Source organism: Lepisosteus platostomus, chromosome 5 (genome assembly GCF_059453375.1).
Source record: "Lepisosteus platostomus isolate fLepPlt1 chromosome 5, fLepPlt1.hap1, whole genome shotgun sequence".
Lineage (NCBI taxonomy): Eukaryota > Metazoa > Chordata > Actinopteri > Semionotiformes > Lepisosteidae > Lepisosteus > Lepisosteus platostomus.
This window is the reverse complement of record NC_142615.1, coordinates 20625603-20752330: the sequence shown is the minus strand read 5'-3', so window position 1 is coordinate 20752330 and position 126728 is coordinate 20625603. Positions and strand designations below refer to the sequence as shown.

General features: G+C 45.6%; 2 protein-coding genes, 6 non-coding genes and 1 pseudogene across 9 annotated transcripts; 4 read left to right on the top strand and 5 right to left on the bottom strand.

Annotated features, from left to right (window-relative positions):
* Nucleotides 1–7448: 7448 nt before the first annotated feature.
* LOC148664687 (5S ribosomal RNA) lies at nt 7449–7557 on the bottom strand (annotated as a pseudogene).
* A 21242-nt stretch (nt 7558–28799) lies between these two features.
* Nucleotides 28800–45395, bottom strand: LOC148664686 (uncharacterized). Of its 2 annotated transcripts, XM_088631512.1 has the most exons (6): nt 45340–45395; nt 42350–42456; nt 39743–40465; nt 34645–35403; nt 32287–33684; nt 28800–31103 (listed from the first exon to the last, which is right to left on the bottom strand). In XM_088631512.1, exons 2-6 carry the CDS (start codon nt 42378–42380, stop codon nt 29869–29871), a joined length of 4146 nt encoding a protein of 1381 aa, XP_088487638.1. In that variant the 5' UTR covers nt 42381–42456; nt 45340–45395; the 3' UTR covers nt 28800–29868. The 2 variants fall into 2 exon arrangements, with proteins under 2 accessions (XP_088487638.1, XP_088487640.1); XM_088631514.1 differs by lacking the exons at nt 39743–40465; nt 45340–45395 and having other exon boundaries at nt 42350–43045.
* A 21093-nt stretch (nt 45396–66488) lies between these two features.
* trnaa-ugc (transfer RNA alanine (anticodon UGC)) lies at nt 66489–66560 on the top strand. Its single transcript has one exon. It is a non-coding gene; the product is annotated as a tRNA-Ala (tRNA).
* Nucleotides 66561–67850: 1290 nt separating this feature from the next.
* On the top strand, nt 67851–67923 carry trnak-uuu (transfer RNA lysine (anticodon UUU)). The gene has a single exon. It is a non-coding gene; the product is annotated as a tRNA-Lys (tRNA).
* Nucleotides 67924–79263: 11340 nt separating this feature from the next.
* LOC148664683 (zona pellucida sperm-binding protein 3-like) lies at nt 79264–81275 on the bottom strand. The gene is made up of 7 exons (XM_088630918.1): nt 80636–81275; nt 80419–80534; nt 80237–80343; nt 79985–80159; nt 79790–79907; nt 79491–79591; nt 79264–79414 (listed from the first exon to the last, which is right to left on the bottom strand). The coding sequence occupies exons 1-7, from the start codon at nt 81269–81271 to the stop codon at nt 79285–79287; spliced, it is 1383 nt and encodes a 460-aa protein (XP_088487044.1). The 5' UTR covers nt 81272–81275; the 3' UTR covers nt 79264–79284.
* A 7659-nt stretch (nt 81276–88934) lies between these two features.
* On the bottom strand, nt 88935–89027 carry trnar-ucu (transfer RNA arginine (anticodon UCU)). The gene is made up of 2 exons: nt 88991–89027; nt 88935–88970 (listed from the first exon to the last, which is right to left on the bottom strand). It is a non-coding gene; the product is annotated as a tRNA-Arg (tRNA).
* Nucleotides 89028–106799: 17772 nt separating this feature from the next.
* On the bottom strand, nt 106800–106893 carry trnai-uau (transfer RNA isoleucine (anticodon UAU)). Its single transcript has 2 exons — nt 106856–106893; nt 106800–106835 (listed from the first exon to the last, which is right to left on the bottom strand). It is a non-coding gene; the product is annotated as a tRNA-Ile (tRNA).
* Nucleotides 106894–115302: 8409 nt separating this feature from the next.
* trnaa-cgc (transfer RNA alanine (anticodon CGC)) lies at nt 115303–115374 on the top strand. The gene has a single exon. It is a non-coding gene; the product is annotated as a tRNA-Ala (tRNA).
* A 7839-nt stretch (nt 115375–123213) lies between these two features.
* trnap-agg (transfer RNA proline (anticodon AGG)) lies at nt 123214–123285 on the top strand. Its single transcript has one exon. It is a non-coding gene; the product is annotated as a tRNA-Pro (tRNA).
* Nucleotides 123286–126728: the final 3443 nt, after the last annotated feature.

Below are 126728 nucleotides of genomic sequence, written 5' to 3'. Positions count from 1 at the left end.
CCAACGTCTCATGGAAACTGTCTGTGTAACGGTCTAACGTGATAACGTGATAACCACTACACTCTGGAAACGGTGGGAAATTGTGCCCAGTGGCCCAGTGCTGAGCTACGCCAATGCTATTCAGGGGCTATTCAGGGGCTAATGCTATTCGATGTGAATTGAATGCTATTCAACTCGCCAATGCTATTCAGGGGTGGAAAAGGGTGGAGCCGTGTGTGTCTTTTGTTCAAAGACACCCCCATCTCAGAACCGGAAGTACAGGCCTTCCTCCCGCAGGTCCACAAAGATGTTATTTTTTAAGAAGATTCTGCGAAAGTCGGCCATCCGCCTCTCAGCCCTGCAGTAGGCCAGGCTGAGAGAGAAGCAGTCCTTCACCCTGGCAATGCACAGCCTGACAAGGTCTGGCTTCAGGCCATTGTACATCATGAGGTTCCTCCTCTCCCAGACAGCTGTCCTCGTTAGGCTGAGGAGGAGGTTCACTAAAATGGCGTTAACCCCCCTCTCAGACCCGCGGTACCCAAAGAGGAACAGCTCTTTCCAGGGCACCCCGTCAAGAACAGCTCCTCGAACAGAGCGAAACAGGCCATCCAGCAGATCCGTCAAGTACGCCCTGGCTTGAGCTGGGGGAAGATCTTACCCCAGAACACCTCTGAGACCGGCACTCTGAAGCGTTTCGCCACCATCAGCCTGTAGAACATGCTGGTGGTGAACCCCAGGAGGTCCACCCCACGGTCCCCCCACTTCACCCTCAGCTCCGGCCAGCCCGGGCCTGCTGCCCCGTCTTGTAGATGGAGCTTCTCCAGCCAACTGTCCGGGAGACCGAGTTTGAGCTGCTCGTAATCCTGACGGATCTTACTGACAGGCAGCTCGTCGTCGACCTCTCGCACAGCGTCGACAATAGCCTGGGTGGGCAGAAATCCGTCCTTTACTTCATAAAGAAGATCCTTGACCTTGGATATGCCAGCCTCGTAGAGCTGCCTGTTCCATCGAGACACCAGCAGGGGGTCGAGGAACAGAGGCTGTTCCAGAATCTGGGCCCGGGTCTCCGGCGTGTAGGAGACATGCTGGGACATGAACTACCCCCTCGCCAGCAGGACCTCCCTGTAAAAGGAGGGCAGATGTTTTATCAACCCCGGAGTCAGCCTCACCAGGAGTGTCTCCTGCCCCAAGCCCCCGCAAGTCTCGAGGTAGCTTCCCATACCAATCTTCCAAATGCTGACATTATCCAGGTCAAGGAACTTCTTCACTACTTTCAGCCTAAAGCTTTTCAGCTTCAGGCCTACATCACACAGCTTCAGCCCACCCCTGGAGATTTTCCCAATGAGGGTGTCATGAGTGACCCGCGGAGGCTTCCCCTCCCACACGAATCCCACCACCAGTTGCCTAATCTCATTCTCTACCCGTTCAGGAAGAGGCATCACAGACAGTGGGTACCACAAGAGGGACAGGCACAGTGTGTTAACGAGCAGGACCCTTCCCTTTAGGGTCAGGGACCTGTGTCTCCACCGATTTAATTTGCCCTCATCTTAATGAGCTTCTCCTTCCACAGGAGAAGCCCAGTGGCCTGCTCATCAGCGTTAATGTAGATGCCAAGGACCTTCAGGTGACCCGTCTCAACCCTGAAAGGGTAACCGAAGAGCGGGGCAAGGTCTGCCCTCCCCACCGGCATGACCTCAGACTTCTCCAAGTTTACCTTGGCGCCCGAGGCAGCGCAGTAGGCCTGCACCACCTCTAAAATGGCCGAGATCTCCGCCACCTCTGCCAACGTCAGTCTGGTGTCGTCAGCATATTGGTAGATCAACGAGGTGGCGGTGCCCCCAGGCAAGGTCACTGGAAAGAAGCTCGTGAGGGAACCATTCACCTTGACACAGCTCACGATCCCCTTGTACACGAGCCTCACCCAGGAGATGAAGGCCTCGCCGAAGCCAAAGCTCTTCAAGACCTCAAACAGGAAGGAATGCTCCACCCTGTCGAAGGCCTTCTCCTGGTCCAGTTTCAGGACGTATCCACCCCTCGGCTGCTCCCGCATAAGGTCCACAACATCTCTGATGGAGCACACCGTGTCCGCGATGTCTCTCCACTTGACGCAGTAGGTCTGCGAAGGCGACAGGATCCTGGGCAGAACCTTCCCAAGCCTGAGGGAGAGAACACGAGTTAGTATCTTATAGTCTGTGTTCAACAGACTGATCGGGCGAAAGTTTTTCAAAAGGGAGGGATCCCCCTGCTTTTTGTAGACAAGAGAGATCACCCCCCTTCTCATAGATGGGGTCAGAGCGCCGGTCCTGGCAATCTCCTGGAACACCTCCAGAAGGAGGGGCCCCAGGGACTGCTGAAAGTGTCTGTAGAGCTTGGAGGAGAGCCCGTCCCACCCAGGGCTCTTGTTAGGAGACGAGCCCCGAAGTGCTTCAAGCACTTCCTCCAAGCTCAGCGCACTGTCACAGAGCTCACGATCGCTCTGTGACAGGCGGGTACTCACCCAAGCCAGCATGGCCCAGGTCTGCTGCTCATCCACCACTTCGGCCAGAACAAGGCGCTATAAAAAGAAAACACCTCATTCCTAACGGCCTCGGGGGCAGAGAGCCGCACACCGTCCTCTCCCACCAGCTCCTCGATGAAGGAGCTGCGCTGCCTCTCCTGCTCCAGGCCGAAAAAGAACCTCGTGCTCTTCTCGCCCTTGGCAAGATACTGGGCTCTGCTGCGCACCCTGGCTCCTCTCCACTTCTCCTCCTCCAGGGCTTGCAGCTCACCCCTCAGCTCCAGCAAGAGCTCGCAGCCCCCGCCGTGATCTGCCAGGAGCCCGAGCTCTGAGGTGATCCGAGCCCGAAGCTGTCTCTCCCGCCTGGCCTTCTCCCGCCCCCGGGACAGGCCATACTAGATACTGAACTCTTTGATGGCGTACTTGAGATTATCCCACCAGACCAGTTTTTCTGACCTATACAGGGGACACTGCAGCTGCTGCCGGATAAGGTCTTCTATGCCCTGACAGAATGAAGCCTCCCTAGGAGCGCCTTATTAAAGCACCAGAGGCCGGGGCACCGGTCCTCCTGTGCCCCTGCTAGAGAAAAGTGAAGCACAGCATGGTCGCTCAGGGTCATGAACACATAGCGCATCTGGCTCAGGCACGGGAAGAGACTCATGTGCCCCTGCAACAGGTCGATCCGGCTCTGTCTCAAGACACCTTCGACGACCTGCCGCCGAGAAAAGTCCCTCCGCGCACACTAAGCCTGACGCCACGCATCCACGAACCAGTGAGCTTCCGCACTGCGCTCCAGGAAGCTGCGAGCAGCACTGCTCTTAAAGGTCATCCCAACTGCGACATCGAGCGCACTCAGTGCACAGTTAAAATCTCCGACGACCAGCCCTGGCTGCTGAAAGCAGCTCGCCTCCAGCTGCTTGAAGAAGGCGAGCCGCTCAGCTTCCCCATTGGGGGCGTAGATGTTGCTCAGCAGCACGGACTGTCCAGGAAACCCAAGACAGACCTGCAGGAGCTGGCCCTACGTGTCGCGGTGCAGGAGCCTTACGCTCTCGTACACTCCCCTCCTCACCAGCACAGCCACCCCCCTCCTGCACAGGCTGGAGGTGTTGCTGTAAAACAGCTCCCCGTCCCACTGTGCTCGCACCTTCCGGACACACTCCTCGTCCCAGAAGGTCTCCTGGAGGCAGACAACATCCGTCCGCCCCAGCAGAGCTAACACTGCCCCCAGCTTTGCTCAGTCCCTCAGCCCGTTGGCGTTTAAAGAGGCGAAAGTTGCCATCACGCATATGGCCATAAGAGTGAAATTAATTCTCCGGCCCGCGCGACAGTTCCCCCGCCCTTTCTGCCACATTCTCATTGCCAACACTTGCCGCTTCCTCCCCACCTCCTGTCTCCGCCACCGCAGAGACATCAGGGATGGGTCTGCGGACAACTCTTGAACTGGGCTTCAGGTTGGGCTGAGGCCTGACGTGGTGCCACTGGATTCCAGCCTTCGAGGGCCCAGGCGGTTGTACCCCGGCTTGCCCACAGCTGGGGAACCGCTGACGGTGATGGTGGTGGTGGTGCTGGTGCCGTCGCCTCCTCCCTCTGCCTCTCTCCCTGCACAGGCTTGGGTGTCAAAAGCCCACTGGTACGCTGAGGGGCAGCCTCTGGTGGTGGTGGTGCCCGTAGGATCTCAGCTGCACCACGCTGCACCGCCGCATGTTGTGGAGCAACCTCCCTCTGCTTCTCTTGCGGCACAGAGTGGGATGCAGCAGGATTGTTAGGGCAACGGGGCGCCTCTGTTGGTGGAGATGCTGGCTGGTCCCCGGCTCCTTTCTGCTGCGCTGTACCCAGGATTGGAGGGGCCTCCTCTGCCTCTCCCCCATCACCGGCTGGGGCGTTGCTGGCTCACTGGGGTCCTGGGGCGCCGCTGCTAGCAACTCTCCATGCTCAGCTGCAGTGGCCACTCGTAGTCCATCTTCAACCCCCTCAGCGTTGCGGGCAGCTGCTCCTGCGGCGGCTGGATCTTCCGGCTCTGGCTCGCAGTTGCAGCTCATGAGCGCATGGAGGCAGTCCGGGCACTTGGCAGCGGTGCATTTCCTGGCGCGATGGCCGGGCTGTCTGCACTCATAGAAGAGGAACTCAGGGCAGTCCTTGGCGATGTGCCCCGAGTCCAGGCAGACATGACACACCCTTTGTTGCTGGTCGTGGAGGACCCTGAAGTACTGCCCCCCCTCTGCCGTGGCGAAGCGGGTGCTGTATGGCAACGAGGCTACATGATCGGGAAAGCGAATCTGAACAAACCTCGTGCCATCAGCAATGGTGGTCCCGGGGTAGTGGCGCATCCTGATGTCCGAAATGACTCTCACCCCCCAGCTACTCAGCTTCTCCTTGATAGTCTAATCTGAGATATACAGTGCCTTGCGAAAGTATTCGGCCCCCTTGAACTTTTCAACCTTTTGCCACATTTCAGGCTTCAAACATAAAGATATACATTTTTTATTTTATGTGAAGAATCACCAACAAGTGGGACACAATTGTGAAGTGGAACGAAATCTATTGGATTTTTGAAACTTTTTTAACTAATAAAAAAATGAAAAGTGGGGCGTGCAAAATTATTCGGCCCCTTTACTTTCAGTGCAGCAAACTCACTCCAGAAGTTCAGCGAGGATCTCTGAATGATCCAATGTTGTCCTAAATGACTGATGGTGATAAATAGAATCCACCTGTGTGTAATCAAGTCTCTGTATAAATGCACCTGCTTTGTGATAGTCTCAAGGTTCTGTTGAAAGCGCAGAGAGCATCATGAAGACCAAGGAACACACCAGGCAGGTCCGTAATACTGTTGTGGAGAAGTCTAAAGCCGGATTTGGATACAAAATGATTTCCCAAGCTTCAAACATCCCAAGGAGCACTGTGCAAGCGATCATCTTGAAATGGAAGGAGTATCAGACCACTGCAAATCTACCAAGACCTGGCCGTCCCTCTAAACTTTCAGCTCAGACAAGGAGAAGACTGATCAGAGATGCAGCCAAGAGGCCCATGATCACTCTGGATGAACTGCAGAGAACTACAGCTGAGGTGGGAGAGTCTGTCCATAGGACAACAATCAGTCTTACACTGCACAAATCTGGCCTTTATGGAAGAGTGGCAAGAAGAAAGCCATTTCTCAAAGATATCCATAAAAAGTCTCGTCTAAAGTTTGCCACAAGCCACCTGGGAGACACCCCAAACATGTGGAAGAAGGTGCTCTGGTCAGATGAAACCAAAATCGAACTTTTTGGCCACAATGCAAAACGATATGTTTGGCATAAAAGCAACACAGCTCATCACCCTCAACACACCATCCCCACTGTCAAACATGGTGGTGGCAGCATCATGGTTTGGGCCTGCTTTTCTTTAGCAGGGACAGGGAAGATGGTTAAAATTGAGGGGAAGATGGATGCAGCCAAATACAGGACCATTCTGGATGAAAACCTGTTGGAGTCTGCAAAAGACCTGAAACTGGGACGGAGATTTATCTTCCAACAAGACAATGATCCCAAACATACAGCAAAATCTACAAAGGAATGGTTCACAAATAAACGTATCCAGGTGTTTGAATGGCCAAGTCAAAGTCCAGACCTGAATCCAATCGAGAATCTGTGGAAAGAGCTGAAAACTGCTGTTCACAAACGCTCTCCATCCAACCTCACTGAGCTTGAGCTGTTTTGCAAGGAAGAATGGGCAAGAATTTCAGTCTCTCGATGTGCAAAACTGATAGAGACATACCCCAAGCGACTTGCAGCTGTAATCGCAGCAAAAGGTGGCTCTACAAAGTATTAACGCAAGGGGGCCGAATAATTTTGCACGCCCCACTTTTCATTTTTTTATTAGTTAAAAAAGTTTCAAAAATCCAATAGATTTCGTTCCACTTCACAATTGTGTCCCACTTGTTGGTGATTCTTCACATAAAATAAAAAATGTATATCTTTATGTTTGAAGCCTGAAATGTGGCAAAAGGTTGAAAAGTTCAAGGGGGCCGAATACTTTCGCAAGGCACTGTATGCCGGGAGGTGGAGGAAGGACACCACTACCTCCTTCCGCTCCAGCCAGCGGCAGTAGCAGGGTGTGCCCTGCACATCCAGCCCCACAGCCACCGCGTCCGCATGTTCTTTTGAGTCCAGAGTCAGTTCAAACTCTTTTGGCGTCTGGGGGCGGCAGGCAAAAAGAGAGCCCTCCCCACAGACGCCGTACACAGCTGCGATAATAGCACCCGCAGACGGTTTCTCCACGCCGCTCACATCCACCACAACAGTATGCGCCCTTGCAAAAACCCGCCAGGGGGGTCGGTCCAAATTCCTCATCCTTCTCTTACCTACACCACTGTCCTCCTCCACTACAATAACATTCTCTGCCTCCATGTTTTTTCCATCCACCACAACAGTATGCGCCCTTGCAAAAACCCGCCAGGGGGGTCGGTCCAAATTCCTCATCCTTCTCTTACCTACACCACTGTCCTCCTCCACTACAATAACATTCTCTGCCTCCATGTTTTTTCCTTCCATTAAAACACAAACAGGACTCAGAAAGCAACAAAAAAGCAACAAAAAAAACCCAAAAGTCTCTCCCCTCCCCAAACAGAGCTAGGCTGAAGGGGAGGGCTTCAAAAATCAACCAAAAACACCAAAATAACACAAAAAACAAAGTCTAACTTAAGACAAACAAATCCTCTGTTCCTCTTCTTCTTCTCCTTCTTATAGAGAGAACAGCTCCGTCACCTCTTTTACGACGCTGCTTTTTTGAGAGCTGCTGCTGTGCTTTGACATCTGAGCTCTGTGGAAAACGATCTCAATACAATTCTGAAAAACGCGACTCCCCGAACGCCAGCCGAACAAGTCTCCACAGCGGAAGCGCTGTGTCTCTTTGCAGCTGGCGATAAACCTTTCCTCGATCCTTTGCGGACTTGTAAAACTGTTCATGATCAGTTTTACAAGCTCCTGCGCTTAAAAGCTTACAGCACCTGGTATTCCCAGGCAGTCTCCCATCCAAGTACTAACCAGGCCCATCTCTGTTTATCTTCCGAGATCAGGCGTGCTCAAGGGGGTGTGGCCATAAGCAAGAGCAAGGATCGCTGGCACCCTTCTTATAGAGAGGACAGCTCCATCACCTCTTTTACAACGCTGCTTTTTTCCCTTGCGTTTTTCTCTTCTTCCCACGTTCTCTCTCATCACTGCCTTCGTCCCCGCTCTATTTCACTTCAACCTTTCACTCTTGCTTCCTTCCAATGAGGACGGAGCTGTGGGAGAAAGGGCGCTATAGAGGATCGCTGTGGAGAGCTTCTGCGGTGCTTTGACATCTGAGCTCTGTGGAAAACGATCTCAATACAATTCTGAAAAACGCGACTCCCCGAACGCCAGCCGAGCAAGTCTCCACAGCCGAAGCGCTGTGTCTCTTTTCAGCTGGCGATAAACCTTTCCTCGATCCTTTGCGGACTTGTAAAACTGTTCATGATCAGAATAAAAAAAACGCTCACGCTAATACACAAGCACCCGTGTCTCGCCAGAGCTGACAAATAAACAGAAGGACAAGCCGCACTGCACTTGTGAACAGGGGAATGAGCGAGCAAGCGGGGATAGGGCGCCTCCTGCGCTTAAAAGCACCCGGTATTCCCAGGCTGTCTCCCATCCAAGTACTAACCAGGCCCATCCCTGTTCAGCTTCCAAGATCAGGCATGCTCAAGGGGGTGTGGCCGTAAGCTAGAGCAAAGCTCGCTGGCACCCCACTTATAGAGAGGACAGCTCTGTCACCTCTTTTACGACGCTGCTTTTTTTCCCCTGCGTTTTTCTCTTCTTCCCACGTTCTCTCTCTTCACTGCCTTCGTCCCCGCTCAATTTCACTTCAGCCTTTCACTCTTGCTTCCTTCCAATGAGGACGGAGCTGCGGGAGAAAGGGCGCTATAGAGGATCGCTGTGGAGAGCTGCTGCTGTGCTTTGACATCTGAGCTCTGTGGGAAACGATTTCAATACAATTCTGATAAACGCGACTCCCAGAACGCCAGCCGAACAAGTCTTGAAGTGGAAATCTAATAAGTAAATTGATTCTTAAAATGTTGAGAGCTTTGCAAGAAATATATTGGTGCTTTAAGATGTAGCGGTGAGGCTTAAATAATAAGGCAGAATTAAGTGTTTCTGAGCTTCCCAAATGAGGCCCCATTTCTCTGTTCATCTCTGTGGTGCAGCCACAGAGAAACTATTCATGCAAGATGTTTTCTTTTGATAAGGACAGCTCCCACAGGGGGATGCACTTAGCTAAGCCTGGCTATCATGATCAATGGTCATCCATTGGCGCCTATCTGTTTAGGGAGTGCCAGTTGGACATCTGGACTGCATTACTAAGTGTCAGGACTAAGTGACTCATATCTCACCTTGATCAACCAATCAGGGACTGGTAGGGCCGAGTAACCCACGTGGGACTCTGATGCCCATGGAACTTTCAGCCAATCAATGAGCTGAAGTTCCTCCAGGTAAAACAGGCAACACAGAGAGCCTGGGAGATTGAGATTCAGATTCAGATTCAGATTCAACAATTCTAAAGGGAATTCAAAGGAGAATCCCAAGGGCAGGACATTCTCACAGCGCGCCTCCTGACCATCCTGAGACTCAGCCCGGACAACCACGGAATGGCCAGTGTGTCCGAGTGCCAGAACTTTCCTTTGTTCTAAGAGTCTAGAGTGGAGGTTGCCAGAGAGTAACCAGCAGCAGGCCTCGTGAACAGGTCGGAACTGTGGACAGCTGAATCACTATTCAGAACTAGCTCTTCATCAGGAACGAACCAGTCCTCTTCCTGACTTGCTGGGACCCACAGTCATCTTTTCTCCTGTGCACAAACTTTGCTAGTTAAGCCAACAGTGAGCATCAGCAGCGCACCGTCGCAAGCCGCACAGCACAGCCTGGCACGGAGCCAGAGAGCGCGGATTGGACAGCAACAGCCTGCAACTGTTTCTTTGTGCCCGCAGGAGATCTGAATCCCCAAAGATTGGATGAGTATTCAACTTCAATGCATTACAGCTCGAGAATTCAATTGTTATCCAAACCAGTTGATATCAATTTAATTCCTAAGAGTTATGTACTTGTTTGAGTATCTAATGTAGAAGTTGTAACCAAGTTCACTTTACGAAACGGTCTTAATGAATGATATACTGAATGTATGTCCTCTTGATATGTGTAACACTTTGTAACTGATTGAATATATACCTTTTGTATTCTGATAACCCTCTCGATAAGATCTGTTAGGTTTACATGCATATTCTATGTATTAATAAATGTATCCTCATGTGTTAGTACCTGTGTGTGTGCGTTGTTTGAGTTATGTCGCATGGTTGGATTCTGAAGCCATCAAAAGAATCAACTTTGTGATTTACTGCTACAATTAATAATTGTCTCAGTAAATGCCCAAACCCTACAGAACTGGTGCCTTCAGAGAGCCACTATGATTACATATTTGGCGTCCCTGGACCGGTTTTCCCTACATTATTTGGCGTCCCTGGGTCAGCTTAATCTACAAAGATAATATATTTCAAGGATGTAAATGCTGTGCTACAGTACGTGCAGAATTTTAGAAAACAGTGTATCAACAAAGTACACTGTTTAGGTTACTTTAGAAGACAATGTACCAAAACAATATATGCTTTCTGGGTCGTTAGAATTAGCTGAAAGTAACTGATTAGCTTTGAATAACAAATCTAGTGCTTCTTCTCTCGCTTTTTGATGTGTAGATTAAGCCGGTTCAGGGACGCCAAATATGTAATCATAGTGGCTCTCTGAAGGCACCAGTTCTGTAGGGTTTGGGCATTTACTGAGACAATTATTAATTGTAGCAGTAAATCACAAAGTTGATTCTTTTGATGGCTTTAGAATCCAACCATGCGACATAACTCAAACAACGCGCACACACAGGTACTAATACACGAGGATACATTTATTAATACATAGAATATGCATATAAACCTAACAGATCTTATCGAGAGGGTTATCAGAATACAAAAGATATATATTCAATCAGTTACAAAGAGTTATACATATCAAGAGGACATACGTTCAGTATATCATTCATTAAGACCGTTTCGTAAAGTGAACTTGGTTACAACTTCTACATTAGATACTCAAACAAGTACATAAGTCTTAGGAATTAAATTGATATCAACTGGTTGGGATAACAATTGAATTCTCGAGCTGTAATGCATTGAAGTTGAATACTCATCCAATCTTTGGGGATTCAGATCTCCTGCGGGCACAAAGGAACAGTTGCAGGCTGTTGCTGTCCAATCCGCGCTCTCTGGCTCGGTGCCAGGCTGTGCTGTGCGGCTTGCGACGGTGCGCTGCTGATGCTCATTGTTGGCTTTAACTAGCAAAGTTTGTGCACAGGAGAAAAGATGACTGTGGGTCCCAGCAAGTCAGGAAGAGGACCGGTTCGTTCCTGATGAAGAGCTAGTTCTGAATAGTGATTCAGCTTTCCACAGTTCCGACCTGTTCACAAGGCCTGCTGCTGGTTACTCTCTGGCAACCTCCACTCTAGACTCTTCGAACAAAGGAAGGTTCTGGCACTCGGACACACTGGCCGTTCCGTGGTTGTCCGGGCTGAGTCTCAGGATGGTCAGGAGGCGCGCTGCGAGAATGTCCTGCCCTTGGGAGCCTTCTGCTCCTGGGCCGTCCTGCCCTGGAATTCTCTTTTGAATTCCCTTTAGAACAGTCCACAGAATCCTCTCCAGAATCTTGCTGAATCTCAATCTGAATCTGAATCTGAATCTCACAGGCTCTCTGTGTTGCCTGTTTTTACCTGGAGGAACTTCAACTCATTGATTGGCTGAAAGTTCCATGGGCATCAGAGTCCCACGTGGGTTACTCGGCCCTACCGGTCCCTGATTGGTTGATCAAGGTGAGATATGAGTCACTTAGTCCTGACACTTAGGAATGCAATCCAGATGTCCAACTGGCACTCCCTAGACAGATAGGCACCAATGGGTGACCATTGATCATGATAGCCAGGCTTAGCTAAGTGCATCCCCCTTTGGGAGCTGTCCTTGGACCTTAAATCACCTTGCATGAATGGTTTCTCTGTGGCTGCACCACAGAGATGAACAGAGAAATGAGGCCAAATTTGGGAAAGCTCAGAAACACTTAATTCTGTCTTATTATTAAGCCTCGCCGCTACAGATGTAATCTGTTTTCTCTTAGGGAAAGGGGAACTTTTAGAAAGGACAAAGCGCTGAGCTTTTTTACAGCGCAACATCTTTTAAAAACCCTGTACTGCTTGTAACAAATTGAGTCTCTGGTTGCACTTTGCGAAGTGGCAGCAGGGCTTGCAATATTGAAATAAAGACCTTACTCAGGTGAGAACTCTCTCTTGTGGCTTCCTTGATAGTTCCATGACAATTTGGGGGCTCGTCCGGGATCAGAAACCTGAACGCGAACGGCTGCTGAAACTCCATCTGGACCCTGACAATTTTAGCAAAATTGGACGAACCTCAGAGGATAAATTGTTTATCCTTCCAGAGACGCGTCTGGAGAATTGGCAGCTGTCTGACGCCAGTAAGTGATCCTTAAAAATTAATAGTTTGAGAAGCGAGCCACAGGGGTGTTCTCACGTGGGTTTGATGAGTCTGGGACTCATATAAAGAACTTATCTTAACACAGACGTGTGGTTTTTGCTCTGCGGAGTAGTTGATGTGATAAGGTTCTAAGTAAGGCACCGATTGGTAAAAATGGGAAATTAAAATTCAAAGATGAAAATGGGACCGAGCAGTCCAGCAAAAGTACATGTACAACAAATTCAGAGAAACAATTATAGCCTGGGTTAGAGTAAAAAAAATGTTTTATGTTCATGAACTGTAAAGCTAGGGTAATAGGTGTAAGGGAACTTGCACATAATTTATATATGATAATTAGGGGCCCATAACTATGAAGGATCTTTGTAAGTGAATCAGAATGGACAGAGGAAAGTTGAATTAGGAAAAATAAGTTTTCTGAAGAAGGGGAAACTAAGAAGAGAAGGAGAAGAACGGAAAGAAAGCGAATTGGAAAGCTTATGTAATGGAAAGAGAAATCACAGAAATAATGGGAAGCTTCAAAAAAGACTAGTCTTGAAACTAAAGAACAGCAAGCTGCAGCTAAAGTCATGACCATGCCTTCTAAAAAGAAAAAGTCTCCACCAAAACTAGAAAGTGGTCCGGAGCCAAAGCCTTTTCACTTGTTCGTGAAATGCCAATGTGCACTTTAACAGGTCCAGAAGGAACTCCAGCATATGTACATTGACATTGGTCTCCTAGTGAATTATTTGCATTAGTTAAGTCTTTTCCTAAATTGCCTGATGACCGTAAAGAATTTCGAAGAAAGGCAAGCCTTGTTCTTGATTGTCTTAAGCCTAATTACAGTGACATAACCTTGTTGCTAGATTATATTGTTCCTAAAGGTTTACAACGTCCTCTAAAAAGGAGGAGGCAGATTGGCGGATACATGACCCAAATGATGAAGAAGTATCCATCTAAATTAAACCACACGGACATGGAGAGGAAAAGTTAGGCGGCCGCTTCTAAAAAGAGGTAAGGACTCCTCTTTTCTAAAAAGTCCCTTGTTCTCTCCATGTTGCTGTGGTGCTGAAGCAAGTACAACAGAAAAATGAGTTAATGGTGTATGTGTTTTTAGATGCCTGTTTTGTGAAGGTGGGGTAGAAAAAAAGGGATTGCTGAAGGAATAGCGTCTCGCCCTGCCCGTGCGAAACAATCCAGGTGTTGCATCCTGGTACACGACTGCAGTATGGCTGAAGGTAGTAACTAGAACTGTACTCGCAGAAGAGCCGAAAATGGTAACTCGATTCAACTGTGTGTTTAAAGCCAGGATTTGGAACCTGGCCCGTGTTCCTGAATTGTGATAGTTCGTCAGTTTGTCTCGACTGGGGGGTTCCGCGGGGCGCGTGGGAGAAGTGAAAATGGTTTGGTGTGAAGAAAAAAAAAAGTTTGATTAATCCAAAGTGAAACAAAGAAATATGTCGGACGGAATTTAGGCTGAACAGGAATGTAGAAAAGTGTATGAACATTTGGATAAAAATAAACAATATTTAGAGGAATATTTGAGAATTCAACAGAATATCATAGATGAGACACAAAAATCTCTGATGGAAAAGCTAAAAGCAATGGCTGAACGAAACGAAGTTATATATGCAGAAAAAGAAACAGCAAAAGAAGAAATAGAACGCCTTAAGAGAGAATCTAGGAGAAGGGTGGGAATTAGTGTGGAGATTTTTGAAAGAGCATTACCCACCGAAAACTGATTAGACAGCATGTCAGCAGAAGGAAGTGAGGATGTTTCAGATTTTACAGAAAGGTTTATAGCTTTATGGATATTATACTCGGGGTTAGCCGATGAGAAGGAAGTGAATGAAGATACTTCCACAGTAATAAAACAAATTTACTTGAGTGGGTTGATGTTGCTGATGATAAAACCTGATGTTGCCAAGAATGTACAACTATGCTTTCCTGATATTACGGACAGCGGAGACAGATTTGATTTAATAACTTGTGAAGCATGCATGCAGAAGTGCGAGCGCTGCAAATGGGGTAAAAAGACTCCCAAGGAGGAGAAAAGGGAGCCGCCAGTTTGTTGAAATTATTGTGCGACTTTAATGTTATACCGAGATATAAAACCCCAAAGACAAAACTACTAATAAGCTGGTGTACAGTTACTAAAAAAAAGGTGTTTTTTGGAGAAATTGTAAGAAAGAGGCTTGATTTCACAATTAAAGAACATGTCAGAAGCTGAAACGAGAGCCGTGCGTGAACTAACAGTTTTAATCTAGTAAACCCCTCTGTAGCCTTCCTAAATTTATCTCAGGATTTAAATAAAAGTGAAATAATCTTACAGTGTGCAGTAACTGGGGGACACAGGAGCACAGCTGTCCTGTTTTTAGACTAAAACAGCATAAAGATGTGATATAAAGTTTTCTAACGGGTAACAGGAGGCTACAGGAGAAGGGGTGCAAGGGTTGTGTTTAAAGCAAATATAAGCTGTCAGAGTCTGCTTGGGAAAAGATGTACAGTTTCAACTACTGATGTGGGTGGGGGACACCCCAGACCTATTTTAGGCCCAGACCGCAGCATTTTATAAGGAATTACTGCATGAAATAGCATTTATGTAAACTAACTCAATAGAGTTATGTGATATTGTGATTGTTTTACCTAATTACGGAATCCATAAGGCCGGGCTTCTCCAAGTATTGGATCTAAAGAGGAAAAAAAGGAGTATAAAACCAACTACATGATAAAGCCAGGGTGAATGCCTTCTCAGAACGAGCTTGTCCAGTGACGTATTGGTTTAAGGGGGGTAGTGCAGTCTAAAGACAAAATTGCCTTGACCCCTGCAGCACAAACTGTTTTTGATGTTTTGAAACAAGCTTTCTTGCAGACACTGGCCCTGGACTGTATTCCCTCAGACTGATCATCTGCATGTAATCTGTCTGTAAGTGAAAGAAATGGGTTGTGAGCCGTTGTGCTGGTGCAGGAGCATGGAGATAGGCATCGTCTGGTGGGTTATTATTATTCAGGACCCCTTGATGCGGTGGCCAAGGGGCCGTGTTTATGTGTTGTGCAGGCTACCTGCCTGGCTGTATAAACTGTGAATAATCTGGTGTAGAACTAGCAGACCAAATGAAAATATTTAATTGAAACTTGTAAATATGCTAAATGGAAAATTGTAGCAATTTATATAGACTGTATATATACATTTGGTGTATGCCACAATTTTGGATGGCAGTGAAGGAATAGGGATTTCCCCAACATGGAAGGGACTCCAATCAAGAATGCTGGGTTTGTCTCTGAACTGTTAGAAGCTTTGCAGCTACTGACTGAAGTAGCTGTGGTAAAGTATAAATCACATAATAAAGAAATGTTTCCAGTACCTCGAGGGAACAACTTTGCAGATGTAGCTGTCAGGTGCACAGTCCTGGTAGAACAGGAGTCTGAGACCCCTGTGAGACCTCTGTTGGTGAAAAGGGGACAGCTACAGGATATTCAGGCTGAGGCCTCTAAAGCAGAGAAAAGGACATGGTTAGAAAAGAGTGTGGTGCTGCCAGCACACTGGACGCTCTGCATGCCCTCACAGCCTAATGCCCTTTGTAGCTCGACTAATGCACTGTGTCGGACACCTGGGTGTGAGTCAAATGGTGTGCTGGTTACCCAAACCTGGGTGGGGACCGTGTTTGAAGCAGTAGCCACTTATGTGGCATCTCAATGTGATGCTTATCAAAGGAACTCAACTACAGTTCAGGTGCAGGTGCTACAGCTCAAAAGGCCTGCTCCTGAGAAACCTTTCATGCAGTACCAAATGTTTACAACCTTGGCTCTTATAATCTGTTTTCCCAGTGGGTTGCTGTCACTGCCTCTGTGTCTACCAAACACTTGATGATGGAGATAAGCCCTTGGTGGGCACTGCCCTACCGCATGTATTATGATCAAGGGACAGGCTGTGGCTGGATTATTCGGGGTGAGATGGACTGAGATCACCCTCAGTCTGCTAGAACAGTGGAATGAAGGAACAGAAAAGATTGACTAGACATCAGACTGAAGGAACACCATGGGATGCGGGCTGGATCAAACAGAACTGTGTAATAGAGCCTGTTTGATATCATCACAGGCCAATCAACGAAACTTCCTAGGGATGAATTTGGCTAATGGATTGTTGAATTTGCTAATTCTCTATTGTAGTATTGTAGGTTGTTAATTGAAGTGGTGCACGGGGCTGGTGAACAGGTGCTGGACACTTGGAGACCTCCAGTAGAGGGAAGACACGACCTGATACCTGGCGAGTGGGTGTGGGTGAGGAAGATATACCCTGCCAGATGTTGCAACCCTGCTGGGAAGGACCATATCAAGTGCAACTGACTACCGACTCTGCCATCTGAGTGACAGGATGAGATCGCTGGATCTACGCATTGCGCTGACACCGAACCACTGCACCAGAGACTGAGTGAACATTATTATATTGTCACTGTTTCTGTGTTTGTTGAGCTTCCTGAGGGGGGGTGACAGTGTACCTGTTAAGTGTAAGGAGTTTTACTTTAATAAATGGGGATATGGAATCAATACTTTATCAGTCAGCCACAAATAATAATCAGAGCTCCTGTTGGGATTGTATTGCTATAAAAGATGCTCATGGGAGTAATCCCCTTTGATAGAGGTGATTATTTAGGTTTATTGGCATGGGTAAATAGCCCTGCTTTTAGTCTGAGTGTAACTCAGATGTATTAGAATGGAAATAACTGTATGCTCCTCGCTATAATCACAGTTTTAGGCCATTCTCTATTAGGGTGATAGACAGCTGTTTAGGTGAGCAAAGACTAAACAGTACTTGTATTCTAGACAATTATTAGCAAATTAATGACTTAGCAAAGCACATCTATGATGAAGAAAAATATATATCATAATTATAATCCAGATGATTGGGGCATTGGTGCATGGCTACAGTCTGTGCTAGGAACCTGGAAAGGGTCTCTGGTTCAATACATATTTGTGTGTCTGGTATTATTCATTATAATCATACTGTTAATATCCTGCTTGAAAAACATGTGGACTAAAGCTGCTGCTTCTGTGCTAATTGTACGCCCTGAAGGGATCATGAAGGTCAAAAAATGATTTCATGGGAAAGGTTCTCTTATCTAGTGGCAGAACCTGATGGGTAGAACACTATAGTTTTAAGGGGGATTACCCTTGGGAGTGATTCCCCTAGATGCACATTATTATTATGATTTGTTTGTTCATAATAAGATGTTTTGCAGGAACGGGCCAATGAGAAATTTTACAACTTCAGCTAGAATTGTTCTGCAAAATGGCACAGCTGAGGCAGTGGAACAATGTGTAGATTTTTCTAAGAGTTATTACTCTTCTGGTGAAAGACTTCAGGAAAAAGAAGTGGTGTTCACTCAGGTGGAGGGGGCCGTACCAAGGCTGCTGACCACTGCGACTGCTGTGAAAGTCACGGAAAGGGTGCCCTGAATTCATGCTTCCCACTGTAAAAAGGTCACAAACGAACTGAGCAAAGCGCAGGAGTGATGTCTCCACAGGGATAGATGGGGATCACATGCTTGGGACTGATGTGCCCAGCCTTTTTCCTTTTTATGTGGAAGCCTATCACCACCCAGAAAGAGGAAGAATCTAAATACGAAGCCTCTTTGTATACAAACTGGCTGAATGAAACTGATAATGAGGGGGATATGAGTAATTTGTGGTATAAACTTATAAATCATACTGTAAAGTTAAAGAAATGTAATGCATCTTGTTATGTATGTGTTTTAATGCCTCATTCTACAGCCTCACCCATTTCTCTCCTGGTTAGAATCACTGTTTGGGCCAGGGGGAATGTTTTTCTTTAAGTTACTAACACCGATTATAGTAGCTGTGATACTTGTCTTCCTGTTTTTGTGTTGCTGTACGACATATATTATTCCAATGCTTTGAAATATGGTAATGAATATGTTTGCGCATCAGTATGTTCTGATAAGAACGCAAGAATCCGAAGTATGGGAGCCTCCTGGGAGTCCATATTGTAACGCCCTCGCCTGGTGGTGAGGAGGAAGCGCCCCTAGGCGCTCGTAGTACCGCTGGGCATGCTGGGAGTGGTAGCCGGGGAGAGTCTGAGGGTCAGCACGATGACCAGCGGCTGACCCTACCTGAGTAAATAATGTCCTAGTAATTCTAGTGCCCTGTGTAGTCCTGTAAAAGTATAGTGTGTTGTTAGGTAATTACCACCCTAAATGTGTGTACGTGTTCGTCAGTCTCCTCATGTGTGTGTAGATCCTGTGTTTGGTTTTGTGTGGTTGTAAATGAATAAAGCTAATGCTTGTTTGTTAATCGCGTCTCCACTTGTCCTTGTTGTGAAAAGAACCTGCAAACGCTACATTGGGCAGAATGGACAACTCGTGGTAGACACTACCTGATTCTGTTAAGCGCCGGCTGACGCTGGAAGAAACAGAACCCATCGGCAGCGCACATAGGGAGCCTGAGCAACTTCTGGGTGCGACAGGTGGCCACAGCCCCAGGGCTATTCAATAGTGGTTCTGCCGGTAGAATTGGGGCGACTGGCCGCTACTCCTGGTCAGGGGACACCTCCGATAGAGGATACTCTCCCTGCCGGAGCCGATCAGCGATTCCCATACCCATCAGCGCGGGTGCGACCAGGTCGCTACAATGGGGAAGCGCCGTGGGAAATCTCCGAGGCGCAGTTCCAGCTCGCGGCCTGGACGAATGGCTGGAGCCGGGCGGAGATGGAAGGAGTAGCCTGCCAGGTGCTCCTGGACGTCCCGGAGGAGGACAGAGGCGAATACACGGCGCTGGCGGCGGCTCTCCAGCTGCGTTTCGGTGTAGAGGAGGCGCTGGACTTGATGCGGGAGAGGCTGGCCCTGCGGCGGCGCCGACCAGGAGAGCGACTGGGCCCGGTTGCCGCTGATGTCGCGTTCCTCGCCCGCCGAGGATACCCAACTTTCCCCCGGGAGGCGCAGCGGGAGATGGCTTTCCAGGCTTTTCTCAAGGCCCTCTCACCAGAGGAGCTGCGGCGCCACGTGCAGCTGGCCAGGCCAACATCGCTGGAGCAGGCCTTGGCCCTTGCTACACGGGCTGAGGCCGTGTTCGGGGTGACTGGAAGTGCCAGCAGATGCAGTGCGCCCTGCCGGCTGACCGAGACGGCGACGGAGGAATCCAGCGAGGGGGAAGAGGAGCCAGCCCGGGCAGCGACCCCCGCGGAAAAGCCCCGCACGCTGATTTGCAACCGCTGCGGGAAAAGAGGACACCGAGCCCGGTTCTGCCGGGCACCCGAACCTCGCACTCCCCGATCGGCGTCGGGAAACGGGAATGGGGCGGCTCAGCGTGGGGAAGGCCGCCCCTCGAACACCTCAACCCCCGCTCCGGAGAGCGCTGTTAAGACCGGCGCCCCTCACGCCACCGTGGGGCGAGTCGGCTGTAGCCGGGGCCTGTACCTCCACTGCAAAATCGAGGACCAACCCTGCCTGGCCCTACTCGACACCGGTTCATCGGTAACCCTACTCCGGCCGGGCGTCCTCCCCGACACCAAGGGCACCAACCCCCCAGGATGGGAGGCCTCCAGCCTGCGGCTAAGGACCGTGACGGGCCAGCTCGCTGCAGTCCGGGGGAAACAGGTGCTTGCCTTCCGTCTAGGTGCAGCGATGGTGTGCCACCCCTGCTACCTCGCACCCATCCAGGAGGACTGCATTCTGGGGCTGGACCTACTGCAGCGAGTGGGGGCCAGGTTGGACTTGGACCGGCAGGAGTTGGTGTGGCAGGGGGAGCGACTGCACCTGGTGGAGGGCAGGTCCGGCGAAGGCCGAGGGACACGGGCTTGCCGGAGCCGGGGGAACAAGAGGCAGCGGCGGCGGCGTCAGTCGCCGGGGCAGACCAGGCCTGCGAGCCGGGGAGCGAGCGTGCCGGATCCTGCCCCTGAGTCGGCCGGGGGGCCAGACAAGGCGGCGGCGGGGGCCGAGCGTTGCGTGGAAGCGAAGCGTGCCGTTGAGGACCTCTTCCAGCGGAGCTGCGAGGGCCTCGATCAGGACCAGCGGCAGCGGCTCCAGGAGCTACTCGCCCAGAACGAAGACCTCTTTGCGGCGAGGGATGAGGACTGCACCCGCACTGCCCTGGTCCAACACGAGATCAACACCGGCGACGCTCGGCCCATCCGCATCCCACCAGGACGCATGGTCCACGCCAAGCGGACCACCGCCGAGGAAAAGATCCGGGAGATGGCCGCAGCGGGGGTGATTGAGCCCTCCGCGAGCCCGTGGTCGGCGCCAGCCGTACTGGTTAAAAAAAAAGACGGCTCGTGGAGGTTCTGCGTCAACTACCGCAAGCTGAACGAGGTCACCCGGAAAGATTCCTACCCCCTGCCGAGGATAGATGACGCCCTGGACTACATCACCGGGTCGACCTGGTTCAGCTCCCTGGACCTCCGCTGCGGCTACTGGCAGGTACCGCTTACTCCCGAGGCTCGCCCGAAGACGGCCTTTTCCATCGGCCAGGGCCTCTGGCAGTTTACTGTCATGCCTTTTGGCCTGTGCAATGCCCCGGCGACGTTCGAGAGGCTGATGGAGAGGGTGCTGGCATCGGTCCCGCGGAACCAGTGTGTGTTATATCTGGACGATCTGCTGGTTCATGCACGGAGTTTCGACCAGGCCTTGACGAACCTCCAGGCGGTGCTGGCCTGCACCCGCCATGCTGGCCTGAGGCTCAACCCCCGCAAGTGCGAGCTCCTGCGGTGGGAGGTGAGCTTCCTGGGACATGTTGTTGGACCGCGAGGGGTGGCTACGGACCCAGGTAAGGTCGCCGCAGTGAGGGGCTGGCCAACTCCACGCACCGTCGCGGAGCTCCGCAGCTTTCTGGGGTTGGCCTCGTACTCGTACTGGGGTTCGTCCGGGACTTTGCCAGCATCGCTGCCCCGCTGCACCGCCTCACCGACAAGGGCCGCCGTTTTGACTGGGACTCGGGCTGTGAGACTGCCTTTGGCCGGTTGCGCGAAGCTCTGGTGGGGGCCCCCGTGCTGGCCTACCCCGACCCGCGGTTGCCGTATATTCTCGACACCGACGCGAGTGACTCGGGGGTGGGGGCGGTGTTGGCGCAGGAGGGGCCGGATGGGGAGCGCGTAGTGGCTTACTTTAGTCGGGCTCTGACTAGGCCTGAGCGGAACTACTGCGTGACCCGTCGCGAGCTGCTGGCGGTGATGGCGGCGGTCCACCATTTCAGGCCGTACCTGTTCGGGACCCAGTTCCGGTTGAGGACCGACCATGCGTCCCTCACCTGGCTGCTCCACTTTAAGGAGCCAGAGGGACAGATGGCGCGATGGATAGAGATCCTGCAGGAGTACGACTGTCGTGCACCGTGCGGGGTCCCGCCATCTCAATGCCGACGCTCTCTCGCGGCGCCCCTGCGAGGCCGCGGACTGCCACCACTGCGCCCGGCGGGAGCAGCGTGAGGAGGCTGTCCGCACCGTGGCGGGGGTGAGCGCCGCGGCCACGGCCCGGGAGGGGCCGCTGGGGGTGGGCCTGCCAGACCTGGCGCAGCGTCAGGCAGCTGATCCTGACGTGGGCCCGGTGCTCCGCTGGAGGGCAGCAGGAGTGCGGCCTACACGAGAGGAGCTCGCCCCGCACCCGAAGTCCGTCAAGGCCCTCTGCGCCCTGTGGGAGGCCTTGGAGGTAAAGGACGGGGTGCTGCGCCGGGGGTGGCGGGTATCCTCCAGTGGCGAGGTACGGTGGCAGCTGGTGGTGCCTCGGTCGCTCCGCGGGGCTCCCGATGCACTGCTGGAGGGGATGTTTGCCAGGCTGGGGGTGCCGGAGGAGTTACACAGTGACCAGGGGCGTAACTTCGAGTCCCAGGTCTTCGCCAGAGTGTGCCAGCGCCTGGGGATCACTAAGACGCGGACCACCCCGCTGCATCCCCAGAGCGACGGGTTGGTGGAGCGGTTTAATCGGACGCTCGCCACCCAGCTGGCCACCCTGGTGTCCCGGCACCAACGGGACTGGGACCGCCACCTCCCCCTTGCGCTTTGGGCGTATCGGACCGCGGTCCAGGAATCCACCGGGTGCACCCCGGCCTCGCTCATGCTGGGCCGGGAAATGCGAACACCGGTGGACCTGGTCTTCGGCCCGCCGCCCGGAGACGGGTCGGCACCGCCGGCTGGACCGGACTACGAGTGGGACCTGCGGCAGCGGGTGCAGCGGGTGCACAGCTTTGCACGGACCCACCTGACACAGGCGGGGGTCCGGCAGAAGCGGTACTACGACCTGCGCTGCAGGGGGCCTGCCTTCCAGCCCGGGGACTCGGTTTGAGTGTACAACCCGCGCCGCCGCAAAGGCCTCAGCCCTAAGATGGCGCCGTCGTGGGAGGGGCCCGCTGAGGTACTCGGGGTGGTGGGCGAGGTCTGCTACCATGTCCGGTTGCGGACACGGGGGAGAGTGGTGGTCCTGCACCGAGACCGCCTAGCCCCCTACCGGGCCCGGGAGGAGGAGCCGTGTGGGGAGGCTCCAGAGGAGCAGCCGGGGCCGGAGCCGGCCGATAGTGGGGCGACCGTGGATCGCCAGCCGTCACCGCGGCGCAGCGGCCGCTCACGCAGGGTTCCGCAGCAGTTGGCCGAATACGAGTACAGCCTGAGGGGGGTGTTCAACGTCGGCGAGACGCCAGACGCTTCAGGTGGGGGCAGTGTAACGCCCTCGCCTGGTGGTGAGGAGGAAGCGCCCCTAGGCGCTCGTAGTACCGCTGGGCATGCTGGGAGTGGTAGCCGGGGAGAGTCTGAGGGTCAGCACGATGACCAGCGGCTGACCCTACCTGAGTAAATAATGTCCTAGTAATTCTAGTGCCCTGTGTAGTCCTGTAAAAGTAGAGTGTGTTGTTAGGTAATGACCACCCTAAATGTGTGTACGTGTTCGTCAGTCTCCTCATGTGTGTGTAGATCCTGTGTTTGGTTTTGGTGTGGTTGTAAAATAAAGCCAGTGCTTGGTTAATCGTGTCTCCACTGTTCTTTAGTTCTGAAAAAGAACCTGCAAAACGCTACAATATTAATATACTGTATATATTAGCATATTAGTCATATATAAATGAGGTAGAGACCCTTCCCTAGAGCATCATTTAATACTGAGTCTCCAAAAACAGAATTGTCTTCCAGCAATTGATATTAGTACTGCTGTCACTTAAACCATCACAGAAAACATCTAATAATCTAATCTAATGAATCAAAGATCTTTAATGGAGATCCCCTCCACCACCACCAATGTGTAGCCCCCACCTGGATGATGCTCCAGTCCTCTCCACACACACCAGCTCTCAGTGGGGAGGAGAGCAGAGTGATGGAGCCAGTTCAGAGATGGGGGTTATTAAGAGGCCATGATGGGTAAAGACCAGGGGGGGGCTCACACCTACTGGGAGCTGGGAGCTGGGAGCTGGGAGCTGCAGGGTAATATATCTGCTGGCCATCTAACGACACATTTCTACAAACTGATGATTTATGGTAATCATAAATCTGGTAATATCTTTAAACTGTATTGTGACATGTTTTTTTGTTTAAGGATTATTTAAGGCCTGAAGCTTGGTTGATAAAATACTTTATACAGTAATTCTAGTTATGAGTGTGTGTGTGCAGGAAGATGTGGCATTTGTTTTGTGCTACACAAGGCCAACACCAAGGGGTGCATTTTCCTTAGTGGCAGCAATTGTTATGGTTACTCTTCTAGTTAATTTTATCTAGAGAGTGTTTTATGGAAACATAAAAATAATAAAGAAATAAAATAATATAATAAAAATGGATTGATGTAGAAATTGATGACAAATCTCTCTCCTGCTCTTGTATTGAGAACTGGAATAATTAATGTTTCCAATTAAAATGTTTAACAAAGGAAACTACAATAAAATGCAAAAAAGTATATCTTTTTACAAGAATTACCAACGCACAGTAACAATGACTCTTCTCTTGTGCCGCCACATTGTTTTCTTCATTGCAAAACTGTTTGTTTTTGTGACAAAAGAAAATATTACACAAGATTAATCCAACAGCATAGCTGTGCTACAACTGCCCTTCTGCAGTGTGAGAAGGGAGAAACATGAATCATATTCTTCACTTCTAGTCCAGCCACATTACGGATCCAGACCACTGAAACTCCCTATCCTGGCCAAAGTACTTAGACTTTCACTTAAAAAAAAAAAACAGACGCAGTCTGAAATGAGTTTACGCACAACATGAGTCATCTGCTAAATGCTAAAGCTGGAGCTTCATTATTAGCTGAGATAGTAAAGAACTGTAAACATAAACTGACAATAAAAAAGTAAAGTCTTTGCTCTTTATTGGCCCTGGTGTGAATGTGTTTGTGTCTGAATTGGAAGGAGCATTTAGAAAACGGATAAAAATACAATACTATCATAGTCGTCCTCGACTTACAGAGAGGATAGGTTCTGACAATCCCGTCATAAGTCGATTTCATCCTAAGTCGAAAATCACGATCACGTGTACCACGATACTACATGAACCTTACGGATGCGTAAAGAATTTACATGCATAAATGCTACATTGCAGAATACTGCTTTGTTACATTTTTTCACTAGTTTTACTCCTTGCTCATGGTAAAATCATATCATATAGATATTATCGAATGCAATACACTAAAAGTAATCAATAATGACAAATGAATAAAAAAGTGCTGTTTTGCACTTACCGTTACTGTAGTCAGCTGAATCACACTGGGCCCGAGTGATTTCTTAATTAAGCTTATAAATCACATTGGATAAAGCAGAAGAGGGGGCTTGTGAGGCTGGATCATCAACATCGTTCTTCAGGAGTTAGATCACCTTCAGGGGGTGAGTAGACAGCAGTGCTGGGCTTTTCTCTTCACTATAGAAAGCAGTATGATTAAGGGGACGGCCGTTGTAAGTGCGAGTGGTCGTAAATCCAGGATTACCTGTATTTCTTTTACAAAGGAACACCAACAAAGAATAAATACTATGCTATACTAAGATGATTAACTGTTGTCTTCTACAGAGACATGCATCTTTCTGTTCACAAAGAATTCCCAGGTACCCACTTACTAAGGTCAGGAGAAATATCAGCATCACGGCTGTGTCCAGTGTGAGAATACTGTTCGTCTACTGCACCTGTTTCTCCAAACACGCTGCCAGAGCCAGAGACGCCACAGTGTGAGCATGTGTATCTTTTTGCCTTTTTGTACCGCGGTAATATACAGAGGGAAAACAATGAGATGTAGACCTAAGTTTTTTCTTTATTTTCTATACTTTGGAAATGGTATTGAACTATACACTAATCACTCCTTGACTTATATTTTATTCCTGGCCTTGTCCTGTTATTCCAAAAACAATCTCAGAGTCATCACTGCCCTACAAAAGCACATTGCTGCCATCAAGGGAAAAAACCTGAGTTATTTCATAATTACTAGACACCAAATTCTCATTATTATAGGGTGGAGTGGTGGCTCTGTGGCTAAGGATCTGTGCCTGTGACTTGGAAGGCTGCTGGTTCAAATCCCACAGCTGGCAGAGGAATCCTACTCCATTGGGCCCCTGAGCAAGGCTGTTAACCCCACCTCCAGGAGTGCTGTACAATGGCTGACCCTGCATTCTGACCCCAAGCTTCTCTCCCTGTTGGTCTCATGGAGAGCAAGCTGGGGTATGCAAAAAGACAAATTCCTAATGCAAGAAATGGTATGTGGCCAATAAAGCAACATTATTTTTATTACGAGATAACAGATTATTTTGTTAATAGATTACCTCATTATTACGAGATAACAGAATATTTAACAGATAACCTCATTATTACAAGATAACAGATGATCTTGTTAACAGATTACCTCATTATTACAAGATAATAACAGATAATCTCAAAATTATGAGATAGTAACGATCATATGTGTGTATGTGTGTATGAACAACCTGTTACACTGCGCAGAGACAGCATCTACGAGCTGCCGATAGCTGTGCTGGAGCTGCAGGTTTAGTGTTCCTGACGATAAGCTAAACTGCAAAATACACACAGATCTACTTCCCCTGGTGTTTATTCATAATGGACTGGTACAGTCTGGACCTCATGTGAACACATTTTTAACCATGAGGACACTATCACATTGAGTATCCTCAGACAAGAGCGAGTGCATCCTGGAATCAGACTGAAAGACAGATAATCATGATGGACGTACTGTACAGTGTGTATGGAACAGGTTGTTCATACACACATATGATCTTTGCTATCTCATAATTATGACATAACTCAGTAATTGTTGTTTTTTTATACCTTGGTGTGATGTGTCTCATTTCAGACTCAGTAACACCTCTGTAAGTAGAGCCTTTTCATCCCAAAAGTACAACGCAACCTCAAACATGCAAACTTGAAAACTTAAAAGCTTCACTGATCAATTCCTGTCAGCTCCTCACAAGCAGAGGGCTCCGGTACATCAACACTCACGCCCAGCTGATCCTCCTGGCACAGAAACACGACCCGGCGCTTTAATGCCAACTCTTGTGCTTCTGTTCTCTGGCAGAGAGAACCCGTCTCAGCTCGAATCGCAAACCGACACGAAATGTACACGTCAAACCTGCTGTCGGGCGGAATGAACCAGATTGGAGCCGCCGGACTGTCACCAAATAAACAATTACTGAGTTATGTCACCGGGCCTGTTGTCATGGAAACCAGACAGACCAAACTTCCCGTTACTACCCTGACCTGCTCGTCTAATAATAATAATAATTTCTGACCCGTGTCGGTGACCCATCTGTTTCCACACTCCTGTCGACAGAAGATGAGGCTGAAGTTGGCTTCTTATTCGCATGGTGCTGCTGTAATGTCACCTTTCGCCTGTAGATGGCTGTCTCCAGTCATTTTTAATTGTACTCATCCGGATGGATTACTGTACATATCCTCATTAAAGCGGAATATATAATTAAATAGTGACTGTCCAAATAGCATTTTTGTATGAAACACATTTCAGAAAATCGATTTTCAAACTCCCAATAACACAAACTGGCATGTTAGATAACAAGTAAATAAGACAAAGGCAAAACGTGAATTCACTGGCACTTTCTGCATATTTACCGTGACCTTGCCTTCTGATCATTAAAAGTCTCATATTATTTCCAAGACATTTTAAACTAGCAGTATTAGAGGGGAAATTTAGAACATGGCATTTGAGAATATATTGTTAACCAAGGATGAGCAAAGGGTGATTGCACTTTCTGCTTATTGCTATGAACCTACCCCCTGGTTCTAAAAACTTTTCACAATTCTGACACTGAGGTGTGAGACACAGTGGAACAGACTGTCAAAATAGTACTGTATGACGCTCTGAACACAGCATGTGAGAAGTCACTGGCAAATGGTGATTACCAATCAAGAGGGAGGGCCACAGCAATACAGCAACAGTCTGTCCTTCTGTGGATTATTTTACTTTACTGAACTGGTTCCATTCTTCACCCCTCTGCTCCTACTATACTTAGTACCACCATCCAGGGTGTGTACTGTAATTGTGTTTTATCTTGTGTATTCTTTTTATTCATTGTTGTTGTCATTCTGCTTTGAGAAGCCACCTTTAATTTTTTATTTATTTATTTATTTTTTATTTTTTTATTTTATTTATTTATTATAAAATAAAGTTTATTATTAGTATTATTTATCAGGATGAAAAGGGTACTGCCCAGCCCGGGCGTGACGTCGCTCGTCTGTTACTCGGCTCGGGGTAACACGAGGAATCGAGGTGCACTGTTATAAAAAGGGTCACGCATGACGTCACTTTCTAGTTACAGCTCACTGCTGTTACTGCAGAGTGGACAAAGTAAATAAGGTCAACTTTGCAATACCTCAGCTTAGTACTGTTAAATGTATGAAATACAATCTTTCCACGGACACAGTTCCAGCTTCTCTCCACTTAGACAGGCTGGAACATGAAACGTCACCGATCTGCAGAGAAGTGGGGTGATTCCCTTCAGTGGAGTCAGCGCCAGTGTGGACTTCAGAGACGGGCATCAGAGGTGCTCCTGAACCCCCTTGTGAAACACAGGTCAGAAATGGGACCTTTCCAGCCCTTGCAGACACATTGAGACACTTTTTATAACCTTGAATGCTGGTGCTCTGGGCAGCAGGACCCCTGTCAGAGTCCAGCCTGACAGCATGGTGTCTGAACTCTCCTGTCACGGTGTCTTCTCCTCTTCAACCTGAAGCTGCCCACACTCAATCAATAAATCAGATATAGGAGGCATTTTCTGATATTGGAGAAAATTAGAATAACACCCAGCAGCTCCTCCATCACATTTCTAAAGCTTGGCAACCATTTCTGAACCATTGTGAGACTCGGAGCCTCCCTTCTGAGTGATCACTGTATGGTCACTTTATTAGGTACACCCTAAACCTTAATCTGCTGCTAACTGGATACTCAGAGGATACCTGACGGGACTTATCTTACCCTTGTTTTGTGCTTCTCGGAGCCTGTTTAGTGTGATCAGTATTTTTCTCTTCCTCGTGTCTCTCCTGTCTCTTTCTCCTTCAGTTTTTCTCCTTTTTTGTGAGGGAAGATTTTGGAGGAACATGGGAGGAGATAGGAAGTTCTGTATTTTTTCCTTTTCATGAATGATTCGCACATAAAACACTCTACCAACAGGCAACATGCTCTGTAACAGTACGTTAATGTGTAACAGCTGCATCCATTATTTTTGTTGGTTTAGAAAGCAATAAAAATACTTGTCAAAAAAGGATTTACATTGTGCAGAACAACATTTACAAATCCAATATGTATGTAGTGTAACCAGTTTCCAGTAACCACTTTTCAAACATTAATATAAAGTTCTATTTTATTAAATGAGCAAAAATAAAAAATACTTCAAAAATAAAAACGGAAGAATAAACTACATGCTTGGGGAAGTTCACTTGTATAAGAAGTCTGTCTCTGTATTGCCAGTATTAGCAAGTACTCATAAGTATAAGAAGTGTACACTGTCCTGGACCCATACTGGAGCAGCCACAGGAACAGGAAGTGTACACTGTCCTGGACCCATACTGGAGCAGCCGCAGAAACAGGAAGTATACACTGTCCTGGACCCATAATGGAGCTGCCGCAGGAAGAGGAAGTGTACACTGTCCTGAACTCATACTGGAGCTGCCAGAGGAACAGGAAGTGTAAACTGTCCTGAACTCACCCCTTACTTGTTCAAACCTCAGAGTAAAGGGAGATACACCAGTAGCCCAATTACAGTACATTTTTAAAAAATGGGTTCAGCTGGTTCACTAATCTCCAACCAAGAAAAAAAACATTCAGTTCATTTACATGGTGGGGCTCAAGCAAGCTATTAATGTGGGGACCAATCGTGGATTAAATCCCATACCACACCTCCTGTTCATTCTTTCCATTCATCAATTCCTCCGTCTTGGAATAATAGTTTTCTTTTAGCCAGTTTTAATTCTTCCTGTTTCTTCCTTTGAATCACTTTCCACTTTATTCTACCATTCATTTTGAATGAGTAAAGGTTTATTCCATGCTGAACATGATTGGATAAGATTCTACATTCAATTTGTTCAGTATTATATTCATATTAATGACAAACTACATGACAGTATGATATCAGCAGTTGTGTAGGGTCTTCTCCAGTCTGTACTTCTAATGGCCAGTTTGACCTGTGCAGACAAGTGATCATACAGGAACAGGAAGTGGGCGAGGCTTCAGATGGTAACAGGCTGGGAATGAAGACATTGGGCAGAATTCTAGTCTTCACCTCAGTTTTGATTTACTTTAAATGTATTGTTCATATATTATTTCAGATAACTAGAGAATATTTTAGGTAAGTAGCATATTCTCTCAGTCATCTTCTGTGACCTTCTTCTTGATGTGCTGCTTGTGGTCCTCAATCACTCTCCTGTATCTCCTGTGTGTCTCTGATGCCACACAGTAAATCTGTCTACCACTGTGTTTTGTCTCTCTATTGTCTCTCTGTATCTCTCTACTGTCTCTCTCAGCTCCTCAATCTCCCTCCTGCAGCTCCTGTGCTCCTGTCCAGCTGGAGTGAACTGTTTTATTGACACACTGACCTTCTGGAGAGTCTCTCTGTGTCTCTCTGCCTCTTCTCTGGCCTTTTCCTCATAGTGCTGCCTGAGCTCCTCCATCTCCCTTCCGTGTGTCTCCTCTCTCTGTCTCCTCTCCCTCTCCTGCTCCTCTCTCAGTTCCTCCATCTCACTCTGCAGCCACTCTCTCTCCTCTCTCTCTCTCCTCAGCTCCTCCTCCAGCTCTCTCCTCCTCCCCTCATCCCTCTCCTCCCTCAGCCTCTCCTCCAGCTCTGCTATCTGCTCCTCCAGTGCTCTGATCTTCTCCTCTCGTGTCTGGATCTCCTCCCCCATCCTGTGGAGGTAGTTCTGCAGCTCCTTCTGGTGCTTCTCCCGCAGTCTCTGCTCCTCCCTCTGTTTCCTCTCCTCTCTCTCCCTCAGGATCTGCAGTTGCCTCTGTCTGATCTGGGACTCGGCCTCCTGGTACATCTCACTGCTGTAGTAGCTGCCCTTGTTTCCTGCTACCAGCTCCTCTATCTTCTCCAGCAGCTCTGTCACCTGAGTGCTGCCCCTATCCTTGTTGTTGAGGGCGTGATACCTGTTCCCACACTTCTCCAGCAGCCACTGGAGCTCCCTGCTGCCCGTGTGCACAAACTCCTCCAGTGTCCTGCTGGTCAGCTCATCAGTGTGGGTGAACAGGACCATGGTGTGTCCCAGGGCCCTCTCCCCAAATATCTCCAGGACTGTCTCCAGTGTCCTCCTTTCCTCCCCTGTGGATCGGCCCAGTGGGGTCACCAGGAGGAAGGCGTGGGGTCCCGGGGCAGACAGGTTAACACAGAGCCCCACATCCCGTCTCCTGTCCCCCTCAGACAGTCCGGTGTGGAGCCAGTCTGGAGTGTCCACCACAGTCACCCGTCTCCCGGACACTTGTCCTGTCCTTTTCCAGCTCTCCTGAGTGACTGCGGAGCTGCTGGCTTCAGAGGGAAACTCTTCTGAGCCCAGAATGGTGTTTCCTGCTCCACTCTTCCCAGCACCAGTCCTGCCCAGCAGCACCAGTCTCAGCTCAGAGGGTTGGGGCTGGAGTCTGGGTTTGACTTCACTCACTGCAGCAGGGGGAGAGACAGGAAGGGAGATTTACAAGTGACCCATTTACTACTCACTACCAAACAATCTAGAGATCAACGATAGTCTGTAGATGATGAATCTCATTTCTTTATCCAGCTGATTTTTGAAAGATATAAAATTTCAACACTAGAGCAGAGCAGTTTTTACAAGACACCCACCACTCCGGGTAAAACAGAACTTCATGTGCTCAGTCCTGAAATGTACAACTCCTACAACTCAGGAACAAATTGAAACTTGTTAGGATATAAACTTGACATATTCTTAATTCTTGGTAGAAGTTGTGTTTATCCTCTGTATAGACAGGGGCTTCTGTAACAGCTCAGTGAGACTCTACAGTTCATTGGTGGAACTGAAACACAGTCAATACAGTTTGGCACCAACAACTGCTGCAGCAAAACCTCTAACGAAAGAACATCATGTCTGTAAAATCACAGTACTTCAACACTGTTCTCCTGGTACAGCATCCCTGCACCTGCTGTTCCTCAGTAAGACTGGACCAGCTGTCCTCCTGGTCTAACAAGACTGTACCTGAACCAGTGGAAAATTTGTCGATTTAGATTGTGATTCTAGCTGGTCTTCAAGTAAAATGTTGCTTCTAATGATCAATCACAGGAGGCAGTAGAATAAGTAACACCCAGATGGGAGGAAGTATTTTAAACTTTAAAACTGGTCTGACTGTAACTTGTGTTTCCACCTGCAGTCTTGAGCACTTTGTTAAAAAGCAGAATTCAGACTCCAGGCTGTTCAGTAATTCTCCATCTCACCCTGTTTGACACAGATTCTACAACAGGCTGCTGCTGTTCACTCACAGACTCACTGATCTGCAGACAATCTGTGATGAGTCTTTCAGACTGATGTACAGAAACAGCTTTTGTAAGGGTTTCTAATGATCTGCCGATGGGCTTTCATCCATTCCTGTCCTGCTGGACTTCAAAGCTGCCTTTGACACTGTTGGTCAGAGAGGTTGTTGGTGTGACTGAACTGCTCTGTGATGGATAATTTTTTTTTCAATTACAGCACAATGGATCAATTTAAGTTGGTAGATATCAGTGTGTCACTCTGTTACTAATGTAGTACTGAGTAGAGCACAGATGGTTGAATCTCTGAGTTTGATGACCAGTAAGATCAGTGACTCAGTAATACAGCATCAATCACACTCACTGTTGGGAGGGATGAGGTCTATACTGTTCCTTCTCTTGACAGGCAGTCTGGGCTCCTCTGTCTCTTTCTCCAGCTCATCTTCCTTCAGTGTCTTTCTCATCTTCTCCTTCAGCTCCTCTTCTCTCCTGCTCCACTCCTCCTCCAACCTCTGTCTCAGCTCCTCTGTCTCTCTCTGTCTCTCCTCCTCCCTCTGTCTCAGCTCCTCTGTCTCTCTCTGTCTCTCCTCCTCCCTCTGTCTCAGCTCCTCCGTCTCTCTCTGTCTCTCCTCCAACCTCTGACTCAACTCCTTCGTCTCTCTCTGTCTCTCCTCCTCCCTCTGTCTCAGCTCCTCTGTCTCTCTCTGTCTCTCCTCCTCCCTCTGTCTCAGCTCCTCTATCTCTCTCTGTCTCTCCTCCTCCCTCTGTCTCAGCTCCTCTATCTCTCTCTGTCTCTCCTCCTCCCTCTGTCTCAGCTCCTCTATCTCTCTCTGTCTCTCCTCCTCCCTCTGTCTCAGCTCCTCTGTCTCTCTCTGTCTCTCCTCCAACCTCTGTCTCAGCTCCTCTGTCTCTCTCTGTCTCTCCTCCTCCCTCTGTCTCAGCTCCTCTATCTCTCTCTGTCTCTCCTCCTCCCTCTGTCTCAGCTCCTCTGTCTCTCTCTGTCTCTCCTCCAACCTCTGTCTCAGCTCCTCTGTCTCTCTCTGTCTCTCCTCCTCCCTCTGTCTCAGCTCCTCTGTCTCTCTATTGTATGTCTCCAGTTCAGTGTGAAGTTGTTCAATGTCAGTGGTGAAGTACAGCCCACGGTTTCTTGCCACCAAGTCCTCTATCTTCTCCAGCAGCTCTGTGACCTGAGTGCTGCCCCTGTCCTTGTTGTTGAGAACATGATACCTGTTCCCACATTTCTCCACCAGACACTGGAGCTCCTTCCCTCTTCTCTCGATGCACTGCTCAATGGTTGTGTCATTCTGTCTGTCCCTCCGGGATGACAGTTTTTTGCGTCTCTCTCTGTCCCCCCAGGTGAACAGCACTATTGTGTGTCTCCAGACTCTCTCACTGAGGCGCTCCAGATATTCCTTCACTGATCTCCATTCTATGTGTGAGTTCAGATTAATCACCAGGAGGAGAGTGTGGGGTCCTGGGGGACACAGAGACACAGTCTTCACAATTTCCTGTCTGATCTGCTGTGGATCATTCCTCATCAGGCACACATCCCAGTCTGGAGTGTCGACCACAGTGATCTGTCTCCCAGCTACTTCACCGTGTTTCTTCTCAAACTCCTCAGTTTCTCCCTCAGTGTCAAACTCCTCTCTGCCCAGGATGGTGTTTCCTGCTGAGCTCTTCCCAGACCATCGTCCCCCCAGCAGCACGATCCTGATCTCTGAGAGACGTTGTGGTGCCTCATGGGAATCAGCCTGTCCCTCCCCTGTCAGAGAAAAAGATTACTTTATCTCTCTTACCAGCTTCTTATCACTGATGGTAGGTTTGAATCTCTTCTCTCTAGTACAAATCACAGTTTCCTTTTAAATTTTATTAATTTGCACAATTAAAAACAATGATTCAGTTTTAAAATAGCTGTCATGAACAGTAATTTGAAAAGGCCTCTTCTTCCATTCACAACACTCCCAATAACACACTGTACAATAGCAGTAAGAGTCTGCAGAGTCGGGCTGTTCAGACACAGAGCAAATCTGAACCCTGTAGTCACGACTTTCATACCGGCAGGTAGTGAGAAAACTAGAGAGCAGCTCCTTCAGCCCACGCTGCTTGTTGGAAGATCAAGAGATCCATACCTGAGTGAATCTAAAATCTCACCTAGCCATGTCTGAAAGGAGCCCCGGGTTTAGGAAAAATCACAAAATCATCTGACCATCCTGCTCGTTTGGTAGCTGTGAATCTAAAATGTCTGAAAGGTTCAGTCTTAAGCACTTGGCAGGGACGTCTTGTTTAGACACCCACCACTCTTTCAGTAAAGAAGTGTTGTCTATTCTGTCCTAAATGTTTCCAACTGTGAGCCCTAATTTCACTGCTGAGTGTGAAACACTCCTCTAGAGCCCAGTCTGAACCCCTGGATCTTCAACTCTCTGTTCAGATCTCCTCTGACCTCCGCTGAAGAGAATTAGACAGGCGTTAGTTTAGACAGTTAAAAGACTGTCGGGCATCTTTAAAACTACAACACTGACCTTTAATTATAAAATTCAAATCACCACTTTATCCAAAAGATATCACTGTTCCGAAATGAGTCTGGAGGAGAGAAACATTCTGGGCTGAAGGAAATAATCTACACTGAAAGGCTGAAGGAACTGAGTCTCTTCAGTCTGAAGGGAGTGTCCCACACTGACAATACTGAGGTGTAAGCTGAATAAGAGAGAGAACATGAACTCACTTTTGGGAAGCAGCTGTGGTCCCAGTGTCTTCTGCAGTAGCTCCTCTATCCTCTGTCTCTGCTTTGTTCCTAAAGTCCTGAACTTCTCTTCCATCTCCTGTAAATTATTTTCCTCAATCTCATAGTAACAGTCAGTCTTTCCTGCCACCATGTCCTCGATCTTCTCCAGCAGCTCTGTGACCTGAGTGCGGTCGCCCCTGTTCTTGTTGTTGAGAACATGATACCTGTTCCCACATTTCTCCACCAGCCACTGGAGCTCCTTCCATCCTCTCTTAATGTGCTGCTCAATGGTTGTGTGTGTCAGTCTGTCCCTCCGGGATGACAGTTTTTTGCGTCTCTCTCTGTCCACCCAGGTGAACAGCACTATTGTGTGTCTCCAGACTCTCTCACTGAGGAGCTCCAGATATTCCTTCACTGATCTCCATTCTATGTGTGAGTTCAGATCAATCACCAGGAGGAGAGTGTGGGGTCCTGGGGGACACAGAGACACAGTCTTCACAATCTCCTGTCTGATCTGCTGTGGATCATTCCTCATCAGCCACTCATCCCAGTCTGGAGTGTCGACCACAGTGATCTGTCTCCCAGCTACTTCACCGTGTTTCTTCTCAAACTCCTCAGTTTCTCCCTCAGTGTCAAACTCCTCTCTGCCCAGGATGGTGTTTCCTGCTGAGCTCTTCCCAGACCATCGTCCCCCCAGCAGCACGATCCTGATCTCTGAGAGACGTTGTGGTGCCTCATGGGAATCAGCCTGTCCCTCCCCTGTCAGAGAAAAAGATTACTTTATCTCTCTTACCAGCTTCTTATCACTGATGGTAGGTTTGAATCTCATCTCTCTAGTACAAATCACAGTTTCCATTTAAATTTTATTAATTTGCACAATTAAAAACAATGATTCAGTTTTAAAATAGCTGTCATGAACAGTAATTTGAAAAGGCCTCTTCTTCCATTCACAACACTCCCAATAACACACTGTACAATAGCAGTAAGAGTCTGCAGAGTCGGGCTGTTCAGACACAGAGCAAATCTGAACCCTGTAGTCACAACTTTCATACCGGCAGGTAGTGAGAAAACTAGAGAGCAGCTCCTTCAGCCCACGCTGCTTGTTGGAAGATCAAGAGCTCCATACCTGAGTGAATCTAAAATCTCACCTAGCCATGTCTGAAAGGTGCCCAGGGTTTAGGAAAAATCACAAAATCATCTGACCATCCTGCTCGTTTGGTAGCTGTGAATCTAAAATGTCTGAAAGGTTCAGTCTTAAGCACTTGGCAGGGACGTCTTGTTTAGACACCCACCACTCTTTCAGTAAAGAAGTGTTGTCTATTCTGTCCTAAATGTTTCCAACTGTGAGCCCTAATTTCACTGCTGAGTGTGAAACACTCCTCTAGAGCCCAGTCTGAACCCCTGGATCTTCAACTCTCTGTTCAGATCTCCTCTGACCTCCGCTGAAGAGAATTAGACAGGCGTTAATTTACAGATGCAGCCATTCAAAATGGGTGGGGTATTTCGCGGCATACCCCGGTGGGCGTGTCGCGGTGTCACGCAGTGTCACGTGGTTAATCGCGCGTCATTTGACGCTCTGCCGGAAACTATCCAGCGTCACCTTGTAAAACCGCCAGGGGGAACTTAACCTCTCATGTACAGCATTTGAGCCTTTAATTTTGAACTGTGTATTACAGCATGTTAATCATCAGTCATTAAAATGTTGGTATATTTTATGAAAGCAAGATTGCTCAGTTGGACAAAAGTACACAACCTACCTTTATCAGAAATATTTATGCATCAAAGCCTTTACCGAAGATATTAATAATAGTATTAATAATGGATGACTTTGGACAAGCTGTATACTCAAAGTATAATTTCTTTAGCACATTTGTACTAGCACTTGGAATCTGTCCAAGCCATACTTTGTCAGGCATTTTGTTTTTTTGCATTTTGTCAGGGAGAGAGATAACCAGGACTCAAGGCAAATAAGATACACTCCACAGGCATTCACAACAGCAACATATGAAACGTTTGCACGTATAGTTAAGTTATTACTTGGTTTCAAAGTGCAATGAAATAAAATATTGTTGTTGTTGCTGTTCTTGTTGTTTTTATCCTGTAAAGCGTTTTGAGAAGCCACCTTTAAAGGCGATATATACTGTAAAAGCGCTGATTCTTATGGAATGTGTTCCGCCGGGGATTCAATTTTTTATTATTTTTTTTTAATCGCGTATCTAAGGAAATCTCAGTTTAACTTTGTTCATGAACAAACAGTGGCATGTTACATTATTATTAGTTTTTTTGTTAACAAGGCTCGCCAGCTAATGTGAATCGAAACCTATCTTTCTAGCTTTTAAAGTCGTGCGATGTGTAAACCACAATTCAAATAGAGAAAAAAAGACCTGACTGACAAGATTTAAGATGTGGCTGTCAATGTTGGATTAAAAAAAAAACACATTGCCCGATGTTTGTTGCATTGCTTGAAAAATAACTTTATTTCGAGAGACTGGATAAGTAATTCAAGTGTTTTTTTTAACTTCCTGAAAAACAACTAATAATTTAACTATATGTGCAAATGTTTTATGATATGTCGCTGTTGTGAATGTCTGTGGACATGTGCTGGCTGGACAGGAGGCTCCACTGTACACAGAGAGGGGCGGGAGGAGGGGACAAGCCGATACATACTCTTAGAGTTTGATTAATAGGGAATATAATACAAAAATATAGTACTAAAAATAAGATACACTCTACAGATACACTCTACAACGGCGACTGTCAGAAGATAGGACACAGCGGCTCAGGCACCCGCTGAATGGAAAAGGGGCACTTTAATGTTCTGTATGGCTAATACTAAAGCCAATACTGGCTCAATACCCTCAATGGGCTTTGATGTGCTAATGCGTTGGTTTAACAGTCCGGGTGTGGCAGGCTTCCAATGTCAACTCGACTCGATTGGAAGACAATGAACGTATTTTAGCCCTAAATGAATTAATAGCAAACATGGTTTACATAAAATACATTTTTCCAAGAAAGTTTATAATAATACGATCTATAGTTGAAATCTGAGCCTAAATATAAAGGAAAAGCATTTTCAGAGAGCAATCACGCTGTGTTTATGTAGAAAAAGCGATTAGGTTTATGAGCAATCTAATTACCTATTCGCTTAAAACGCTATATAAAATAAAGTTTATTTAGAGATGAATGATCAGTGTCGCAGTTTAAATAATTTTTGTAGGAGGGCTTGGACAGATTCCAAGTGCATTTTTGCAATTGACGTTGCATTGTCCAATGTTCTGTTGTAATACAGTTCAGAATACAGTTAGTCTAAGCTTTATCAGCTTATTTAAAATAAATTTTTTGAATCCCCGGCGGAACACGCTCCATAAGAATCAGCGCTTTTATACAGTATATCGCCTTTAAACACATATATTTAAACACGCGTTTACGATTTAAATCAAAACGCGATTCAAATCAATATAAATGTTTATTTTGTAACGCATAGGTGACTATTCATTGTTATTAAAAAGACTTAAATTCGATCATGTTGTGATATTTAGAAATATAAATTTGTTTGGTGCGAGTGAGGTTTTATTTAATCTCTGACCAAGGGAAACGTTTCATTTTTTCAAAGAAATGTTTGTTAAAAAATAAAGTCATAGTTCCATGGGATTCAATCACAGACCATGTGACATGGGAGTCAGGAAACTAACACACAGCGCCACCGGATTTAATAACGCTATAAAAACGCTATAAAATAATGTGACTAGGCACAGAACAAGTTTACAGCACAGTACAATAATAAATGCTGACCATGACTTTAGAAGCATAAATTACCTTACACTCAATTTAAACACAAGCTGTCTTTCTGTATGAACCTCTAAGCTGGTTCATACAGAAATGTAGAAATGCATTAGCCTGATTATGATTAAAAAACACATAATTAAACACGCGTTTGCGATTTAAATCAGAACACGATTTAAATCAATATAAATGTTTATATTGTAACGCATACTGTCCAGCCTCCATTTCTCTATAAAAATTTACTCTATTGCACACACACACACAATAGAAGCAGGAACCGTTGTCAGAAGGGAAGAAGGTGACTATTCATTGTTATCAAAAATGACTTAAAATCGATCATGTTGTGATATTTTGAAATATAAAAGTCAGTTGATTGTCCATAATATCGCTATTCTATTTTTTCGAAGAAATGTTTGTTAAAAGAAAAGCCCAGCACCAGCTGGATTTGAACACACAGCCCGTGAGTTGGTAGTCAGGCACCTAGACCAGTAGGCTACAAGACAGCTCGCATGAACAGGGAGGCGAAACAGCCCTACACAGCCCTGTCGCAGTACACGAATATAATCATACCGTTATTAATTTCTTTAGATACGCGATTCCATATTATATTCCCTATTAATCAAATTCAAAAAGTATGCTTGTTGACTCCGGTATCTCTTTAGTTAAAGACTTCGATGCTTAAAATGTTTAGGGAGAAATGGAATACTGGTGTGTATTTTTTACTTTAAAGTACCAAGACCAGCCATATACAGTACTGTATGTTTATGTTCCAAAATTAATATCGTTTATGGCCTTCACACGCGTTACAGTATGCTCCTATTCTTTTTATGCTCAGCTACTAAGATTTCCCTTCAGTGGTAAAATTCAATATCTACAACGGGCACAGTAAAGACGTTTACTGTACTGTAAATCTTTTCTGACAGACCAACGGACCACGAATGCCCCTGTCGGTCAACCAATCACGTACCGCGGTACCCCGCGTCATCTTGCGTCATGATGTGCGACACCGCAGCCAATTACCTGCGGTACGTGTCTGTACCGCTCACTTTGAATGGCTGCATCTGTATACAGTTAAAAGACAGTTGGGCATCTTTAAACTGTACAACACTGACCTTTAATTATAAAATTCAAATCACCACTTTATCCAAAAGATATCACTGTTCTGAAATGAGTCTGGAGGAGAGAAACATTCTGGGCTGAAGGAAATAATCTACACTGAAAGGCTGAAGGAACTGAGTTTCTTCAGTCTGAAGGGAGTGTCCCACACTGACAATACTGAGGTGTAAGCTGAATAAGAGGGAGAACATGAACTCACTCTTGGGAAGCAGTTGGGGTCTCAGTGTCTTCTGCAGTAGCTCTTCTATCCTCTGTCTCTCCTTTATTCCCAAACTCCTGAACTTCTCTTCCATCTCCTGAAAATCCTTTTCCTCAATCTCATAGTAACAGTCAGTCTTTCCTGCCACCATGTCCTCGATCTTCTCCAGCAGCTCTGTGACCTGAGTGCGGTCGCCCCAGTTCTTGTTGTTGAGAACATGATACCTGTTCCCACATTTCTCCACCAGCCACTGGAGCTCCTTCCCTCCTCTCTCAATGTGCTGCTCAATGGTTGTGTCTTTCAGTATGTTCCCCCAGGTGAACAGCACTATTGTGTGTCTCCAGACCCTCCCACTGAGAAGCTCCAGATGTAACTTCACTGATCTCCATTCTATGTGTGAGTTCAGATTAATCACCAGGAGGAGAGTGTGGGGTCCTGGGGGACACAGAGACACAGTCTTCACAATCTCCTGTCTGATCTGCTGTGGATCATTCCTCATCAGCCACTCATCCCAGTCTGGAGTGTCGACCACAGTGATCTGCCTCCCAGCTACTTCACCCTGTCTCTTCTCACACTCCTCAGTTACTCTCTCAGTGTCAAACTCCTCTCTGCCCAGGATGGTGTTTCCTGCTGAGCTCTTCCCAGACCATCGTCCCCCCAACAGGATGATCCTCATCTCTGAGAGACGCTGTGGTGCCTCATGGGAATCAGCCTGTCCCTCCCCTGTCAGACAGAAAGATCACAGATTATTTATCTCACTTACAAGCTTCTTATCACTGATCGTAGTTTTGAATCTCTTCTCTCTAATAAAAATATCCATTTTCTGTTAAATTTGTACGATTAAATACAATGAGTTTGTGTTGAAATAGCCGTCATGAACATTGATTGATAAGGTCTCTTTCTATTCACAGCACTCCCAATAACACTGTGTTCAGTAGCAGTAGGAGTTTGCAGAATCAGGCTGCTTTCTAGTACAAATCTCAATTTCATGTTAAATTGTATTAATTTGCATGATTAAATACAATGTGTTTGTTTTGAAATAGCTGCCATGAACATTGATTTGAAAAGGCCTCTTTCTCCATTCACAGCACTCCCAATAACACACTGCGTTCAGTAGCAGGAGGAGTTTGCAGAGTCAGGCTGTTCAGACACAGAGCAAATCTGAACCCTGTAGTCAAGACTTTCACACCAGCAGGCAGTGAGAAAACTAGAGAGCAGCTCCTTCAGCCCAGACTGCTTGTTGGTAGATCAAGAGTTCCATACCTGAGTGAATCTAAAATCTCACCTAGCCATGTCTGAAAGGAGCCCAGAGTTTAGGAAAAATCACAAAATCATTTCCCATCCTGCTTGTTTGGTAGCTGTGAATCTAAAATGTCTGAAAGGTTCAGTCTTAAGCACTTGGCAGTGACATCTTGTTCAGACACCCACCACTCTTTCAGTAAAGAAGTGTTGTCTATTCTGTCCTAAATGTTTCCAACTGTGAGCCCTAATTTCACTGCTGAGTGTGAAACACTCCTCTAGAGCCCAGTCTGAGCCCCTGGGATCTTCAACTCTCTGCTCAGATCTCCTCTGACCCCCCTGAAGAGAATTAGACAGGAGTAAGTTTATACAGTCAGGCATCTTTACACTGTACAACTGCACAACACTGAAAATTAAATATTCTTTTTTGCTTATGTTTATACAGTTACAGTGCCATCCAGAACTATTGGCACACTTGTAAAGATGAGCAAAAATGTCTTTGTTGTTTATCAGTTTGATTTTACACTAAAAATGTAAGAGAAATCTAACCTTTCAGTGAGGTAAAATTATTCAAAGAAAAAAAAGCCTAATAAAAAATTTACATTTTTCTCACAATGAACATTGAAACACTTAAAATCAAAAGCTGGAGGCTCTACTGTACATAGAGAGGAGTGGGAGAGGGGAACAAGCTGCCCAGACATGTTGTTGAAGCCGATACCCTGGCTTCTCTCCAGTCACAGCTGGATGAGCTCCTCCAGTCAGGACAGGAGGCTCTTCTGTACACATAGAGGGGTGGGAGAGGGGAACAAGCTGATACCCTGGCTTCTCTCCAGACACAGCTGGGTGAGCTCCTCCAGTCAGGACAGGAGAAACAGCTTCATGAGAACTACTACTGTAATTATGGGCCAAATAAATTCCTCTGTTGTTCTATACTTATTCCTCTCTGGTATTATCAACTGTACAATAAACTGTACAATAAACATGGCCTCTGAGCAACAAACAGGAAACGTTCATATCTGAGCATGTCTGAGCATCATGAATTCTAATAGTGTGAATCCAATACCATCAGCAAACAGTTAGGTTTTACATCAATCATTTTACCTTAAATAAACACCTTATTAAAATATTTAGTGATTTCCAAACAGCTTGAGTTTTACAGTATTGCTCTCTGATAGCTATCAGTAGAAAGTGAAAGTAAATCAGCTCCTGTCTCTCTCCTAGTTCAGACCCTGTGTGTTTGACAGACAGAACAAACTCTCGGCAGACAGGAAGAACCTGCTCCAGCTGCTGCTGTGCTCTGTGACAGAGAAGAGACCCTCAGTGACTCCCTTACCGACACTCTGACAGGTAGAACAAGAGAAAACTCACCAGGGCTGAGCGCTGAGCTCTCAGACGCCATCTCTCTTTCTTCTTCTCTTCCTGTTGATGTGAGGTGGTGGGTTTCCTGTCCTCACTGTGACACTGCCCCGGCACCACTTAGATTTATAAAGTTAGTTACCAACTGACAGGTTAATCAGTAAGACCAACAAAAAAGACTACAACAGAGAGAATGTGGATTATCTGAAATACATCTATCCCAAGCTCATGGATGCCTACCTGAAGGCCAGGGGGCATCACTCAGGTGAGTGTGTGTGAAAGGGTAAATGTGACAAAATGAGGACTTTGGTGTGCTTAAGATGTGCCAGCAGCCATGTCACCCTGCAACTCACAACTCACAACTGACAACACACTGGAGCTCAGGAGGTGTGAGCCTGGTCAGTACCTGGATGGGAGTCTCCTGGGAAAAACTAAGGCTGCTGCTGGGAGAGGTGTTAGTGGGGCCGGCAGGGGGCGCTCACCCTGTGTTCCACGTGGGTCCTAATGCCCCAGTATAGTTTACGGGGACACTATACTGTAAACAGGTGCCGTCCTTCGGATGAGACGTAAAACTGAGGTTCTGACTCTCTGTGCTCATTAACAATCCCAGGGTGTCTCTCGAGAAGGGTTGGGGTGTTACCCCAGTGTCTCTGGCCAAATTGCCCATTGGCTCTTACCAATCATGGCCTCCTAATAACCCCCCTCTATGAACTGGCTTCATTACTCTGCTCTCCTCCCCACTGAGAGCTGGTGTGTGGTGAGCGTTCTGGCGCACTCTGGCTGCCGTCGCATCATGCAGGTGGGGCTGCACACTGGTGGTGGAGGGGAGTCCCCATGACCTGTAAAGCGCTTTGAGTGGAGTGTCCAGAGAAGCGTTATATGAGTGTAAGACATTATTATTATTATTCAATTTAAAGGTTATGCTCACAGACAGATCATGGGTTAGATCAGTTGAATAGGAAAATTCATGATTGATATAATATAATATCAATTATGTTATAATAAACATCAAATTATATAATTATATAATTTACAATATATTATATAATTTACAAATAGTGTCCTGTGATCTGTACTGACCAGCAGTCAGGACACTGGGGTCTACACCCCTACTCTCACACACAGTGTCCCGGGATCTGTACTGACCAGCAGTCGGGACACTGGGGTCTACACCCCTACTCTCACACACAGTGTCCTGGATCTGTACTGACCAGCAATCAGGACACTGGGGTCCACACCCCAGGGATTGTGGAGTCTCTTTAGTTCAGCTGGGAGTTGGGTTGTAGAAACAGACTATTAATCCCCAAAATCAGCTCTTATCCAAAGAACCATTTTGCAGAGATAACCTTTGCTGTAAAAGAATAAGAGAAAATTCCTGGAAGTTGTAATATATCTGAAAACTCCCCCTGGATTTAAGGACAGAGAGGAGGAACTGTCAGGGAAAACTGAACGTTTGATCACCCTTTTATTTGAGGCTACACAACTTCAGGCACTGTGCTTCTGCACCTGGGGGGGGCAGAGAGGAGAGAGGTCAGGGTCACGGGTTCACAGGGTCTCACTCTCTGGGGTTCAGACTGGATGGTATTAATAATAATGATTCCTTACACTCCTATAGCGCTGTTCTGGACACTTCACTCAGAGCTGTTAACAGGTCATGGGGATCCCACTACCGCCACCAGTGTGCAGCCCCACCGTGAATGAAGCCCCAGTCCTCTCCCCACACATCAGCTCTCAGTGGGGAGGAGAGCAGAAAGATGACGCCAGTTCGGAGATGGGGGTTACTAGGAGGCCATGATGGGTAAAGGCCAAGGGGAAATTTGGCCAGGACACTGGGGTAACACCCCTACTCTTCTCATGAAACACCCTGGGATTTATAATGACCACAGAGAGTCAGGACCTGAGTTTTACGTGTCATCTGAAGGACAGTCTTATTACAGTCTAGTGTCCCCGTCACTATACTGGGACATTAGGACCCAAATGGACCACAGGGTGAGTGCCCCCTGCTGAGCTCCAGTGGGCTGCCAGCTGGGAGTTGCAGGGCTCCTTTAACTGTTACCAGTTGTCCGTGTGCCCATTTCTCGAAAAGAGTAAATGTCATGAAGCACCGACAGATGATCTGACTGTCTAAAGAGTGGGTGGGGGATGGAGCTACGCATCTTTGATAGAGGTGTATCAGTGATTGAGAGTATCTGCACCCCTTGCTGGTAAGATTTCAGAAGAACCTTCCACAGGTTGACCTGATTAAAGTCTCCCGCAACAACAGATACAGCATCAGGGTAACTGTTTCACAGCTGTTAATGTTGGCATATAATACACTGAGTCTGTCCTGCATCACATGTATTTGTACTGTATACTGTATAAGAGCTGGGAGACCCCAGTAGTGTGTCTGTTCTGCAGGACAGTCCCAGCTCTGTGTTACTGTGTGTATTGAGCTCAATACAGCCTGAATCTGCACTGACTGTCTCCTGTATTACATGTATCTGTACTGTATATAAGAGCTGAGAGACCCAAGCAGTGTGTCTGTCCTGCAGGACAGTCCCAGCTCTATCTTACTGTGTGTATTGAGCTCGATATGAAACTGCCCAAGACCATCTCCTGCTCACTGTACACAGGACACCAGGTGAACATCTGTAAGCAACACTTATATTTTTTGTCACACACCACTCCTGTTTCACTTTCATTCTCAGAGTAGGGGAAGCACATTGTTGCAGCACATCTCTCTGTGGTTTCTGTGGGCTATTTCTGCTGTACTGTGACCTGCAGACCTGTGTTCCTGCACGTCTCCACACCTCTCACAGCGTTGTCGTTTCTGAGAAAGGTTTGTCGTTTCTCAGAACCATGAGTGTGTTTACTCTTCATAAGAACCTCTGTAGCTGCCATTTTGTTTGTCATTTTGTGCTGGTGGCTTTCTCAGTTATAAGCACACACAACCGAACAGGAGACACAGTGAGAGAGAATAGATCACAGAGAATCCCTCAGTAAAAAATGAAATCCCAGCTCACCAGAATAATCACGGACACGTCGTCGACAGACAATTTCCCCACAAAGACAGAGGAGCATGAAGCAGCGACATTAAGCGACTCTAACTTGGCGGCACCCTTCAAAATAAAAGACAAACAAAACTGCTGCAGGAAATGAAATCCTGGATCAGGTAAAGTCTCATGTATAGCACAACAACACTTTGGACATCCTCAGAACTGGGTGGAATGTGATAAAGAGACCCACAGCTAACATGAAATTGCCGTTCTTTACCCATTTTTGGTGTTTTTATATCGCTTCCTCTTTGCACATTGACACAGCGTTGTGCTGTGCTAGATAGGAAAAAGTCTAATTCCTGACCAAACAAAAATATGTGCCTCTCCAAAAGTGGCTCAGATCTATTATACAGACCCTCAGCTAATAGAAAATCACCATGGTTTTGCCAGATAAGTGTCTAAGCCGATGTTGCTGGGGTTTATAAACTACTTTCTGTTCCCAGACTGGGACCGTGCAGTGATGGACAGGGAGTGGTCTCACTCCTGTCCCGACCAAACTCAAATCTGTACTACATCTGTACTGTACAGTATCTAAATATCCACTGTACCACATATGTACTGTATCTGTACTACATCTGTACTGTACTGTGTCTATATTTCCACTGTACTACATCTGTACTGTACCTGTATCTATATCTGTATCTCTAATATAATATTTCTGTACAGAACTATATCTATATCTGTATTGTAATATTTGTCTCCTGTATGACATGTATCTGTACTGTATATCAGAGCTGGGAGACCAGTGTGTCTGTCCTGCAGGACAGTCCCAGCTCTGTGTTACTGTGTGTACTGAGCTCAATACAGCCTGAATCTGCACTGACTGTCTCCTCTATCACATGTATCTGTACTGTATATAAGAGCTGGAAGACCACAGCAGTGTGTCTGTCCTGAAGGACAGTCCCAGCGCTGTGTTACTGTGTGTATTGAGCTCTATTCAGCCTGAATCTGCACTGACTGTCTCCTGCATCACATGTATCTGTACTGTATATAACAGCTGGGAGACCCCAGCAGTGTGTCTGTCCTGCAGGACAGTCCCAGCGCTGTGTTACTGTGTGTATTGAGCTCAATACTGACTGAATCTGCACTGACTGTCTCCTGTATCACGTCTATCTGTACTGTATATAAGAGCTGGGAGACCCCAGCAGTGTGTCCGTCCTGCAGGACAGTCCTAGCTCTGTGTCACTGTGTGTACTGAGTTCAATATGAAACTGCCCAAGACCATCTCCTGCTCACTGTGCACAGGACACCAGTTAAACATCTGTAAGCAACACGTAACATTTTAAGAAAAGAAAGTTGTCACACACCACTCCTCACAGCGTTGTCATTTCTGAGAAAGGTTGTCGTTTCTTAGAACCATGAGTGTGTTTACTCTTCATAAGAACCTCTGTAGCTGCCATTTTGTTTGTCATTTTGTGCTCTTTTTCTAACAGCTGGTGGCTTTCTCAGTTATAAGCACACACAACCGAACAGGAGACACAGTGAGAGAGACAAGATCACAGAGAGTCCCTCAGTAATATACATAAACAGGACAGGAGACACAGTGAGAGAGAGGAGATCACAGAGAATATCCCTCCGTCATAAACACACACAACAGGACAGGAGACAGAGTGAGAGAGAGGAGATCACAGAGGACCCCTCAGTAAAAAAAACACACAAGAGGACAGGAGACACATTGAGAGAGATGAGATCATAGAGAATCCCTCAGTAATAAACACACACAACAGGACAGGAGACAGTAAGAGAGTGGAGATCACAAAGATTCCCTCAGTAATAAACACACCCAGCTGGACAGGAGAGACAGTGAGAGAGAGGAGATCACAGAGAATCCCTCAGCAATATACATAAACAACAGGACAAGAGACACAGTGAGAGAGAGCGGAGATCACAGAGAATCCCTCAGTAATAAAAACACACAAGAGGACAGGAGACACAGTGAGAAAGGAGATCACAGAGATCACAGTGAATCACTCAGAAATTAGCACTCTAACTAACAGGACAGGAGACACAGAGAATCCCTCAGTAATACAGTGCCTATAGAAAGTCTACACCCCCCTTGGACTTTTTCACATTTCACGAAGTTACAGCATGGAACCATAATAGATTTAACTGAGAATGTTTGGCACCCATCAACACAAAGTCCTCTATAATATCAAAGTGAAAATAATAGAGACTTTTTACTAAATTAATTAAAAACAAAAACAGAATATAACTGAATGCATAAGTATTCACCCCTGTGCATTGACACGCGGTGTGATCATGTTGTAACACAACTCGCACTATGAACACGAAGATCATCGCAGCTGTAAAAGCATTTCACGAAAAGGATTCGGGAAAACTCGAGCGGTTGTTTAAAGTAAAAACTCTCACGAAAAGATCACTTCTGAAATCCCTGCTCACCAGAATAATCACGGACACGTCGTCGGCAGACAATTTCCCCGCAAAGACAGAGGAGCGTGAAGCAGCGACATTAAGCGACTCTAACTTGGCGGCACCTTTCAAAATAAAAGTCCCCCCCCCCCCCCCCCCCCAAACCTGCCTCAGGAAATAAAATCCTGGAAGTCACATTTATAGCACAACAATACTTGGTACATCCTCAGAACTGGGTGGAATGTGATTAAGAGACCCACAGCTAATAGAAATTTGCCGTTCTTTACTCATTTTTTGTTCTCTTGTAATCTTTGTGGTGTTTTCATATCGCTTCCTCTGTGCAAATTGACACAGCGCTGTGCAGTGCTGGATGGGAAAAAGTCTAATTCCTGACCAAACAGAACTTTGTTCCTCTCCAGAAGTGGCTCAGATCTATTCTACAGACCCTCAGCTAATAGAAAATCAACATGGTTTTGAAAGATATGTATCTTTGCTGATGTTGCTGTTTATAAGTTTATAAGGGTTTATAAGACCACTTCCTGTTCCCGGACTGAGAGTGGGAACAGATAGAGTACAGTAGTATCTATCTAGTATAGTATATATCTATATGTCTACTGTAATATATATGTACTGTATCTCTACTGTAGCTGTATCTGTATCTATAGATACAGTGCCTTGCGAAAGTATTCGGCCCCCTTGAACTTTTCAACCTTTTGCCACATTTCAGGCTTCAAACATAAAGATATAAATTTTTTATTTTATTTGAAGAATCACCAACAAGTGGGACACAATTGTGAAGTGGAACGAAATCTATTGGATTTTTGAAACTTTTTTAACTAATAAAAAAATGAAAAGTGGGGCGTGCAAAATTATTCAGCCCCCTTGCGTTAATACTTTGTAGAGCCACCTTTTGCTGCGATTACAGCTGCAAGTCGCTTGGGGTATGTCTCTATCAGTTTTGCACATCGAGAGACTGAAATTCTTGCCCATTCTTCCTTGCAAAACAGCTCGAGCTCAGTGAGGTTGGATGGAGAGCGTTTGTGAACAGCAGTTTTCAGCTCTTTCCACAGATTCTCGATTGGATTCAGGTCTGGACTTTGACTTGGCCATTCAAACACCTGGATACGTTTATTTGTGAACCATTCCTTTGTAGATTTTGCTGTATGTTTGGGATCATTGTCTTGTTGGAAGACAAATCTCCGTCCCAGTTTCAGGTCTTTTGCAGACTCCAACAGGTTTTCATCCAGAATGGTCCTGTATTTGGCTGCATCCATCTTCCCCTCAATTTTAACCATCTTCCCTGTCCCTGCTGAAGAAAAGCAGGCCCAAACCATGATGCTGCCACCACCATGTTTGACAGTGGGGATGGTGTGTTGAGGGTGATGAGCTGTGTTGCTTTTACGCCAAACATATCGTTTTGCATTGTGGCCAAAAAGTTCGATTTTGGTTTCATCTGACCAGAGCACCTTCTTCCACATGTTTGGGGTGTCTCCCAGGTGGCTTGTGGCAAACTTTAGACGAGACTTTTTATGGATATCTTTGAGAAATGGCTTTCTTCTTGCCACTCTTCCATTAAGGCCAGATTTGTGCAGTGTAAGACTGATTGTTGTCCTATGGACAGACTCTCCCACCTCAGCTGTAGTTCTCTGCAGTTCATCCAGAGTGATCATGGGCCTCTTGGCTGCATCTCTGATCAGTCTTCTCCTTGTCTGAGCTGAAAGTTTAGAGGGACGGCCAGGTCTTGGTAGATTTGCAGTGGTCTGATACTCCTTCCATTTCAAGATGATCGCTTGCACAGTGCTCCTTGGGATGTTTGAAGCTTGGGAAATCTTTTTGTATCCAAATCCGGCTTTAAACTTCTCCACAACAGTATTACGGACCTGCCTGGTGTGTTCCTTGGTCTTCATGATGCTCTCTGCGCTTTCAACAGAACCTTGAGACTATCACAGAGCAGGTGCATTTATACAGAGACTTGATTACACACAGGTGGATTCTATTTATCACCATCAGTCATTTAGGACAACATTGGATCATTCAGAGATCCTCGCTGAACTTCTGGAGTGAGTTTGCTGCACTGAAAGTAAAGGGGCCGAATAATTTTGCACGCCCCACTTTTCATTTTTTTATTAGTTAAAAAAGTTTCAAAAATCCAATAGATTTCGTTCCACTTCACAATTGTGTCCCACTTGTTGGTGATTCTTCACATAAAATAAAAAAATTATATCTTTATGTTTGAAGCCTGAAATGTGGCAAAAGGTTGAAAAGTTCAAGGGGGCCGAATACTTTCGCAAGGCACTGTATATTCCTTAGATCTATATTGTATTTATTGTATATACAGCACAATATACAAAAAGTACAGTATAGATATAATACTGTTCATATATTGTACAGGAGAGATACAGGAACAGTATATTACAATACAGATATAGATATAGTTCTGTACAGAAATATTATATTAGAGATACAGTTATAGATACAGGTACAGTACAGTTGTAGTACAGTGGAGATATAGACACAGTACAGTACAGATGTAGTACAGATACAGTACATATGTGGTACAGTGGGTATTTAGATACTGTACAGTACAGATGTAGTACAGATTTGAGTTTGGTCGGGACAGGAGTGAGACCACTCCCTGTCCATCACTGCACGGTCCCAGTCTGGGAACAGAAAGTAGTTTATAAACCCCAGCAACATCGGCTTAGACACTTATCTGGCAAAACCATGGTGATTTTCTATTAGCTGAGGGTCTGTATAATAGATCTGAGCCACTTTTGGAGAGGCACATATTTTTGTTTGGTCAGGAATTAGACTTTTTCCTATCTAGCACAGCACAACGCTGTGTCAATGTCCAAAGAGGAAGCGATATAAAAACACCAAAAATGGGTAAAGAACGGCAATTTCATGTTAGCTGTGGGTCTCTTTATCACATTCCACCCAGTTCTGAGTATGTCCAAAGTGTTGTTGTGCTATACATGAGACTTTACCTGATCCAGGATTTCATTTCCTGCGGCAGTTTTGTTTGTCTTTTATTTTGAAAGGTGCCGCCAAGTTAGAGTCGCTTAATGTTGCTGTTTCACGCTCCTCTGTCTTTGTGGGGAAATTGTCTGTCGACGACGTGTCCGTGATTATTCTGGTGAGCTGGGATTTCAGTTTTTACTGAGGGATTCTCTGTGATCTATTCTCTCTCACCGTGTCTCCTGTTCGGTTGTGTGTGCTTATAACTGAGAAAGCCACCAGCACAAAATGACAAACAAAATGGCAGCTACAGAGGTTCTTATGAAGAGTGAACACACTCATGGTTCTGAGAAACGACAACCTTTCTCAGAAACGACAACGCTGTGAGAGGTGTGGAGACGTGCAGGAACACAGGTCTGCAGGTCACAGTACAGCAGAAATAGCCCACAGAAACCACAGAGAGATGTGCTGCAACAATGTGCTTCCCCTACTCTGAGAATGAAAGTGAAACAGGAGTGGTGTGTGACAAAAATTAGTGTTGCTAAGTGTTGCTTACAGATGTTCACCTGGTGTCCTGTGTACAGTGAGCAGGAGATGGTCTTGGGCAGTTTCATATCGAGCTCAATACACACAGTAAGATAGAGCTGGGACTGTCCTGCAGGACAGACACACTGCTTGGGTCTCTCAGCTCTTATATACAGTACAGATACATGTAATACAGGAGACAGTCAGTGCAGATTCAGGCTGTATTGAGCTCAATACACACAGTAACACAGCGCTGGGACTGTCCTGCAGGACAGACACTCTACTGGGGTCTCCCAGCTCTTATACAGTATACAGTACAGATACATGTGATGCAGGACAGACTCAGTGTATTATATCAGGTGGGTAGCTGCGTCAGCATGCGTAGGCTGCAAAGGAACAAGTTATAGGTTTATTCCATGCTGAAAAAAAGAAGAAAGAGAACACAACATTTCGGCCGTGGAGCCTTCTTCAGGTGTGAGAGAGACAGGGCAGTAGGCAAAGGTAAAGTAGCGGGAGAACAAAGGCTGGGAGGGAGGAGGAGTGAGAGGCGGGAGCAGGGGACAGAAAGAGAGGCAAATCAAGAGGTGTGAAGTCAGAATGGGTGCAGAGAGGTGTGAAATGAAACTTCCAATGAATGGAGAAAATTTAAAAGAACAGTAGTCTGTTGTTAAGGGAAGGGAGAATGTGTGATCCTAGCTGCAGAATAATTTTAGTTTCGGTGGTCTTTCTGATGTATGAGTTCGGAAAACCGTCTTTGAGAACACAGACGGAGAGATTAGAGTGGTCGTGGCCGTCAGAGGTGAAATGAGAAACAATGGGCTTGGAGAGATCTTTAATCTTCACAGCCCTGACGTGTTCTCTGAAGCGGTCTCCGAGTCTCCTTCCTGTTTCTCCAATGTAGATGGCTGGGCATTTACTGCAAGAGATACAGTAAATAAGGTTGCTGGAGGTACAAGATGCTGTCTGGGTGATCCGGAATTGTCCTGAGGGGCCTTGAATGAGTGTGGTGGTGGCTGTGTACTTGCAGGTGATACAGCGAGCTCTGTTGCAAGGGAAAGTGCCTGGTGTGGATGGTTGTTGAGGGCGGTCAAGGGAGCTGTGAACAAGGAGGTTACGCAGATTAGGTGGTCGGCGATATGAGATGATAGGGCGATCAGAAAAGAGGGCCCCAATGGAGGGATCATCCTGTAGGATGGAAAAGTTGTGGTTAATGGTCCTGGGGATAGGAAGTGTGTTAGGGTGGTAAGGAAGCACCAAGGGAATGCGGTTGTTACGGCGGGAGTTCCTGATCGGGTTGATGGTCCGGGGGGTGTTTTTGGCTCGGGCAAGGGCCCTGTCAATAACACTGCTGGGATATCCTCTGTTGATAAAAAATGAGTACATTTCGAGGGCTTGGTTCTCGAAGTCGATGTCGTCGCTGCATAGTCGTCGTAACCTAAGGAACTGTGAAAAAGGAAGAGAGTTTTTAGTGTGGTTGGGGTGAAATGAGCTGTACAGGAGGTAGCTGTGTGAATCCGTGGGTTTGTAATAAACTGAAGTGGACAGTCGGGGGTAGTTGATAGACAAGTGGATGTCTAGAAACGGAAGAGTGGTGGAAGAAATGTGAACTGTATATTTGAGGGACGGGTGGAAGTTGGTGAAATGGTGCAGGAAGAACTCGAGCTGATCGTTGGAGCATGTTGCGGCACCGACGCAGTCATCAATATATCGTTTGTAGAGGTCAGGAACCGTTCTTCTACCCAGCCGACAAAAATGTTGGCATAGCTGGGTCCCATTCCAATTCTTAAACAGACAATACACACTAGCTGAATATTTGACCAAAATAAAAAATAACAAACAGAAACAGACCCTGACGAAGTACAGGCTCAGTGACCACAACCTGGCCATAGAAACTGGGCGACACAGGCAGACCTGGCTGCCCAGAGAGGACAGGCTGTGCTCCCACTGCCAGCGGGGAGAAATAGAGACAGAGGTGCACTTCCTACTGCACTGTGACAGATACACTGGGATTAGAGAAACATTCTTCCCGAAATTCAGAAATCTAATCCCAGAGTTCCCACACCTGCCAAAACCACAACAGGTCCCAATCCTACTGGGAGAGGGAGGAGGGAACTCAGTTGATCTGGCAGCCCAGTATGTGATCTCCTGTCACAGCCTGAGGAAAAGTGAGTCTGTCTCCCAATAATGCTCCAGCTGCCTACAGTATATGTCAATATTTTATAATATGTCTTTGTTGTAAATGTCTGTAACATGTCTGTAGATTTTATTTTACTTCTTTTTCTTGTTTTGTTCCATGTTAATTTTATTATTTTTATTTGCTTTGGCAACACTGATTGTACCCATCGGTCATGCTAATAAAGCACCTTGAATTGAAATAGAGGCAGGGAGAGAGGTAGGGAGGGGAAAAGGGAGAGGTAGGGAGAGAGGTAGAGAGAGGGAGAGGTAGAGGTAGGGAGAGAGAGAAGGAGTACAAATTCAAGCAGAAGCCTGAGTGGAGCACTGTCGTATGGCCCTGACATCAATCCCTCAACTCTCTGCATAAAGCAGTGTCTTATGGCCATGACATCCCACCCCCACCACTCTCAGTGGAAAGCACTGTCGTAACCCACCTCCTCCGCTCTCTGCGAAAAGCAGTATCTTCAGGCCCTGACATTCCACCCCCGCCACTCTCTGCGTAAAGAAGAATCGTCAGGCCCTGACATCCCACCCCCGCCAGTCTCTACGTAAAGAAGTGTCGTATGGCACTGACACCCACCCCTTCACTCTCTGCGTTAAGCTGTGTTGTCAGGCCCTGACATACAAGCCCCGCCACTTTCTGTGTAAAGCAGTGTCATATGGCCCTGACATCCCAATCCCGCCACTCTCTGTGTAAAGCAGTGTCATATGGCCCTGACATCCCACCCCCACCACTCCCTGTGTAAAACACTGTCATAAGGCCCTGACATCACACCCCCACCACTCTCTGCGGAAAGCACAGTCATATAGCCCTGACACCCACCCCTCCACTCTTTGAAAAAAGCAGTGTCGTCTAGCCCTGACATCCCACCCCCGCCACTCTCTACGTAAAGAAGTGTCGTATGGCCCTGACATCCCACCCCCACCACTAACTGCGTAAAGTAGTATCGTCAGGCCCTGACATCACACTCCCGCCACTGTCTCCGTAAAGAAGTGTCGTATGGCCCTGACACCCACCCCTCCACTCTCTGCGTTAAGCTGTGTTGTCAGGCCCTGACATCCCACACCCGCAACTCTCTGTGTAAAGCAGTGTCATATGGCCCTGACACCCACCCCTCCACTCTCTGCTTAAAGCAGTGTCGTTAAGCCCTGACATCCCACCCCCGCCACTCTCTACGTAAAGAAGTGTCGTATGGCCCTGACACCCACCCCTCCACACTCTGCGTTAAGCTGTGTTGTCAGGCCCTGACATCCCACCCCCGCCACTCTCTGTGTAAAGCACTGTTGTATGGCCCTGACATCACACCCCCACCACTCTCTGTGTAAAGAATTGTCGTATGGCCCTGACATCACACCCCCACCACTCTCTGCGGAAAGCAGTGTCGTCTAGCCCTGACATCCCACCCCCGCCACTCTCTACGTAAAGAAGTGCCGTATGGCCCTGACATCGAACCCCCACCACTCTCTGTGTAAAGCACTCTCGTATGGCCCTGACATCACACCCCCACCACTCTCTGCGGAAAGCAGTGTCGTCTAGCCCTGACATCCCACCCCCACCACTAACTGCATAAAGTAGTATCGTCAGGCCCTGACATCCCACCCCTGCCACTCCCTGCGTAAAGAAGTGTCATCAGGCTCTGACATCCCACCTCATCCGCTCTCTGCATAAAGCAGTGTCGTACAACCCTGACATCCCTCCCCCGCCACTCTCTGTGTAAAGCACTGTCGTATGGCCCTGACATCACACCCCCACCACTCTCTGCGTAAAGCACTGTCGTATAACCCTGAGACCCACCCCTCCACACTCTGCATAAAGCAGTGTCGTCAAGCCCTGACATCCCACCCCCGCCACTCTATGCGTTAAGCTGTGTTGTCAGGCCCTGACATCCCACCCTCGCCACTCACTGTGTAAAGCAGTGTCGTATAGCCCTGAGACCCACCCCTCCACTCTCAGCATAATGCAGTCTCGTCAGCCCCTGACATCCCACCCTTATCACTCTCTGCGTAAAGCAGTATCGTCAGGCTAACATCCCACCCCTGCCACTCTCTGCGTAAAGAAGTTTCGTATGGCCCTGACACCCACCCCTCCACTCTCAGCGTTAAGCAGTGTTGTCAGGCCCTGACATCCCTTCCCCTCCACTCTCTGCGTAAAGCACTGTCGTCAGCCTCTGACATCCCACCCCCACCACTCTCTGCATAAAGTGGTGTCTTACTGCCCTGACATCCCACCCTCTCCACTCTCTGCATAAAGCGGTGTCTTACTGGCCTGACATCCACACCCCTCCATTCTCTGCATAATGCAGTGTCGTCAGACCCTGACATCCCACCCTTGCCACTCTCTGGGTAAAGAATTGTCGTATGGCCCTGACACCCACCCCTCCACTCTCTGCATAAAGCAGTGTCTTACGGCCCTGACATCCCACCCCCTGTACTCTCTGCATAAAGCAGTGTCGTCAGGCCCTGACATCCCACCCCCGCCACTCTCTGCATAAAGCGGTGTCTTACTGCCCTGACATCCAACCCCTGCCACTCTCAGCGTAAAGCAGTATCGTCAGGCCCTAACATCCCACCCCTGCTAATTTCTGCATAAAGCAGTATCGTCAGGCCCTGACATTCCACCCCTGCCACTCTCTGCGTAAAGAAGTGTCGTATGGACCTGACACCCACCCCTCCACTCTCTGCATAAAGCAGTGTCGTCAAGCCCTGACATCCCACCCCCGCCACTCTCTACGTAAAGAAGTGTCATATGGCCCTGATACCCACCCCTCCACTCTCAGCATAATGCAGTCTCGTCAGGCCCTGACATCCCCCCCTTATCACTCTCTGCGTAAGGCAGTATCATCAGGCCCTGACATCCCACCCCTCCACTCTCTGCATAAAGCAGTGTCGTAAAGCCCTGAAATCCGAACCCCGCCACTCTCCACGTAATGCAGTACAGTCAGGCCATGACATCCCACCCCCGCCACTCTATGTGTAAAGCAGTCGTATGGCCCTGACATCCCGCCTCCTACGCTCTCTGCGTAAAGCACTGTCGACAGCCTCTGACATCCCACCCTCACCACTCTCTGCGAAAAGCAGTATCTTCTGGCCCTGACATCTCACCCCCACCACTCTCTGTGTAAAGCAGTCGTATGGTCCTGACATCCCACCCCTGCCACTCTCTGCATAATGCAGTCTCGTCAGGCCCTGACATCCCACCCCCCGCCACTCTTTGCGTAAAGCAGTATCATCAGGCCCTGACATAATACCCCCACCATTCTCTGCGTAAAGAAGTGTTGTATGGCACCGACATCCCACCTCCTCTGCTCTCTGCGTAAACAGTGTCGTATGGTCCTGACATCCAAGCCCGCCACTCTCTGCGTAAAGCAGTATCGTCAGGCCCTGACATCCCACCCCTGCCACTCTCTGCGTAAAGAAGTGTCGTATGGCCCTGACATCCACCCCTCCACTCTCTGCATAAAGAAGTGTCATATGGCCCTGATACCCACCCTCCAGCTCTCCGCCGCCCCAGGCTTCCGCTCGATAAGCTACTGGACACACCCGCCCCTCCTCACACAGACCGTGGAAAAGCCCCCTGAGTGGGAGGGCTCTCTCTTCCTCCCAGGAGCTCTTGGACACGACGCCCAGACAGGGCGCGGGGAGCCGCCGCCTGCAAACACGGCTCCAGGCAGGACTCCACTCCGCAGGAGCCGCAGAGCAGAGGAGATGAGGGCAGCTTAGCTCCTGTGCAGAGACCTGAGCTGTTGTGGCTGTGGATGCTGTCTTTTCTGCATTCGGGGTAGGAGTGAATGTTGAGTTGCCCTTAGAAATGAAGCAGAGCACTTCAACAGCACGGGTGTGTGTGTGTGTGCGCCCTGGTGATTCTGGGAGACAGATCGAACCTGGGCTAAAAGAGAGGGGGCTTAGCCCTCTTCCATTTGCTAGTTCAAAGTTGTACAACCCATTTGTATCTGCTAGGCGGCGCAGTCGTCGTGCACAAAGAACGCTTTGAAAAGCGTCAAAGGCAAGTCATTCCGAGTTGGTCGTTTGTGTTTTCCGTTCAGACGCGAAATGCTGAAATGATCTCTCGGCTCCTCGGTTGTCATTTCTGCTCTGTAAAGGTTGATCTGGCAGCCCAGTATGTGATCTCCTGTCACAGCCTGAGGAAAAGTGAGTCTGTCTCCCAATAATGCTCCAGCTGCCTACAGTATATGTCAATATTTTATAATATGTCTTTGTTGTAAATGTCTGTAACATGTCTGTAGATTTTATTTTACTTCTTTTTCTTGTTTTGTTCCATGTTAATTTTATTATTTTTATTTGCTTTGGCAACACTGATTGTACCCATCGGTCATGCTAATAAAGCACCTTGAATTGAAATAGAGGCAGGGAGAGAGGTAGGGAGGGGAAAAGGGAGAGGTAGGGAGAGAGGTAGAGAGAGGGAGAGGTAGAGGTAGGGAGAGAGAGAAGGAGTACAAATTCAAGCAGAAGCCTGAGTGGAGCACTGTCGTATGGCCCTGACATCAATCCCTCAACTCTCTGCATAAAGCAGTGTCTTATGGCCATGACATCCCACCCCCACCACTCTCAGTGGAAAGCACTGTCGTAACCCACCTCCTCCGCTCTCTGCGAAAAGCAGTATCTTCAGGCCCTGACATTCCACCCCCGCCACTCTCTGCGTAAAGAAGAATCGTCAGGCCCTGACATCCCACCCCCGCCAGTCTCTACGTAAAGAAGTGTCGTATGGCACTGACACCCACCCCTTCACTCTCTGCGTTAAGCTGTGTTGTCAGGCCCTGACATACAAGCCCCGCCACTTTCTGTGTAAAGCAGTGTCATATGGCCCTGACATCCCAATCCCGCCACTCTCTGTGTAAAGCAGTGTCATATGGCCCTGACATCCCACCCCCACCACTCCCTGTGTAAAACACTGTCATAAGGCCCTGACATCACACCCCCACCACTCTCTGCGGAAAGCACAGTCATATAGCCCTGACACCCACCCCTCCACTCTTTGAAAAAAGCAGTGTCGTCTAGCCCTGACATCCCACCCCCGCCACTCTCTACGTAAAGAAGTGTCGTATGGCCCTGACATCCCACCCCCACCACTAACTGCGTAAAGTAGTATCGTCAGGCCCTGACATCACACTCCCGCCACTGTCTCCGTAAAGAAGTGTCGTATGGCCCTGACACCCACCCCTCCACTCTCTGCGTTAAGCTGTGTTGTCAGGCCCTGACATCCCACACCCGCAACTCTCTGTGTAAAGCAGTGTCATATGGCCCTGACACCCACCCCTCCACTCTCTGCTTAAAGCAGTGTCGTTAAGCCCTGACATCCCACCCCCGCCACTCTCTACGTAAAGAAGTGTCGTATGGCCCTGACACCCACCCCTCCACACTCTGCGTTAAGCTGTGTTGTCAGGCCCTGACATCCCACCCCCGCCACTCTCTGTGTAAAGCACTGTTGTATGGCCCTGACATCACACCCCCACCACTCTCTGTGTAAAGAATTGTCGTATGGCCCTGACATCACACCCCCACCACTCTCTGCGGAAAGAAGTGTCGTATGGCCCTGACATCGAACCCCCACCACTCTCTGTGTAAAGCACTCTCGTATGGCCCTGACATCACACCCCCACCACTCTCTGCGGAAAGCAGTGTCGTCTAGCCCTGACATCCCACCCCCACCACTAACTGCATAAAGTAGTATCGTCAGGCCCTGACATCCCACCCCTGCCACTCCCTGCGTAAAGAAGTGTCATCAGGCTCTGACATCCCACCTCATCCGCTCTCTGCATAAAGCAGTGTCGTACAACCCTGACATCCCTCCCCCGCCACTCTCTGTGTAAAGCACTGTCGTATGGCCCTGACATCACACCCCCACCACTCTCTGCGTAAAGCACTGTCGTATAACCCTGAGACCCACCCCTCCACACTCTGCATAAAGCATTGTCGTCAAGCCCTGACATCCCACCCCCGCCACTCTATGCGTTAAGCTGTGTTGTCAGGCCCTGACATCCCACCCTCGCCACTCACTGTGTAAAGCAGTGTCGTATAGCCCTGAGACCCACCCCTCCACTCTCAGCATAATGCAGTCTCGTCAGCCCCTGACATCCCACCCTTATCACTCTCTGCGTAAAGCAGTATCGTCAGGCTAACATCCCACCCCTGCCACTCTCTGCGTAAAGAAGTTTCGTATGGCCCTGACACCCACCCCTCCACTCTCAGCGTTAAGCAGTGTTGTCAGGCCCTGACATCCCTTCCCCTCCACTCTCTGCGTAAAGCACTGTCGTCAGCCTCTGACATCCCACCCCCACCACTCTCTGCATAAAGTGGTGTCTTACTGCCCTGACATCCCACCCTCTCCACTCTCTGCATAAAGCGGTGTCTTACTGGCCTGACATCCACACCCCTCCATTCTCTGCATAATGCAGTGTCGTCAGACCCTGACATCCCACCCTTGCCACTCTCTGGGTAAAGAATTGTCGTATGGCCCTGACACCCACCCCTCCACTCTCTGCATAAAGCAGTGTCTTACGGCCCTGACATCCCACCCCCTGTACTCTCTGCATAAAGCAGTGTCGTCAGGCCCTGACATCCCACCCCCGCCACTCTCTGCATAAAGCGGTGTCTTACTGCCCTGACATCCAACCCCTGCCACTCTCATCGTAAAGCAGTATCGTCAGGCCCTAACATCCCACCCCTGCAAATTTCTGCATAAAGCAGTGTCATGAGGCCCTGACATCCCACCCCCTGTACTCTCTGCGTAACGCGGTATCGTCAGGCCTTGACATCCCATCCCCGCCACTCTCTGCATAAAGCAGTGTCTTACGGCCCTGACATCCCACCCCCTCCACTCTCTGCATAAAGTGGTGTCTTACTGCCCTGACATCCAACCCCTGCCACTCTCAGCGTAAAGCAGTATCGTCAGGCCCTAACATCCCACCCCTGCTAATTTCTGCATAAAGCAGTATCGTCAGGCCCTGACATTCCACCCCTGCCACTCTCTGCGTAAAGAAGTGTCGTATGGACCTGACACCCACCCCTCCACTCTCTGCATAAAGCAGTGTCGTCAAGCCCTGACATCCCACCCCCGCCACTCTCTACGTAAAGAAGTGTCATATGGCCCTGATACCCACCCCTCCACTCTCAGCATAATGCAGTCTCGTCAGGCCCTGACATCCCCCCCTTATCACTCTCTGCGTAAGGCAGTATCATCAGGCCCTGACATCCCACCCCTCCACTCTCTGCATAAAGCAGTGTCGTAAAGCCCTGAAATCCGAACCCCGCCACTCTCCACGTAATGCAGTACAGTCAGGCCATGACATCCCACCCCCGCCACTCTATGTGTAAAGCAGTCGTATGGCCCTGACATCCCACCTCCTACGCTCTCTGCGTAAAGCACTGTCGACAGCCTCTGACATCCCACCCTCACCACTCTCTGCGAAAAGCAGTATCTTCTGGCCCTGACATCTCACCCCCACCACTCTCTGTGTAAAGCAGTCGTATGGTCCTGACATCCCACCCCTGCCACTCTCTGCATAATGCAGTCTCGTCAGGCCCTGACATCCCACCCCCCGCCACTCTTTGCGTAAAGCAGTATCATCAGGCCCTGACATAATACCCCCACCATTCTCTGCGTAAAGAAGTGTTGTATGGCGCCGACATCCCACCTCCTCTGCTCTCTGCGTAAACAGTGTCGTATGGTCCTGACATCCAAGCCCGCCACTCTCTGCGTAAAGCAGTATCGTCAGGCCCTGACATCCCACCCCTGCCACTCTCTGCGTAAAGAAGTGTCGTATGGCCCTGACATCCACCCCTCCACTCTCTGCATAAAGAAGTGTCATATGGCCCTGATACCCACCCTCCAGCTCTCCGCCGCCCCAGGCTTCCGCTCGATAAGCTACTGGACACACCCGCCCCTCCTCACACAGACCGTGGAAAAGCCCCCGAGTGGGAGGACTCTCTCTTCCTCCCAGGAGCTCTTGGACACGACGCACAGACAGGGCGCGGGGAGCCGCCGCCTGCAAACACGGCTCCAGGCAGGACTCCACTCCGCAGGAGCCGCAGAGCAGAGGAGATGAGGGCAGCTTAGCTCCTGTGCAGAGACCTGAGCTGTTGTTGCTGTGGATGCTGTCTTTTCTGCACTCGGGGTAGGAGTGAATGTTGAGTTGCCCTTAGAAATGAAGCAGAGCACTTCAACGGCACGGGTGTGTGTGTGTGTGCGCGCCCTGGTGATTCTGGGAGACAGATCGAACCTGGGCTAAAAGAGAGGGGGTTTAGCCCTCTTCCATTTGCTAGTTCAAAGTTGTACAACCCATCTGTATCTGCTAGGCGGCGCAGTCGTCGTGCACAAAGAACGCTTTGAAAAGCGTCAAAGGCAAGTCATTCCGAGTTGGTCGTTTGTGTTTTCCGTTCAGACGCGAAATGCTGAAATGATCTCTCGGCTCCTCGGTTGTCATTTCTGCTCCGTAAAGGGTTCACAGCACGCGTCGGCTTCCAGCATGCTGGGTCGGGACACGATGCCGGGGGTCGGAGAGAGCGATGTCTTCCTCGTTAGTATAGGACCTGTCACCTGTCCCCACCTGTCACGCGGGAGACCGGGGTACATCAGGACGTGCATTGAAGTGAAAGCAGGATGCGCTGTGACATGCACTGTGCAGATCCCGCCACACTAAGAGGTGAGTGGGTCTGTTCGATCACAGCGCTAGGCGAATCCCCAATCCCCTTTTGTGCCTGGCGACAAAAGATGTCTGTTTCCACCCGGGGACCTTTCGCGTGTGAGGCGAACGTGATAACCACTACACTACGGAAACGGTGGTAAGACGTGCCCAGCGGCCCAGTGCTGAGCTTCGCCAATGCGATTTAGCAGCTTCCAGTGCCTTTATTGGAGTGCGCTGATGGACCGTGCTCTCTCTCCAGAGATCAGCACGCCTGTCATGGACGGAGCAGGAAAGGCGGCGCCACATTCTACAGCCCTCTCCACGCAATCGACGAAATCGGGCTACTGAAGTGGAGAAAATCGCCTCTCCAGAAAGTGCAAATATCATCTTGGAGACAATAAATCCTATTGCCGAAGGTCAGCCCTGTCTACCAGAGTAACCCTCCCACAGCGATGATCAGCTCGTCTCACACGCGAGAAGTTTCGGTTGGAAACAAGCGCCCCCTCTTCTCGCACGTTTTTCACGTTCGAGTAGTTTTAATGCGGCTCTTTCGTACACGGTGCTGATCTTTTAGAAAGCAGGAGGCAAAACCGAGTCGAACCGCCTGGGTGAAAACCAGGAACCCTAACCGCTAGACTATATGGCAGCGAACAACCATGCTGTTCCCGGCATCATGCAAGTAAACGTGGGAATAAGGTTGTTCAAATTATTTTTTTTCTGAATCTGGTTTACATCGCCAAATGTAAACCGGAGGCAGCAACAACAATAAAAGGGATACTTGTCCTTAAACTCGGACGTGATGTTCTGCAGACATGTGCAAAATGTCCTGTTTTCTTGCAGTGTAGACATTTTGCTGTTCACGCGCCGCATTCATCTGCTTTGTGCATTGTTAGTCCGCACCTGTAACATGTAATGTCAGCCGTCCCCTGTTCTTCTATTTCTCTAGCATGACTGCGTCCTGCTGCTCGGCTTTTGTTTGTAAAGTTTGAGCGAGCGCCCCGTTCAGTGTCACTTTGTCACTGTGGTCAGAAAGCATTCTTGATTCTGCTTGAGCTGCTTCATGAATTCTAGCGACTGTAAGAGCTCTTTTTAAAGTCAGCCCTTCCTCTTGCAGCAATTTATAGTCTCTTATGTGCACATTTTTCCACAAGTTGATCTCTTAACATGTCAGTTTCCAATACTCCAAAGTCACAAGATTTAGCCAGTTCTCTTAGTGCAGTCACAAAAGCATCAACAGATTCGTCCTGAGACTAAGTTCTCTGCCTAAATTTATGCCGTTACAAAACCACATTTCTCCGCGGTGTAAAGGAAGCGTCTAAAGCAGCTACATTTTTTTTTCTCCAGGGAGGTTGGCGAAAATCCGCTGCACGGGAGCCCCGATACAGTGCAGTAATGTAGCACGTCTCACGGCATCCTGAGCTTCTGTAGATCCACTGGCTATTTAACAAAATCTGTAGGACTCCATCCATATCTTGTATTCCGTATACAAATCCGGAGCTCCGAGGTTCAGTGGAAGCGGTGGAAAAAAGCTGGGCCTAAGCAAAGCTTCTCGGCGCGGCTGCCATATTTTCCATGGCGCAAGCTAAACGAAGTTCGTTTCTACCAGCAAGAGAACTAAAATCTGCACTGCACTCGCTTTGAGTCCCTCAAGCACTCATCTCTCGTCGCCTTCAATGTTGTGTATCTTAATAAAGAGACGTTTTTATATTATTTTAACTATTTTATTAACTACACAGATCACGCCCTTACACCATATATTCCTGCCTTCTACTCTCTCGTTCTGTTGTCTGGCGATGTCTACTCACTATACTACATTTAGCATGACTTCTTGTTGCAGTTGAGCTCAAAGCTGGAGATGATCTCCATATTCTACCGCTGTAACAAGTCCGAAACGTAGGACACAGTACACACTTTTTAAGTGAAGTCAGTTTGTTAAAAAATTAAACCAGCGCCCTGTCACAGAAACGTACCCCAGTCTCCCGCGCAACAAGCGGGGTACTCAGCACTATACTAAAGAGGAGCGCTTGTCTGCAGCTGAGCGTCAGTTCTGTTTACTGTCAGCAGTCATTTCCTCATTTCCAAAGACTTTTTCACCTGCTCTCAGCTTTTAAAGACGGTCATAAACGCTCAAGAAGTAATTCATGTCAGTTGGAAGTCTGTTTCTGTTGTCTCAGCTCTTGATAAAGAAAAGCCGTGCGTGGGAGACTCCCTCTCTGAAGAAGTTTGCCGTCACTCTGCGAGGGAGAAGAGCCATCAATCACCGAGGCAACCACTGAGACAGTTAACATTAAACACGTGAAATGCGAGATGTTGTGACTTTTTTCCCGCTTAAGGCTTCTATCGTTTCTACTCGAGAAAGACCTCTTTATTAGACGTGAGATTTTAAGATCTACTCACACCGTGTTGCCATTAAGGCTACCTAGTTAAAAAAAAAACTTATCGTCATCTTTTTGAACGTGATTATTAGACACCCATTAAATCTCCACCGAGGTTTCTTGAGAGATCGTTCAGCTAGCGAGTATTTAAAAACTACGTCGCTTCCAACCTCTGCTGTCACTGTAAACTCGGGCGTGATGATGTGCAGTGTGCCTTTCCTCTTGTCGTATTCAAGAGTACTCACTGTGTGAGCTCCTCACTGCGTGTTCTGTACTCTACTGTGATTTAATTTAGATGAGTACGTGGAGTAGAGTGACAAGATCTACTTGAACATTTTCGGTTTGTGAAATGAAACACTAAATACACTACTGTAAATACAAGTAATGGACATTTAAAATAACTACAGTAAAGCTAGAAGAGTGAAAGATAAAAGACTATTTAGAATTACATTCACAATAGAATTAAAAATGGCACAGCCGCCCGAAAAAGGACTTGAACCCTGGGACCTCAGATTAAAAGTCTGATGTTCTACCGACTGAGCTATCCGGGCTCTGAAAGAAAACTAACACTGTCGGGATCCTCGCAAGTCACGTGTCCCTTGTGCCGAAGAGTTGTCATACCTGACCCGTCTGGAATGACCACTGACAGACTTTATCCAGAAGCGACGGCACCACTTCCAGTAGAATGAGTGAGAAATACAGCATGACATGGGTAGTTAAGGGGCTCCCACAATCCATCTTTCCTCACATTACTGATTTTTTTCAATAGCATTTTGACCTTTTTTCACATTCAGATTTTTTTCACATTTAATAAAATCTTTTAATCAACAACATTAAAAAGAAAACAAATGGAACATTTTTTGGAACAATAATTAAAAAAAAAACTTTCAATGCCTTGGTTGTATGCATTTATTAAGGGAGTTGCAACAGTGCTGAAATGTAAAGAGCATTTCTGTAGAGAAAACAGCATTTTTTCTGCCTTGATGTTAAGCTTAGGGAGAATGTCTTTTAGAAATTCTATTTTATAACACCTTGCACAGCCTCCCGGCAGACTAACAAATATTTTTTTTGAGAAATTGGCTCACACACCGGAAGACACTAACGTTTATTTACGTTAGAGTATGTAAAACTCAGGCTTTAACAGATGTTCATGATGTTTCACACGGGGTGTTACCTGTTGTAGTGTTTCAAAAGATGTGTTAGCGGACCACAAATTATCTTGAAAAGATTTGGCTTAATTATTTGGAAGGCGCCTGTACCACCAACGCACTTCCGAGAAGCACCTGCAAATTATCACAATCCTCTCTCTCACCTACAAGTTAATGGAGACACAGACGTCCAGTGAAAACTAATTTTATTCACTCAAGTCTCCACTCTTTTGTTGTGATGTAATTTTAATTAATATTAGCTTTGATAAGGTGTTGTTTTTGCCTCTTAAAGTTAAAGTCTGCTCCTTTCTTCCTGGTATAGAAATAACATGTTCCATCTTTGTTTAAAAACACCACTAAAAGTAAATTATTCAGCTCTAACGCCTGTGTGCATTCACAAGACATCTCAAAAGGACTTATCAAATAAAATCACGATCCTTCCTGTTACCATTCCTTTGGTTGGGGCGTTGTTTCACCCTTTTATTTTCTTCTACAATATTTGCAGACAGGGTTTTATCACTCGAGTTGTACAGAATAAGTGTGCATCGGTCCATGAAAATCATCAGTAGTGCTGTTTTTCTATGCATAGTTTAATCAAGAGCACTTAAAAGATCCAAAAAGCTTTCAAATAAAACAGAATTGAAAGACAGTCGAGTAATGAGGTAGAAAAAAAGCACTTCCCCGTCTGGGAATTAACCACAGTCGCACGTGTGACTGGATACAAAAATAATAGATTAATTTGTGCCCAGTCTCTTGAAGCTTCAATGCGATTATTTTTCCTTCCTTATTTCTTCATTCCCATGAATTTACTCTGTAGTAGAGGAAACGCGAAAGTGGGAAACTGCAGGCATTCTTCGTGAGTGGTGGATTGTGATCAGTGAGCATCTGCACATCTCTAAGTCTGTTCCTTTACGTTTTTCATTGGGGATGTAGCTCAGTGGTACAACGCATGCTTTGCATGTATGAGGTCCCGGGTTCAATCCCTGGCATCTCCAGGTGCTTTATATTACAGTACTCACATTGCAATCTTCTGTTGAGTGAGAACTCTTTCCTTGTGTTCAGAGAGAGCCAGGTTTACACAACTAAATGCAGGCACACTCGACGTGCTGCAGAGTTGCGCTGCTGTTTTAAATGTACCTCATTTAGTTCTGTTAAATCCTAAATTATTTGAACTAACCCTAACCCTAATAATTTAGTTCAAATTCAGGAAATCCAGAGATTGCTTCACACTTGCCGTGGCTGTTGCAGAAAACACCTCTTGAATCTTACCCGGGATTTCTTGAGAGATCATTCAGCGAGCGAATCCTCCTTCTGAACTCCGCACTGTCCTGTACTGCTCTCGTGTAGATGTGAAGCACAGCCATAAACACACTTTGAACTTTTTCCGTTTGTTAATGAAAATGCAAAAGAGCATGACAAGTATTGATCGTATAAAATATCCATGGCACAACTCGAGAAAGTACTGAAGGACGACACATCGACTTTTGATGATTACAAGAGATTCAAGAAACACAACCGTCCGCACCTGGGTTTGGATCCTGAATGCTAGAGTTAAAAGAACATAAGCGACGTTTATGACCTATAAACTCTCTAAATTGTCTTATAATTTATGAAATAAAACACTTTCTTAATAATTACTTACTGATGATAGACGATTTATTGAATTTTAACAAAATCACAATTACAAACTTTTTCGGTTAAACTGTTATTCACATACTCTAACGTAAATAAACGTTAGTGTCTTCCGGTGTGTGAGCCAATTTCTCAAAAAAAATATTTGTTAGTCTGCCGGGAGGCTGTGCAAGGTGTTATAAAATAGAATTTCTAAAAGACATTCTCCCTAAGCTTAACATCAAGGCAGAAAAAATGCTGTTTTCTCTACAGAAATGCTCTTTACATTTCAGCACTGTTGCAACTCCCTTAATAAACGCATACAACCAAGGCATTGAAAGTTTTTTTTTTAATTATTGTTCCAAAAAATGTTCCATTTGTTTTCTTTTTAATGTTGTTGATTAAAAGATTTTATTAAATGTGAAAAAAATCTGAATGTGAAAAAAGGTCAAAATGCTATTGAAAAAAATCAGTAATGTGAGGAAAGATGGATTGTGGGAGCCCCTTAACTACCCATGTCATGCTGTATTTCTCTCTCATTTTACTGGGAGTGGTGCCGTGGCTTCTGGATAAAGTCTGTCAGTGGTCATTCCAGACGGGTCAGGTATGACTGCTCTTCGGCACAAGAGACACGTGACTTGCGAGGATCCCGACAGTGTCGACTGTCTTTCAGAGCCCGGATAGCTCAGTCGGTAGAGCATCAGACTTTTAATCTGAGGGCCCAGGGTTCAAGTCCCTGTTCGGGCGGTTGTGCTGTTTTTAAGTCTATTGTGAATGTCATTCTAAATAGTCTCTTATCTTTCACTCTTCTAGCTGTACTGTGGTTATTTTAAATGTCCATTACTTGTATTTACAGTAGTGTATTTAGTTTTTCATTTCACAAACCGAAAATGTTCAAGTAGATCTTGTCACTCTACTCCACGTAATCATCTAAATTAAATCACAGTAGAGTACAGAACACGCAGTGAGGAGCGCACACAGTGAGTACTCTTGAATACGACAAGAGGAAAGGCACACTGCACATCTGCAGAACATCACGTCCGAGTTTACAGTGAGAGCAGAGGTTGGAAGCGACGTAGTTTTTTAATACTCGCTCGCTGAAAGATCTCTCAAGAAACCTCGGTGGAGATTTAACGGGTGTCTAATAATCACGTTCAAAAAGATGACGATAAGTTTTTTTTTTTAACTAGGTAGCCTTAATGGCAACACGGTGTGAGTAGATCTTAAAGCAGCTGCAGACAGAGTACCCGTAATGGCAACACACTGCTTTGAGTTCGGCTTTTCTTATTTCTTCTGCAGAACCAGTGGTATCGGAATATACTGATCCGCATAAGAAGCGCTTTCGGGTTCTGATCATTTTTATTGAGCGCTGCTCTAAGTACCACAGGCAAGATGGCTGGTGGTCTAAGGCGTTGCGTTCAGGTCGCAGTTAACCCTGGAGACGTTTGTTAAAATCTCACTTCTAATAAAGAGGTCTTTCTCATTAGAGTAGAAACAATAGAAGCCTTAAGCGGGAAAAAAATCACAACATCTCGCATTTCACATGTTTAATGTTAACTGTCTCAGTGGTTGCCTCGGTGATTGATGGCTCTTCTCCCTCGCAGGGTGACGGAAAATTCTTCAGAGAGGGAGTCTTCCAAGCACGGCTGTTCTTTATCAAGAGCTGAGACAACAGAAACAGACTTCAAACTGACATGAATTACTTCTTGAGCGTTTATGACCGTCTTTAAAAGCTGAGAGCAAGTGAAAAAGTCTTTAGAAATGAGGAAATGACTGCTGACAGTAAACAGAGCTGACGCTCAGCTCCAGACAAGTGCTCCTCGTTAGTATAGTGCTGAGTACCCCCGCTTGTTGCGCGGGAGACTGGGGTACGTTTCTGTGACAGGTCGCTGGTTTAATTTTTTAACAACCTGAGTTCACTTAAAAAGTGTGTACTGTGTACTACGTTTCGGACTAGTTACGGCGGTAGAATATGGAGATCATCTCCAGCTTTGAGCTCAACTGCAACAAGAAGTCATGCTAAATGTAGTATTGTAACGCTTACGGCCGACAAGCACTGTGTGTAAGAGCCAGCGTACCAGAGCGGGTGACGTCACCGCCCTTCCCTGTGATAGCAGGACTACAGCTACTGGGCTGTAGAGAGATCTCTCTTTAGCTCACGGGGCTAGGTCGCTGCAGAGAGACGCGGAAGTCCCGGGTTCGAGCCTCCAGTCGGGATGGGGCCGACCAGATACGGCAAGGGCGCCTGCCTGAGCCCCCGTTGCGTTACAGTATAGTGAGTAGACATCGCGAGATGACAGAACGAGAGAGTAGAAGGCGGGAATATATGGTGTAAGGGCGTGATCTGTGTAGTTAACAAAATAGTTAAAATAATATGAAAACGTCTCTTTATTAAGATACACAACATTTATGGCGACGAGAGATGAGTGGTTGACGGACTCAAAGCGAGCAGAACACTGCAGATTTTAGTTCTCTTGCTGGTAGAAACGAACTTCTGAATTTTCGGACTTTTCGTTTAGCTTGCGCCATGGAAGATATGGCAGCCGCGCCGAGAAGCTTTGCTTAGGCCCAGCTTTTTCAACCGCTTCTACTGAACCTCGGAGCTCCGTATTTGAATAAGGAATACAAGATATGGATGGAGTCGTACAGATTATTTTAAATAGCCAGTGGATCTACAGAAGCTCAGGATGCCGTAAGACGGGCTACACTACTGCACTGTATCGGGGCTCCCGTGGAGCGGATTTTCGCCAACCTCCCTGGAGAAAAAGGTACATATGAACAGACTGTAGCTGCCTTAGACGCTTACTTTACACCGCGGAGAAAAGTGGTTTTGGAACGGCATAAATTTAGGCAGAGAACTTAGTCTCAGGATGAATCTGTTGATGCTTTTGTGACTGCACTAAGAGAACTGGCTAAATCTTGTGACTTTGGAGTATTGGAAACTGACATGTTAAGATATCAACTTGTGGAAAAATGTGCACATAAGAGACTATAAATTGCTGCAGGAGGAAGGGCTGACTTTAGAAAGAGCTCTTACAGTCGCTAGAATTCACGAATTCATGCTCAAGCAGAATCAAGAATGCTTTCTGACCACAGTGACAAAGTGACACTGAACGGGGCGTTCGCTCAAACTTTACAACCAAAAGCCCAACAGCAGGACGCAGTCATGCAAGAGATATAGAAGAACAGGGGACGGCTGACATTACATGTTACAGGTGCGGACTAACAATGCACAAAGCAGATGAATGCGGAGCGTGAACAGCAAGATGTCTACACTGTAAGAAAACAGGACATTATGCACACGTCTGCAGAACATCACGTCCGAGTTTAAGGACAGCAACATCAGAGATTGGAAGCTAGGGAGTTTCAGGTCTGTGTTTTTATTATAGGTTCAAGAAAGTCTGAATACCTTTGCAAGAAGTATTTCAGAATCCCACTCAAATCCAGTACGAATGCCGCATAAATCTGCATTGTACAATTAGTATACTGTTTGTCCTGAATCAAACACGCCTTATGAAGCATTTCTAAAACAGGAGAGATCGTTAGGGAATGCGTCTTCCTGTAAAAATAAAATGACTTCAAGGGCACTTAAGCAGAGGTGTGAAAGCCTGCTCTACAGAAGAACTATAGCCAGAGATGCCAAAGTTGCGGTCGTTTCCACGCTTTATAAAACAACTACGTCAAACAACAAAAGGTGAAGAGCTGCTGTTGAGAACAACGCGGCCAAGCGCTCTAAGGAGCTGGCTTAAACCTCCAGGCTCTTCAGGAGCATCTGTTGGAGTCACACTGCTACAGTGTATCGCCTTGTTAAGTATCCCTTTTATTGTTGTTGCTGCCTCCAGGCGATGTAAACCAGATTCAGAAAAAAATAATTTGAACAACATTATTCCCATATTTACTTGAAGGCGTGGTGGCCAAGTGGTAAGGTGTTGGTCTCGGAAACCGAAGATTGTGTGTTCAAGCCTCTCCCGTGCCTGTTTTATTTGTCTCCGCTTTCCTTTGGTTTCAAAGTCTTCAAAAACTCCATATGTAGGAGTCTCAATAGTAAGAGAGAATAACTGCAGCCAGTGATTAGTATTCTTGCATATCCTGCCTTGTTTTTTAGTCGACAAAGCTTGTCTCTCTTCACACCCATCTTCCGAATGATCGCCTCAGCATTGGAAAGGAACGTGCGCTTGGTACAGCCCCCCACTGCACGGTCTGATCACAAACAAATCGGGTGAGCTGTCAGTCCAGGTTGGAAGTAACGTTCGAAATCACTAAAAATCTGACTTAGGAACGAGAAGACTGTGTTTTTTTAAACGAGTAAACGATAAAATAATACACTGCCTGCAAGACTATGTCAAGTTCAAGTTCAAGTTTATTGTCATTATACTCATACACAGGTATATGGTATAACGAAATGCTATTTAGCTAGCTCTCGGACATAAGTAGTACAAAGAAAAAAACACAACAACAATACAATTGTATAACAAAAGAAAGACAGAGACAACAACCAATGTGCAAAAAACAACAACAGGCAGTGTGCAAAACAACAAAAATGTAACAGGTTATGTGCAAAACCATGCATCAAAAGAATGAAATAAAGGGATAGAAATGATGGGGAGTGAGCTTTTGATATGTATGGTAGAGGTAGATTTTCAGTGTGTCTGGGTTTTTGGTGAGAAAGAAGGCACTGTGAGGCTCAGATCATAGGTGAGAGGTGAGGAGAGAGTGAGAAAGGCTGGGAGTTTAATAGTTTGATAGTGCGGGGGTAAAAACTGTTTCTGAGTCTGGTAGTCCGGACCCGAATGCTCCGGTACCGTTTTCCATGTCATGCTAAACGCCACAAATTGTGTTCGTCCATTCGTATCAATCATCCTAAAGTTACGGAAAATTGCATGCGACTGGTGCAATCAGCACACATTTTTTCAGGATAGTCGAGCAGTTTAAAACAGCAAATTCACAGCTTCGTGTCTTATAAGCTTTGTGTTTCGCTCTCCAAATAGAGGCATGGGTTCAAATCCCACTCCCGACAATCAGGCGTTTTACCCTGTCTTTTTTACCTGCCTTTACACTGTTTCAGTCTTGCTGTGCTCGCTGACAATCACAGTACGAGGAAAATGGAGAAACTGCTTAGCAAAAACATAACGGACAGAAAAAAGCTTAGTAAACACGTGAATGTGATGAGCAGTAGTAAGGTATGCATTCAAATGTTTAAGGCTGATTTATAACAGCAGCAGAAGAAAGGTGCAGCCTTTGTGAGAATTCGCGGGTTTTTATGCTGCTTGGACTTCTTTCAAGCCTATGAAGTGACCCCCGTTTTATTTTCATTTTCAAACTTCAGAACCGAATAACAAAAAGGTTTCATGTGTGGCAGCATTCCATTGCAAATACCGTTTTCACGATGTATTCAGCGACGGGAATGAAATATTTTAGTGCTGGCTCAAATGCGAGGAATTTCAGAAAAACCTGGAAAAGCAACGCTTGCAGTAAATGACAAATGTAAAGCGTGTAGTCAGCATGAACAGAACAACGCAATGCTCTGTAAAAACGATCTGAAGCCGCAATTACTCTTTTATCTCAGGCAGTTCATTCCGATACGATGTTTCCGCAGAATAAATGAAATGCCGAACTCCAAACATGTTGTTGTCATTATTGTTACTCCTGCTGCTGTAGTTTTCCCAGTGGGCAAAAGACGTACAGATGCAGCCATTCAAAGTGTGCGGTACAGACACGTACCGCAGGTAATTGGCTGCGGTATCGCGTATCATGACGCAATATGACGCGGTCCGTGATTGGTTGACCGACAGGGCACTCGTGTTCCGTTGGTCTGTTGTAGAAGGACTTACTGTAAACGTCTTTACTGTGCCCGTTGTAGATATTGAATTTTACCACTGAAGGGAAATCTTAGTAGCTGAGCATAGAATAGGAGCATACTGTAACGCGTGTGAAGGCCATAAACGATATTAATTTTAGAACATAAACATACAGTATATAGCTGGTCTTGGTACTTTAAAGAAAAAAATACACACCAGTATTCCATTTCTCCCTAAACATTCTAAGCATCTAAGTCTTTAACTAACGTGATACCGGAGTCAACAAGCATACTTTTAGAATTTGATTAATAGGGAATATAATATGGAATCGCGTATCTAAAGAATTTAATAACGGTATAATTATATTCGTGTACTGCGACAGGGCTGTGTAGGGCTGTTTCGCCTCCCTGTTCATGCAATTTGTCTTGTAGCATACTGGTCTAGGTGCGTAACTAACAATGCACAAGTTGTGTGTTTGAATCTAGCTGGTGCTGGACTTTTCTTTTAACAAACATTTCTTCGAAAAAATAGAATAGCGATATTATGGACAATCAATTGACTTTTATATTTCAAAATATTGCAACATGATCGATTCTAAGTCATTTTTGATAACTATGAATAGTCACCTTCTTCCCTTTAAAAGCTAGCAAGACAGGTTTCGATTCACATTAGCTGGTGAGCCTTGTTAAAAAAACTAATGATAATATAACATGCCACTGTTTGTTCATGAACAAAGTTATACTGAGATTTCCTTAGATACGCGATTAAAAAATAAATAAAAATTTGAATCTCCTGCGGAACACATTCCATAAGAATCAGCGGTTTTACAGTATATATCGCCTTTAAAGGTGGCTTCTCAAAATGCTTTACGGGATAAAAACAACCAGAACAGCAGCAACAACAATATTGTATTTCATTGCACTTTGAAAACCAAGTAATAACTTAACTATACAGTACGTGCAAACATTTCGTATGTTGCTGTCGTGAATGCCTGTGTACATCACGCAAAGTACATCCTGAAATGCCTCCCCCTGTTCAATCCATTGGAGCACTTGCTTGAGTCTTTCCTCTGTTTTTTAGCCTTATCATGGGGCATGTGTTGGTTTTTCTGTATCTCCATCCAAGCCTGCTGCGTACTCTTCTTATCGATGTCGGGCTAATGTTCGCACCGAGGTCAGCCCATAGCCGTCTTTGGACTTGCATCGCCGGCAGCTCATCATTTTCATCAGTCAGCTTGTCGATAGCTCGCACAATAGGACTTGAAAACAAAGAGATCAACAGTTAGTTTTAAAAATAATGTGCGTAGTTGTATTTACATGCAAGAAAGGTATTTTTAGAAAGTTATTTACCTTTGAATCGTCCTCGGTTTAGATTCTCTTTGCCTCCTCTCCGCTTTATGATGTCGTCTCACTGTGCTTTCACAAACGAAGATGTCCATCGAAGCCAAATGCTGTGCAATGTCCCGTGTTGACTTCCCGTTTCTTTTCATCTTCATTATTTGGTGTGAGAGAGTCTTCGTGATTTTGGCCATTGTCCGTCTCCTTACCAAAGCGATACAGTAGTGCAGCTTGAATTCTGTACCTATATACTGTATGGTATGGTACAGATAAAACTTACACCATACCGATGAGCTTATACCGGGGAAAGACTCCTATTTTATTTAAAACACAATACGCCAGGAAATGTGTCTGATGCATTAGCAAGTTAAAACAATTGCGTCGACAACCTGGGCGTAACAGCAGTTCCTTTTTCTGATCACTCGCTCTCTGGATACACGTCTCACCTGTCCTGTTCTTTGTTTTCCTAATTTGCTGATTATGCCTGCTGCGATCCACTCCTACCCTCACACCTAAAGAAGACTATTTTAAATTTCTTGGCGCGGTTCATTGTGCAATTAACCCTTGTATGTGCTGTCCTTAAGGTGATATCTCATAAAGGTGATATGTAAAATAATGTTTTTTATTATTGTTATAGAGAAACATGATCAGATTTTCCCCGGTTCAGAAAAAAAAGATCTAAAGTATACTAGTTTGTCACTAGTATACTTTTAATACAGTCTTTGCTGTGCTCTTGAGGATCCTTGTGATATTTCGAGCTCTGGTTGGATGATAAGTGTCGCAGTTTAAATAATTTTTGTAGTTGGAAATTATGAAACGCTCTGTTAAAAGCAAGGGAGTTTTTGTGTCCTTTACAGTAAAAGAAAATGCCTGACAGAGTAGGGCTTGGACAGATTCCAAGTGCATTTTTGCAATTTACATTGCATTGTGCTGCTGTAATACAGTTTAAAATAATTAAAAGTCTAAACAGTATCAGCTTTATTTATGGGTTGCAATTTAAAAAAAAGTCAAAAACCGCACTCAAAATGCAATTTAGAGCTTTCTGGCAAGAGGAGACACCCCAATTAATAATGTAATATGCCCCTGTTTGTGCATGAATAAGGTTATACTGCTATTTCCTCAGATACGCGATTACAAAAATTTTAAAAAAAAATTGAATCCCCGGCGGAACCGGGCATCCATAAGAATCAAGTAATAGGTTTATTCCACGCTGAAAAAAAGAAAGAAAACACATTCCATAAGAATTGGCGCTTTTATACATCACCTTTAAAAGGTGGCTTCTCAAAACGCTTTACAGGATAAAAACAACAATAACATTGTATTTCATTGCACTTTGACAGATCGTCCTTAAATCAAAACAGTAACCCTACACTAACCCCATTTTATTTTTTCAAAGAAATGTTTGTTAAAAAAAAAAGTCATGGTTGTAGCTGGATTCAAACACCCTACATGAGATGTACAAGTCAGTAACCTAGCCCACAGCACCACTGGCAAGGTCGCATGAGGTGTGTTGAAAAAGCCCTAGAGAAACAGTATCAGCAGACATTGTACAACGTGTACTATTCTTGTGTTGCGGTACATGAATATAATTATATCATTATTAATTTCTTTAAATACGCTATTCAATATTATATTCCCTTTTAATCAAATATACTGTATGTTTATGTTCCAAAATTAATATCGCTTATGGCTTTCACACGCGTTACAGTATGCTCCTATTCTTTTTATGCTCAGCTACCAAGATTTCCCTTCAGTGGTAAAATTCCATATAAATATTCAATACTTAAACGGGCACAGTTAAGACATTAAATATACATATACATACTGTATACAGTACAGTTTGCATACAGTAATATGTTTATGTTCCTAAATCAATCTCTTTTATGAGCATGTGATGCGAAAGGCATGGTGAATCGGAAATTCTCAAAGATTACTGTACTTTGCATGATTGGAAACAAATGAATGATTGCGAAACGCTGTGGTGTTACTTTTACAAAGACGGTCAACGAAAAAAAGAATGTGGACCAGGGCAATACTTTGAGTTTACAGCTTGTCCAAGGTCATTCATGATTAATACTATTAGTAATATCTTCGTTAAAGACTTTGATGGCGACAACTCAAACATGAGAGGTTGTGCTTTATTAGCTCCACCTTGTGGAAATTCCGGATACTATTATTTTACTTAAGGTACCACATGGTATTATGAGGTACTATACGAGAATTTATGGTAACTCGTGGTAGGCTGCGTCAAGCGCACCGCAAAATAATGAGGTATCGCCTGCTCGTTTTGAATGGCTGCATCTATATATAGCAAATTTTATAATCACATAAATCAGCAAATTTCTTCAGATCTTCATCTGTAATTATTTATACTCTTTCCTAAATTTAAGATGGTTTTCTCCACCCTATTAAAATTGTTCACATCCAACATCCACATTCAATTAGACAGAATGTAATTGATCATTTAGAGCAGAATGTTTTCCTGAAGTTCAATGCAGATCAGTTTTGTGTGACAGTAATGACCACTAGAGGACAGTTTTTGGACGGTGAATTCCCTCCCTACCTTTCTTCAGCTTGCTGTTCTGGATCAGCTGCCCCGCTAACAGGGCAAGCACTACAAAGAGCAGAGCCCCCAGCAGCAGGAGGACCAGGGGTGAGATGGACAAGCCTGTCTGGGGTGTTGTCCTGGTGCTGCCTGAGCAAGGAGACAGATCAGAAAATGAACTTGTGTCTTAATCTTGTGTTCATCTGTACAGAGACTAGAAACTGGGGATTTTACCCGTCTTCAAGGAAGAAGTGCTGGTTGAAGTAGGAAGAGCAGTAATACAAGATAAAATGGTTTTGATGAGGAGATTCACAGCAGTTCTTCTGTATTTCTTGACAAAAATGAAACAGAGAGGCCATGGTTTATAGACAGCAGTACTCCTGAGAATCAGCAGCAGCATTTAGACGAATGGAAGCGTCTCGTATTCCCTTCTGTCAACTGCATTACCCGTCATCATTGGATGGTTTTGAGATTCCAAACCTGAAGAAAAAGGAAAAGGGATGGTTGAGATTCAGAAAGCACAAAAGAGGTCATAGCCAAGACAAATACACACTACATTAATATAGAGCATTTAATAGCCAGGGCTCACACTAATTGTTTTTCTAATAGGCAGAATATGTGTTTCACTTCTTCATTATTATTTACATCTGTATTCCTGTAGTGAGAGCAGCCCTGAACACCCTGAGACCTCCAGCTGCTCCCACTCACCTGTACAGGTGACCACAGCATCCTCCTTGTGCCAACAGTCACTCTGTCCCAGGGGAGCATGCCAGCAGTTCCGCAGGTGAAGCTCACTACCCCTGCAGTTCACCTCAGCCAGACAGATGGTGCTGTTTCATCTTCCAAATGAGGAGTTTCCCCACTGCATTTAGCTGAAGAGAAGACATCTGTGCCTTGGAGTCTCAAATCCTGTTCCACAGCCTCAGGCCAGGAAACATGTTCAAGTGAGTTTACAGGATGTGGCCATAAGTTGATACAGTAAATCAGTTCTTAAATTGTTTCACAGGTATGCGCCACATACACTTAAAAAAAAAAAAAAAAAAAACAATCGCATCAGTGCACTGAACCAGAGAGTAGCCTAGCTGTATTCTGCATTGATGTTTAATAGATGTTTCAAGCCAGGAAGAAAGAAAATAGACTGGAGCATAAAGTGGTAGCAGAGTGGTGGCTCTGTGACTAAGGATCTGTCCCTGTGACTGGAAGGTTGCCAGTTCAGATCCCACAGCTGGCAGAGGAATCCTACTCTGTTGGGCCCCTGAGCACGACCCTTAACCCTAACTGCTCCAAGGGTGCTATACAATGGCAGACCCTGTGCTCTGACCCCAAGGTTTGCTCCCTGTCTGTGTCTTCACAGAGAAAAGCTGGGGTATGTGAAAAGATGAATTCCCAATGCAAGAAATTGTATAGGGCTAATAAAGAAACATTAAAATTAAATGTCTCTGTCTGTTAATCAGTTTTATTTTGTTCTCTAGACCACTGGTCCCTCAGGTTAGCTGGAGGAGGTGCCTGCTCTGGGCGGGTTGAGGTATATCACAATGGCTCTCGGGGTACAGTCTGTGATTACTCCTGTAACCTGCAGGATGCCCAGGTAGGCTCCAGACTCCCACTACCCTCTGAATAAGGAAGTGGCTCCTGTCAATTGAGAAAGCATTTAATCTCAAAAACACCTTAAATATGAGACCAACAGCAAAAGCTTTGTTTTTAACATGCTGTTGTATTGTTCCTGAAGCCCAAATAAGTGCAGCAAGTCAGTCATGTTCCCCCAAAACTCCCATTATTTTAGGTTTGATGAAGAAGTGCATAAAGACTTTTGTTCAGAAATCAGATTAACTACAGAGTGAAGGGTGTGGGTAATTTTTTTGTGATGGTTTTGGCCTTATGAACCCACCCCTCCCTTTTTTCCTGCATACATACTTCCCAATTAACTGTCACTGCTAGTGGCAGAACAAGTTGTCACCTTTCTGTGCTTTTGGTCATTAGAAATATTACAGTCTTTGATAAAAAGACTTACTTTAGTCTCCTCATGTCTTAGTGCTTAAACTGAACCTAGGTACATTACCCCACTTACTACTCCAGCCGCCCCCCCAGCTGAAAAGGGGGAGGGGAGGGGGTGATGATTCTCCAAAGTCCTCTGCTCCCTCCACATCCTCACTGGTGCTCTCAGCATCTTGTCCTGCAGCCTCTCTGTCCCCTGGAGCCCCCTCAGCATCTTCACTGGAGCTCTGAGGGTCTCCCTCCTCATCCTCAGTCCAGGCAGATTCCACACCCAGAGGAGCTTCTACTGGTGCCACAGCCACCCGACTGCTGGTCACCAGGCTCCTGGTACCTGTGGACAAGCAGCACCCAGGAGTGAGGGATCTGCTTCAGCTGGAGACCAACAGTGATGCTACTCATCTAAACAGCCACTTTGCCCAGGAAGGATCATTCCTCATAGTTCTCTGTTGGGCAGAGATGTATCAACAAGGGATAGAGAACCAGACCCACCTCCATTCTGTCTGCCAGCACACCTGGACTCACAGCAGGCACAGACCTCATGGTCACCATACAGCTCCTCCCACCTGGAGGAGAGGAGGACAGGTGAGGTCCCACCTGGCATGTCCCAGAGCACCCTCAGCAGGCTCCTTGCAGAAGTACCTCTTTGCCTCCCTGTTGTAGGTGCAGGACTTGGTCCCTGGTGTTGCTTTAGCAGGAGCCACAGCCATGACACAATGCATGTACAGCTCAGTCACTTCATGCTGCAAGAGGGATGGTCACAGCATTAAGGGATCAAGGCCAATAGAGGGACAGAGAAGGACCTTCTGCCATCAGTGAAGGCAAGCTGGCAGCTCTAGGCACTACAGCTGCCACAGTCTGGTTCACATCTAGATCATGGATGTGAAAGCAGACCATGGATCAGTAGAGCAGGAAGGCTGAGCAGCCTTTGAGAGCAGTACCTTCCTGGACAGCTTCTTCTGGAAGAGGAAGGCATCAATTGTGAAGCGGAGCACATCCTTCTGCTTGGAGGGGACAAACCTGGACAGGCAGCCATCTGCCTTGCTGTCCACCATGCACCTGGGGACAAGGACAAGGATGAACCCCTGCAGGCTCTCGGGGCTCCTGTCCACCTCTCCTCCCAGAAGGGGCCGTACCCCAAGTTGTCGATCACGGGGAAACGGGGCTGGGAGTGCTGGTCCGGTTTCTCCGTTACGTAACACGAGTGGATGTACAGCCTCTGCTCCGCTGTGGCAAAGTAGGCAGTGGCCTGGAAGTACATGGGCTGACCCAGGAAGTACTCATCCTTGGGAGAGAGCCGGACCCAGTGGGCTGGAGAGAGAGGCAGCATTACACCTGCACACAGCACCCTCTGCAGGCAGGAGGAGCCACTCGCTCAAGGAGCTTACAGTTGGTGGTGAGCAGCACAAAGCTGTGCTTGTTCTTCAGGTCCTTGAAGAAGGTCCTTCTCCTGGCCCACGTGGGGACATAGCCAACCTTGTAGGAGAAGTGGAACCTGCAGGACAGAGGGGATGAGGGGCTTCTGGACACTTTCCCAGCGGCTTCTCAGCAGCAGCAGAGCCCTGCCTACCTGTTGTAGGAGCACTTGACCAGCACAGAGAAGGGAATGAAGCGATGCACAGGTGCACTGGAGGAGGGCAGGGCATAGCGGAGAGTGTTGGAGTACACCAGGCGGCCCTGGACAACCTGCAGGGTCACAGAGGAAGGGATATTCCCAGGAAAGGCAACCCCGACACTAGCCCTACAGCTCACATCGATACACTGCATGTAGATGAAGACCCGCTTACCGATCGCTCGGTGCCGCACTCGTGAAGCCCGTAGATGAAGTAGAAGTAACTGCGTGTGGTTCGGCTGACGCTGCAGTTGCCCAAGGTCACCTCCGATGGCCGACAGCTGAAGCCGAACAGGAGCCGACTGACCCTCACATACATCCTGCTGGAGTCACACCACACAGCCACTCCTCGGGTGCCCCCGATGGCCGGGCGAGCCGGCTGCCGCCCTCGCTGGGGAGGAAACAGGACGCTCTTGATGTAGGCGGGTAAGGGGCGGCTGCCGGCTTCGGGCTTCATCTTCTCCTTGTCGAAGTAGGGCGAGTACGCGTCTCTGGACACGGGAAGGCGGCGAAAGTCGGGAGCCAAGGACTGCGAGTCGTTCTCGCTTGCAGACAGGTCTTCGGAGGGCGCATCTGCCAGGTTCAAGTCCTCCAACTGGGCTGCGTCTTCAGGAGCCGGGAGGTCGGCCTGGAGCGCCAATTCCCGAGAGTCCCAGCCAGCCGGCCCGGCGGAAACCAGTGCGGGGAGCCCGGCCCCTGTGCACAGGCACAGCATAAAGAGAAACGAGCGCATCGCCAAATTAACGTCCCGCTCAATTGCTACAGGAGTAAAATAAGTAAACCACAAAACTGTGTTGAAGCAAGAAAGCATAAAGTGTGAACGCGGTGACTAGGTTTTTATACTGGCAGGACCTGTTACCGCACACCTGGTCACACAATCAACACAATCAATTACATACAGAGATCCGGATTGTTCTCAGCGTCTAATTAGAACCTGATTTCAGTCTGAGGCGGGACTCCGTGAAGCCGCCTGAACATTTTCCCGTGTGTATCTGACCTCAGCGGAGGAGTTCCACGCAATTTCGACAGAATTAAATCACCCACACGTGTAAAATTTGCTCAGATTAATTTATTGTTAAATTAGTTTCTAATTTCCGAGGAAAGTGTGTTAAACTCGCTGTCAGACAGAGTACGGAACATGCGACACGTCCGTCCACACTTTCTTTTATCGAGGGGGCTGTTCTATCAACACGTACCGCAATGAAAATAATTTTACTATTTTTCATGTGTAATTGCATGTCATATTAAAATGTGTAATACAAGCATTTCTTTGCTTCCCAGTAAAGAAATACTGATCAGCTTTTGACATGATCTGATAATAATTTGTCTGATTTTCCAGAGATTGCTTTTGCTTCGCAGCACCGAGAACCTATGGAAGCCCGTTTCCGCCAGGGAGTAAAAAAAACGCACTATGGTATCTCAGAATTGTGACTTAGAATCATAGAATTGCGACCTAAAAACTCAGAATTTTGACTTTATCTCTCACATTTGCGACTTCGAAAAGCCCATATTTCATTGTCTGACCTTTTGTTATTGTAACGAATTCGGGTTCTAGGGCTTGTGCCCTCGCCGCTCCCACCCTACTTCGTGCCTCACTCTATTGGCTCAAACCCAGGTCTTGCTAGCTAGAACCCGAATCCGTTACAATAACAAAAGGACAGACAATGAAATATGGGCTATTTCGAAGTTGCAAATGTGAGATATAAAGTCGGAGTTGTGAGTTACTAAGTCGCAATTCTGAGTTACTTAGTCGGAATTCTGCGATACCATAGCGCGTTGTTTTGTAACTCCCTGGCGGAAACGGGCTTTCATACATTTCAATTAGTCTGATCAGTGCAGGACAAGTTAATGTAGAATCATTACTATGTCTGTCTCTTGTTTGTATATAAATGAATGTCTTTGACAACTTAATGTTAGTTTTTAATTTAGTTTTACGATGTAGGTCATGTGTTAACATATGCACGAGCAAACGAAATGTCCCACTCCTGATTCAGCTCATGCTCCATAGGAGAGAAGAGATTCCTCCTGCTTCTCGTACAATCATATCAGAACAGAAGCCCGTGTCGCCCAGCTCTGATTCAAGAGCGACTCGCATCTTCAGCCCTTTTTTTATTCGTGATCCTAATTTTCTTTAGTTATGATCAATATTGAACTTTTTCTAAATAAAACGACAATAATCAAACATGCAGGCACTTTTAAAAAGTATTAGGAGCTGACAGGGTGCCCCTTTGGAATAGTTGTCAGAAAATGTGAGAAAAGGATAGGTACGTAACTTCTCACACACAGCATTAGAGATTGGCATCTGATGGAAAAAAAAAACTACCTGTCTCCCCAGCATTTAACGGTGCTGTTGTTTTGTTTTTACATATTGTTAGCATTTTAATGAATTGTTAAAAGATTGATACACAAATCGCTAAATAAGAAAACGTAAAAACCCTAGCTGTAAGCAATTGGCCATTCATATTCCTGAATTTTAAATCCCTGTGTTCTTCTGTATCCGAATGCCTGGTGCAGCTCATTTGAAAGCAGAGTCTTTGATTTACTGTATTGCAGAAGCGTATTGTTGCCACCAAGGAAAAAAAGTCCTGAGTTTACAGGAGTAAAGAGGAAACAAATGCAAACACCGTTTAGAAAAAACACACACGTCTCAGGGCTTAACCATGACAAGGATAGGATTTGAACCTAGACGAGCAGAGCACAATGAATTAGCAATCCAAAAAGTGACTCCTGTTTAACTTTCTTTTCCCTTGCTCGATTTGTAGTACGCTCCTAAATCCTTACAACCGATAAACAAAACGGCTTCATGTGCCACAGCATTCTGCTGCAGGTACGGTTTGCACCGTGTATTAGGCGAACCCGAATTAAATATTTCAAATATGTGAAGAATTTCATGAAACCTGAAAAAAGATCACAGCCAATGTCAGCAATTCAGAGCCTGTAGGCAGCTTCAACAGAACAAAACGATCTGAAGCCGCAATAATTTCATAGAGTGTATTGTGACACTCTAACCACGTTGTTGCTATTACTGCTACTTCTGCTGCCGTTGCTTTAAACTCTACTCAGCGGGCAAGTAAAGTTGTACAAAGAATAGACTACTTTGAGCCGTCCAAATTCCATTATGTGAATTTAAGCTTTTTTTTATTAGTAACAGCATTAGTAATACAATGCGTGCTCAGAAACCTTACTTATTAGCTTATGAAGCAATAGTGTTTCGACAATTTGCGGTCTTCAAAAAGTAAACGCTGAAGTTTTTATACTTCCTTGTGAGCAGATCACCTTTGATTTAGAAAAGGAAAACTTACTCCCCTGTTGCTTTCATTGCAATATCTGAATCGAGACCCAAGCGCTAAGAAAGCTGAAAAACGCAGAAGTCATAAACCCGATTTTAATTTAGACACACATTTTCTAATGCAGCCTTCATTACAAGACAGTCTATTTCTCGAAAGCGTGTTATTTAAAAAAGAGAAAAACGAAAATATATGGATGACAATATTTAAAAGCTTAAGATTTTACTTTTGAGAAACTGTCATTTTATGTATCTAGACGCTTTTCAACCACTGCTTTTAGAACTTTGCTGTGCTTCCTGAATCATTTTCAGCGTTATAAACTGGGTGTGGAAGTAGCGATCACTTTGTAGAGCAGTTGATAGACTGGAGCTGTTCAGACTACTCTTGTTATTTCTCAAATGCTTCCATCATTTTTCTTTCAGGCTAGGACGCGAGTGTGTACATGTGTTTGGTTTTCGTTTCACTGATTCCCATTGAAGATTTGTGAATTAACAAGGAAATAATCAGTTGCCTCGGAAAGCAGAAGGTTTGGTTCTCAACGATCTTGAAGACACGCCCATGTAGAGCAGCGTGTGATGATTCGTACTATAAAAGACCAAGTGCTCAAAGTGACGTCTGTGTTTGCCGTTGAAACTTTTCATCTCGGGCGCACTTTTAGAAAGCAAAGATAGAGCAGTTGTGTTGAATCACACTACGACAGCTGTCAGCAGAGTGGCGCAGCAGAAGCGTGCTGGGCCCATAACCCAGAGGTCGATGTATCGGAACCATCCATTGCTATACACACTGTCAGTCTAATGAAGTGAATTTAAACTGATCTTTTTCTCTCGTGTATGTGCAAGCTTCACACTTACTGTATTCGTTAATCTTTACCAATAGCAGATGCCCAAATGTATCTTTGGTTGTTCTGCGATCCTTCATAGTTTCCTCAATTCCTTCAAATGAACATCCATATCAAAGCAATTATATATATATTACAATTAAGTTACATATTAAAAATATCAACGCACATTTCTATAATGCTCATTTAATAATGATTGTCAAGGATTGTCAAGTTCTCCAACAAATCTGTGTTCTAATTTTAAAATATTTTTGCTAAGGATACAACGGGTGTATAAATGAATTCTCCCAACAGCCAGTTAAAGAAAAATTCCACACGTGAGGATGGTTTTCTTGGACATTGACTTAGGTACTGAATTGTTTACTTGTTTTAGTTGCACACGAGTAAAACACGAAGATTTCCTGCAACATTCAAGAGGGTTTGCGAAGAAATCCCTTCAATTTTTAGCGGAGATTATGTTTACATCATCACAATCTGAAGCACGTCCCTGAGTGCGTTTGACCCACCAGCCCTTTGTTTAACAGCTGCAGAGGGACACATTCCCGTTGCTTTTCACAAATCACTGGCATTTTTTTGCAGCATTTCTTCTGTCCTGAGAAGCAAGATTTGTATTTTATCTTTCAGAAGTTGTATGAATTTCTTGAAGTTCAAAAACAACTTGTTCCTGAAAAGAAATGAACACTTGCTTCAAAGTAAATCAAGACGTATGTGTCTCTTGCTGTGTGTGCTCTTATCTGTCCATCTCTCGCTCCTCTTCTCTCTGGCAGTCTGTGTAGAGTATCTGAAGGGGATGTAACACCACTTGGAAAAGAAGAAAAATTATCAGGAAAAATTCTCAGGAAAATTCTCAGGCAGAATAAAAAATCATTATTCTTTTCTCAGTCAGATTCATTGCTCAGACTCACACTCAGACAGGATCTCAACTCCGTACTGCTCTCTATCCTCACAATCCAGAACCAGAAGATATTCAGACAATCAGTGCTGCTACATGAACAATATCAGACAGAACAGCCTGGACTCATGTCACATTTCCCCCTTTTATCCTTCCTCCCAGCCCTCTTAGAGACATAGAAGAGCTCCTGGTTCTCCTCTCTGTGAACTGGGCTCAGGGGTCACTGATCTGGCAGTTGTGGGCTCTGTTCCAGGTCGAAAGCAAGAAGGTTCTATTAACGCTTTCCAGGACTTCCAGCCCTTCAGTATTACTTTCTTTACTGTATGTCAGCCTCCCAAAATGTTTATAAATGTTTTATAACACACATGAGTGTGGAATTATCTTATTATTTATATATAGTATTTATGTAATAAACACCAGTAGTGACAATATGATCAGTATAGTGATTATTTGTAGCCGATTGTCCGATGGTCGTGTCTACAATAGTGACCATTAGACCAGTCTGTAGCTCTGGGCAGTGGGATTCAGATCACACAGAAGACCTGTCTGTGTCTGATTCCACACCAGCCGTGGGATTCAGCTACTCTCACAAATGTCTCACAGACTGTCTTATAAATTTACAATTAGATGAAGTCATGTAACAGTTTTACAGATAATTTAAATAATCAGACAGCAGTTTTGGCAGTGGATACATCTCCACATGGGGGAAAGGGACAGTAAAATAGTAAGGAAAATACAAAAGAAGAAACTGAAATATATGCGCTCACTGTAAAGTACGAAGAGGTGGTCAGACAAGCAAAACAGCTTTGCGGATAATGTGAAGTGACATTGTTTTGTGTCAATCAGCTCACGGATTCAGCTTCATGTGCCTTAAGTGTCACGATATTAGCTCCCCCTCCTTAAGGGTGCTCCAGCCCTATCACTCAAGACTTGATTCCATGCACCTGCTCCCTTTTCCCTGCCCACCTTAAAAGCCAGGCGCTGACGCTCTTCCGGGCTCTGCATCTGATTTCCATATCGTGCGAGTCCGGGACCAGGAAGCGCCTGGTCCCGTTAAGGTTTTAACCTCCATTCCCGTTCCTGTTCCCCGTCCGCCGGTTCCGACCCGGCCTTCGTGGTTTTAATTCCGAGTTATGATGGATCTCCTGGTTTTGGACTTACCTTCGTGTTTTGGATACTCTATGGATTATTCTTTGGGATTGTTCGCCTCGGCCACACCTCCCCCGTGCACCAGCGCACCTTGGACACGCCCCCCTGTCTTCAGCCCCGTTTTCCTGCATGACGTTTCCCCAATGTTTCCCACTCCGTCGGACTGTGTCGTCCGCATAGGGTCCGGAAAGAACTGTTCGTTACATTAAGCTGTGCATGCCTTCATGAAGACTCTCTTTAAGATGATTGCACCTTTCATTGTCAAATCGCCTTCTTTGGATACAAAAGTTGCACCAATACTAAGAGAAAGGATGAGGAATGGCTTTTATCAAGCGATTGCAGTGTTTGTTTGACTGAGGATCCTTGTGTGCTGAACTGGCCTCTGGAGAAGTGTAGTGCAGTAAAACAGAAGGTTTGTGTCTCTCAAGATTGTTACAGAACAGAACAATACAATTACAATACTTTTGTGAGAGTAAATATTACTGGTGCATCACAGTTCTTATAATGGTGAAAACAGGAGCACCTTCTCTACATTTTTGACTGAAGTATTTAAACGGAAATAAATACTATCACTATGCAATTCATAAATGCAATTGAGCTCCTATAAAAGTTCTAGTCTGATGAAACAATGTATAGAATTAGGTGACAATATCGGAATTCATTCAAATGCACAAGATTAATTTTCAGCAACAAAAAAAGTGCTCGGAAATATTTTACAAGAATGAAACCTTACATTCACCTAAATAAGCATTCACCCTCTACATTAGCAGGGAACAGTAGGACAGAAGGTTAGTGTCACTGGACACTGCATCAGAGAGGCCGATCTCTTCTCCCTCATTATGCAGGCTTACCCACTCATGATGAACTGTCCTCCAGCAATACTCAGCTGCCATCATCGACTCAGACATGACGTTCATGTACATATTATACCTTAATATGGCACTGCGTTACAATAATTTGATCAAAACAACTGGTGAATAAATAATAATCAAATATTTTTTTCCTTTCTTTTAGTAGCTAAAGACCAAAAAAGAAGCATTTATTCTTTTCCTCTCCTACCAGCCCTTACAAGTCACCCAGTTTTTAGTTTAGAGCTGGATTAAAGCTCCAGTCTCTTTGAGGGTTGAGTTGGAATCCCACAGCTGCCAAATATCTCCAACTATCTCAGTGTTAAGAAGCAAAAAAACTCACATTTGCTGCAGAAGGAACAGGAGAATTCGTGCCATTCAGCCTTATAGCGTGATGTCATTTTCTCATTCTCGTTTTTAGATGCTTGTGATCGAATCTATGATCCTTATGAGTGTGGTCACCCTCCATAAAGGTAGCACAGATACAACGTGCCACGTTTTCAGAGAATCACATTAATTACAGGTCAGAAGAAGGCGACAAAGTGTTCGCTAGGCAGTCCAGCGATTTCAATGGTGTTCTCTGTTGTTTAGGTCCAGAATGACACCCGTTACAACCAGGAAACACACAGTGTCAGGCATCAAAAAGACTTCCCAAAACCCTGATCCTCTCCTTGATCCGGTGATGGCATCCAGACATTTCCTGCAACACAGCCAGGATACGGTCTTCAACAACACGAGTGAAAAGCTAATTCCCAACCTTTGCAATCCTTTGCAAAGAAGGACCACATGTGCTCAGTGTTAAATGCACTGTTCATTATTAATAATAATAATAATAATCTTGACATTATATAGCGCTTTTAAAGGTGGCTTTTCAAAGCACTTTACAGAATGACAACAATAAAGTTAAAAAAATACACAAGATAAGCAGGATGAGAATACACAGTTAGAGGAGACAATAGATGGTGGTATTAAATACAGTAGGAACAGAGGGGTAAAGAATAGTGCATTAAAAGCTCTTCTAAAGAAGAGGGTTTTGAGTCTGGATTTGAAGGAGTTTAGAGAAGGTGACTGATATCCTTGGGGATAAAGATCCAGAGCTTTGGGGCAAAACAGGAGAAGGCCCTGTCACCCATAGAGTGTAGTCCAGATGGACTGGGGGACAGATAGGAAAACACAATTAGAAGAGCGAAGGTTGTGAGGTGGGGAGTAGGGCGATAACCCAGACAGGTACTGAGGTGCCAAGCCATGGAGAGCCTTATAGCTGAGCTTGAGGATTTTGAAGTTGACAGGAAGCCAGTGCAAGGACTCCAGGACAGGAGTGATGTGATCACAGTCCAGTGCTAATTTCTTTCTTGTGGCTGCTGGTTCATTTTCAACTGTGGACTCTTAAGAAGTCCTGTATTTGACTTGATCAACACCAATCCCTAGAGGATTTTGAAAGGTTCAATAAAAATGATACATGACTCTGGTGGGACTCGAACCCACAACCTTTGAATGACTTCATTCTATCAAGGCCTAGAAGTCCAACGCGCTCTCCATTGCGCCACAGAGCCAGCTGTATGAAAAAGAGTTTGCCCCCTTCCTGATTTCTTATTTTTTTGCATGTTTGTCACACTGAAAGTTTTAGATCATCAAATAAATTGAAATATTAGACAAAGATAACACAAGTAAACACAAAATGCAGTTTTTAAATGAAGGTTTTTATTATTAAGGGAAAAATTAAACCTACATGGCCCTGTCTGAAAAAGTGATTGAGATTTATCAGTCTGGAAAAGTTTATAAAGCCAGTTCTAAAGACCAAAATTACCCCAAGAGCACAGCGAAGACTCATCCAAGAGGTCACAAAAAACCCCACAACAACATCCAAAGAACTGCAGGCTTCACTTGCCTCAGTTAAGGTCAGTGTTCATGACTCCACCATAAGAAAGAGACTGGGCAAAAATGGCCTGCATGGCAGAATTCCAAGACGAAAACCACTGATGAGCCAGAAAACATCTTGATGACCCCCAAGACTTTTGGGAAAATACTCTGTGGACTGACGAGACAAAAGTTTAACTTTTTGGAAGGTGTGTGTCCCATTACATCTGGCGTAAAAGTAACACAGCATTTCAGAAAAGGAACATCATACCAACAGTAAAATATGGTGGTGGTAGTGTGATGGTCTGGGGCTGTTTTGCTGCTTCAGGACCTGGAAGACTTGCTGTGGTAAATGGAACCATGAATTCTGCCGTCTACCAAAAAATCCTGAAGGAGAATGTCCGGCCATCTGTTCGTGACCTCAAGCTGAAGTGCACTTGGGTTCTGCAGCAGGACAATGATCCAAAGCGGGCAAACTTCTATGCCCACTTTGATGCTCTGAACACGGGCAATGCTGAGAAGACCCCAAGTGTGCAGGGTGAGTTTGTTCTGAAACTCTCAGAGCAGGACGTGCAGAAGACTCTGAGCAGGGTGAAAATCCGTAAGGCTGCAGGGCCTGATGGGATACCACATCACGTCCTGAGGACATGTGCAGCCCAGCTGACCACAGTGTTTACGGACATCTTTAACTCCTCCCTGTCACAGTCCATGGTCCCCACCTGCTTTAAAAAAAAACACTATTGTTCCAAACCCCCAAAAAGACAAAAGTGACATGCCTGAATGATTACTGCCCAGTAGCATTAACATCTGTGGTGATGAAATGCCTGGAGAAGCTGGTGTTGTCACACATCAACTCCTCCATCACAGAGTCCCTGGACCCCTTGCAGTTCGCCTACCAGAACAACAGATCAGTGGATGATGCTGTCTCCCTGGCTCTGCATACAACCTTGGAACACCTGGACACTAAGAACTCGTATGTGAGAATGCTGTTTGTGGACTACGGTTCAGCATTCAATTCCATCATACCCAGTCAACTGGTGACAAAGCTCAGGGGATTAGGTCTGTGCAACTCTGTCTGCAACTGGCTGCTGGACTTTCTTATTGAGAGACCACAGGTGGTGCGGATAGGCAATAAAACTTCAACACCACTCACCCTGAGCACTGGAACCCCACAAGGCTGCTGTCTGAGTCCAAGGTTGTACTCCCTATTTACTCACGACTGCACAGCAAGACACAGCAACAACCGCATCATTAAGTTTGCCGATGACACCACTATAATAGGACTGATCAGTGATGATGACGAGTCCACTTACAGGGATGAAGTTGTACAGCTGCTTAGGTGGTGTCATAGCAATAACCTGGACTTGAACATAAAGAAAACGAAAGAGCTAATAGTGGACTTTCGGAGACACAGGCCATACACTCACAGCCCACTCAGTATTGATGGAACGGAAGTGGAAACAGTCACCAGCTTTAGGTTTTTGGGAATTCACATCTCTAAAGATCTAACCTGGACTGTGAACACTGACTCTATCATGAAGAAGGCTCAGCAGCGCCTTTATTTCTTGAGGTGCCTCAAGTGATGGGGGATGCCAATACATGTGTTGGTGAACTTCTATTGCTGCACCATCGAGAGCATCCTCACCAACGGGATCACTGTGTGGTATGGTAACACCTCTTCGCGAGAAAGAAAGGCACTACAGAGAATGGTCAATATGGCCTAGAAGATCATCGGCTGCGGTCTCAACGAGATTAAACAGCTCTATGAGGACCGCTGCCGTGGTAGAATTCTGGCCATCACAGAGGACAGTCACCACCCCGGGCATGAGCTCTTCACCCCACTGCCCTCAGGCAAGAGATATAAGAGCATACGGACACTTAACACTAGATTCTTCAATAGCTTCTATCCACAAGCAGTGAGACTGGCGAACAAATTTAGCCATCCCCCTCGGACCACACCTACACCATCACCATCTACCTCTTTATGATTTCTTATCTATTGCACATCTCCAGTCATTGTTTACACGTCTGTATTGTTTACATTCAAACTGTCTACATGTTTACTTGCACATTGTCTATTGTTTGTTTGTACATTGTCTTGATGCACTGTTTGCACTTTGTCTTGTTTTTTACACTTGTTTTACAATCAAGAGACTTTCTGTAAGTAAGAATTCCATTGTACCAGTACCGGTTACATATGGCAATAAAGTTCAAGTTCAAGTTCAAAACACACCAGCAAGTCCACCTCTGAATGGCTTAAGAAAAACAAAATGAAGACTTTGGAGTGGCCTAGTCAAAAGTCCTGACCTGAATCCGATTAAGATGTTGTGGCATGACCTTAAAAAAGCAGTTAAGGCTCGAAAACCCTCCAATGTGGCTGAATTACAACAATTCTGCAAAGATGAGTGGGCCAAAATTCCTCCACAGCGCTGTAAAAGACTCAATGCCAGTTATCGCAAATGCTTGATTGCAGTTGTTGCTGCTAAGGGTGGCCCAACCAGTTATTAGGTTTAACTAAATGTTATCCACAACTTCAAACACCTGTGAGAAACGGGCAACTGCAGTGTTACGCCTGCTGGCTCCACAGATAATCCTTTTTTGAAGTTTAAGGAGAGGATTTCTTTGTCAATTCAATTAAACGTTTCAGAAATGCTGAACTATTGATGTGTTTCACACGCAGCACGGGCTCTCCTTTGCTTACAAATATTTTTTTTTACACCAATTTACTCAACTACGATTTTTGCTGAGCATTTTGTTTGCTTGCTTCCTATTGTATACTGCGCTGATTTCTGTATTGTTCAATTTCCCTGTTGATTTTAATTTCTTGTTTTCTAAGACAATCAGACCAGCTGTTCTGACCTTACCCTGCACTGGAGCCACTCTTTTCTTACCAAAGGCGTGGAGAGAGATACTACTGCAGGTAACACCCCATGAGAAACATCATGCTTTTAACAGGGCGTTTCATAATTTCTAACTAAGAAAATTATTTAAACTGCTACACTTATCATTCAACCAGAGCTCGAAATATCACAAGGATCCTCAAGAGCACAGCAAAGACTGTATTAAAAGTATACTAGTGACAAACTAGTATACTTTAGATCTTTTTTTCTGATACGGGGAAATCTGATCATGTTTCTCTATAACAATAAAAAAACATTATTTTACATATCACCTTTATGTGATATCACCTTAAGGACAGCACATACAAGTGTTAATTGCACAATGGACCGCGCAAATAAATTTAAAATAGTCTTCTTTAGGTGTGAGGGCAGGAGTGGATCGCAGAAAGCATAATCAGCAAATTAGGAAAACAAAGAACAGGACAGGTGAGACGTGTATCCAGAGAGCGGGTGATCAGAAAAAGGAACAGCTGTTATGCCCAGGTTTTACGCTCTCTCGGCTGAATGAATAAAAGCATTTTATTAAAAACTTGTCTGGGTATTTACTTTGTAATCTGTGGTTTACATCTACTGTATTGCTTTGAGATGCCACTTTTAAAGGTGATATGTAAAATAAAGTTTTTTATTATTGTTATAGAGAAACATGATCAGATTTTCCCTGGTTCAGAAAAAAGACGATTAAAATCTGTAATCTTTCCACTTGTATGTCATCGGAAAATACAAGAAGTTTCTGCTTTGTGTAAGGATGGTATCAAAAAGTAATCTAACTGGTGAGAAAGCTGTGCTGCTCAAAGCGCTTTACAGGATAAAAACAATAACAACAATAGTGTTAGGCTGGGCAAATGATTTTTTTATAGAAATACAAAATGAGATATAATGATATGTTCCGGCTAAGACATTAACAAGTACAACCCCCCTCTCTGCGGGAGTGCTGGCTGTGACGAATTAAACCGGTTTCACAGGTATTTTCAAAGTAGAAGGGGGCAAGATTTCCAGCGAAAGGCACCTCCCCCCTCCAAAAGTACATTACTTACTATTTAAGACAGCTAGGCTCCTCAATGAAATCGCTTTAACATGCTAATGCGTTGGTGTAACAGTCCGGGCGTGGCAAGCTTCTAATGTCAACCCGACTACGGCAAAAGGAACCATTCTTTCATTGGAAGACAATGAACATAATCTAGCCCTAACTGAATTAATAGCAAACATGGTTTACATAAAATACATTTTCCAAGAAAGTTTAGCCTTTGTCACTAATGAAACCACTAAATAAAGACATAAATATAGAAATCTTAAGATTTTAAAAATACATGACTTTGCTAAAATTTATTTAAAAAAAAAACGATTACAAACGCCAGCGGAGAGAGAGAACAGGGGAGGGATGTTGGTTTTGCATTAGGGGATGGGGCTATGGAAATTAGGTCTATTTGGGAATGTGGAGTTACATGTTCTGGTTGTTTGTGAATTATCGTTGTTGAGTATAGAGTGTTGAGGTATTGATTTTGTGTAATGCTTTATGTTGAAAATTGAGCTGGATTTAGTTTATGATAAAGAGGATAAACTGGGATGGGAGGAGGGTTTGGTTTTGCATAAGGGGCGGGATTATGATAATTGGAGGAATTTGAGTGAGTTTGCGGGCTATTTTTGGTTTGTATTACAAATAATTCATACTAGATATTGAGATTTGTTGTGGTTTTGTTGAGATTTAACTCCGCAAGTCTGAGTTCTTGTGTCCGTCCTATCTGAGCCCGAAAGTATTACAATATGTATCTTTATAGCAGGTGGTGTACAGCTTTTTAGTATAGATTACACTTTTCTAAAATGTATTTAAAAAATAAAAACGATTACAATCTAATCTTTCCACGTTTGATCCCAAGATCCCAAGAAAAATACATCTAAACGGGGAGAAAGCTATGCTGAAAGTTTATTAAGATACTTAGAAGATAAATATATCAATTTATGTTGCATTTGTCTGATTGTGAATCAAAAAACATATATTTAAACACGCGTTTGCGATTTAAATCAAAACGCGATTTAAATCAATATAAATGTTTATATTGTAACGCATAGGTGACTGTTCATTGTTATTAAAATGACTTAAATTCGATCATGTTGTGATATTTAGAAATATAAAAGTCAATTAATTGTCCATAATATTGCTATTCTATTTTTTCAAAGAAATGTCGCAGTACACGAATATAATCATATCGTTATTAATTCCTTTAGATACGCGATTCCATATTATATTAGCAGAAAAGCTTAAAACTACCACTTTTTAACATGCTATTTCACATGTTAGTTAAAGACTTCGATGCTTAAAATGTTAAGGGAGAAATGGAATACCGGTGTGTATTTTTTCTTTAAAGTACCGATTCCTGGAATCTGGCTGGCTGACATCCTTCTGAAGTGGTTCCATAATATCTGGTATACAGAAAAGAAAGCGTTGATAAAAAAGCCTGGATACTCATGTATCTGATACAAGTATCTTTAAATACAGTCTTTGCTGTGCTCTTGAGGATCCTTGTGATATTTTGAGCTCTGGTTGAATGATAAGTGTCGCAGTTTAAATAATTTTCGTAGTTAGAAATTATGAAACGCCCTGTTAAAAGCAAGGGAGTTTTTATGTCCGTTGCAGTAAAAGAGAATGCCTGACAAAGTAGGGCTTGGACAGATTCCAAGTGCTTGTACAAATGTGCTAAAGAAATTATACTTTGAGTTTACAGCTTGTCCAAAGTCATTCATTATTAATAATATTAGTAATATCTTCGGTAAAGGCTTTGATGCATAAATATTTCTGATAAAGGTAGGTTGTGTACTTTTGTCCAACTGAGCAATCTTGCTTTCATAAAATATACCAAATTTTTAATGACTGATGATTAACATGCTGTAATACACAGTTTAAATTTAAAAGCTCAAAATTTATACCGCTAAATACCCCACCCATTTTGAATGGCTGCATCTGTAGGAAGTTTCGGGTCACTTTTTTGTTATAGATTCAAGCAACCCTAAATACCTTTTCAAGAAACATTTCAGAATCCATGTCACATCCAGCACGATTACTACACAGGTCTACAGAATACAATCAGAATACTGTTATTTTGAATATAATCAGAATACTATATAAAACACACCGCCCAAAACATTTCTAAAACAGGAATTACACGTTTAGGAATGCGCCCTCCTTTATACATTAAATAACAGGTCTGAAGCCTGCTCCAAAGAAGAACTATATTCAGAGCTGACAAAGAAGTGATAGGAAACATCTCGGAAAACGAAGGTGCTGTCGTTTTCAAGCGTCGGACACCAAGAGCTGAACCCGGCGTCCTCTGAAAAAAGTAAGGTGTTGGGTGGTCTAAAGTGCTAGGTTTGTGCTCCAATTTCTTCGCAGGGGTAGGTTTGAATTTCGCTGCTGCTAAGTGTTTGTGGGTTAAGACCATCCTTCTATTGCGAGTTCAATGGGTAAAAACTTTGCTTGACAGTCTGTTGAGAGACTGAATTAGGTGTTTCAAGATAGTCTTTGTTAGCTTAACATCAAGGCAGAAAAAAGCCTCATTTTGTCTTCCCAACAGCAGTGCTCTTTGGTCCCTTCAGCGTTATGCAGGAAACAACATCTGCCGTGATCACTTTTCAGAGTCAGTGCGAATCGTAGTGTGCCGTAGTTGTTTTTAAAATTGGTTTTGTCGGCATGCTGCATTTGTCTGTGAAACTTTAATGCTGTGTTTTTTCACGCCGAATCGATGGCAGGAGCAAAGCTTATTCAACCTTTGCACTCAGCGCTCAATCAGAAATACAGTATGTATTACTATTAGTGGCACTGAGGTCACTATGGTGCAATTGAGCGATGTAAGACCAATGGCATAATGGATAACGCATCTGACTTCAGATCAGGAAATTGTATGTTTGACTCCTGCCTGGCTTTTGTTGCGTTAAAACGATTAACCTTCCTTTATATAAATCAACTGCACCTTAAAGCTATACAAAACACTTTGGGTAAATTGTCGAAATTCGCATGAGGCTGCAGACAACTTAACACTACTGTCTGGAGATCAGCTCCTTCTCTGAGCTCCATTGGAATGAAATCCCGTGGGTAGCAAAGATGGAGAGCAGCTCATCTTGTGCTCAGTACGGTGCTGAGGGTTCAGTACTGGTGTCGTTCTACTTAGCACAAACTGCACAGGCTCTGAATCAGACCATTTCAATTAGTTTGGTCATTTCAATTAGTTAGGGCACTTAATGTAGAATTATTACTTTGCCTGTCTCTTGTTTGTATATAATTTAATGTCTCTGACTAACTTAATGTTAGTTTTTAATTTAGTTTTAGTTTTACGATGTAGGTTAATGCGTTGACATATGCACAAACATGCGAAATGTCTCACTCCTGATTCAGCTCATGCTCCATAGGAGAGAAGCGATTCCTCTTGCTTCTCGTACAACCATATCAGAACAGAAGCCCTTGTCACCCAGCTCTAATTCAAGAGTGACTCGCATCTTCAGGCCTTTTTTTGGTTCGTGATCATTAATTTCTTTAGTTATGATCAATATTGAACTTTTTAAAAATAAAAATAATCAAACATGCAGGCATGTTTTTGAAAAGTATTAGGAGTTGACAGGGTGCCCATTTGGAATAGTCGTCAGAAAATGTGAGAAAAGGAAAGTTACGTAAACTCTCACACACAGCATTAGAGATTGGAATCTGATTGTAAAAAAGCTACCTGTCTCCCCGTCGGTAATCAAACCCCAGTTTCCCGCATGACAGGCAGGGATACACACCATGACACTAACTAGGAGCGCTTGCTAGCTGTTAGGAGGCATTTACTCTTATGGCTACTACTAATTCGGGTTTCGACTTTTATTTTCATTCCTTCCAGAGGAGCGCATGAAAACGAGTTTCCATCTGCGCCATCCTCACTCCTGCTCTGCTATTGTCACAGCTCCTCCTTGTGCACGACCAACACCCATGGAGTCGGTTCTTTCAGCTTTACTAATTAGGTTTTCAAGGGCTGGAAGTAGGGCACAAGACACACGAACACTAAAAGCATCCTTCTCTGCTTTCAGCTGCAAAATGTCATTCGTGGACGCTGAAGAATTTGTTTCCAAGGCAGCGGTTTCAAGCAATTTTGCACTTTAAAAGTAGAGCAGTGTGTTTCCATTTTTATGCAGCCACACGATGACATAAGGAGATTGTCGTAGTCGGAAGGACTTGAACCTGCGCGGGGAGACCCCGATGGACTTCAAGTCCATCGCCTTAACCACAAAAACACAGCAGAACTCTTCAAACCAATTGAAGTCCGATTGAACCGGTCCACCAACCTGTCGTTCTGGGGATCCAGCGGGGTGGTCCGCGTCTTAGAGATCCCCAGGCGCTGGCACACTCTGGCGAAGACCTGGGATTCGAAGTTACGCCCCTGGTCACTGTGTAATTCCTCCGGCACCCCTAGCCTGGCAAACATCCCCTCCAGCAGTGCATCGGCCACGGTGGGGGCACTATGGTCCGGGAGGGCATAGGCCCCCGGCCACTTTGTAAAATAGTCCACCACCACCAGGACATAGCAGTTTCCAGCCTCAGTGCGCGGAAACTGGCCCAAAACGTCAACCCCCACCTGCTCCATAGGAGTCCCCACCTGGTGTTGTTGGAGGGGGGCTCCTTCTGGGCCACGTGCACCGCACACGTTCGGTAATACTGCTCCATGTCCCGGTGGCAAAGACCCCAATAAGAAGTTTTTTTTCCAGCCGAAATGCCCCACGCCCGGCTGGCCGTGCACCACTCGTGCAGGACCTCCATCTATCACACCATCTGCCCCTCTGGCTCCTTAAAGTGGAGCAGCCAGGTTAGGGACACATGGTTGGTCCTCAACCGGAATCGGGTCCTGAACAGGCACGGCCTGAAGTGGCGGACCGCCACCATCACCGCCAGCAGCTCACGACGGGTCAAACAGTAGTTCCGTTCAGCCTTATTCAAAACCCGACTGTAGTAGGCAACTACCCGCTCCCCATCTGGCCCCTCCTGCGCCAACACCGCGTCCAACTCCGAGACACTCGCGTCGGTATCCAGGATATACGGTAACCACGGATCGGGGTATGCCAGCAAGGGGACCCCCACCAGAGCTTCACGTAACCGGCTGAAACCCTGGGCATGAACCAGCAGATTGTCCAGATACAGCACACACTGGTTCCACGGGACCGATGCCAGCACCCTCTCCATCAGCCTCTTGAAAGTCGCCGGGGCATTGCACAGGCCAAAGGCAGTAAACTGCCAGAGGCTTCGAGCGAGTGGTACCTGCCAGTAGCCACAGCTGAGGTCAAAAGAGCTGAACCAAGTCGACCCGGTGATGTAGTCCTTGGCATCGTCTATGCTCGTCAGGGGGTAGGAATCCTTCCAGGTGACCTCGTTCAGCTTGCGGTAGTTTACGCAGAACCTCCACGAGCCTTCTTTTTTTTGGACCAGTACAGCTGGCGCCGAGGGCTCGCGGAGGGCTTAATCACTCCTGCTGCGGCCATCTCCCGGATCTTTTCCTCGGCGGCGGTCCGCTTGGCGTGAGCCATGCGTCCCGGTGGGATGCGGATGGCAGAGGGTCACCAGTCTCGATGTCGTGTTGGTAGAGGTCCTCAACGCCGCGCCTCGCTTCCACGCAACCGCCCCGCCTTGTCTGGCCCCCCAGCCGACTCGGGGGCAGTATCCGGCACGCTCGCTCCCCGGCTCACAGGCCCGGTCTGCCGCCGCCGCCACTGACTCTTTTTCCCCCGGGTCCGGCAAGCCCGCGTCCCTCAGCCTTCGCCGGGCCTGCCCTCCACCAGGTGAAGTTGCTCCCCCTGCCACACCAACTCCTGCCGGCCCAAGTCCAAACTGGCCCCCACTCGCTGCAGTAGGTCCAGCCCCAGAATGCAGTCCTCCTGGATGGGTGCAAGGTAGCAGGGGTGGCGCACCATCGCTGCACCTAGACGAAAGGCAAGCACCTGTTTCCCCCGCACTGCGGCGAGCTGTCCCATCACAGTCCTTAGCCGCAGGCTGGAGGCCTCTCATCCTGGGGGGTTGGTGCCCTCGGTGTCGGGGAGGATGCCCGGCCGGAGTAGGGTTACCGATGAACCCGTGTCGAGCAGGGCCAGGCAGGGTTGTTCCTCGATTCGATTCGGCACTGGAGGTACAGGCTATAGCTGACTCGCCCCACAATGGTGTGAGGGATGCCGGTCTTCACAGCGCTCTCCGGAGAGGGGGTTGAGGTGTTCAAGGGCGGCCGTCCCCGCGCTGAGCCAACCTGTTCCTGTTTCCCGACACTGATCGAGGAACCGGGCTCGGTGTCGCCTCTTCCCGCTGCGGTCGCAAAACAGCGTGCGGGGCTGACTGACTTCTCTTCCCCCTTGCTGGACTCCTCCATCGCTGCCTCGGTCTGCTGGCAGGGCGCCCTGCGTCTGCTGGTGCTTCCAGTCACCCAGAACACGGCCTCAGCCCATGTAGCAAGGGCCAAGGCCTGCTCCAGCAATGCCGGCGCGGCCAGCTGCACATGGCGCTGCAGCTCCTCGTGTGAGAGGGCCTTGAGAAAGGCCTGGAGAGCCATCTCCCGCTGCGCCTCCCGGGGAAAAGTTGGGTATCCACCAATGTAGCGTTTACAGGTATTTCTCAGAACAAAGGACCAGTGGAGACGCGATTAACAAACCAAGCAATAGCTTTATTCTTTAACAACCACAAAACCAAACACAGCATATACATGCACATGAGGAGACTGACAGAACACGTACACATCTTTAGGGTGGTAATTACTTAACAACACGCTATACACGTATAAGACTACACAGGGCACTAGAACTACTAGGACATTATTTACACAGGTAGGGTCAGCCGCTGGTCACCGTGCTGACCCTCAGACTCTCCCCGGCTACAACTCCCAGCATGCCCAGCGGTACTATGCACGCCTAGGGGCGCTTCCTCCTCACCACCAGGCGAGGGCGTTACAATATATATTTTTTTTTTCTCTGGTTCTCAGCAGTATCATTGGGCTGAACTCCAGTTAAATGCTTGTCTTAGAAAGATCAAAAGTGAGCGAGGGAAGATGGGTGGAGATTAATGGAAGTTATAAAGGCAATGGGTTGGCTCTGCTTAAGCTTTATTCAGACCTTATTAGGGCAAACTCTATGGGTCAATTGCATCGAACTGAAAGTAGCATACTAACAGGAGTTCAACCCGTGCTTAGAACGCAGATGCCGTCTAAACTTGTGCTCCGCCTTAAGTCCAATTGCAACAAACTTTGCTGCTGTGCTTAGTCCGCAGTGCCGAACTTAACCTGTTCTCAATTGCAATAAACACAAAGTAACAACTGCAGCACTCCAGAGTAACTAAAGTAGCGGACTAATTTAAACTGTCTTCATATGGCTTAGCACCGTACTCGGTGTAACGCAGGATTGCATTAGAAGGCTCCCAAATATAGTGGAAATAATCCGTTGCTTGGAAATGTATTGGAATATTAATTAAAATTGCTTTACACTCATACCATATTTATTAATAATGAAGTTTATTAATGTGTGTATTTACAGAAGTGTCATTTACTATTTATGTTTAATGTCAATCATTACTAGTAGCTGTGAGCTTTAAGATATGCTAGGAAGTGAAGAGAACAGAACAGAGCAAATGGTTATATAAATAGAGTGGGAGCTTTTAATATGTTCTATAAAATTTGGGAGTCAACTGAATAGATTTGCTAAGTATTTTATTGTGATGGGTCTCTGTATTTGTGGTTATCAGTGGAAAGCAGGGATAATAAGGAAATGGGTGGCACCCAAGCACATGTTAAAGAAAAAAACTTGGCTTCTTAAAAGTGATTATGATAGCCACAGGACAGAAGAGAAAGTACACTGTGGTCCAATGCTGGGAGTTGTAGCCGGGGAAAGTCTGAGTGCAATAACCTGGACTTGAACATAAAGAAAACAAAAGAGCTAATAGTGGACTTTCGGAGACACAGGCCACACACTCACAGCCCACTCAGTATTGATGGAACGGAAGTGGAAACAGTCACCATCTTTAGGTTTTTGGGAATTCACATCTCTAAAGATCTAACCTGGACTGTGAACACTGACTCTATCATGAAGAAGGCTCAGCAGCGCCTTTATTTCTTGAGGTGCCTCAAGCGATGGGGGATGCCAATACATGTGTTGGTGAACTACCGCTGCACTATCGAGAGCGTCCTCACCAACGGGATCACCGGCTGCAGTCTCACCGAGATTAAACAGCTCTATGAGGACCGCTGCCGTGGTAGAATTCTGGCCATCACAGAGGACAGTCACCACCCCGGGCATGAGCTCTTCACCCCACTGCCCTCAGGCAAGAGATATAAGAGCATACGGACACTTACCACTAGATTCTTCAATAGCTTCTATCCACAAGCAGTGAGACTGGCGAACACATTTAGCCATCCCCCTCGGACCACACCTACACCATCACCATCTACCTCATTGTAATTTATTTATTGTACGTCTCCAGTCATTGTTTACACGTCTGTATTGTTTACATTCAAACTGTCTGCATGTTTACTTGCACATTGTCTATTGTTTGTTTGTACATTGTCTTGATGCACTGTTTGCACTTTGTTTTGTTTTTTTTTTACACTTGTTTTACAATTGAGAGACTTTCTGTAAGTAAGAATTCCATTGTACCAGCACCGGTCACATATGGCAATAAAGTTCAAGTCAAGTCAAGTCAAGTCAATAATGACTGTGTTGAAACAGCCAGAGTGTGCTGCATGCCATGGAGATGGAAAAGGTAGCTCATCCCAGTCAATCGCAAGGTTGTGTAGGACTGCACATGACCTGATGATGATGGTGCTGGCTCTTGATGGACTGGTATACAAACCAAATGACAGCCAAGCAAAGCGTTAGTTGTTTTACAATTCCGAAAGATTGTTCAAAGTGGCTTCTTGCATTTTTATGACTCCTGTTATAGTGCTTCTCTTGTAATGTTGTAGGATTGTGCACAGGTGTCAGAAAATATAGTCATAAAGAATAACCACAGGCAAAACAACATGCCAGCTTGCTCTTCCCTACTTTGAAAGGAAGATATTGGAACTGATTAAAGAACTTAACTTGAAATGTAAGCTCCTACTGACACAGGAGAGAGAGTTCTGAAAAGTAAGCACAAGGCACACTGTGGATAAATAAATGTATTAATTTAAAAAAAGAAATACTGAGAAGGTCAGAGGAACAATAATTGTTGTATTTATTTGCTCAGGTAATTTTATAAGTTTAACTTTCAGTAAAGTTCTGTTAAAAATAAAACTGGTCATTAGTTGGCGTCTTTTGTAACGATTTAGCAATAGTGACATGTCGGCTTGTTCGACTGGAGTGTTAAACAAAATTAATACAGTAGCGTCCTGTCTCAAGTGTACAGCTACAGTTCTCGTTTATTTCGTGACTACTTGCAATTGCATTAGTCTGTGTAAAAAAAGACTTCTGCAGCTCCAGTGGTGCGATCGAACTCATGCTGAGATTGAGTTCAAGCCTCACCTGGAGCAGTGTGGCCTATATCTTCAAATATTTAAACTAACTGACCAGTTTAGGTCCTGTTAAGTATTAGCTGGAGATCAGGTCTAAATTAACATGAAAGGAACAAGTAAAGGTTTGTTCCTTGTCAGACCTGAAGAAGGCTCCAGAGCTCAAATGTTGTTTGCTTCTCTTTTCAGCATGGAATAAAATTTTACTTGTTCCTATGCAGTCCACACATGCTGACACAGCTCCCTACTTAAATTATCATCAGCAATGGACCTCCAGCAGACCTATACACAAATATATGAGAGAGGTCTACTGAAACGAGAGGAGCACGATGGAGTACCGAAGACTTGAAAAAGCACTCACTTTTCTGTGTTTTTGTTGTTACCCAGATTTGTTTTTAATGTTCTTTTTCTCTTTGTTTTGAAGTTGTTCAGTTTTTTTTTTATTTTTTGTAGGTGTTAGACTACTACAGGGATTTACCTAGGTTCTATTAAGACTTCTTTTATCAAAACATATTTTATTAATAAAAGCGTGATTTCTTAATAATCAACTTTAATGTTATCTTTATTAGTAGCTGTATTACAGGTAATGCATGCACAGCCTTTATTATGCTATAGCGAATTTTCAGGTATGCCATGGAGGGAAGAGAACTGAAATTAAGGAAATACTTATTTAAAGGGGTCTTAAAGTCTTAAAAGTGTTCTGTCACATCTGGGTGTTAATTGAATAGATTTGTTGTATTATTTCATATGATTTGACTCTACACTTGTGTTTCTCAGGAGACAGCAGTAATATTGGGGATTTGCGGGTACAGATAATAAATTATACTATACAAGTGAAGAGGTTTGATGGGTTTACTGAGACAATTATTAATTGTAGCAGTAATCACGAGGTTGTTCGTTGTGGTTTTTAGAAAATCAATCGTCAGAACAACTAACAACGCACACACACGGGTTCAATACACGAGATACATTTATTCATATAAATTGTGCACCAAACATATACTAGTCTGCATGGATACGAGCAGCAGACCTTACTGTGAGGGTTATCAATATACAAAGTATATACTCTCGAAGAGATGCAAACACAAAGAGATACACAACAGAGAATATATGTCAATATATATCGTTCGGTTACCATATCGCTAATCAGTGTTATTACCCACTGTTACTCTAAACTCGGAAGTAAATACATTACTCATGAATTAAATTGATAACAACTTGTGTTGAGGTACAATTGAATTCTCGAGACACAATGTAGAACATGGGGTTTACTTATCCACTGTGTATGGATTTGGAATTTCCCGGCACGAACACCAAACCAGCTGCCAGGCTCTGTTGCAGCCTCGGTCCCAGCGGTTGTCCAATGGGCATTGTCCCGGCGTCCTCTGGCTACCGGCCAACCAGTCGAGGTGCAGCTCGGAGTAGGACGGGCGGAGGAATCTGACTGCGGCGCGCAGGGCAGTCGTTGCTCCGAGGGGATCTACCAGCAGTCCGGCTGGCTAGTAGAAAGTCTCTATGCACTATGCACTCTATACAGTGTGACGGCTAGTCCTCACAAGTCACTCTTTTGCCCAGGAAGAATCTGGTTTGTTCCCGGTCCAGCGCTGCTTCTGAATAAGCTATTCAGGTTGTCGAAAAGGGTCCAACTGTGGGCTGCCGTTGATCAAGCGGAGCGTTCACGTTGGTAGAATTCTGAGTACGTACGGGATCCTCGGCCCCGCGCTTAGAACAAAGTCCAAGTCCCTTTGCAGACAACAGCCTTTGTCACGTGATTGTCTCTGAGGATGCGCGAAAATGGCCAAGGAGAGCCCTGATCTGAGCTTGCGCTCCCTTTTTGACCAAGACACAGATGTGTTCCAATTGGTTGAGAGTTTGGCGGGCATTGGAGACCCACATGGTGTTACCACACCCTGCCAGTCTCTGATTGGTTGATCAAGGTGAGATACGAGTCACTTACTCCTGACACTTAGGAATGCAGTCCAGATGTCCATTTGGCACTCCCTAGACAGATAGGCGCCAATGGATGACCATTGATCATGATAGCCAGGCTTATCTAAGTGCATCCCCGTTTGGGAGCTGCCCCTCATCAAAAGAAAACATCTTAAATCAGCCTGCATGAATACTTTCTCTGTGGCTGCACCACAGAGATGGAGAGTGAGATGGGGCCTCATTAAGGAAAGCACAGCAACGCTTAATTCTGTCTTATTACCAAGCATTGCTGCTACAACTGCTTAAATTCAAACTAAACAGGACTATGGGAATGAGATTTGATTTCGAACTGGGTTTTAAATAAATAGGACCGCTGCACTACATTGTGCTTTATGTAAGACAAAAGGTGGGCTTCCTGTGTTTTCGATAACTCAGTTATAAGAGCGGAGGAATATAGTGGAAACAGCTGGGAACTCTTTGTTCTCTGGTTTGAATCTGGCTGGAAGAAAGGTGTTTTTTATGTTCTTTAATCAAAAAGTGAAAATTTATCTTTCACTTAGTTGTCTTATTTTCTAGGCTTGTAAACTCCTCACTCTTCCTAAAAGAAAGTGCTGCAGATAAAGATACAGTAGTTGTCAGAAGTTTAGTTCAGTGGTAGAGCACATACAGTACAGGCTGTATGTGGTTGTTTTCAATCGCCGGCGTCTCCACTCTGGATTTCTTCCTGGGCGCGATATCTTTCCTTACTTGTGTGTGAATTTCAGCGCGACACATAAACCCTTTGTCTGTTTTATAAAGATTATATTTTAAATCAGTTAAAACAAAAAAGTACCAATTACATACATGTAGAAAACACATGTATCTAATTTGAAAATTTGGGCAATGTATTACTAGTAGTGGAGCTGAGCTCACAGAAGAGCAGTTGATATCGTTAAACCACGTATTATTTTTAAATGACGCTACTAAGCACTGGCACGGTGTTTGTGCAGTCCTACCCAAGCTTTCTATCGACTGGATGAGTCTCCTGTTCCATCTCCAATTCTTTCCGCACATTTCGCCTGTTTCACCACCATTATCATTAGACTATAGCCACTAATACGAGAATACTGTTCTGAAAGACTGTCTTAAATAATAATGTTGAAAAGGGTAATGATAAGAGTTTTTTTCATTAAGGTAACCATACATTTGCCTGTATAGTACAACTTATTATCTGTATCCGCAAATCCCCAATATTAATGCTGTCTCCTGAGAAACACAAGTGTAGAGTCAAATAATATTACAACAAATCTATTCAATTAACACCCCTATGTGACAGAACACATTTAAGACTTACACCCCTTTTAAATATGTATTTCCTTCATTTCAGTTCTCTCCCCGGGATACCTGAAAATTCATTATAGTATAATAAAGTCTGTGCATGCATTACCTGTAATACAGCTACTGATATAGATAACATTAAACTTCATTATTAAGATATTACACTTTTATTAATAAAATATGTATTGATAAAATTCCTTGTGAATAATTGTAGTGTCTGGAAAGCAATTGTTCATTACTTAATGACGATATTATTTCCACTACATTCAGGACAGTTCCAATGTAATCTATTGTTCCACTTCGTCTGCTTAGTCTCCTACTTTAGTAACATCTAATGGGGAGCAGCTGTTATTTTAGGTTTGTTGCAATTGAGAACAGGTTTGCTACAGAGCTGCTGACAAATTTCAGCAGCCAGTTTGTTGCAACTGACCCGTTGTAGCTACCAATCAGAAAAAAAACCAAACGCAACAACTTCAAAAGAGAAAGAACATTAAAAACAAATCTGGGGAACAACATAAACACAGAATCTAATGCGAGAGCTTTATCAAGTCTTCAGTGCTCCTCTTGTCTCAGTAGACCTCTCTCATATATTTGTGTACAGGTCAACTGGAGGTACACAGCTGATAGTAATTTAAGTAGGGAGCTGCATCACAGCATGCGTGGGCTGCAAATGGAAAAGTATAGGTTTATTCCATGCTGAAAATAGAAGTAAACACAACGTTTCAGCTGTGGAGCCTTCTTTGATTGTGACTCGAAATAAATCTTTACTTGTTCGTTTGATGTTAATTTATCTCCATCAAATACCTAACAGTATCTAAACTCGACAGTTGCTCTCAGTAGCTAAAGACACTGCTCCAGGTGAGGCTTGAACTCACAACCTCAGCATGACTCCGCTGTGCACTGCTGTATAAGTACCGCGCACTGACCAATTGCGCCACTGGAGCTGTGCAAGTTGTGCTCCTCATACAGACTGACGCTGCAGAAACACAGGGTGAAAACGGTTTCAGTTGTGGATCCATCTATACATGGGGAACACTAAAATAGCAAGGAAAATACAAGAAAAGAAACTGAAAGAATTGTGCTAACAGCAAAGGGGAACTGAGGGAGGTGGTCAGACAAGTAAATCAGCCTGGCAGATTATTTGTATCGACATTTTTTGAGTCAGTCAGCAAACAGATTTCTCTTCATGTGCCTTAAACTGTGCAGTTTGTATCTTCGCTGTAGATAGGTTTCTTCAGAAGTCCAGTAAACTGACAATAATGGAGAACTAGCTGACGCACCCCGTCGTGAAGACCCTCTGTAAGGTGATTACACGTTTCAATTTCAAGTCGCCTCCCTTACACTCAATTGCAGCCCCGAAACTGAGAGAAAGCATGAGAAATGGCTTCAATTTCAATGTGAAAGTGCAGTACAGGCTCGATGGCTTCACATCTCCCATCAATCAAATAAAATTGCAGTAAAGTGATCTAAATATGACTCTTAAGTACTTGGAAAGATGATTATTTTGAGCGTGCCTCCAAGGGTCTGCTACGAGGCTTAAGTTGGCTTCTGATTCGCCAGCTTCTTATGCGTGTTTTTCGTTCCACCTTAAATGGTGCTGCTGTGATGTTATGTCGCCTTTCGCCTGTAGATGGCTCTCTTCGATCAGTACTAATCCGGCTGGAATACTGTAGACATCTTCACTGAAAAGGAATATCCAAATAAATAGCGACTGTCCAAATTATATTTTTGTATGGAATATATTTCAGAAAATCGCAAACCAATTTTAAAAACTCACCACAACACGGATTTACACTGGGAAAAGGTGACTGCACTTTCTGCTTATTGCTACGGCCTTCCCCCCGATTATGAAAATGTCTCACAGTTCTAACACCGACGTGTGAAAGACAATGTAACAGACTATCAAAATCCTGAAGTACAAGAAATTTTAATGCACCAGTTTTTTAAATATGACCCTCTGATCCTGGCATGTCAGTATACATTTCGAAAAAGTATGGCACCAATCGCACGAATTGCAATGGCACAAATTGTTGAGAATATCACTGACCTTGCCGATATTTGCAGGGGATACGAATGTTTTGCACATGTTGAACTACAACACGTAAAAATTGAGCTTCTTAGTCAATATCACCGGGAATGTCCAATAATGACGAACATCAGTAGCTTCAAGGAAACTTTGACTCGCACATGGAGTTTTATCTTCAAATGGAGGGTGGGAGAATTTATTTGTACTCTCGTTGCTCATTAGCTAAACTATTTTAAAAACAGATTTGTTCGAGAAACTTGTAATCGCCTTAAAGAGAGTCTTCTTGAAGATGTGCACCAGCTAGCTCTCCACTGTCAATTGACAGGACTTTAGGGGAAACTGTTCTCATACAACCAACATACAAATTACACATCTTAAGGAACATGAAGAGAAATCCGTGTACTAAATAACATAAAATTGTCGCTGCAAATTATCACCAAGCTGTTTTATGTGTGTGACCACCTCTTTCCTACTTTGCAGCGAGCACAAATCTTTCTGTTTCTTCATCGCAATTTTACTGTCTCTTTCCCCCATGTGGAGATAGATCCACAGCTGAAACTTTAGGTCAGTCCCTGTTACTCTGTCCGATTGAAAGAGCTGTATTAAAGGCACTCCCATCTCTGCAGGAAAGTTATTGCTGCTCTCAACACAATATACTGCAGCCAAATATAGCGATACTGTCACTGCCTGTGGGCCACGTGTTCCTGCTGGCAGTCTATTATGTCATGTTCATCCACACCCAGAAACATTACTTCATCGCTATTTTACTGTCCCCCATGTGGAGATGGATCCACAGCCGAAACTTTAGGTCAGTTACTGTTACTCTGTCCGATTGAAAGAGCTGTATTAAAGGCACTCCCATCTCTGCAGGAAAGTTAATGCTGCTCTCAACACAATATACTGCAGCCAAATATAGCGATACTGTCACTGCCTGTGGGCCACGTGTTCCTGCTGTCAGTCTATAATGTCATGTTCATCCACACCCAGAAACATTACTGCTGGAGCACAAGAGTTATATAGGCGCAGTCCATAGAGCAAGAATCTCTTAATCTCAGAACTGTGGGTTCAGCCCCCACATTGGGTCCCTCTGTGTCAATTTCATCCACCCAATCCTCCTAGCATGACCTGATGGCGTAGCAGTGATACCCAGTACCCAGCGTAATTCAGCTTTCTTTCCACTTGATTCAGATTTTGATCTGAAATCATCGGCCGAACAAGAGTTTGTCTAAATCGAGGGAGATCTGCTCACAAGCAAGTATTAAACACTTCAGCATTTACTGTTCGAATACCACACTTTGTCAAAACACTGCCGCTTCTTAAGCTAATAAGTAACGGTTTTCGAGCACGCATTGTATTGTTAATGCTTATATTAAAAAAGCATAAATTGACATAATGGAATTTGGACTGAACATAGTACTCCAGCCCCTTTACAACATTACATACCCACTGATTAAAGCTTAAAACTACAGCAGCAGGAGTAACAATAATGGCAACAACATGTTTGGAGTTGGCATTTCATGTATTCTGCGGAAACATCGTATCGGAATGAACTGCCCGAGATAAAAGAGTAATTGCGGCTTCAGATCGTTTTTACAGAGCATTGCGTTGTTCTGTTCATGCTGACTACACACTTTACATTTGTCATTTACTGCAAGCGTTGCTTTTCCAGGTTTTTCTGAAATTCCTCGCATTTGAGCCAGCACTAAAATATTTCATTCCCGTCGCTGAATACATCGTGGAAACGGTATTTGCAACGGAATGCTGTCACACATGAAACCTCTTTGTTATTCGGTTCTGAAGTTTGAAAATGAAAATAAAACGGGGGTCACTTCATAGGCTTGAAAGAAGTCCAAGCAGCATAAAAACCCACAAATTCTCACAAATTGCATTGTGTTGCACCTTTCTTCTGCTGCTGTTATAAATAAGCCTTAAACATTTGAATGCATACCCTACTGATGCTAATCACATTCACGTGTTTACGAAGCTTTTTTCTGTCCGTTATGTTTTTGCTAAGTAGTTTCTCCGTTTTCCTCGTACTGTGATTGTCAGCGAGCACAACAAGACTGAAACAGTGTAAAGGGAGGTAAAGAAGACAGGGTAAAACACCTGACTGTCGGGAGTAGGATTTGAACCTGCGCCTCTATTTGGAGAGCGAAACACAAAGCTTAAAAGACACGAAGCTGTGAATTTGCTGTTTTAAACTGCTCGACTATCCTGAAAAAAATGTGTGCTGATTGCTTCTTTCTTACCAAAAACCCAAACACACATTGAACATTTACCTCTACCATACATGTCAAAAGCTCACTCACCATCATTTCTATCCCTTTATTTAATTCTTTTGATGCATGTTTTTGCACATAACCTGTTACCTTTTTGTTGTTTTGCACACTGCCTGTTGTTGTTTTTTGCACATCGGCTGTTGTCTCTGTCTTTCTTTTGTTATACAATTGTATTGTTGTTGTGTTCTTTTTCTTTGTACTACTTCTACTTGTATGTCCGAGAGCTAGCTAGCATTTCGTTATACCATATACCTGCGTATGAGTATAATGACAATAAACTTGAACTTGAACTTGACGTAGTCTTGCAGGCAGTATATTATTTTATCGTTTACTCGTTTAAAAAAACACGGTCTTCTAGTTCCTAAGTCAGATTTTTAGTGCTTTCGAACGTTACTTCCAACCTGGACTGACAGCTCACCCGATCTGTTTGTGATCAGACCATGGAGTCGGGGGCTGTACCAAGCGCACGTTCTTTCCCAATGCTGAGGCGATTATTCGGAAGATGGGTGTGAAGAGAGACAAACTTTGTCGACTAAAAAACAAGGCAGGATATGCACGAATACTTATCACTGGCAACAGTTATGTTCTCTTACTATTGAGACTCCTACATTGCGAGTTTTTTGAAGACTTTGAAACTAAAGGAAACGGGTGACAAATGAAACAGGCATGGGTGGGGTTTGAAACCACAATCTTTGCTTTACAAAACCAACACTTAACCACTTGGCCAATGCGCCTTTGAGGAAACATGGGAATAATGTTGTTCAAATTATTGTTTTCTGAATCTGGTTTACATCGCCTGGAGGCAGCAACAACAATAAAAGGGATACTTAACAAGGAGATACGCCGTAGCAGTGTGACTCCAACAGATGCTCCTGAAGAGGCTGGAGGTTTAAGCCAGCTCTTTAGAGCGCTCGGCTGCGTTACTATCAACAGCGGCTCTTCAGCTCTTGTTGTTTGACCTAGTGGTTTTATAACGCGTGGAAACGACCGCAACTTCGTTTTCTGAGATGCTTTCTCTCACGTGGTGAAATCTCGACCTCTTTGGCATCTCTGGCTATAGTTCTTCTGTAGAGCACCTCTGCTTATAGTGCCCTTGAAGTCATTTTATTTTTACAGGAAGATGCATTCCCTAACGATCTCTCCTGTTTTAGAAATGCTTCATAAGGCGTGTCTGATTCAACGGACAAACAGTATACTAATTGTACAATGCAGATCTATGCGGCATTCGTACTGGATTTGACTGGGATTCTGAAATACTTCTTGAAAAGGTATTCAGATTTTCTTGAACCTATAATAAAAACACAGACCTGAAACTCCCTAGCTTCCAATCTCTGATGTTGCTGTCCTTAAACTCGGACGTGATGTTCTGCAGACGTGTGCATAATGTCCTGTTTTCTTACAATGTAGACATTTTGCTGTTCACGCTCCGCATTCATCTGCTTTGTGCATTGTTAGTCCGCACCTGTAACATGTAATGTCAGCTGTCCCCTGTTCATCTATTTCTCTAGCATGACTGCGCCATGCTGCTCGGCTTTTGTTTGTAAAGTTTGAGCGAGCGCCCCGTTCAGTGTCACTTTGTCACTGTGGTCAGAAAGCATTCTTGAATTTGCTTGAGCTGCTTCATGAATTCTAGCGACTGTAAGAGCTCTTTCTAAAGTCAGCCCTTCCTCCTGCAGCAATTTATAGTCTCTTATGTGCACATTTTTCCACAAGTTGATCTCTTAACATGTCAGTTTCCAATACTCCAAAGTCACACGATTTAGCCAGTTCTCTTAGTGCAGTCACAAAAGCATCAACAGATTCGTCCTGAGCCTTAGTTCTCTGCCTAAATTTATGCTGTTCCAAAACAACATTTCTCCGCGGTGTAAAGGAAGCGTCTGAGGCAGCTACAGTCTGTTCATATGTACTTTTTACTCCAGGGAGGTTGGCGAAAATCCGCTGCATGGAAGCCCCGATAGAGTGCAGTAATGTGTAGCCCGTCTCACGGCATCCTGAGCTTCTGTAGATCCACTGGCTATTTAAAATAATCTGTACGACTCCATCCATATCTTGTATTCCGTATACAAATCCGGGGCTCCGAGGTTCAGTAGAAGCGGTGGAAAAAGCTGGGCATAAGCAAACCTTCTCGGCGTGGCTGCCAAGGCGCAAGCTAAACGAAAACTCCGAAAATTCAGAAGTTCGTTTCTACCAGCAAGAGAACTAAAATCTGCAGTGTTCTGCTCGCTTTGAGTCCGTCAACCACTCATCTCTCGTCGCCATAAATGTTGTGTATCTTAATAAAGAGACGTTTTTATATTATTTTAACTATTTTGTTAACTACACAGATCACGCCCTTACACCATATATTCCCGCCTTTTACTCTCTCGTTCTGTTGTCTCGCGATGTCTACTCACTATACTACATTTAGCATGACTTCTTGATGCAATTGAGCTCAAAGCTGGAGATGATCTCCATATTCTACCGCCGTAACTAGTCCGAAACGTAGTACACAGTACACACTTTTTAAGTGAACTCAGGTTGTTAAAAAATTAAACCAGCGACCTGTCACAGAAACGTACCCCGGTCTCCCGCGCAACAAGCGGGGGTACTCAGCACTATACTAAAGAGGAGCGCTTGTCTGCAGCTGAGCGTCAGCTCTGTTTACTGTCAGCAGTCATTTCCTCATTTCCAAAGACTTTTTCACCTGCTCTCAGCTTTTAAAGACGGTCATAAACGCTCAAGAAGTAATTAATGTCAGTTGGAAGTCTGTTTCTGTTGTCTCAGCTCTTGATAAAGAAAAGCCGTGCGTGGGAGACTCCCTCTCTGAAGAAGTTTGCCGTCACTCTGCGAGGGAGAAGAGCCATCAACCACCGAGGCAACCACTGAGACAGTTAACATTAAACACGTGAAATGCGAGATGTTGTGATTTTTTTCCCGCTTGAGGCTTCTATCGTTTCTACTCTAACGAGAAAGACCTCTTTATTAGACGTGAGATTTTAAGATCTACTCACACCGTGTTGCCATTAAGGCTACCTAGTTAAAAAAAACTTATCGTCATCTTTTTGAACGTGATTATTAGACACCCGTTAAATCTCCACCGAGGTTTCTTGAGAGATCGTTCAGCGAGCGAGTATTTAAAAACTAGGTCGCTTCCAACCTCTGCTGTCACTGTAAACTCGGGCGTGATGATGTGCAGTGTGCCTTTCCTCTTGTCGTATTCAAGAGTACTCACTGTGTGAGCGCCTCACTGCGTGTTCTGTACTCTACTGTGATTTAATTTAGATGAGTACGTGGAGTAGAGTGACAAGATCTACTTGAACATTTTCGGTTTGTGAAATGAAACACTAAATACACTACTGTAAATACAAGTAATAGACATTTAAAATAACTACAGTAAAGCTAGAAGAGTGAAAGATAAAAGACTATTTAGAATGACATTCACAATAGAATTAAAAACGGCACAGCCGCCCGAAAAGGGACTTGAACGCTGGGACCTCAGATTAAAAGGCTGATGCTTTACCGAATGAGCTATCCGGGCTCCGAAAGAACGCCGACACTGTCGGGATCCTCGCAAGTCACGTGTCTCTTGTGCCGAAGAGCAGTCATACCTGACCCGTCTGGAATGACCACTGACAGACTTTATCCAGAAGCGACGGCACCACTCCCAGTAGAATGAGTGAGAAATACAGCATGACATGGGTAGTTAAGGGGCTCCCACAATCCATCTTTCCTCACATTACTGATTTTTTTCAATAGCATTTTGACCTTTTTTCACATTCAGATTTTTTTCACATTTAATAAAATCTTTTAATCAACAACATTAAAAAGAAAACAAATGGAACATTTTTTGGAACAATAATTTAAAAAAAAAACTTTCAATGCCTTGGTTGTATGCGTTTATAAAGGGAGTTGCAACAGTGCTGAAATGTAAAGAGCATTTCTGTAGAGAAAACAGCATTTTTTCTGCCTTGATGTTAAGCTTAGGGAGAATGTCTTTTAGAAATTCTATTTTATAACACCTTGCACAGCCTCCCGGCAGACTAACAAATATTTTTTTGAGAAATTGGCTAACACACCGGAAGACACTAACGTTTATTTACGTTAGAGTATGTAAAACTCAGGCTTTAACAGATGTTCATGATGTTTCACACGGGGTGTTACCTGTTGTAGTGTTTCAAAAGATGTGTTAGCGGACCACAAATTATCTTGAAAAGATTTGGGTTTTCAAACCCGACTTAATTACTTGGAAGGCGCCTGTACCACCAACGCACTTCCGAGAAGCACCTGCAAATTATCACAATCCTCTCTCTCACCTACAAAGTTATGGAGACACAGACGTCCAGTGAAAACTACTATTCACTCAAGTCTCCACTCTTTTGTTGTGATGTCATTTTAATTAATATTAGCTCTGATAAGGTGTCGTTTTTGCCTCTTAAAGTTAAAGTCTGCTCCTTTCTTCCTGGTATAGAAATAACATGTTCCATTTTTGTTTAAAAACACCACTAAAAGTACATTATTCAGCTCTAACGCCTGTGTGCATTGACAAGACATCTCAAAAGGACTTATCAAATAAGAACACGATCCTTCCTGTTACCATTCCTTTGGTTGGGGCGTTGTTTCACCCTTTTATTTTCTTCTACAATATTTGCAGACAGGGTTTTATCACTCGAGTTGTACAGAATAAGTGTGCATCGGTCCATGAAAATCATCAGTAGTGCTGTTTTTCTATGCATAGTTTAATCAAGAGCACTTAAAAGATGCAAAAAGCTTTCAAATAAAACAGAATTGAAAGACAGTCGAGTAATTAGGTAGAAAAAAAGCACTTCCCCGTCTGGGAATTAACCACAGTCGCACGTGTGACTGGATACAAAAATAATAGATTAATTTGTGCCCAGTCTCTTGAAGCTTCAATGCGATTATTTTTCCTTCCTTATTTCTTCATTCCCATGAATTTACTCTGTAGTAGAGGAAACGCGAAAGTGGGAAACTGCAGGCATTCTTCGTGAGTGGTGGATTGTGATCAGTGAGCATCTGCACATCTCTAAGTCTGTTCCTTTACGTTTTTCATTGGGGATGTAGCTCAGTGGTACAACGCATGCTTCGCATGTATGAGGTCCCGGGTTCAATCCCTGGCATCTCCAGGTGCTTTATATTACAGTACTCACATTGCAATCTTCTGTTGAGTGAGAACTCTTTCCTTGTGTTCAGAGAGAGCCAGGTTTACACAACTAAATGCAGGCACACTCGACATGCTGCAGAGTTGCGCTGCTGTTTTAAATGTAGCTCATTTAGTTCTGTTAAATCCTAAATTATTTGAACTAACCCTAACCCTAATAATTTAGTTCAAATTCAGGAAATCCAGAGATTGCTTCACACTTGCCGTGGCTGTTGCAGAAAACACCTCTTGAATCTCACCCGGGATTTCTTGAGAGATCATTCAGCGAGCGAATCCTCCTTCTGAACTCCGCACTGTCCTGTACTGCTCTCGTGTAGCTGTGAAGCACAGCCATAAACACACTTTGAACTTTTTCCGTTTGTTAATGAAAATGCAAAAGAGCATGACAAGTATTGATCGTATAAAATATCCATGGCACAACTGGAGAAAGTACTGAAGGACTACACATCGACTTTTGATGATTACAAGAGATTCAAGAAACACAACCGTCCGCACCTGGGTTTGGATCCTGAATGCTAGAGTTAAAAGAACATAAGCGACGTTTATGACCTATAAACTCTCTAAATTGTCTTATAATTTATGAAATAAAACATAAAACTTTCTTAATAATTACTTACTGATGATAGACGATTTATTGAATTTTAACAAAATCACAATTACAAACTTTTTCGGTTAAACTGTTATTCACATACTCTAACGTAAATAAACGTTAGTGTCTTCCGGTGTGTGAGCCAATTTCTCCCAAAAATATTCGTTAGTCTGTCGGGAGGCTGTGCAGGGTGTTAAGAAATAGAATTTCTAAAAGACAGGCTCCCTAAGCTTAACATCAAGGCAGAAAAAATGCTGTTTTCTCTACAGAAATGCTCTTTACATTTCAGCACTGTTGCAACTCCCTTTATAAAGGGTGTGCACACATATACAACCAAGGCATTGAAAGATTTTTTTTAATTATTGTTCCAAAAAATGTTCCATTTGTTTTCTTTTTAATGTTGTTGATTAAAAGATTTTATTAAATGTGAAAAAAATCTGAATGTGAAAAAAGGTCAAAATGCTATTGAAAAAAATCAGTAATGTGAGGAAAGATGGATTGTGGGAGCCCCTTACCTCCCCATGTCATGCTGTATTTCTCTCTCATTCTACTGGGAGTGGTGCCGTCGCTTCATGATAAAGTCTGTCAGTGGTCATTCCAGACGGGTCAGGTATGACTGCTCTTCGGCACAAGAGACACGTGACTTGCGAGGATCCCGACAGTGTCAATTTTCTTTCAGAGCCCGGATAGCTCAGTCGGTAGAGCATCAGACTTTTAATCTAAGGGCCCAGGGTTAAAGTCCCTGTTCGGGCGGTTGTGCTGTTCTTAAGTCTATTTTGAATGTCATTCTAAATAGTCTCTTATCTTTCACTCTTCTAGCTGTACTGTGGTTATTTTAAATGTCCATTACTTGTATTTACAGTAGTGTATTTAGTGTTTCATTTCACAAACCGAAAATGTTCAAGTAGATCTTGTCACTCTAGAGTACAGAACACGCAGTGAGGAGCGCACACAGTGAGTACTCTTGAATACGACAAGAGGAAAGGCACACTGCACATCTGCAGAACATCACGTCCGAGTTTACAGTGAGAGCAGAGGTTGGAAGCGACGTAGTTTTTTAATACTCGCTCGCTGAACGATCTCTCAAGAAACATCGGTGGAGATTTAACGGGTGTCTAATAATCACGTTCAAAAAGATGACGATAAGTTTTTTGTTTAACTAGGTAGCTTTAATGGCAACACGGTGTGAGTAGATCTTAAAGCAGCTGCAGAGTACCCGTAATGGCAACACACCGCTTTGAGTTCGGCTTTTCTTATTTCTTCTGCAGAACCAGTGGTATCGGAATATACTGATCCGCATAAGAAGCGCTTTCGGGTTCTGATCATTTTTATTGAGCGCTGCTCTAAGTACCACAGGCAAGATGGCTGGTGGTCTAAGGCGTTGCGTTCAGGTCGCAGTTAACCCTGGAGACGTTTGTTAAAATCTCACTTCTAATAAAGAGGTCTTTCTCGTACCGGGGTAAAGTTAGCTCGAAGTTCGAAAACGATTTTGGCACGCCTGTAGCGCTTTCACGAAACCTCTTAGAGTTGCGAGAATGCTTGTTTTGTGTATAAAATACATTGTGGATGCTTTCTCAGCCTTTACTTTTTCGGTTTTATGACATTTTTTTGACCATGCACGAATATTCTTTTGTCCATATCTTCGCAATGGAAGCACAGAACGCCGTCAAACCAAATGCATCTTAAAGACCACGACTTGTGGATATTTCCACAGCCTTTACATCAAACTATCAGTGAGCTTATTATCTTTTTTTAAACCTCCGGTTTTTCATCGATGCGTAATTACGCACGAACTGGAACCCGGGGGACCGCTGTGTGCACACGTTCACAACGCGAGAAATACTGTTCAATACGGCTTCATGCGAAAAACCCGTATATGACCATAGGAAGCAGAACAGCGCAGTCTCCCATTACCCAGACTGTAAGCACGGGAATAAAGCTTTGTTTGATTTCTGAAACCCTTCCTTTACGCCCTGTTTTCATTCAGGTAAGGGTCAACTATATTGAAAATACTACTGACAGCAGGAAGATTAAAATATTCTTTACTCAGCAGCTTATTAAAAACAGCTCCCATGATGTTCAAACCGATTTTTTACACAAAACACTGACACAGCTTTGCATTCTGAATCTCTTTTTCTCATGCTTTTATTTAATGTGGCACAATGCACTGGGATAGGGGTATTCTGTTCACAAACCAATAGCATTTAAACCACAGCACCCACAATGCTGCAAGTGTTTTGCACACTAAGCAGGTCCTCTGACTTTTCCCAGCTTTGTTCTGGGTTGTGGAACCTTTCTTTATATTTTTTAGGATTTTCTGAAGATAACACTACAGGTAATACACTGGGATAGGTGGGTCGTCTTCATGGCTCAATAGCATTTCAAATACAGCACCCACACTGCTGTACCCAAGTGTTTTACACACCAGACAGGCCCCCTAACTTTATATAACCTTGCTGTGGCTGTGGCCCCTTTCTTTATTTTTTTATGATTTTCTGAAGATAACACTACAGGTAACACAGTGCGATAGGTGGGTAGTCTTCATGGCTCAATAGCATTTCAAATACAACAGCCACACTGCTGAAACCAAGTGTTTTACACACCACACAGGTCCCCTAACCTTATACAACCTTTCTGTGGTTGATACCAGAGTGGTCCAGGAGGGGGATTCAGGTGTCTCGGGGGCATTCTTGTTTTTCTATGAGTTCAGGTTGATTCTGTTGGTTCTGTCATGAATCTCCCTCACGCAGGCAAGCGCTCCTGCATTCCCTCGAGCTCTCCCCATACCAAACGTGCACATGTCAATCAGTCCTCTACTTAAACCCTCATCTGCCCCCCGGTCATTGCTCACGATTGAGATTCTCTCCAGGAGCTTACCTACTAACTACACCTTTGCCTTACTATGACTTCTCCCCTGGACCTCGACCCCGCTTTTCCGACAACCGCTTTAGCCACTCGATTTTGTACCTTCGCCTGTTTTACGCTTTCTCGGATTCTGACCCCAGCCTGTCTCTTCGTTTACGCCTCTGCCTACCGACGCAACTTCTACGCCTTCCTGGACTCAGGCCCCTGCCTGTTTACTCCGACTACGCCTGCGTCTCGCGCCAACCCTACCAAGGGCACCGCATTGGATCCCTATCCTCAGCAGTCAGCCCCTGCGTGACAGGTTCTGAGTGTCTTGGTTACATCCGTTTGTGTGTATAGATGAAAAAGCTATTGAAGAGCACCCCCACACCCCCACACCCCCCACCCGTCTCGGTGGAAGTTGCCATGTTCAAAAAATCCTAAAAAGATAATTAAAGTTGCACACAACAAAGCATGACTGTGAAAGGTCAGGAGGCCTGACTAGTGAGCACAGCACTTGATTACAGTAAAAAAAAATAAAGAAATGTTCTACAACTCAAAGCGAGGTTGTATAAGGTTAGGTGAAATGTCTGGTGTAAAACACCTGGTTGCAGCACTGTGGCTGTTGTGCTTGAAGAGCTATTGACTCGTGAATAGCACCCCCCTATCCCCATGTACTGCCTGTCTAATGGTGCCATATTGAAAACTTCATAAAAAAATAAATAAAGGGGCCACAGCCACAGCAAGGTTGCATAAGGTTAGGGGGCCTGTGTGGTGTGTAAAACACTTAGTTTCAGCAGTGTGGCTGTTGTATTTGAAATTCTATTGAGCCATGAAGACGACCCACCTGTCCCAGTGTATTATCTGTAGTGTTATCTTCAAAAAATCATAAAAAAATAAAGAAAGGTGCCACAGCCACAGCAAGGTTGTATAAGGTTAGGGGGCTAGACTGGTGTGTAAAACACTTGGTTTCAGCAGTGTGGCTGTTGTATTTGAAATGCTATTGAGCCATGAAGACGACCCCCCTATCCCAGTGTCTTACCTGTACTGTTATCTTAAAAAAACCATAAAAAATAAAGGTTCCACAACCCAATACAAAGCTGGGAAAAGTCAGAGGACCTGCTTAGTGTGCAAAACACTTACTTGCAGCATTGTGGGTGCTGTGGTTTAAATGCTATTGGTTTGTGAACAGAATACCCCTATACCAGTGCATTGTGCCACATTAAATAAAAGCACGAGAAAAAGAGATTCAGAACACAAAGCTGTGTCAGTGTTCTGTGTAAAAAGTCGGTTTGAACATCATGGGAGCTGTTTTTAATAAGCTGCTGAGAAAATAATATTTTAAACTTCCTGCTGTCAGTAGTATTGTCAATATAGTTGAACCACACCTGAATGAAAATAGAACGTAAAGGAAGGGTTTCAGAAATCAAACAAAGCTTTATTCCCGTGCTTACAGTCTGGCTAATTGGAGACTGCGCTGTTCTGCTTCCTATGGTCATATATGGGTTTTTCGCACGAAGCCGTATTGAACAGTATTTCTCGCGTTGTGAACGTGTGCACACAGCAGTCCCCTGGTTCCAGTTAGTGTGTAATTACGCATCGATGAAAAACTGGAGGTTTTAAAAAAGATGATTAGCTCACTGATAGTTTGGTGTAGAGGCTGTTGAAATATCCACAAGTTGTGGTCTTTAAAATGCATTTGGTTTGAAGCCGTTCTGTGCTTCTATTGCAAAGATATGGACAAGAGAAAATGTGAGCATGGTCAAAAAAATGTCATAAAAATGACAAAGTGAAGGCTGAGAAAGCATTCACAATGTATTTTATACACAAAGCATGTGTTTTTGTAACTCTAAGAGATTTCGCGAAAGCGCTACAGGCATGCCAAAATCGTTTTCGAACTTCAAGCTAACCCCGGTACAGGCGTACTGGTCTCTGGAGAGAGAGCACGGTCCATCAGCGCACTCCAATAAAGGCAATGGAAGCAGCTGAATCGCATTGGCGAAGCTCAGCACTGGGCCGCTGGGCACGGTTTATAACCGTTTCCGTAGTGTAGTGGTTATCACGTTCGCCTCACATGCGAATGGTCCCCAGTTCGAGACCGGGCGGAAACAGCTGCTTCTTGCAAGCTCCTGTACTTCACAGAGGTCTTGAGCGACCGGTCATTTGTTCCCAATGTATTTCCGGTGCCTTCATGCACTCTTGTACCAAATGCACGTTCCTTCTGTATGCGGAGCTGATCATTTGCAATTGGGCTGTGCCGACAGACCAGGATGAGCTCTGTTGGCTCAAAAGCAGCGCAGGACCTGCAAGAACAACAGAAAGAATAGCATCCAGAGGGGGCCTCTTAGTGAGCCCAAGATCTCATCAAGAATCGGCTCCAGCAACAGGGCTGGGCACATTGTTCCATTCTCCACCCACTCTCAGTGTAAACAAGTCCCTCCTGGTCTCTGCTTGAAATGCACTTTCCTGTGTTTGCTTTGGTGTAACTGGCTTCCCCTGCATGGGCGAATGTGAAGAAGATCCTTAGTAAGTCATTGAAGAAAACCAAGAAGGGGTCGGAGTGGCCTCTGTCGCTCATCAACGATCCAGTCAGGCAGTACTCCTCTGTAAAGCACCGTTCGTTCACATCGATTGGCTTTTTTTTGCCTTCATTCGTGCAAGTAGTAAAAGCAGATGCCCCTATTCTGCCGTGACCTGGATTCGAACCGGGGTTGTTGCGGCCACAACGCAAAGTACTGACCACTATAAGATCACGGCGAGTTACCGATACACGCATGGCAGGGTGGAAAAGGCTGTGCTCTCTTCGTGTGACATAATTTGGAAAAGTCCTGACGTTGCATTTCAACTGAGCCCCAGTATACATCGACCCTTCGACACTCTGAGTGACAACTCTCTTGCGTGTTTTCTCATATTTACGTAGTTTGCTCGGATGATGCCGGGAACAGCATGGCTGTTCGCTGCCATATGGTCTAGCGGTTAGGGTTCATGGTTTTTACCCATGCGGCCCGGGTTCGACTCGGTTTTGCCTCCTGCTTTCCAAAAGATCAGCACCGTGTACGAAAGAGCCGCATTAAAACTACTCGAACGTGCAAAACGTGCGAGAAGAGGGGGCGCTTGTTTCCAACCGAAACTTCTCGCGTGTGAGACGAGCTGATCATCGCTGTGGGAGGGTTACTCTGGTAGACAGGGGCTGACCTTCGGCAATAGGATTTATAGTCTCCAAGATGATATTTGCACTTTCTGGAGAGGCGATTTTCTCCACTTCAGTAGCCCGATTTCGTCGATTGCGTGGAGAGGGCTGTAGAATGTGGCGCCGCCTTTCCTGCTCCGTCCATGACAGGCGTGCTGGTCTCTGGAGAGAGAGCACGGTCCATCAGCGCACTCCAATAAAGGCACTGGAAGCAGCTGAATCACATTGGCGAAGCTCAGTGCTGGGCCGCTGCACCACAGAGATGAACAGAGATGGGGCCTCATTTGGGAAGGCTCAGAACACTTAATTCTTTCTTATTAATAAGCCTCGCTGCTACAACACATATGCAGTTTGAGCACACATAAGACGATAACCAAGTACCACAAACTACCAGGCATCTAGTATCATTAGCAGTTCAGGTGGGGAGCTGCATCACCATGTGTAGGCTGCAAAGGAACAAGTAATAGGTCTATTCCATGCTTAAAAGAAAAGAAAGAAAACACAACATTTCAGCCGTGGAGCCCTCACACCTGAAGAAGCCTCCACGGCTGAAACGTTGTGTTTTCTTTTTTCTCTTTTCTCTTTTCTGCCCTTCTCACCGATACATTTTTGGTCTGTTTCTGTTGCGAGTCCGTCTTTCAGATCTCACCTAGCACAAGTCTCTGTGGCTGAAGTGGCCTCTCTGCTTCAGCATCGTGCCCTCACTCAGCCATTAAAAATGTCACTCGGACTTCTGACATGCTGACATGAAATGTCAAGAGAGAGGGGCGGAGTGACGCTTAAGCCAGAGAGAAGATGAAAAGGGGGCGTGGCTGCGAAACGCTTAACAGCTGCACGATGCTCTCCATGCAAGGCGGGACCACAGGCTAAAGGACACCTTTCGGCACATCAAGCTCTAAGCACACACCTGGAGGATGCGGGAATTGATCCTGCTACCTCCCACATGCAAAGCAAGCGCTGTACCATACAAGCCAACCCCCCTCACTGGGACTTATGCCTCGGCGTCACCTAGTGCCGCTTGTTCCCCTCTTACCGGGCACAGTTCACTGCCCTTCGTCTGCAAGGCAGTCGTGTTATTGCGGCTTTCTTGACTTATTGATGAAGGTCTGACTGGACGAGCGAATGGCGCCTCTCCCCCATCCTCAAGCTCGCTGACAGATTGAAATGGAAAGTGCTGCTGTGGCTCGTTGGTCTAGTGGTATGATTCTCGCTTAGGGTGCGAGAGGTCCTGGGTTCAACTCCCGGACGAGCCCTCGTGTGCTCTTTTCCTCCTCTTCCACAAGACTGGGAACTGATATCCACATCACTTCGCAGCGTCTGCTTATGGCAAACGATGGAATGTGACTAATGACTGAACGAACGCCTCGCATAATTGTGGAGCTGTCTGCTCTTCTTTCTGTTGAAGTACACAAGTTACAGGGCGTCCTGCAGCCTATGATGTTCTCACTTAGAGCTTTCAAGATTTGAAGGAAAATTACGAGCTTGATGGCTCAAGTCGAACAAATGTGATTGTTAAGCAATCGATGATCAAAAGCACATCTTCTAACAATTCGTGAGAGTATTATCAGCACTGTTTTCACTCGGATTGGGAGGTTGGGAAGGAGGTGTGGCCCTTCAACGCTTGACAACTGAAGGACATTCTCTCCGCAATGGAGGAGCACCTGTCAGAAGTCGCAGAGGCTAAACGAGAGCACCGGGCATGCTAAGCGAGCGCTCTACCATTTGAGCTAATCCCCCTCGCTTCATGCGTCTCGGCATCATGGCTTACCGCCTCTGCCCCTTTTACAGGGCACCACCCACTGCCCTTGGTCTGCAAGGCAGTCCTTTCATGTGCGATGACGACGCTGGGATCTTCGTTGCCTATTGTACGAGCTGAACTTTTGTGCTCTTTCCATCAACTCATCTTGTCATCTTACAGTCTGGGTAATTGGAGACTGCACTGTTCTGCTTCCTAAGGTCATATACGGGTTTTTCGCATGAAGCCGTATTGAACAGTATTTCTCGCATTGTGAACATGTGCACACAGCGGTCCCCCGGGTTCCAGTTAGTGCGTAATTACGCATCGATGAAAAACGAAATTAGCTCACTGAAAGTTTGATGTAGAGAATGTGGAAATTTCCACAAGTTGTGGTCTTTAAAATGCATTTGGTTTGAAGACGTTCTGTGCTTCCATTGTGAAGATATGGACAAAACAATATTTGAGCGTTGTAAAAAAAAGTCATAAAAATGGCAAAGTGAAGGCTGAGAAAGCATTCATAATGCATTTTATACACAAAGCAAGTGTTTTTGTAACTCTAAGAGATTTCGCGAAAGCACTACAGGGGTGCCAAAATCGTTTTTGAACTTCAAGCTAACTTTACCCCGGTCTTAGAGAAAGGACTGCCTTTCACTTCTCTGTGTTTTCTTTCACAGCGCTGTGCACTTTTTCATTGCTCTCGCTTTCAGAGCCTCTGCACAGCACACGACTTGACATCAGGAAGCACATTGAAGTGAAAGCAGAAAGCGCTGCGACATGCACTGTGCAGATCCCGCCACACTAAGAGGTGAGTGGGTCTGTTCGATCACAGCGCTAGGCGAATCCCCAAACAGTGTGCATGGCAACAAAAAAAGCTGCTCTGTTTTGAACTGGGGACATTCCACATGTGAGGCTAACGTGATAACCACTACACTCTGGAAACGGTGGGAAATTGTGCCCAGTGGCCCACTGCTGAGCTACGCCAATGCTATTCAGGGGCTATTCAGGGGCCAATGCTATTCGATGTGAATTGAATGCTATTCAACTCGCCAATGCTATTCAGGGGTGGAAAAGGGTGGAGCCGTGTGTGTCTTTTGTTCAAAGACACCCCCATCTCAGAGCCGGAAGTACAGGCCTTCCTCCCGCAGGTCCACAAAGATGTTATTTTTTAAGAAGATCCTGCGAAAGTCGGCCATCCGCCTCTCAGCCCTGCAGTAGGCCAGGCTGAGAGAGAAGCAGTCCTTCACCCTGGCAATGCACAGCCTGACAAGGTCTGGCTTCAGGCCATTGTACATCATGAGGTTCCTTCTCTCCCAGACAGCTGTCCTCGTTAGGCTGAGGAGGAGGTTCACTAAAATGGCGTTAACCCCCCTCTCAGACCCGCGGTACCCAAAGAGGAACAGCTCTTTCCAGGGCACCCCGTCAAGAACAGCTCCTCGAACAGAGCGAAACAGGCCATCCAGCAGATCCGTCAAGTACGCCCTGGCTCGAGCTGGGGGAAGATCTTACCCCAGAACACCTCTGAGACCGGCACTCTGAAGCGTTTCGCCACCATCAGCCTGTAGAACATGCTGGTGGTGAACCCCAGGAGGTCCACCCCACGGTCCCCCCACTTCACCCTCAGCTCCGGCCAGGCCGGGCCTGCTGCCCCGTCTTGTAGATGGAGCTTCTCCAGCCAACTGTCCGGGAGACCGAGTTTGAGCTGCTCGTAATCCTGACGGATCTTACTGACAGGCAGCTCGTCGTCGACCTCTCGCACAGCGTCGACAATAGCCTGGGTGGGCAGAAATCCGTCCTTTACTTCATAAAGAAGATCCTTGACCTTGGATATGCCAGCCTCGTAGAGCTGCCTGTTCCATCGAGACACCAGCAGGGGGTCGAGGAACAGAGGCTGTTCCAGAATCTGGGCCCGGGTCTCCGGCGTGTAGGAGACATGCTGGGACATGAACTACCCCCTCGCCAGCAGGACCTCCCTGTAAAAGGAGGGCAGATGTTTTATCAACCCCGGAGTCAGCCTCACCAGGAGAGTCTCCTGCCCCAAGCCCCCGCAAGTCTCGAGGTAGCTTCCCATACCAATCTTCCAAATGCTGACATTATCCAGGTCAAGGAACTTCTTCACTACTTTCAGCCTAAAGCTTTTCAGCTTCAGGCCTACATCACACAGCTTCAGCCCACCCCTGGAGATTTCCCCAATGAGGGTGTCATGAGTGACCCGCGGAGGCTTCCCCTCCCACACGAATCCCACCACCAGTTGCCTAATCTCATTCTCTACCCGTTCAGGAAGAGGCATCACAGACAGTGGGTACCACAAGAGGGACAGGCACAGTGTGTTAACGAGCAGGACCCTTCCCTTTAGGGTCAGGGACCTGTGTCTCCACCGATTTAATTTGCCCTCATCTTAATGAGCTTCTCCTTCCACAGGAGAAGCCCAGTGGCCTGCTCATCAGCGTTAATGTAGATGCCAAGGACCTTCAGGTGACCCATCTCAACCCTGAAAGGGTAACCGAAGAGCGGGGCAAGGTCTGCCCTCCCCACCGGCATGACCTCAGACTTCTCCAAGTTTACCTTGGCGCCCGAGGCAGCGCAGTAGGCCTGCACCACCTCTAAAATGGCCAAGATCTCCGCCACCTCTGCCAACGTCAGTCTGGTGTCGTCAGCATATTGGTAGATCAACGAGGTGGCGGTGCCCCCAGGCAAGGTCACTGGAAAGAAGCTCGTGAGGGAACCATTCACCTTGACACAGCTCACGATCCCCTTGTACACGAGCCTCACCCAGGAGATGAAGGCCTCGCCGAAGCCAAAGCTCTTCAAGACCTCAAACAGGAAGGAATGCTCCACCCTGTCGAAGGCCTTCTCCTGGTCCAGTTTCAGGACGTATCCACCCCTCGGCTGCTCCCGCATAAGGTCCACAACATCTCTGATGGAGCACACCGTGTCCGCGATGTCTCTCCACTTGACGCA

Coding starts and splice junctions, on each gene's coding strand:
- LOC148664686 (XM_088631512.1), bottom strand. CDS start 42,380: ATGGCGTCTGAGAGCTCAGCGCTCAGCCCTG. Junction 33,685..34,644: donor ACCACAGCTGCTTCCCAAAA/GTGAGTTCATGT, acceptor TTTCTCTGACAG/GGGAGGGACAGGCTGATTCC. Junction 31,104..32,286: donor AGACCTCATCCCTCCCAACA/GTGAGTGTGATT, acceptor CCCCTGCTGCAG/TGAGTGAAGTCAAACCCAGA.
- LOC148664683 (XM_088630918.1), bottom strand. CDS start 81,271: ATGCTTTCTTGCTTCAACACAGTTTTGTGGTTTACTTATTTTACTCCT. Junction 80,160..80,236: donor TGTGCTGCTCACCACCAACT/GTAAGCTCCTTG, acceptor CTCTCTCTCCAG/CCCACTGGGTCCGGCTCTCT. Junction 79,592..79,789: donor AGAAGAAGCTGTCCAGGAAG/GTACTGCTCTCA, acceptor TCCCTCTTGCAG/CATGAAGTGACTGAGCTGTA.